Genomic DNA, 141,306 nt, shown 5'->3' on the forward strand with positions numbered 1-141,306 from the left:
CTGTTCAAATTTAAGCAATATCAGATCAACATTGATGCTATTTAAATTTGAAGCAAGGAAAGCTGAATCTTTAAGTATGTCTACTTAAAGTATTCAAACTCTTTCACACTTTTTGCTTTAAAAATAGTTATGTCTTTGTCATTTTGCAGTGGCAATTAATATTTGTTATATAAACAATCCCTAGTGGTGGAATGGTGGCACAGTAGTTAGCGTTACCTCATAGCACTGGAGTCCTGGGTTCAGTTCTGGACCTGTGGTGCTGTCTGTGTGGAGATTGTATGTTTCTCCCAGCATTTTCATGGTTTTCCTTTGGGTTTGCTGGTTTCCTCCCACAGTTCAAAGACATACAGGTAGGTAAATTGGATTCTGAGAAAATTGGCCCGAGCACGAGTGTGTTCCTGTCTGTGTCTGTGTGTGCCCTACAATGGACTGGCATCCCATCTACAGTAGGTTCTGTCTTGCCATGTGTATGTTGCTTGCCAGAATAGGCTCTAGCTCCCCTATGACCCTGTATTGGATAAAATGGTAAGAAAATGGATGGAGATGTGTTACGGATTCGGTAAGAGAAACCGAAACCAGTGAATGAACTCACTTGCAGGAGCTGATAAAGCCTAGCCGTGATCCAAAGAAAGCCGTAGTCCAAGAAAACGAGCCGAAAGTCCAGGGGAAGCCAGAGATCCAAATAGGGAACGAGTTACCGAAGCCAAAGCGTGATCCAAAACCGTAGACAATAGAGCAATCCGAGAGTCCAGGGGAAGCCAGAGATCCAAAACAGAGCGTGAGTACCGAAGCCAAGCCGTGATCCGAAAAACTGTCGTCAAAGGGGGAAAAACCGAAATCCGGAAACCAAGAATGACACAAAGCAGAAGAAGGAGTAGCGCAACTAGGAAGCTCGAAAGGAAAACCAATACTGAGCGAGGACTTAGGAAAAGACAGGTGTTTAAGTACAGGATGAGACGGGGGTGTGGTGGTAAATAAGAAAACTGATAGGTAGACTGATGGAGTAAAGCTACGCCTTTATCTGCCTCTTCCGTTGCCGGGAGGCAGGGATCGTAACAAGATGTGGATGAATATACTGTAGTTGTATGAAAATAAGGATCATGTTTCTGCTTCCATATAGTCTTTTTCCTGTACAATGTACGAATGAATGATAAATAAATAGGAAACACAGTGCTACCATATGAAGCAAAGGAGAGCAAATAATAGAGCACATGAGAATTGGAGAATAATATTAGAAACTGCAGTATGCTCACTCTTTAGGAGACTGACAAATAATTATTTTCTTCATAGCATAATAATGCTACATACTGTAGTATGATAGGTAACTCTAAAAGAAAATGGGTAACATCTAACTAGTGTCAATATGTCCACTTCCTAAGTGACCTATGGTCAAATCTCTCTCTTTGCAGACCTGACCAAAATAACTGGGACCCTATCCCCCTATTCTAAAATGCACCCACTAAGCAGGAGAGGCTGTTTTTAAAAAAGGGATTCTTCACTCAGGAAATCCAAGTTCCCTAAAATGAACAGAACAACAAACTCTCTCAGCAACGCTCAATCACTTAGTTCCAGTTGGGTCTTTTAGGATGATCTCAACCATGGAATTATTGCATGACACATGCTTTATGTTCTGTCTGTTTCTGTCTGTTTTTTTGTCTATTTCTTCTCTCTCATGGTCTGTTATTTTTTCTCCCTCTTCAAGTTGTCTTCATCCCTTTTATCCTACACATCTGACACTCTAAATCATTTACCCAGAACATAACTAAGGTAAACTAGAAGATTGTTTTTATGATTGTCTCTCACACTCAGCAAAACTAAGTAAACATTCCTTCGTTTAAAGCTCTAGGAAATGGAAATACCGGTATTAGTTAGGTGTTACCCATTGTCTTTTAGAGTCACCTGTCATAGCCTGTAACAACATGTACATGATCCCAAAAGAAGTGGTAAAGCAAACTGGTCACCCTGAAATGCATTTTATTTTATTTCACCAAAATGTTGTACCTTGGAAATTCACTTGTATTGTAAAAGTATTTAAGATCTACATTTATTTAGTAATATTTAAGAATATTAACTGCTTAAGACATCAAAACAACTGAAACCAACAGAGGGTAATTCCATAAGTTAAGGCGGGTATAAAAAGGGTACTAACATATAAAGCAAAGGAGAGCAAAAAACAAGAGCACCTGACAAAAAGCATGGTAGGAGAGAAAGATTTGAGTCTAGGAGATGAATTCATGGAAATTCAAAGCTGAAATCTGTAAATGAATGGTGAAGCTAAAAAGAAATAACCAGGTGAGACGTGCTCTTCACACTGTCACACGATACCCCCCCCAATGACCCCAGGACAGATTGTTCGTCTCTTTACTCCCTGCAGTTCTTCAATGGGGCCATGATTCTCGATTTGCGGGTCATCCGGGTACTAAACGGTCCATTGATCTAATCTCCAAGGATATGTGGTGGCCTTCCCTGAGGACCAATATGACGGAATACACCCGGGCCTGCACCACTTGCTCCAGAGTCAAGACCTCCTGGCAGAAGAAGGCGGGTCTTGACTCCAGTTCCCACATATCCTTGGTCCCATCTTTCAGTCAACTTTCTTATGGATCTCCCTATGAGTAAGGATAAGACTACCATCATGGCAATAATTGACTGACTTTCTAAGGCTGTGCATTTTATCCCTCTTTGTTCTCTTCCATCCGCCCGGGAGATGGCTGACCTGTTTGTTCTTCATGAGTTCCGATTGCAAAGCATCCCAAAGGACATTGTCTCTGACAGGGGACCTCAAGGTCTTGAGGGCATCTTCCTCACTTAACTCTGGATATCACCCAGAAGCTAACGGCCAGGTGGAGAGAATAAACCAGGATCTGTTAACCTTCCTGAGAATGTATGTCTCCACACCCCAAGACGACTGGATCTCCCTTCTTCCATGGGCTGAGTACACTCATAACTCCCTCTACACGTCTTCCACCAAGATGTCCCCCTTTCTTTGTTCATTTGGTTATCAACCTTCACTTTTCCCCGACACCATTCTTGAAACCGACGTCCCTGCAGTCAAGACCTCTCCTCCCTCCATAAACTTTGGAATAAAACCGCACTGTTAGGAACCACCCGCAGACAACAGACCTCCGCCAATAAATCCCGACGACCCTTCCCCAGATTAAGACGAGGACAATTTGTTTGGCTATCCACCAAGAACATTTCCCTCCGAGCTGGGTCCTCGTTTCATAGGACCCTTCCGGATTCTTGCCTGGATCACACCTGTCTCCTACCGTCTCGCACTTCTTCCCTCCCTTGAGATTCATCCTACTTTCTATGTTTCCCTTTTGGAGCCTTACCACAGACCCTCGCTTTCTAGACCACAACCTCGTCCACCTCCTCCTGGACTTTCACGGACAACAAGATCTTGATTGCCCGATGGCACAGAGGGTCTTGTCAATTCCTGATAGACTGGGAGGGTTACGGTCCGGAGGAATGATCCTTGTCTTATCAATGACCTTGGGACTTAAGTAGGGCTTAAGTAGTGTAGGTTATGTAGTGTCCATAAATAAGGTAAATATGAAGAGTCATTATCTTTTCAGAGTTTTTATTGTACAGTTATGGTCAGAAATGTATGTCTTAATCTGCTTTGTATTTTGTCCTGCATAGAATAATCTTAATTATGAGTAAAACATTTTTAAAATAAAAATAAATAAAAAATAAAATAAAATTAATCTAGTATAATAATGAAAAAACATTTGACCTAATTATACTGCTCTATCTTTCATAATATACACAAGGACACCCTAGCCTTAGGATAAATTGTGTGTTTTGGTTTACATTTATTTATCAATTTTGGTTCCATTTAAATACAATTATTGTTGTATCAGAAAATATGTTTAATTGTTTTGGCTTTGTTGATGTAATGTAAATATTGTCTAATGAGCTTAGGGCATTAAAAATAGAACAAATGTTATTTTTTCAATTCAATATTTTGTAGAACAGAACATGGCAAAACAATATTTTAATTAAGGAATTATAAGAACTATAAATTTGAAACTTTCTAATATAAATCTTTGTAATAACTGGTACAATTGTAATACAAAGTTCGTATTGATCAGCTACTATAGCAACACTATAAGCTAGTAAAAAATATTCACACACTTTTACCTGAATATTCCATCCTCCTCCAGTTTCTGTATAACTGATAGTGGTCATTTTGATTAAGATCTTTGATTTCTGTTCATTTTTGCTAACCCTAACCCTTCTGTGGAAGAGTGTTCTTTGTGGTTTCAACAAACCAAATAAAGTCATCTTAAAAGGTTGTTTTCAGTAGGACTGTACAGTATATTATTCTGCAAAGTTTGAAAACTTGTATTTAGTAAGAAATTACAGTAGTGGTTTTGAGCATGGTTCATCATTCAGTTTGACCACATATTATAACTGTTGCTATTCAAATCATTTCTCAATGTTTTGTCACATATAATCATTTCATTTTGTTCTTTATTCATCAGATGCCTGGATGTTGTATGGGTAATATTTTTGACAAGTCAAAAAAGTCTTCCAGTCTTAGAGATTGCCTTTTTGTTCTTAAACTTCTACAGAGGATTTGATTTGTATTATTAGTTTTACAGTGATGATACTATGCATCCTTTCATAAGTTTTAACACTGTCGTGTATCTATTCTTCTGTGGGAATTTCACTACTGTTGTTCTGCTAATTCTAATTCCTTTGGTTTCACAATTTTGTTTTGTGTTAATTGATTATGTGCAGTGTACATGCTAATTAATTAATGAGAAGTCTGTTTTATAAATGACTACAATTACAGAATAATTGCATGATTTAATTTGATCATACATGGTACAATTAAAATAAAAAAAATTAAAGACTAGTTAATGGAATTTATTTTTCACCAAATGACTTACAACACTAACAAAACAAGATATATCTAACTTTATTAGTTTTTTATTCCATCAGTCTAAAAATGTCCTTCATGAAACATAAACTGCCTTTTGCTTTTGTCTGTGGATGATTAGAATCATCATGACAAGTAGCCCAGTCCTCCTCCTGTTTCCCCTGCATCCAAACAGGATGTCCTCTTTTCCTACACTGAGGCTTCCCCTTTGTTACCAAGTTATATGGTTGGTAAGGGCACATGACCTCGTTATCGCCTTTTTATTTATGTTTTCTTCCACCTTATTCCACTTTTTAAAACTTTTGAATATGCTTTTACTGAGGAAAGGTTGTATGAGAAAGGCTTTATTTTCTGGAGTTGTTTACGAGAGGTTTAGTTATCTCTTCATTCACAACAATACCAGGGACCTGATTTTTCAGGGGCGTTGATGGTTCAGTGAATCTTTTTCATTAAAAAGTAGTACAAAGAGCAAAAGCAAAATTATCAAAATTCAATCTCTAACATTCCTTCTAGGGAACAATTTTAGAACAATTAGATTTGCAGTCATAAAATTATATAGATAACCAGATTCCAAACTCTGCTATATGTTAACATTAATCAACCTAAAAATAAAGCTTTAATTTCTTAAAGTTTTCATTGCTCTTTAATTGAAAATCTCTCCAAAAGTGTTATTTACCTGTGTGAAATTACTGCAATTATAAAAGACTAAAAACATCCAAACAGAAAGAGTGACTCTCCTACCTAGTGTGAAGTACTCACTGTTTTGGCACCTTTATTGAAAGTTTTGGGCAATAAGCTGTTGTTCAATGAGTTCATAAAACAGACTGATTGAATTTTTACAAAATGTTTTAAGCTGGCAACTGAAAGTTTAAAGAGTTACTGTCTTAACTATTGTGTCTTTTTCATTGAAGGAACAGTACATAGTGATAGTAGAATAGTAGGAATATTACGGAATAGTACTTGACGCATCCAGGCAGTACCCACTCAGCTAGTACTCACATTAAGAATCAAGAGTGCTAAGGTTAATAGAAAGTATTCTCCTGTTTAAAATGTTACATTTTCTAGATTAGTGTTCAATGCTAAAAATAAAAACAAAGAATCTTTGTTTTTACAATAACAACATTTGAATTGTATGTACTATAATTAAATGTTCCCATTAAATTAAAGACCTAAGCAAATGGCTCTTGTTGGACAGCATTTTTAAGGTTTCTTAAATATAAAAGTAATAATTCATTATATTAAATATACTACAAACATATGCTGCAGTCCATGGAGAGATGAAACCATATTATGTATTCAAGGGGTAACTAATGTAATGTTTCTTTATTAGCCCTATACAATTTCTTGCATTAGGAATGCGTCTTTTAATGAAGCAGGATCAATCACTGTTACAAATAAAAGAATAAGAAAAACATAAGGGGAAGTAAAATCACACTCTTCATGAGCCTGGAATGGAGTGAAACATATTTCAGACTATAATTGATTTATGTCAATTTCCTTTTAAATAAAATGTAAGGATATGTCTTTCCATACAAAATAATGAGTGATACCTATAGTACAAAGTGTCTTAAAGAGTTTAGCAATGGCCAGTTTCAGTCCTCAAAATCAACGAAAGACAAATAAAGAAACTGAGGACCTGAACAGGCTGTTATGTGTAGTGCCAGTACTTAGCTACAATGAGAGGAGTATAGTGAAGTAAAATGTTTTTGAGAGGAGTATAGTGAAGTAAAATGTTTTAACTCCCTCTTAAACTGTACAGAGGGTATCCCGTTATAAATCAGCTCAGTGTTCATTATTTTGCATACTATATAATTAATCAATTAATTAAGGAACTAAATTCATATGTTGCAAACATGTCTTTCAAGGCACCACAAACCAGCAAGGTACAGTAGGTGGCGATGTGCAATCTATGTGGAGTTTGTATTCTCTCCCCATGATTGTGTAGGTTTCTGCCATGGGCTCTGGTTTCCTCCAACAGTCCAAAAACATACTTGTAGGTTAATCGGCTTCTGAGAAAATTGTCTCTGGGTGACAGTGTGAGTGTGTCTGTCTACACTAAGACAGACATCTCATTCAGGGTGTACTCTTGCCTTTCACCCCTTGCTTCCGGGAATAGGCTCCAGGTCCCCTGCAACCCTATATTTGAAGAAGTGGTTAGAAAATGGATGGAAGTAATTTTAACTCTACTTCCAATACTAAGTCTATAGAAAAACAAACTAGATTTATAACCTGACCCTCTGTACTGTATTTAGGTAGTTTCATACAAACAGTAACTTGTGTTCCCTAACCCTCCTCTATTGATTCTATTGTGAAAAATCACCTTAGTTTAGGTTGCACGTTTTAATGGTTCCTTAATCTCTAAGTCATATATCCTAAATCCACAGTTAAAAAGAAGGTGCAACCTTTGGCATCCCACTGTAACTGCTGTGACCAGAAGTGCATACTGAGTCAGATCTTAGCAACAATGATTTCTGCATTAATTACTCATAAAAATGTGGTCTGATCTTCAGCTCAGTCACAATAATAGACAAACACAATCTGCTTAAACTAATAACACAAACAATTGTACTTGTTGTCAGTACAGAACACATAATTTAAAAATTTGCAGTCTAGGTTGGAAAAAGTATCTCAACCCTTCTATTTAGTAACTGGTAGAACCTCCTTAAGCAGCAATAACCTCCACCAAACATTTCAGGTTTCGGGTCATTGTCTTGTTGTATCACCCAACTTCTATTAATCTTCAGGCGACAGACTGCTACCCTGCCCTGACATTCTCCTGTAAAATTTTGAATTTTGAATTAATTGTTCCCTCTGTGATAGCAAGCTGTCCAGACATCAAAGCAGCCCCAAACCATGATGCTCCCTCCACCATGCTTCATGGTTAGGATGAGGTTTTGGTGTTGGTGTGCAGTGCTTTTTTTCCCCTCCAAACATAGCGTTGCGCATTTCTGCAAAATAGTTCAACCTTTGTCTAATCTGTCCACAGAACGTTGTCCCAGAAGTGTTGTGGGACATCCAGGTGGTCTTTTGCAAACGTGAGACATGCAACAATGTTTTTTCAATGTCAATGTAGAGCAGTGGTTTCCTCTGTGGTGTCCTTCCATTAACACCATTCTTGTTCAGTGTTTTTCTTTTAGTGGACACATTTACAGAGACTTTTGCAAGTTCAAGAGATTTCTGCAGGTCCTTTGCCATTACCCTAGGGTTCTTTTTCACCTCCTTCAGCATTACACACTGCTCTCTTGCTGTGATCTTTGCAGGATGCAAACTCCTAGCAACAGTACTGAACTTCCTCCATTTGTACTTTAGAAAACTTGTATTACTGTGGATTGATGAACACCCAGGCCTTTAGAAATGCTTTTTTAGCCTTTTCTAGCTTTATGCAATTCTTCTAAGGTTCTCTGCTATTTCTTTTTATCAGGGCATGGTTCACATGAACAGCTCTTTCTTGAGAAGAGGAGACTCTGTCAGTAATCAATCTTTGTATAGGGCAGAGCACCTCCAACCCACACCTCCTCATGATTGGAACACCTGACTCCAATTAACTTTTGGAGAAGTAATTAGCCTAGAGGTTCACATACTTTTTCCAATCTAGACTGTGAATGTTTAAATGATGGGATGAGTAATGACAAGAAGAAGTAAAATTGTTTATGTATTAGTTTAAACAGATTGTGTTTGACTATTATTGTGACTTAGTTGAAGATCTTCTCATATTTTTCTGAGGAATTAATGCAGAAATTCAGGTAATTCCAAAGGGTTCGCACTTTTTCTTGCAACTGTATATATCCCTAAATCCATAAGGTTCTTATGGGGAAGAATTCCTCTACATATGTTACTTTCATGTACTTCACTGACTGAATTGCTAATAAGCTATTTTCAAAATGATCTCATGCTGATCAGTTAGGCCAATGATGGCCAAATGCAGGCCTCAAGAACGTAGTGTATTTCAGGATTCTTGTTTTTATCTATTTCCAGCATGTCTCAACAAATTAATTTTTTTAATTGTCTGTTATGTACTTATAGGACACAATTAAATTAAAGTGTTGATTTATTTGTCCCGGTCTAATGGTATTAATTACCGGTTATAGATTATGTGATTGATATGTGGATCAATGTTTTGTTTAAATCCGGTTATGTACGATAGATGAGATTTCAGTCTAAAATGACTCAAAACATCTGTTTGTGAAAGTTGAACAGACTAGTATGTGGTGTTGTTTAACAGACATTGAAAACAACTGAAAACATACCCAATAGCTGGCAAAAATATTACGTACAGTAACTGAGGCAAGCTGAGTATGAATATGTTAAGTGTTTAGGACGGCATGAAGATGAAAAGAGCACAAATTCTGTTACATGTTATGAAATTTTGCTAAAGAAATCATAGATAATAGAGGAATAGATTTAAGAACTTCTATGGATCACATTTCTTTTACAGCAGCCTACAGTAGGTCTATGTACAGTATATAGTGCTTTTTTCCCATTTCTGTCATTATTTTTTGTTTTCCATTAACCCCAGTTATATTGATATGAACACTGATATGCAGCCAATCAAAGAAACTTTGTTTGTACAAAGCACAAGGTAGGAGTATTTCAGTGCTACATTTACTGTATACACTTATCAGTCACATTTTTGCTTTTAACATTTAGTGAAGTAACAAGAGAATATTCCTAAATTCATCATAAAATGTGAGAAAAATTCACTGAAGTAATAATTATAAAATAAATGACATTGAAAAAAATATATTAATATTTCCAAAGCATATTTATCAAGATTAACACATTCAGTTTAAAAGATCCTGTTTATTCAGTTTCAAAGATCATGCAGCTGAAAGACATACATTTATTTTCAATGTAGGCTTTAGAACATTAAGGAAACACACAAATGCAAACTGGCCTTATGTTATCCACGTAAACGTAACTTATGGTCTATAATCTAACGGGCTAGTAAAGTAAATTTCACAGGTGAATATTCAATTTGGTTGACAGGTATTTATCAGATTTAAAGTGGTGGTGATTGAAACAATGATATTCACAAATTACTTTAGAACAATAAAAGTTTCTTAAACTTTTTTATCAAAGACAGAACCTTTTTGAGGTCTGCACACTAGTAAGTAATGGGAAACATTTCAGGTAGATTAAATATTCATATTTTAAAATTGTATTCGAAAGAATATGCATTTCAAATATGGCCAAAACTTACACCTGCACTCGTTTTAATTTGGTTAATTCATCAGGGACCTTTCCGTAATATAACGTATTTATCTAAGTGAACTAGAGAACAGCAAACTGTCAATGTCTCAAATGTTGCCATCATTCATCTGCAACTGTGTACATATACTGTATAGTACATGTATAAAAATAAGTGTGCAGGTCAACTATTTGTGCATCACTGTTAATTTATGAATGTTAGCATAAACCTTTACAAACTGTCCAAAAGTCCCCCAAATACCTCTTCAACCCCATAACACTTTTTTATATGACCTAGTTGCGTGAGATCAGCACTGCTGAAACTCAAGATGTTTGCAAAAATCAACACTGTATTTTTAAGAAAATCCAAAACAGCGCTGTTTAGGCATTAGAGAAAATATCAAAACTCGAGGTGTACTGGAATGCTTACGGAAATCAGTCCACTGGAGTGATTTTTTTTCCTTTTTAATTAGCTTTGATTGCGATCTAAGAAGCTTTATGGATACACACCACGTTGTCCATTCTGCTTGTATCATCATTGCAAACTCTTGCGCACCCCCTGGTGCTTGCTAGTCTCCAAAACTTCTTTGTGTTGCCTGCTTTGCAGATTGTCTTCCTTGTCTCTCTGGTTGCTCATTATTCAGAGACAGACGGATCTCAGGTCATCTGCAGCTGCAGCAAAGGAGAAGCAGGAAAGATGGCGATCATCCACTAGACCGGGCACACGCATGAGACACAAAACAACTTTTAGAAAGGTCTCTTTTCTGGACGAACTCGTAAGTAAAACGCGAATCCAAAACGTTAAGATCACTGCTTTATTAATGATCCATAAACAAGATGTTGTGGTTGAACGAAAAACCTGGAGAGCGTCTGTTTAATGAGCTGGAAAAAGCTGAAGGTTTTTTTTCTTTTTAGTTTAGGACCAGTCGTGGTGACTTGGAGAGAGCGAGAGCAATAGAAAGAAAGAGAAAGAAAGAAATGAAGAAAGCTCGTGTTGGCACCCAAACATGTAAAGCCAGCCAGAACGTGACCTCTTTATTTTTTTCTACCACCCATTTATTTGTACGTGTTTTTTGGAAATCGAGACTCTAAACAGGACCTCACTAGAGCTTGCGTTGTGTACGAGTACCCGGGAGAGTTTTATTTAGGTAGGTCTGGTGAGGGATTTTGCTTTCTCCCTCTCTTTTGATCGTTAGCTTGGAAGGAGAAGCCATTGCACGGATAGCTCTCCTCTCCCAGCACTAGTGTTTAAAAGAGCTGAGCCTCCATTAACGACTGTCTGGCATTGCTGCTGGTCCAAGTCCAGATACTCACTCAAAAAAGCTCTGTCCAGGTTTTTTGTTGATCCTATTGGCTTCCCTAACACCGATTAAATTTAAACGGCTGGATTTTCTGTTTTTCCTAACGAGTGACTTGAAGCTTCCAGTTCTGAGGGGGTATTTCTTTAATTGCAATTGGCTTGTTTTTTTCTCCCTTTGCTGCTGCAAGCTGGGGTTTGGATGTCTGTGCTGACAGGGCTCTGAAGTCAGGTATGTCATTGTGGGCTTCACCATAAAATGGAGGAAAGCACAGCAGTCTCTAAGGAGAGACTGAAGTCAGAAATCCCCAACAAGAACAAAGGTTGACTTTGTTGTTTAGCTTATCAGTATGACTTTTGCTTGTGCAGGTTCCAGCCCAGGCACAAATAGAAGCTTGCAAGAATGCTTTGTCTTGTGAAGTCATGGTTAAGTTTTTGCTTTACTGTGGACTTCACAAGAAAATGGAGGGCGGTAGAGCTTCCAGAAGCAGGACTGAAAAGGGATTGGGATCGACGGTGTGATGGAGGGAGACGAGCCATGGATGAGACAGGAATTTTAATGCTTAATTATGCAGTAGCAGAACCCAGAAGTCCTTGGTGTTGTAGACAGAGAGAAAGCTGGTGGCCTTCAGGAGCTTTTGAAATATTTTAGTTTTACAGAGTATGAGTTCCTAAGCTGATGAGATGTTCCTTTGATGATGGCATTCTCAAATTAAGTGTGACTGATTCTTCTAGATGATAAAAGAAGGAAACAAAGACTAGGTGGTTTTCAAGTCTATGTTTTCCAAATGTGCTTTTTACAGAATATGCTACTCGAGACAAACTTTTGATCTTTTAACATCTTTGGTTATGGATTTAATTAGCACATTGGCTGTGAATTTGTGGTTGTGCATTCATAAACTCATTAGAGTCCCATAACAGTAGTGGTGTTCATTCACAAGGCATGTGGGACACCACAACAAATTAAAATATGTACAGAGGAGAACCTCATGAATTCATCATATTTATATATAACTCAATGTTTTACATTTTCTTTAAAATATTTATATTCTGTGTTACGACTAAGGAAAATAAAATATATTGCATTCCTATACAATTTACAAAAATCAACCAATAGCTTTGGTTTCCCAACATCTATAGTAGAAAGAAATCACTATTGGATATGTGGAATTTTGAATTTGAAATGTGTAATGCATGTGTGCCATTTTGACAATTATTTGACAATTCTTATGTTTGTCTAGTGTTAGAACTCATGGGAAGCTTGGAAAATTTACATAGAACAAAGGGAAGTTATTTTCTTTTTATGCAGGTTTATTTTTCATGTATCTTGAGTATTCTTTCATAATGCGTAATTTGTACATATAACATACTTTATCAGGAAATGGATATAAATGCATTTAAAAAATCAGATTGCTGCAGAATTCCAAATCTTCTGGTTTTATATTTCAACTTGATACATCTTTGGTAAATTCAACACATGGATACTGCAATTATCCATATTATTTGAGAGGTTTTTATGGGCTACTGTAGTTTGGTGATTCCTACAAGAATGCAAGGAGAGAGATCTAGACAGCTAATCTTTTTGTGCAAAGCTGCTATGCTGTGAGCTATCAAAATGGTGGTATTTTATTTAATGGCCAAACTACCTATTCTGTTTTATTATTTGATGGCTTCAATAGTTGATGGACTCAAATTATTTCTGTTGTGTTCTCCTTTTACAAAATCTTCCAGTTTGGTTCTTGATGACCATATTTTCTCAAGGATATAAAGAATTGAACACAAGATTTTCTTTAAAATATGGATATGAGCATGATGATGTCATGCAACTATGTTTAAACATTGGTGTTCAGTAAAATTTTCCTTCCTCTCAGCCCACCTCTTCCACTTTGAATTCAGCTGGGCTTTCCATAATTAAATAATAATTCTCCTTGGTTTTAAAACAACAGTCACAATATTTGTTTCTCAAGAACGTTTTCAAATAATATTCCACAATCATATTTCAAAGTAGTTTGTATGATCCTAATTATGATTCATTTAACAATGCCTTTTCATAGGTTTTATTGTGGTGTTATGTTGGCTAGACACAACCTTACCCATTACATTTTGACGTTTACATGTTTGAAAATGCATAAAGTTGGACCTTATTGACCCTCAAGATTGGGAGCATATTTACTTTTGTGCTTCTGAAATTGCAGCCATTTCTTCACCTGTTGTCTACAACTAAGAGTTTTTTTTTCTTGCTAGATTTTTAGATATCTTTTTGGTTGGAGGTCTTCATAATGTAGAATATGTAAATGTTTTTTTTCTGTACAAATAGAATGCTTGGTTGTGAGATGCTTTTTATGGTTTTCTTCTAGGTTTGCATTTTATTTTTTTATATACTGCTGCTCACTTATTGTACCTTTTGTTCTCAATCCTATTAATGGGGAACCCAGTTTCAACTGATCTCTCAATCACTGGTCTTTAATTGATCTACTTGCTTGAGTTTTTTCTGCACTCAGTCTTTGATTTTAAAAATAATTAAATAATTAAAAAAATAACTTATTTTTTAAAAGAATTTATAGATAATGAACTATATGCATTCTTTCCTCACTTTACTTAAATTTGTGCATTGATCTGTTTAGTTGTTAATAAGTGAACAGTTTATGATACAGGCAGGAATGACTGTATCAAATTCTCCCCTATTTTTTTCTATCCTTCATTCATCCAGTTTATTGCATTTCAGGTAGCACAGCTGAATGAGGAGAGTTCTGATTTGTGCTGGTTTGATACCAATTACAAATGTCATTCAAATATATAAGAGATTAAATGAAACTTGAAAGTATGCCTCAGATTAAAAAAATCCAAATCAATTAGCCTGCAATTGAGAACTCATCTAGAACAAAAAAGCAGAAGAGACAGATCTCTTGTGACTATAACTGAGAACCTCTGTCTTCTGCAGTACAAACCTCAATATATTAGGTTTTCTATTTTTTGTGATTTAAAGTATTTTGTCAAGAAAGAAAAAATTGAGATTTATGAATTTTGTTCCTCACATAGTCCCAGGAAAAATGGAATGGAACCCGCAATTGCTTGATGATAAATTCAGCAAATGCATATACTGTAGGAGCAAAATATCAAAGATGTTAAATTACTTGCCACTATTAAAAGCAACATTAGGCTTTACATGCCAGAAAAATGATTATCATCAACAAGAAAGCTATTGAGTGGTGGCCTTCATTCTCACCTTGATTTCTTCAAAGCAGATTTGCTCCAAATTTGTCCCATTTACAGGGAAAGCACAGCATCATACTGTATGACAGTGTTAACTTTTTGTCATCTACTTTATAGAGAAAGAAAGTAGTATAAAAATACATGCAAATGTGGGTTATTTCAGTCCATTTATTCTTCGTGATTAGATTATTTGGTCTTATTCTGCAATATGTACCACATTGTTCTAAAGTTCTGTGAGTCATTTTAATAAACCCAGACAAAGCACAGAGTGGAACATTCCAGTTGCCTTTTGTGTGCATGCTATCCATGGCCCCAGGTATTTCATGATCAGGCCACACCTACAACTACTTTAATCAGTTTGAGGTGCGTCACTCTTATAACACGTCTTTCTGGGAATATTACAGAATGATAGAAAAAATCACCTAATTTTTCATTTTCTATATATCCATACAGACATCCGGGTGCTGCCCTGTCTTTTATTCGCGATCTGACATGAATCTAATCCACTCAGTGCTGCTGTTTGTGTTGTCAGTTCTTTTCACAAATGGTCCTGTTATTCTTTGTGAGCCCTGGACATACAGTATATCCCTGTAATTTATCTAAGCTGTTTTTAGATTAGTACTAGCTCTAGAAATATACATGAATACATGAAGGACTCGACCACACCTTTGACAAATTTCAGCATTGTACACATTAAAATAAAACATACTTGACAAATGTTTAAGTACTGAATTGTGCATCAGTTAGCCAATTATCTTATCTTTTAACCCCTAAAATGGTCACTATGTATAAGCTGTATATTATTATGATTTAAGCAGCTTCTTATAATGGCATTAAATATTTAAATATATATGGTCAAAGTTATGTTCTTTGTACAAAATGTATATATATTCATACTATCCCAGTCTTGAATTCTAACTTTCCACATGTCGAATCTTGTGAAATTAATTACCTGCTTTTCCTGAATAATGACATTTTTATTTAGAATGACAAGAGGACTGGTAACTTTATTTTAGAATCGGTCACAGTCTCTTATTGATTATTATTATTTATCGGACTGATTTCACTATTTGCAACATGTACTTAGCTATAGAGATGTAAAAACATTAATTATAATGTCAAGATTTTTTGTTGTCAAAAATAAGGAAATAAAAAAATATTACAAATGTATAGTCATATTGTTTTAGGAATATGTGCCATTGGTGCTCTGGGCATCAAGATGTTCATCTCAGTTTGCCTCTACTACATTAATTACTGTAATGCATTTATTTTTCAAATCTTTCAGTCCAGAGTAACATGATTGAAACCAATATTGCTTTCCAAAGCAAATTTCTTGCTTTGACAAAAGTTGTAAAATAATGAGGTGGATTATGACTTTTGATTGCATTAACAAGAAAAGCCTAAAATAAAACAAATTGAAAAACTAACAAAGTACAGATTGAAAGCAATATTTTTGGGTTATATTCCACTAAATAATGTTCATGATAATTAATCTAACCTACAGTACATAGCAGATTATTAACTCAGTACCATTTTGTAGTGAAAATCAGATAACAGTCTTTTAACAGTTTAAAAGATGGAATACTAAAGGTTAGTCAGTTGCATTTCATTAATAGATAAGTTCTTCCTTGCTACATACAGCCTATCATTACAACTAAATTTTCACTATTTCTTTGAAGACTGCACGCATTATTGAGAATTATATATTTGAATAAATAATAACATTTACTATGTGGCATGTATTGAGTTTCACCTGGAGAAGCGCTTGAGAAAAATTTGTATTTACGTTTTACCCATACCTTTAGTTATGACAGACATTACCCTTTATGGCCTTTTAGGATTTGAAAGTCTTACAAGTACAAAAAGGCTATTAACTCTGAATTTTGGTTTCCAAGAGGATGAAGGGAAGATTTTCAATAAGCATTGACATTAGATTGGAGAACTGAGATGGACATTGACCAGAGTTTAGCTCCTAAAGAGCAGGGGCCTAAAGTGAGCACTTCTTACTTATTTACACAGAAAAAGTCACGTCATAAAACACCCCATTTTTTTAAGCAAGACAAAAAGTGAATACAAACAGGGTTGAACTCAAGCAGTGATGAGTGAACTTGGGGCCAAAATGAAAAGAATATATGGGAAATTGAATGATAAGTGTAAAAGGGCCTTTACACTTCAAGCTGTTTTTATGAAAAGTGATGAAACTTCATACCTCTGAACACTCATCACTTACTACCAAATAAAACAACTTGCATTTCTTTCCTTAGTCATTAGTTTTAATACAATTGCCATCAAGAAGCAAATGCTTAGTTGGAGAGCAGAAGAAATACCTGCTAGGTTTCAATATTAATCCAGGAAGCACCATGTTCCCTTTATACTATTGCGTATGGTAATTTTGTACTACACACAATGTCTGACTCCTACATGAATAAAATAACCAGGTAGGTGTCCAAGCAAATAACTGTACTTTAAAGCGGGGATTCTTGATCTTGGACCTCAGGACTTCAGTGTTTGCTGGTCTCAAACCAGCTAAGCTTTTAGTAAATTAGGAGGTTTAATTAGGAGCTTTAATTGAACTAATTGTTAAGTTGGGAAAGAATAAAACAGACACTGGTGTCATAAAAAGGGAAATTTGTTCAGAGATTGTACAAGGTCCTATCAGACCATTGGGATGAACATAGGCGCTGTTGTAAATGGAGTGGTATTAACTGGCGAATACCAATATTCAACAGCAATGTTCTTTAATCAAAAGGGTGTTTCATCATTTACTGTGGTTTGCTACATTTATTTTTTTAATGAAGGGAGGGTAGTATGGACAAAGTGCTGATGTGTGCTCTGTGTAAGACTAGTATTTTGAGACTTTCTTAAAAAGCATGTTCCAACTAATGGATGTCATTTAGAATGAATGTGGCAGTGGTTACAAACACTAACAGAGTTCTGTGGAGTACAATGATAAGCCACATTTGCATTGCTTTTGTGGCTTCTTTCATGCATGGTTCCACGTTTTTAAAGACTTGAGTTAGACTTGATTGGGAGAGCTTTTCCCTTTGTTGAAAGTAGCAATGAGAACATAGGGATACCAGTGCCTGTTGTGTCTGATGTCATTACATTTTTCTTTCACCAAAGCTCTCACTAACATAGTTGGTCTAATTAACTGAATAATTGTAAAATTTGCCATAATTTAATGGCTCTGAGATTTTTGTAGGTACCTGCACCTTTTATTAAGTGAATGTTTTCAGTAACCTTGTAACTCAAATGTAAGAGATTTTAAGAATCATTCTATATATGTTTAAGAAAATTATTGGGTTGTTTAAATACCTTCCCTGGTTGTAACAAGAAATAGAAGAAACTAGGCTTTTCTAGGAATGGGTTTGACATTCCCGCTCTAGCAAAATAAGTGTGAAAGGGCCTTTAGATGGAAAGACCGCGCACACTTCCATTTATGAATTGATCTACTTCAATTTTCAGTAAATCGTTACAGAATGCCTTAAAACTGCTAAAGGATTTGACCTGCAATGTATTGTAAGAAAATAGATGGGGATAGCTAACTTAAAATTTTCAAACAGCTTCATTTTTTGGCAATGGGAATCTTAAAATCTTTACAAAAATAGGAAAAAAAGAAAAGTAGACTGATTAAGTTAGCTGTTGTATATTGGTTCTGTCATTTTAGCATCTGAGCTAGCATTTCACCTGTTGTGCAGTTATTTAATGTACAGAAGAGTATCTTGCAAAAAATGGCATTTGCAATCTTTTATAAAAATGTTTTTAGGATTTATTAAAAAAGTAAAGTCACATCACTTTAGTGATGGTGAACATTTACCTTTATGCTAGTTTTTTTTTCTGCCACTCCGAAGATAACTTAAAATAGAATCTCCTAAGTGCAAAGCAGCAGGTTTAGTCTCAGAAGGAAGAAAATTGTGTAAAAAATGATGGTTTTCTGGTTTTTAGATTGATGGAATCTGAATGCTTTGCTGCGGAAAGAAATATTCAAGAGGCTTCCCTGAAAAAAATGCATTTCGTGATAACATTTATGGACCTTTTGTGCAGCAGGAAAAAAGTGTCCAGGCCACAGTGGAAAATATTCCATTAAAGTCAGATCTCTCAAGGCTTTAACACTGGGAACAGTTCATTTTTTCTGGAAAGGATTTTGTAGTTTCCCTTGGATTAAAGTGTGATGCAATCAATAACAGCTGTAAAATACTAACTTAAATTGACATTGTTTTGAATGTAATTGTAATGGTTTGTCCTACACATGACTTACATAAATGAGGTAGCAGCAGTGATTGATGAAGTGTAAACAGGCTTGCATGAACATATGAATTTGTGAATACTTGTTAATGATGGGATAGAAGCTTATTCATTATAAATGCTTTATACCAGTGGTCCTCAAACTTTTTGGACCAAGTACCACACCTAATCCAACCAAAGCATCCAAGTACCACCTACAAGTCATCATCTCATAGGAACCCCAGAAATTCTCAATGACCAACATAAGCGCATGTGCACACACACTCACACATACATATAATAAATATTATAATAATAAACTTTGTTTGATATAAAAAATGTGGCTTCTCAAAGTGTTTTACAGAAAAAAAAAACAACAACAAATAAAAATAAAAAAGCATCATTTCAGTGAGAGGGGTGAGCCTGTTTAGTCGAGCAAAGCAGATGTGAATTAATTTTTTGAGCCTTGATACAATTCACAACAGTCTAACAGATTTTAAATCGTCAGGCATTTTCTTGACGGCAAAGGTCTCGCGGTGGATGTTGCAATGAAACCATTAATTTCTGGAGCAACCTAATTCGTTCAACTACACCGCTGTGTCAGCTTGTCATTGCTCTAGCACCGTCTGTACAAACTCCGACACATTTTATCCAGTCGATGCCATTCTCTTCGATAAATTCATTCAGAAGCTGAAATACGTGCTCTCCTGTAGCTCCTGTTGGTAGCGGCTTACAGAGCAGAAAGTCCTCACGGGATGTACCCTCAAACTCGTATCTAACGTAAACGAGCAAATTGGCCAAATAGACTACAGACTCATCAAATTGCAGTGAAAAACATCTGCTCAACTTAACGCGCTCAGTGTACTTTTGATATAATCCTTAATTTCAATAATTCTATGAATGACTGTGTCTTTCAGGGGGGGCAGCAGGTCGAGCTGTTCAGCAGCTTTTTCTCCACACATAATAGTGTGGGGCTTACCTGCTTTAGCAATCCGCAAGCTTGCATTTTTCCACGTTTCCGTTTTTATTTCAGTGTTTATTTTAAGTTTTTATTTCATGCGCATGGGAGAGAAACACAGAGACGCTCTGTGTATTTTTCTCAAATTAACTTAGAACAGTTCTTAAATATTTTTCTGTTATTTTTCACGCTTTCCTGTGCTCACAAGATTACCAATGTTCGTAGCACGCATATATATGCATTCCTGTGTTTACAACATTGGCATTGTTCCAAAATCACGCACAGTCTTCTACCTCCATATTTGCTGGAGATACAATAGCTTTTTTTAAATACAATTGGTCACTTGCGTCCGTGGCACGCATTCCTATAGAGTGGTTTAGAATTACAGAGTATCTCTTGTGTCCACTGAAGTATTGGCGCGCACTGTATTGTAGTACGTAGGCTGCGTATTCGACACGTATAAAAATACAAAATATGAAAACCCGTCCCGATTTTTCAGCGCACACAACACAGTTCCAGGGTCATTTGGCGTACCACCTGGCGGCACGCCGCGTACCACTGCAGGTACGCGTACCACAGTTTGAGAACCACTGCTTTATACGGAAGCAACTCAAGACAATATGCTTTAGTACTTTAATTTTGACTGTGGCAGTGGAGAAGGAGAAATGCTTCTAGCAGTCATGTCAAACTTGCATTTGGTCTGCTTATCAAAATATAATACAGTACTGGTAATGTGAGATTGATTTTAACAGCACAGGTCAGGTCCTGCGGAAGTACTGATTGAGAATCAGATCTTTTCACCATTGTTATTAGTACTTAGTCTGTAGTCTGTTACAGAAGTGTGGACCTCATCTAGATTACACAAAAGGGTTTTCATTTTCACACAGCTTTATGTATATTTCCCATTTGAGAAACAATTGATTAAGAGGTTAAAAGGCTTTTATATTTTTTATCTTATTTTATTACAACTAGCTGTATAGATGTAAGTCATATATTCTGAAGCTATCTGAGGTGTTTTAATCTGAATATATTGTAATGCCTTAATGTAGCACTGCTGATCAATTTTTGTGGCAATGTGCTTTGGCCAAAAAAACAATGGTGAACATTTTGTTCTCTAGGCAGAGTGGCAATAAAGCTTTTCTGCTTGCGTAATCTACAAAGATAAAGCCACCAACATAAATTCAATGGGCGAGGATAACGAGCAAAGTGGATGCCATCTACCAGCACATTTCAGCCACAATAAAACAAAATTTTGCTTTGAATTACTCAGTTGTGGAACTGTAGAAAAGTTCAGAACTCTTCGGAGAATTTCGAGACCGCTTAATCCTGACAGGTGCTCTTTGAAAATGAACAGGAATGATCTTGTTGCAGAGATCTACGGTTCCAGTCAGTGAGGTTCACTTCTATCCGAGGTTGATTAAATATTTAAGGACTTAGATGAAGGTTTTACTGGTAAGTTAATATTAATGGATTTCTCATCTTTCCACTACAACTGGTGTTATTGCAGAAGGCTGTTTATTTCTAACTTGGCAAGTATTTTTTCTTTGCTGAGTTCTTTAACAAGTCTTTTGGTTTTAGCAACAGTATTCATATCTTCATATTTTATAATCTTGCATTCAGATTCCATCAAATAAAGCATTTTTCTACTTCTGTGGTTGACAGAAGTATTCAATATGAACTGATTGTCTGTCAAACTAAAACATACGTCTGTTGGTTTCAGTGAAGTGTAAAGCTAAACAAATGCTATTTTATAAAGAATTAAAACATTTTTTCCTCACTAATTCAACAAATGCAAATGTCACACAGGGATTCTAGCTTAATCTCAAAAGAGATCCAGCTGCTTCAGAATTTGCTGTGCGCATGTGTGCCTTGTTATTCTTTCATTCAGGGTCAACTCAACCAAGCTTGTAACCACTTTCATCTCAAAATTAAATAAAATTGAAGGAAGCTTATTAACTAAGTTATGAAAATCTTATTTTTAAAGATTTATTTAAAGATTGAGGTGTGTTTTATTTAAATCTTTAATTTAAAAAGGATGTACTTTGGGACTTATCACATTTTTTTTAGCTTTCATGGCTACCCTAAAATGCGTATTGTTGAAATAAAAAAAAATATGATGGGTTGACCCCAAAGTGAAGTGCTCTTCACTTTTGGGAAGTTTTGGAATTCTAAAATATCAAAAAAAAAAGTGCCACTGGAATTTGGTCTGGCACGGAGATATGATTTCTAAAATGGATGAGACAATGTAAAAGATTCCACACCAAATATACATAGTTGGAATTTAGGTGAAACAAAATCTCTTTGCTCAGCAGACTCTGAGGTGATACAGTAAAATTGTAAAGGAATGCAATGGTACTCATCCATGAAAAACTGTATACAAAAATGCAGACATTGCTGTATATTGAAGAGAAGGACTTTGCACTAATATGGAAATCTTGTAGAAACCTGCCACTCTTTATTTTTTTTCCACTAAACGATTGATACCTTTATCATTCACCTTCAAGTGGTTTTGTTGATCTATACATGTGATTCAATACATAATCTCCCAAGCAGAAACTCATTAAGTGGGTTGCTTTTTCAAAAGAGAAACTGCATTGCCCCCTAAAATAACATGTTTAGAGAGATGAGATAATGCATCGTTTCTTAAAGAAATAATCCCAGTGGGAACAGACTTCCTGTCCACTTTCCAAAAGAGTCTTTGCATTCTCCATTTTTTTCTGTTTTCTCCTGCTTTTGCATGTACTCTTAGAACACATCAGATGATCTTTAACCATTACTTGACAGACACCAATTCCAAGTAACCTGGAATTTTAATGGGAGGCAACCAGCAGGAAGCCATCAAAATATTTGAAAGTTTTTGTGTCATCTGTGCATATGCTCATTTACACTGAAACCCTATTACACCATTTGTTTTTTTTTTGTTGTTGTATGAAGCTGGAGCAGCCTCCTGCACCATCAGATATAAATGATAATATTTAGATGGATTGCAGCTTTTTTCATCTCATTTGAAATGTAATTTTTTCTAATTCTTTTTTTACAAATAGTAACCTTAAATTAATCACATTTTAAATTCCTGCAGTGTTTTTTTTAAGGCTGTCTTATACTGTTTTGCTTTGGTGTTAGTAAAGGAAATATTCAACTGTAATATTCAACCAGTCTGCAATGGGTCCCTTTACAATAGATTGTTACAGAGTTCTTTACAGAATTATAAAGCAGTTGACCCAGGATCCCAGGTCTGATAGTTACCCTGCTCCAGGCAATGAGTTTAACATACATTATTTTTCATCGTGGTCAGTCTCTGCAATATCAAGGGTTGGTATCTTCCTTCATTCATCATTCATCACATCAGTGTCATCTGGGTTCAGTAGCTAAAGTCTCCAGGGTCTGCAGTTTTAGACCAGTCTTTGGTTTGGTCTAGCTTTCCAGATGTTACAGGCTGTCAGGACATGTATAAGTACCTCAGAAGAACTCAGAAGTGTCTGCTTGGTGTTTACTAGGAATAGCACTAGTCTAGACTGGAAATGGGCTTCAGTCATTCCCGTTAGGATTAACTTTTATGTATAGTATTTAGTTACTCATTTTTTAAATTTTGCTTATAGCTTTATAATTGCTAATAACTGTATAATTGCTGAGAAATCTTTGGGCAGTTAAAATTAAGAAAAAATACAAAGTGATTACTGCAAAATCCTATTTTCTGAAAAATATAAATCAAAGTAGTGATCTAGTTTTGCGGTATAATATTTTCTGATGTGCCTAAAATTGAAAGTATCATACTTTGGCAGATATATTTAGGTAACCTTACTTGACTAGTAAGGACCTTATGTGTATATGCTTTGCTTCCTTTACAGCTTGCAGTCTTGTTTTTGTATTTTGAAACAAGTTCCTGGCACCTTTCCAGAGGTATATTTGCCCACTCTATAATGCATACTGCTTTGAGTTCTGCAATCAACATTGGTTTCCTTTTTGCAACAGCAGCATTTAAGGCAGTCTGCACCATCTTGATGCGATTCAGGTCTAAAATTGATATGTTTCTGCATTTTTGCTGTATCGACTTCATGAAATGTTTGGGCTCATTATCCTGCTTGAATACAAGCTTCACTTCAGTAAACTGTCTAGTGCTGGGAGAGCACTGAGAGTGCAGCACTGGTTGACATTTTGCAGCATTTGGTGGTCCTTCTCAAATACCAAAAAGTCATCAGCTGTTGACATAGAAAAACAAGCTTGCATATTTACAGAGCCTTCACCATGTTGAACACTGGGCATGAGGAACTTTCCTTTCAATTTCTCTCTTTTTTCCTTTAAATATATTTCCTTTCTTGCAGAGAAAAAATTGAGAAAATGTTTTTTTCATACAATTACCAGGTTCATACACTTTCTTGTGTGTATTTCTTTTATAGAAAGGTATTTTACATTAGCTTATATTCACATACAATACCAGTCAAAAGTTTGAGTACACTTGCTTAAACCCAGGTTTTCCATGATTATCTGTGCTTTAAACTGTATAAACATGTCTATAAACACTTAATATTTATTTACATGATATGTGTACTTATAATCTTAAGTGACTGCATTCAAAATGTTAATTTTTCACTTTCAATAAAATGAACACCCAAAGCAGGCAGATTTCAGTCTGAACATTTATTGAACTTTTGTTAAAATTATATCGAGGAAAATTATATCGCGATAATTATCGTTATCGAATTATCACCCAGCACTAGTCTGTAGCCCAGGTTAGTTATAAGTCAGAAATGTGTATTACATGGTATTAGAACACTAACAGAAGTTTAAAATAGTTTTTTTTAGATGTTCTCACAGTTAACTAGCATTACCTCATTAAACTTTTGTCACCAATTATTGGTAAACAGGTAAGAGCCCATGATTACTATAAATATAGGGAGCATGAGCAAAAGTTCGTAATTCGTAAATGAGCATGGCAAATTTTGCTCAGTTAAGCAATGAAAAAAGAGAGTCTATAGTTACTTTAAGAAATGAAAGTCAATCTTTAAGACAAATTGTGAGAACTTTGCAAGTTTCAGTAACTGCTGTGGCCAAGACTATCAAACGATATGAAGAAACGGGCACTCATGAGGACTGAAAAAGCTTAGGCAGGTCAAAGGTGAACAAAATTGGAGAATACGTTCCTTAGAGTCACAAGTCTGTGAAACTGGTGATTAACGGACCCTTAATTATGAGCTAAAGTCAATGCAACCAGAAGTACAGATGTTTCAACATCAACTGTTTGGAGGAGGTTACGTGTAGCTGGCCTACCAGGAAGAATTGCTGCAAAGAAACCATTGTTAAGAGTGCAGAATAAGAGGAAGAGACTTACCTGGGCCACAAAACACAGAAACTGGACCTTTCAGGCCAGCTTTGGTACTCATGAGTGCCAGTTTCTTCATATCATTTGATAGTCTTGGCCACAGCAGTAACTGACACTGAAGATTGACCTTCATTTCTTAAAGTAATTATAGATTGTCTTTTTTCCTTGTTTAACTGAGGGAATTTTGCCATGTTCATTCAGGAATTACAAATGATTGCACATGCTCCCTATATTTATAGGAATTGTGGACCCTCACCTGTTTACCAATAATTGGTGACAAAAGGTAAATGAGGTAATACTAGTTAACTGTGATCTAACATCTAACAAAGACCATTTTAAACTTCTTTTAGTGTTTTAACACCATGTTACACACAATCCTGACTTTTAACTAACCTGGGCTACAGACTCGTGCTGGGCGATAATTTAACAACGATAATTACCGCAATATAATTTTCCTCGATATAATTTTAACAAAAGTTTGATAAATGTTCGATATATATGTTTATGCTTTGCGCACGATATGCACATGCGCACAAAATACTGCGCGAGTGCGCGTGGGTGTTCGCCCAGCCCTACTACAGACTGAAATCTGCCTGCTTTTGGTGTTCATTTTATTGAAAATGAAAAATTAACATTTTAAATGCAGTTCACTTAAGATTAGAAGTACACATATCGTGTAATTAAATATTAAGTGTTTATAGACAGGTTTACACAGTTTAAAGCAAAGATAATCATGAAAAACCTGGGTTCAAGGAGGTGCACTCAAACTTTGGACTGGTGCTGTAAATAAAACCTAATGAAATGGTCATTGAATTCATCAGGAAACAATTAGAACTCTCTTCTTAATTCTTTTTGGGTTATCCATCTTAAGAAATGTGTTAGGAGGAGATTGATTTGTGCAGGAGATTTCCACTGATCCATTACACATGGATATATTTGCATCAGGGATATATCAGCATGCAGTCGTTGGACTTCCATGTTGCCCCTATGTTGCTGCAAGTGTACAGGCATCAGTTGCTCCTTGTAGGTAGAAGTTGAATACCGGGAAATGAAGTTGTTTTGGGAAAAATAAAAATGCCTTTGAAAATAAAAAAAGATATTGCATAATGTAAGGACAAATGAAAAAAAAAGTACTGTATTTTATCTTATTTATAGATTTATTCCATATGAATTACAGTCCAGTAGCATATAGTGGCGAAAATATTTACACAAACTACAGATTTGTTCTTCTGCTGCAGTGTGCATGTTTTTGAGGTTTGGATGAGTTAACATTTCTTATGTGAAATATTCTGCATTCTAGGATGCAAGCTTCTCGCATTCAAATTGGTGTTTCCTGGCTGCCATGGCCTCCTTCAGATTTAACTAAAACATTTCAATTGAATTTAAGCTAGATATTTACAGTAGCCAAACCCACACTTAGATAGCTTTCCTTTTAAAAAATTGACTTGGTGTTGTGCATGTAATTATTGTGGAAGTTGTGTAGAGTTTTCCTGGTAAGTAAGACTTTAGCGTGTAGATTCTTGAATTTGTCCAGTACTGTGATTCTTAGTTGCATTTGATTTACTCTTGCAGAAGATTCAACATTTGAAGAGATATGCAGTCCTGTATTATGATGAAACCAATATTGTATTTAGCAGTAAGTTCAGTGATTATTTCCTGTTAAGATGTATGATTTGGACCTTATGAAATTTGGTCAGAACATCATTCTGGTTTGATGAATCACAAATGGAATTCTCAAAGAATCTGGTAATACATACTGCATGCATTTAACTTTTCATTGTTTTTCTTGGAGCTTTTCCTAAGTCTATTGATAACATGTCTCAAATGTTTGTGTCATTGTACAACAATTTATTAATGGTGCCCAACACTGCATGTAGAAGGGTTTCATTGACTCTTTGAACACTTTTATTCTGCTTTAAAAACATTAACTTGGACTTAATTGGTCAAGACCAATTAATGTCTTTTAAATTAATTTCATGTTTTAATGTCTTCCTAGTATTTGGTTTGCTGAGCCTCAGTGAGCTTTTTCCAGTAGCCTCCAGATTAATGTCAATGGAATGATCCACCTTAGTTTCCAGTTGAGAAGATGTTATATGTTTCGTTAGAACTTTTGTATCTTCTTCACAATTATGACTCTATAGAGCTTGTTCCTGTTAACTGGTCTGTCATTATTGCTCACTAGGTTTCTTAGGTGTCCAAGGTCATGTAGGATCTTAAATATGCATCTGATTGTTTGCCTACTCTTTCGCAGTGTTATACAAAATTAATCAAGTGTCTGCATTACCATCTATGAAGTTTAACTGAACAGAACCACCAATTACGATTTATAGTACCAGACAAAAGTTTGAGTACACCTCCTTGAACCCAGGTTTTTCATGATTATCTGTGCTTTAAACTGTATAAACTTATACTTATAACTTAAACTATAAACACGTAATATTTAATTACATGATATGTTTGCTTATAATCTTAAGTGACCTGCAATGAAAATGTTTATTTTTCATTTTCAATAAAATGGATACCCAAAGTAAGCAGATTTCAATTTTAAATAAGTTTAAAATGGTCTTGTTAGATGTTCTCACAGTTAACTAGTATAACCTCATTTACCATTTGTCACCAATTATTGGTAAACAGGTGAGGGTCCAAAATTACTATAAATATAGGGAGCATGTGCAAAACTTCCTGAATGAACATGGCAAAATTTGCTCAATTTAGCAAGGAAAAAATACGTTATTTAATACATTTCTTAAAGACATTACTTTAAGAAATGAAAGTCAATCTTTAAGACAAATTGCAAGAACTTTGCAAGTGTCAGTAACTGCTGTGGCCAAGGCTATCAAGTGATATGAGGTTAACTGTGAGAACATCTACTAACAAAGACAATTTTAAACTTATTTTAGTGCTTTAACACCATGTTATACACATTTCTGACTTTTAACTATCCTGGGCCCCAGACTGAAATCTGCTTGCTTTAGGTTTTCATTTTATTGAAAATGAAAAATTAACATTTTGAATGCGGTTCACTTAAGATTATAAGTACACATAACATGTAATTAAATATTAAGTTTTATAGACAAGTTTATACAGTTTAAAGCACAGATATAATCAAGAAAAAACTGGTTTCAAACAGGTGTACTCAAATTTTTTTGTCTGGTACTGTAGTTAAATACTCTTGGTTTCTCCCTCTTCTGTCACCACAAATAAATCTAGCCTTCAGTCAGTGATGACAGTTTTTATTTTAACTTCTTCAGAATATTGTGTAAAATCTTTCAAGATGGAGGTTTTTTTATCTTTTTGTCAGAAGGTTTTTGTTGATCTGAGTGTTGTATCTTTCCTCTTGGATCTTCAGATCCTTCACATAAATAAGTGGACATAAAAGTGCAAATATAAACATTTGATCTGTATTTCTGAAAAATGCATTCATGCTTTTAATACTGGTCATATCTTCTGTTTTTTTACTGTATGGGGTTTTCCAATTTTGGTATTAGATTCCAAATTAAATTGGTATTACTGGAACACAATCTGGAGAAAGGAGTTTTAGGAGATGGGTTTTCCTTGAATTCTTTAGTAAAGTTAACCTTAGTCAGCATGGCTCATATCAGGTGATTTGCCAAGGCACAATGGAATTGTGATGCCTTACCTTTGCATTTTGCATTGGAAGACCTACATCACTATCTACCGTAAAAAAGAACTGTTTTATTGTGTAAAATTAAATTATTTTTACCAATGTGGAGTCTTGGGCAGCACATCAGATAGACTTTTGAAATGGACTAGACCATCTCTATAGTAATGGAAAATGACATTGTAACTAGATAGGACACAGTGCTTTTCTTTTGGGTTTTTATGGAGTATAGGCCTATGTTAACGTGATATGGTTCCATCTTAAATCAAACCAAGCTCTTGTAAACAATGTACAGGTAACTGCTAAAGTAAAAGAAACATGAAGAATACATAGTATTTTGAAAGCAGGTGCTTCCACACAGGTGTGATTCCTAAGTTAATTAAGCTATTAAGATCCCATCATGCTTGGGGACATGTATAAAAATACTTGGCAGGCCTAGTTGCCCATTATTTCAACAACCATTACTAGAAGAAGACATTGCAGTGACTTTGAGAGAGTGGTGGTCTTTGAGGCACGTTTGGCAGGAGCTTCAGTGGTAAAGACTGCTCAAGTTGCTGCTGTTTCACTAGGAACAATGGCTAAGGTGATGTTGGCATGGAAGTCTAAGGGAAAGACTTCTTCAACTGGAAAAAAAGTGCATACTTCACCACCTTGATGTCCATGTATTGGTTCGAGATGCAAAGCAAAACTGACAAGCAACACTGAATCAGTTGTCTGCAAATGTCAATCTAAGGCATGAACAGGCAGTCTTATCAAGAACATAAAGTGCATAAATTCCTTATTGCAATCTAAAAATGCACTTTTGCAAATAGAGTGGTTGGAAGAACACATGTACTGGTGTATTGAGCAGTGGAAAAAAGTCATATGGTCAGGTGAGTTATCCTTTACCCCGTTCTCAGTGGGAGGATGAATACTTGTGTGTCACAGGCCGAAAAAGCCTACAGGCTCAAGTGCTTGTTTCTCAAGGTGAGGGGTTCTGTTAGCACCATTATGGCATAGGGTGTGTTTTACTGGCATGGTTTAGGTCTAGTCTACAGAAGACAAGGAAAATCCAATAAATACAAAGCCATTATAAAAGATCACGTTCATCCTGCGGCAAAGCATTTCTATCTTGATAGGAGTGGAATCTTCCAAGATTCAGTGCCTCAATCTACAGGGCACAAGTGGTCACTGAATACTTTGATGAGCATGAAATGATGCAAACCATGTGCCATGGCCATCCCAGTTGTCAGATCTCAACCCAGATGAACACTTACATGAGATTCTGGAGCAGCGCCTGAGACAGGGTTTTCCAACACCATCAACAAAACGCTAAAAGCTGTAATGTCTTGTGGAAGAGTGGTGTTACTTCTCTCTAGTAGAGCTCCAGACATTTGTAGGATCTATGCCAAAGCACAATGAAACGGTGGCTTGTTGTGGCCCAGCACCCTATTAAGACACTTTATGTTGGTGTATCCTTTATTTTGACAGTTACAGTACCTGTATGTTAGTATAGGCAAGTGAACGTATTATTTCAGGACGTAACTTACTGTTCAACAGCAAACAAGTCATTTGAAAGTTGCTCTCAATTTACTGCTAGAAAAAGTTACAGTTTATCAGCTAATGTATATTAGAGATTTGAGTTGATAAGATAGAAATGTGAGCAGGTGTTTTTGATAATGATAATTATAATAATGATAATGATAATATAGTTCAGGTGGGTAGATAATATAGCAAATGCAAGAAAATGTTAAACTGAGCACAGTTCTTCAGTTCAGATGGAAATTGAAAAGCTGAGTGTCATAATGTCTGAATGTACTTATAGATACCTGGAATTATATATTTATTCTTGTTTGAGCATGTTCTTCTTTTCATCTGTATTTTAGTGATTAAATGTAGAGTGTTTATGCACTACAGAAGTTAAATCATTTTTTAGCTTGTATTGCTAACAATTATTTTGATTACTTATCAAAGGTCATTGATAAGCTACCTGTTTATGATGGTTTTTCTTGGCTTTTATTGTACAACAGTAGGATATGTTTAGATTATTCTTAATCATGCCTTATTTTCTTTTGAAGTGTGAATAATAAATACAAGTATATTATATTAATAAATAAGTTCATGTGTGCTTTCTTTACACCTGGCAAACGGTTATATAATTCTGTCTCAACATCTGATGTACAAGAAGATGTAGACTAATGAGAGCAGATATGATAGATTCAGTTGATGGGCACAGACGGTTGGTAGCCTAATTTAATTTTTATATTGTTGAGAGGTAGGTTTCTGATAAATTCCTCAAGGCTTAGGAAACTGGCTGAGATCATAAATATTTATTTGATGGTGTGGGTATTAGACCTGTGGGATATGAAGGACATTTGGCACTCCTGGGTTTCTCTCTGTATAAGGTGGTATAACAGTGTAATTTGATGTTTATTATATTTTTTCCATGTTGTTTTCTAGGTAAACACATGAGGATGGAAAATAGCATTTTGTTTCCATGTTGAGTTTTTTAAAACCTTATGAATTAGTCTAAATGTGAAGTATTTTTAACTGATGTTTTCTGCATCTGCGTCAGGAAACAATTACTTTAATTCAGTTTGTGAGAACATAGGAGGTTGCGAATGAGAGGAGGATATTTGGGTCACTTTGGTCATTTGGTAGTTATATTGCTAAAAGAAACTACAAGAACATAAAATATTGGTTTAACTGTTCTGCAACCATGTTTTTCACACATTGTTGTATACTGTACTCAGTTTGGTGGTGCTCTCAAGTCTCAGGATTTACACATTAATATTATATATTGGTATATAAATATATTGGTTATACTGCAACTCTTTTAAAAAAAGGTGTTTATTTTGTTTAAACACTTTGCAGTACTGTAGATTGATGATGTTGTTTGATTTGGATTGAAAGTTTAGTGTCCTTTAAATATATTGCCCTTCTTCAGTCTAAAGTAGATGTTTCTTTAATATAGAAAGTAAAATAGATCCATCTTTAACTTTTAGAGCATATTAAAAATAATACTTTTGTATTTGTTTTTTGTATTTGAATACTTTTAAAAACCCACATACTTAGGAAACTGTAACATTTCATCTTGGGTTATATTCATTCTCAATGATTTATACAAGGTGTTTAGCTCTGTAAACTAAATTTATCTTTATATGCTGGTGACATTTTCCAGGAAAGGACAATTCATTGACCATGTCTGGTCATAATCTCTATCAGAATGCATAAATCATGGTCCTACTTTCTTCAGTATATAAAACTTAAATAATGAACTTTAACTTGATACTCCTGTGTTAAAATTAATTTCCAGCCAGTAGGAACACTATAGCAAACTTCTATTGGCAAACAAAAAAATCTCTTTCTTCAAACATTATTATTTTAGTTTTGGTGGTCTTTTCTGTCTCCATAGAGAATTTAAATCTGCATGTCTGATCTCCTTAGATGATGGCAAGCTTTGTGGGACTCTTGCAAACTAGATCTCAGTTCTTCTTTTTGATTTTGATGTGATAAAAAATGAGAAAGGAAACTGGCTCAAGTTTTGCTTTCTACTAAACAGTTCCATCTGTGTAGCATGATAGAGAAGAAATGGGAAGGGGGGTTGCCCAGGCCTTCAAAATCGTGAAATGGTGGAGTACCATGCTGTTGTGGCTTTGGAAACAGCAGCAGGCTCTGTGAAATGGAGGCTTCCAGTCTGCAGAGCCTGCAGTCTTGCTGTTTCTGCTGTGACGCAGAAGATAATTCTGTCAAGCAGGAGGCAGCAGTTAAGGGGGGGAGGAGGTTCCACTGAGCAGGTTGTGCAATACCCTCACGAAGCAGAGAACTTGACTGGGCAGTGTTGAGCCTAACCCTTCTTTGGCTTCAAGTTCTAAACCATTTTATGTTTATCTTGCTCTTTTTTTAATGAAAAGGTTTTAATATGTTAGATAAGCCCTTTGTTCCTTAAATTCTTGCATAAGTATACAGAAAAGCTCTCTTAAAAATTAACATGAGTTGTCTTTATTTTCAGGAGCTCCAGATTTTTTTTAAAGACTTAGGAACTCAATAAATGCTATCGAACAACCAATCATCTCATCTTCAGAAGGGGGTTCCAAAAGTGAAAATATTGAGATCTGAGATTTTGAATTGGTTTGACTACCAAACTCAATATTGTTTGCATTATTGTAAACAATAAGAAAAAAAATACAGTAGCTTAGTGAGTTCTCTCTTTGGTTCTCTTTATATCTAGCTTTTAAACCATCAGATTTCTGGATATTGATACTCCCACACAAAGAAAGGCTGAAGGCTGTTATGAATCCCCAATCTTGGACTTTATCCTTTATCTTTTAGTTTTGAAATTGATCCCCCTTTTGAGAAGGTTATTTTGCAGCCACCTCTGAAAGCACAATGAGTTCTTTTTGTGTGAAACAACGACATTCCTCTAAGCAAGGCTGTCTTGGCTATTGAGTTCTTTGATTTATGATGTAGCTGATTGTACTTTAAGTAAAAAGGAAACAGCTTTTTCTTGAGTTCATACTTATCAAAATTCTTAATATATACAAAATACCAATAAAACAGAGCAATGCATAAATTCAATGACTTTACCTAGGCTAGCTAAGTTTGGCCAGATGGGAGCTTTATGTGACCTTGCAGTGTGGGTTCCTTACATTTAATTGCAAATAATCTCACTGATGGATTAACAAAATTGCTGTTGCAGTGTCATTTTTAAAGCAAATTCAGCTAGACTCTTTCTGTCTACACAATGTAAGTTACAAACCGAATGGCTTTCACTATCATCTGTTTTGTAGACTTGAAGAAATATGAATCTGAAGGCATCAGTTACATGAGCAAACGGAAATGGAACTTTTGTGGTTTCTGGATTTTGGTTAATGACTTTAATGCTGCTTACAGCAAGTGTATTTTTTAGAGTTACAGTAGCTACCAGAATAAGTGACATTCATATTCATGGGTTAAGAAGGATATTAGCCTCCAAATATGTATGTCTGCCTCCCTCACATTTGTCTATGCCTGTAATGTATAAAAAGGAATAACTGAATTGAAATGGCTCATTTAAAATGGCATCTTAAATTTTAGTCGATGCCAACTTAATGGTGTGGTACTTAATGACTTGGTCTATCAGTAATAAATACTGCTAGTTACAGTTGAAGAAGAAAATATCAACAAGAGCAAACTCAAGACAATGAAGAGCACCTGTTAGGGTGAAACTGTTAAAGTGCTTGTTTCAATTTCAACAGCTTGTTTATGAAGCTACGGGAAACATGATTTTGATTCCTTAAATATGTGCATGTACAGTATATCTACACCACCTTTCAGCAAAGGTAGAGTTAGACAAAGCTAAACTGTATTGTAGAAAATTCATATTTGGAAAAACTCTTTGCACTTAAAGTTGAGTAACTAGGATGACAGGTTTGTGAACTCTGGAATGCAGCTTTGAAGGATTTTGCAAAGAACCTTTCGAAAAAAGAATGGCAAAACCTGCTAAACAGATCCCAACAGCCTCACTTAGTAATCCGATTGCACAACACCTAATCAAAACCCCATAAAGATAAAGAATGACCCCCAATAACTCTTTTGGAATCAGTTTCGAAGATGGGTAGAGGTATTGTAGTAATCATATATTTGGACAAAAGTAAATTTAAAATTTATTTATCTTTCATTGTGCAAGTAAATTACAGTAAAGTTTGTAAAATTACAGAGTAACAGACTTGCATTTCAAAACTTGCACTATTGAAAGACCATCAGGACGAATTGTGATAAGTGCAGTAGTGATTCCTGGTAGACAAAAGGTCACACCAGTAACCGAAAGATAGGTCAGAACCCTGCAGACAGATGTTTAAAGGCAAGGATTCAGGACAGGCAGTCCCCCTTTTAGCATTGGAGTTGAGGACCAGAACCTTTCAATGCTAATTGAAACAATACTAATCAACCAATTTTATCCCATAAGAAATAATTTATTAAGGGAGAATAGGGACCATACATAAGAATGTAAAACATGGCAATGACAGGGGAATGCTTTTCCCATAAGGATAAGTGGAAGATAGCAAGGTTTCTTTTCTGAACTTAAATTAAGGACTTGTTGACAGTAATGCTGTTTTTGTTTAAATAAGAGTGCACACAGTTAAGTTACACCAATGCATTGTTAACCATCACCTAAATTATTTTATGATGGAAACATCATAAATACCAGTGTCACTCACCCTATGGACAACTCACAGACAAGTCATATCTCAATTTATCAACAACTTCAATTCAAAACAGTTTCAATTTAAAAAAATCCTTCTAAGATATGAACAACAATAGATATTTTGCACTGCAGCTATGTTATGTCACTGATATTACTTCATGGGAAGGGAAAGTACTGGAGATTGATCTTGGGCTTTTGTGACTTACCATTCCTATATTTCTCATTATGAAATGAGCTGAACATGGGGCTGCAGTGTTTCAGTGACTGTTGGAAGTTTAAGACTTAGTGCAGCAGTCAAGAAACGTGGCCTCTGCAACTCTTGTAAAGGATGATGGATGCATTTCACTGCCAGAAAACTTTGTCAGAAAATGAACTGACTGTTGGCAATAAATAGACATCGGGTGAAGCTCATCGAGAAACTCTTTGATGATTACTTTCCAGTTGAAGCTGAAACCTACATCTGGATTCACTACCTGGTAAGCTTTAAAATCTGTGAACTACCTGCTTGTTTTTCCATTAAGGCTTAAGAGTGCTTGTTGGAACCTGCACACTGAAGTCCATTAATTCAGAAGTAGAATGAGTGTTGATCCATACCTGAGGTTAAAGCTGAACATTGCACCCTTCTTTTTAGCACTTTGCTCACAACAATAAGTGCACTCAATGCATTCAGTCCTAGAAAGGTAAATCTATAGTTATTAAAATGAGATTTGTCAAATAATACTGTTTTTGTGGTATACTGAGCTCTCACTGATTTTAAAGTAGTTCACAAAAAAGTGTGAGATGCACTGCTTTACACTATAAACTTTAATTTTTCACTATACACGCTCTTTCACTTTATAATCTAAGTTTGTACATGGATGTAGCAATGTAGGATTTATGTGTTCTAATATGCGCTGTTTCTCTGTCAGGAATCTCTTTCCAATTCAAAAGCCTGCTAAAAACATGATTGCCTACAGTCTTTTTTTAAGCAGCTTGGGTGTATGTTACTTAAAGCTTTTGATGAAAAAGGATTAAAAAGAAACCTCATTTTTTCCTTTCAGAAATCTCTTCTGTTTCTCTTGGTTTTAAACACTATAAACATGACTGTTGCCATCTCCATGAACTGCCTTGTTTAGTTGTCCTGCTGAGGCAAAGTTCTTGTGTTTTCTAAGAGTGTGACATTAACGAAGGTCACATAGCAAAGAATCTGCTCATTAAAAGGGTTTCTGTTGGGTGTTCTCAGAAAAGCTTCCTGTTATTTGGTTAATGGTTGACCTAGTTCTGTTGCCATATGCTTCCTGGAACAGAATTTTTAAAAACTGAGTGCAAAATCAAAGACATGGGTTTTTGTATAGAGGTTATGGTACCTATTAAATGTAGAAATACTAGAGATATTCCTAAATAGAAGAATGAAAAATACCATCACCTGTATGAGAAGAAGAAGGTGGTGAACTGAAACTCATTTCATAAAGAAAATGTGTGTGTTCAAAGGGCTTTTCAACCTGTTTAAGGTTCAGTCCTTTTCACCAAATTTTGAGTTCTTGTCGGTTAAACATGACGAGAAAAAACACTTGGATGACTTCATTTAAGATGCTGTTTAAGATATTCTTTAGTGCTGAATCTCTGGTCTTTGTATTGCTGTTCTGTATGATTGTTTTAAAGAGCAAACAAATTTGTTTTTCATCATATTCTAAGATAGAAGATTATGCTCCATAAGGTAATAATTGATCATTTTAGCAAACAAAACATTTTGATTTATGCTGAATACATGACTTCAGAAACAATATAAGTGTGATTACATTAACTCATGGAATATCTGATAAGTCATTCATGTTTTAAATGTTTTAATTCCCAGAGAAAAACACCATTCTGTTCAACACGCCTTTTTGACCTTCTCTCTCAAAAAGAGATTTAACGAGATGAAACTTACTGTTGGACCACATACTTTTTTCTGTCATGGGTGTTCTATGTTTTGTATCAGCATGATTTTAATCATTACAAAATGGAAAGCAAGTGCACAACCTCCCTCAAATACTCACAAAAACGTTTCTGCTTTTTTTGTTTTACATCATCAAGTAATGCATTTTCAGAAATAGTTTTTAGGTAGGAGTGTATAGTGCTTTCAGGAATTGACATTTTATTGTGTATCAGGCTGACACCAAGATAGCACCTGACACTGAGAGGTTTTTGTAAATTAAAAAATACAGTATTGTTTATCAATACCAACCTATAAGCTTATTCTTCTAGTCTAACAACTGCAGTGAAGATGATCAGTTTCCATTAGCCAGTCTTGCCTGTTTTCATATCTGTGGTAGTACAGTAGATCTACTATTAGGCCACTCTCAGTTTTAAACATTGCTATTCAGTATCTTAATCATTGCTATTCGTGACAATACTGTTAATTGTATGTGTTGTACTGGTTTTAATTGTCACAGCATAATTGAAACTTCATACTGAAGGTTTGCTTTTGCTTTTTGACACATATATCATTCAGTTTTTAAACAGCTGAATAGCAGTGAGGTGAATGTTTCCTTGCATGAGATGCTTACTAATACCAATTAAGCACAGTTTTGTGCATAGTTTTGACATAGTAGTATATTACACGATGGCTTTTGGCTGAGTTAAGAACACGAACATTACAAATGAGAAGAGGACTTGGCCTAGGATATGGCCTATCTTGATAGTTTGACAGCTTATAGCCAATTTTTGAAGAATCTCGTCAAACCTGTTTCATCAACAAATGAGTAACAGAAAAGGCTACTTGTGAAAAAACTTTAAGCAGTTTTTTATTTTGACACTATTTACATGCTGTGGACATTGAGGAACAGCAATAAAAAAAGACAACATTTTAGTTATACAGTTAAAAGTGCAGAATTTTGATCAAATTATATGTTAAAATTGTATAATGTATTTGTAAATGTATAATATTGTGTATAGTTTTGGTCACTCCATTCTAGAAAAGACTTTGCTGCTCAATTCAGGAAAGAGAAACCGGATACTTTCCAGGGCTTAAGGGAATGTCCTACACTGACAGGCTGAAAAGAAGAGAAGATAACAAGGAGACCAGGGGTGCCATGGTCAACCCAGCAGGCTTTCTGAGAATGATCAGTGGAATGTGAACCACAGAACAGAAAAGTTAAATATTTTTAAAACCAAGAAAGTTACTTGTGTGATATTCTTTTATCTGGGAATGTCCACCATTTTGCAGCATACCAGGCTTCAAAAGATGTAATATTTCACATCCACGTTTACTATTACCCATACCAGGCTTGAAAGATCCTTTAATCTGTCATTGGCCTTTGGACAGTATAAATGTCAGTTTAGAAAAGGCTTGTTGAAGAGTTTTTATGTGGAAATACTATGTAACTTGTATTACGGGGGTCAGCTCAGTTCTCCAGTGCAGTATAGGGTGGGATAGAAGGACGTAGATAGAATTAGACTTTTACAGATTAGCAATTCAACAATTGAACAGTATATGATTGTTAATTTCTTCTTAAATATACTGTGGGAGAAATATGTTTGTCTAAATGAAACATCAGAGGGAAAATCAGGCTTTGCAGTACATTGTTTTATTATTTTATGAAAATGCTTAAAACAATGGTGTGAGATACATATGCTTAGAGTTTATATACCAAATCTTTTTTCAGGAAAAAAATAGCATTTACTTTGACTTTAGAAGGAGCTCAGGGTAGTTGTCTGTGCTAAGGTTTACAAATGTCTGCTCTTATTGTATTTCAGTATCACCTAATATAGAAAGCAGAGGGGATTTCAAGGGCATGGGATTTTGAAAGTCAGCTACAGCATTCATATTTTTTTTTGTAAAACTTTACACTCATGTATTTGCTTTTACTGTACATTGCATTAGAATGCTAAGCTTGATCTGGGGAATATGCTAAGCTTTTGATAATAAAGATTTATCATTTCTAAACTTTTGGGTTTACATTTTCCTCACATCATGTACTGTAATAGCTTCTATAACACATTATGGTTGTATTAGAAATTGAAAACCCAGATTTATAATTTTAAATACAGCATTTGTAATTGTATAGTTTTTATATATAATTAACCTAGTGCATTGCAATTAGTTCAACAATTTAACAGGGTATTTAATATTTTAGGAGTTTGTTTGCTAATGTATGTGTTTCTTTTTAACATTTGTCTCATTTCTGACTACATGAGTAATACTGCTCTACAGTGTGCTTCCTCTGTCATTGTTTCAGTTCAATTCTAGTCTTTGCTTGTTGTCTTTACTTAACTCCTACCTATTCTCATTTAATTGAGTTTAAGTTAGTATTCTGCAGTTTTTCAGCTGGAGAAGATATTACAATGCTTCAGCAATGAGCAAGCTGTTTTAAATAACCACCACCCTACCCTGAACGTTTTGTATTGACAAACTCTTGGCTGCATTGATCCATAAAATCTACTCCAAATTATAAACTGATCAAAACATAATCTAGATTAAGGACTGATTAGAAAATACAGTATTTGAGTTTTTGTCCTGCTTGTAATTTGTCAATAACCTCTGAGGCAATGCACTGCTGTCACAGCTACATATAGACCTTTGCCAAGACTGCCCCCACAAATGGAAGTGTAAGTGGGTTTGGTTGTTTGATTGCTTTACTGTGTTCTTTATTGATTAATCTTATGGTTATATTTCAATGCAAGGCACTAGAATTTTCTTTTTGTTACAGGCATCTCTTGATATGGAAATAATTTACTGTAGCTTGACCTTCAAGACCTTCATTGACCTTCATTATGTTCAAAACTGCAGTATATTGTAGGCCTATAACAAGCCATGTTGTACAATACATAATGACTTTACAATACTTTTCACAATTTTCATCTGATTTTTTCCCCTGGATTTCCTGCTGCACTACTTTAAAAAAGTAAAAAACAGAATGGCTATGACACCACAGAATGGCTATTTTGCATGTTTGTAAAAGTCTTCATTTTCAAAAATAATGAAAAATTTATTTTCATATGCTCATATCATGCCAAGGAAGTAAAGTGTTCAACTAATTATGGAAGTTTAATGAGCTTCTTTAATTTGTCCCTGTTGTATGAAATGTCATCTTACTCATTGAACAAAGCTAGCATATGGCTTAAGATGCAGAAAATATGAGCCATCACTGCATGCTTTCATGAAACGTAATTATGTATGTGTGCAGTGGTGAAGTTACAGCTTTTTGTATAGGAAAGTATGAAAAGTAGCTCTGCTTGGTCAAAGTTAGCATGGAACTACTGAGAAATAATATACGCCAATAGTAATATAAAATAATACAAAATATTTTGAAATTCTGTGGTTGAAACCATTTGATTTTATTCTGAGCGTGTAACAGGCTTATAAACATAGGTAACATTCAACTTTCTTTAACATTTGGCATTTCCAAGGGCTTGCAGCTTATGACCATACAGGATATGTACTATGTACAATACATTTTCATATATTTGTATGTTAGATTTTTCTGAAGTTCAGCCTTGGCCTTGAAGCCAAATTCAGCCAACCACAAAGCTCTACTTCATCTGTGACCACTGGTTACATTTTGGTGTCAGAGCAAAGAAACCCTTCTCTTCCTATCTCTTTCTTCCTCCTGCCTTTACATTTCTTTGGGTTATTGTCATGTTAAAGTTGAAAAGGAATTACACAGCCAATGAGGTGTTAGTTTTAAAGTTTTAAAGTACGGTACAGTGGCTGTCGTTAATGCAAGTAATTTGAGATGTGGAAAAACCATAATATAGTTGAAGTTATTAAGGCTATTTGTATATAGTCACAGCTAATAGCTAACATTTCAAGAGGTATTATACTGATGCAATTGGATGATTGCCTAGAGACCCCGTGAAGTCAAAATATGAGATGAGAAATCCAGAGATTCTGGTGCTCAGGGTTCTGGAACCCTACATGTTAGGTACCCAGCCTTTAATTAGCTTACCTATGGTTTCTGGCCTTTCAACCCCATCTGTAACACATCATTTCAGGAAACATTTCATGTGGTATTTAGAAATGACAGGTCTAAGCAAATGTTTATACAGCAAGGAAAGAAATTTACTTAAATGAAAAGCCAACTCTTAGATTTCACTTGGGTAGTTTTTTTTTGTCTGTATCTTCTAGCCAACAACATTGTTTCAAAAACTGTCAGAAAGAATGAAAAGGCAAAAAATACTCCTTCGAAGGCAGAATTGAGAAAGTAATATAATGTGCATAAAAAAAACACTAACATTATTATTTGTTAGATGCATGTTCCTCTGCATTCTAATCAAGAAATATTTTTTTTATGATGAAGCCCTTTAAATGGTTGTGCAGGGTTTCTCTGAATTGCTGATTGTGAGCTCTTGTGTTTTAAGAGCTTTTCATCCTGACTGCAATCTTCTGGAAGGCATCAGAGTTAACCTTTTACATGCTTGTGCATATAAAAATAAAGAATCGTCCATTTCCCACTCCAAAATTCTACAACCTTTTAATGTCTTTTTTGTTGAAAATATCTCCGTTCTTTTCATTTAACAAAAATAGCTGTTTTTATCATTTATGAGTTTGTTTTCCTGTAGGTTTATTGTCCTTTTTGCTGGGTCACAGTTACTTCCACAGACATGTTCTCTGTAAAATAGATGTTTTTTCCTGCAGTTGTTTCGGATATCTTTTAGTATATTGGTTCCTTGAAAAAAGGCCTATCTACCAAAATCTGAAAAAGTAACAGACTGATAATATACTCAGTAGCTCCTTTCTACTGCATGAAATGGTGGACCAGTGGTTAAGGACAGAACCTCTGTACTCTTAATCAGCTTAACACTGGCTTATTCAAAAGACCTCTTTCAGGCAGAGCAGCTGCCTCTGCAGAGTTTGAGTAGAGGGTGTGACTGTTGGCAGCCTTATGCTGATGCAGACAGACCGGTTGGTGATTAACAAATGTCAGTAGACTTTGGAATCTGGGGAGCATAGTCAGATGGCTTTGTCCTCTGTGTGCAGTGGAAGGTCTCCCAGGTGGCTGGGTCATGCTGGCATATTTTGTTTCCCTGCTCATGGCCGAAGAAAGCTGCAGATGTTTTCTAAGCTCTAAAAAGGGAAGTTCAGATATGCTTTGAATTTTTAGACCCCCTTGCTGAGTTTAGTTGGCAGTTCCCATTTTTTTAAAGAATTGAAGAAGCGTCTTTCTGTATACGTTTTGAGATTTTTTCATTTATAGACTGTTCGAAAGTGTGAAAGCAATAGTCTTTGAGCTGGCAGAGAAGATGTTTGTTAAGCTGTCCAGTAAAAGACTTAGGTACATCTGGCAAATACATTTCTGTCAGCAACTCTCTCGTGACTCAGCTGCCTGAGATGTAGCTCAGATATGTGGGGCCATGTTGTGTGCTAAATGAACACCTTAGCCAGAATCTAAAAGTCCTAAAATGGCTGCTCCTTGAGCTCCAAAGAGCTGTGCAGCTTTGAGCTTCTCACAGCTTTTGTTAGATGGTCATTAGACAAATGCATTGTACTTTGTGGACAGAGTTTGGCAGACTTGAAAGAACAAAAGCTGGGGATAGCATAAGTGTGCTGTTTTGTTGCCTTTTCTCTCTTTATGTCCATATCCTTAACAAATAGCAGTAGCTTGGCAGCAGACCGGAATTTGTTTAGAGATCCCATGAACTGTTAAAGACAGGGGTGGGGCATTTATGGTGCTGTAATATGACCTGATACTTGATAAAGAGCAGGCTTTTTCTGGACACTGAGGGTGTTTGTTTTTAAGGTCAAGCAGATGACACCAACTGATTCTGAAGTTCCATGTGTTTGAGACAGCCTAACCTAATAGGTTTCTAATATTCATCTGATCACTGAGTTTCTGTCTCATCTTAAGAGATCATGTATGAAGTGGCATATCTGTGTCATTAAAAAGAACCACAAAAACAGGTTTTGAATTGCATTTGCTCGTCCTGTGCAGGACATGCTACTGGTAATAAGTGCATTTCAGAATTTTATCATTAATTATTTTCTATCTCTTATACCGATAGCTTTACAGTAAACAGATTTTCATGCTTTTTTAAGCAATTTGTACTGGAGCACTTTTTTCTTTTCTATGTCTTTGTACGAGTGAAATATTTCTCTTTTAACTTGTGCAGAAATACTAATTGCCCACTTTTGTACAGAATAGCTCTTTTAACATCTCATAAGAAGGATGACTATTACTTATTGGTCCGTCAATACCACAGATCTCGTATAAAGTGTGGTAAAAAATTATATATACTTGTGATCTGTTGTAAATAAGTTGATGTTTCCTGCATAGCTGCCATGTTCCAATTATTGTTTGATACTGTTGAAAGCAAATAGTGTGATATATCAAGGACCTTCTGTTGCCATTTTCTAAAGTATGGCTGACAGATGTCGAACTTAAACAGAAATATATTGTTATTGATTGTGTTTGCAGCGGTGATTGCAGGTCTTTGCTTTTCTATCATGTAACAGTTGAATTAAGGAACTTTACAATGCCCCTTATAACATAACTTCATGCTGCATGTTGTGTGAGTAACTTGTGATATCCAACTTGCCAGTGACTACTGGCACCCCAAACAAAGAAAACCAGGTTACCATCATGGTGGTATCTAGTGACACATGGCAAAGCAGCTGCAGCATATATTTGACCGTATATTTGAATCCCTCTGGTCTCCCTTTTTTGCTGTGTAAATGGAAGTTTTAAAAGCTGTACTGAGTTTATGTGCTGATTTCAATACAATTGCCATGCATTGTCATGCTCGATCTATGAGACTGTTCTATCTCTGTGATATCCAACTTTTTATATAGTTAAAAAAACGTTTTTACTTAGGACACTCAAGATAACGCAGTGTAATAACAATGTGGTTTAGTAGGTCTTACAACTAGGAGATACTGGATCATTGCACCCATTCCATAATCCAATATTTTACAATGAGGAATTTATAGGATAGGGTGTTCCCTTTTAGTTAGAATCAGTTACTGACTTTTGCCAAACTGCATATACTTCAGGGGTGCAATAAAGTGTAAACACTTGTAATCGATTCCAGTGACTTATCCTAAGGAAAAGTAAGACAAATCACTCATATTCCTTTTTGTTGTTTACATTTTTTTAAGCAGTTTCCTAGTCCTATCCTTCTTAGAATATTTGAAGATGTGTCATAGAACCTACCTTAATAGTTACTTTAAAACCATGATTTGTTTTGTTTTTTCTTTACAGGTTTCCCTGATTTTGCAGGGAGTCCTCAATAATGGAGGTGCTACAGTGTGATGGCTGTGATTTCCGGGCTGATAGCTATGATGACCTCAAGGCTCACATCCAGGATGTTCACACAGCTTTCTTGCAGCCCACAGCAGTCGTGGAGGGGAACTCTGGTCCACCCAGATCTGATTCTTTAACTTCCCTCAGTCAGGCTGAAGAGGTTGAAGACGAGCTGAATGCTTTGAAAAACGAATATGGATCCCCACATGAAAGAGCAGGTGGTATTACAAGATTTGAGTTCAAAATGTGAATAGTTACTTTAAATGGAGTACAGGTAGAGCATGTGTGTTTTTAGTTTGGGTATTTATTGGAAGTACTGGAACAGACTAAGCAGGAACCATGTGCATTCATAATTAGTTTCTTATTGCTTATTGTCATTTGAATCGTCACCTAAGCTTGTGGATGGATAATATTCTTGTGGTTGCACATGAATCCGGATTCCATGTTAGGCCTTTTAAATTGCAGTGAGCTTTTTTTCCCTATCCCTATTCAGTCTCAATCTTAGAAGTGGAGAGTATCACAAAACTAAAGCCTTAAATTCTACCTCATGATTAATATTTTAATTAAAAGTGCACAGAATATGGCCATGTAATTTCTTCATCTTTTTGTAAGATATTTTGAGTGTAATATACTCATCAATCAATATCATTAGTTTTGTGTGTATGAATTAAAATTTACAAATTTACATTTCATATAGAATATTGTCCTCTTTTCAAACTCTTTTACAGCAGCTTAATAACCAATGAAAGTAATATGTGTAAAAACGGTCACAAAACAGTTTTTACCCTAGAAAAGTGTTACAGCTGTAATGAAACAACTTTAATCAGGTGAATATGTGCTATCCCCAAATCATGCTATTTGTGGATAATTCGGAATATTTGTCTCAAAATAGCTTTAAATAAAGGATAACAAATCTTTTTGTTCTGAGTTAATATATGAGATGTAAAAGCAGGATGCTTTTCACAGGATCTTTAGCAAGAATTTATGTAAACATCTTTGCAGTGTGTTTTTGTTTGAGAGATGCAAAAAATCTGCAATAAAATTGCATTTCCTTCCTTGCAACGAATTAAATCTAACATCTTTCTGTCTTTTATTTATTTTTTATTTTTTAGGGATTCATTCTTATGATTCTGATTCTGGACACTTTTCCAGTCCTAACCAAGTGATTTACAATCAGCCAGGAAGCCAGTCTTCTAAGCCAGCAAACCAGTTTTTCCAGTGCAAGTTCTGCGTCCGTTACTTTAGATCAAAAACCCTTCTCAATGAGCACTCAAGGAAGGTCCATGGTTTTGTTGGAGGTGCTTTGCTAAGTGGAGGGAATCCACAGTCTTCACAGGCTTCTAAACAGTCAAACTACAGCATTCTCATGCATGATGGCTTTGGGAAAGTTTTCTCCTGTCAGTATTGTACCTATAAATCTCCACGTCGGGCCAGGATTCTAAAACACCAAAAGATGTACCATAAGAGCAACCTGATAGACTCTTCAGGGTCTGCTGCTGAGGCCATCTCAGAATCCTCCTCCATAGCATTATCTTCACAGGAGCCTTCCAGTGATCTGCCAGAGGAGGTAGTTGAGCGTAGTATTTTGGAGTCAATGGTCAAGCCTTTAACCAAATCCAGAGGAAATTTTTCATGTGAGTGGTGTGGTTACCAGACTTTACGACGAGAGAGATGGTGTGATCACATGATGAAGAAGCACCGCAATATGGTTAAGATCATTTCATCTCTCCGGCATCATCAAGATGGAGGTAATGTTAGCTCTTCCAAATCTGACTCACCTGCCTCATCAAGGACCACTCCCAACTCCAGCTTTATGCCTAAGAGTTTAAGTGGCAATGAAGGTTCCTCACCCAACATCACTAGTATCAGAGGAGCGTCAGGAAATTCAATGTTACGGTCATCTCCTGGGCATTCAAGCAAGTTTGCATCTTTTCAGTATTCACAGATGAAATCTAAGACGACTAATAGTGCAGGCTCCTCAATTATGACTGAAAGATCAGCATTTGGAATCTCTGATTTGCCCAACACAAGTATAGACATAGAGACAAACAGCATACTCAATGATTCCAGAAGTAGCTCCGATGAGGATCTTGCGGAAATGGATGGCTCAAATCATGTGAACTCTTCATCAGTAGAAAGCTCTGCCAAGCAGCTGTTGTCTGAAGAGGATAATAAAATGCTGGAGACAAAAGGAATACCATTTCGAAGGTACATGAACAGGTTTCAGTGCCCTTTTTGTTCTTTTCTTACCATGCATCGCCGGAGTATCTCTCGACATATTGAGAACATCCACCTTTCTGGCAAGACCACTGTATATAAGTGTGATGAATGTCCTTTCATTTGCACCAGTCCACTAAAGTTAGGAACTCACAAGCAGAGTCACATAGGGACTGCCTCTGAATGGGAAACAGTGAACATATCCAGTGAAACCCTAGGTATTCTGAATGAGGGGACAGAGCCAACAAATGGAGGAAATGCCAGCTCTAAAGTTAATGGTAAAAAATTCAACATGCTCAGTGAGCTTAACCAACCAAATCCTCACAGATGCACCCTCTGCAGTTTTTCAACTACTACTCTGAAAGGTTTGCGTGTCCACCAGCAACATAAACATTCTTACTGTGACAACTTGCAAGCACCCAGTTTTGAAGGGTCCTCAAATGAGCTGCAGGACTCTGAAACAGAGACATACAGCTCCCCAAACTATGTGCAGAAAACACAGACCTCAATTCTTGGCTTTTCATCAAAAAAACATTTAGGTTCCAAGAGTGCAAGGAAGTCTATTAATGACTTACCTTTGGATTTGTCTCCAGTCAAAAAAAGAACTCGAATAGATGAAATTGCTAACAATCTTCAGAGCAAGATTAGTCAAAGCAAACAGCAAGAGGACACGGTCATCAACTTGGAGGATATGGATGATGAAGAGGAAGAAGAAAATGATGTTGAAATTGAAATGGATGAGGAGAAAGAAGAAACACAAGCTGAACAACTGATAAAAAATCGGACCTACAACAAGTCTAGGCACCAAATGTACCTGAGAGAAGCTGAAAATTCTCAACAGGATAGCCTTTCCACAAAAGAGAAGATTAGCCTGCAGCAGAAATTTGGTTCAACTGATATGACAATTGAACTGACCATTTCGGATGAGGAGGATATTGAAGATGACTATGGTGCTTCTAGTCAGTCCAAAGATCTGCATAGTCATGGTGATCAAGAGAGCAGAGATGCTTTTCAAGATAGCATTGATTACAGCGAGGAATCTGGAACCCTTTTTTACTGCAAACATTGTGATTACCATAACAAATCTGCGCGCAGTGTAAGCACACATTATCAGCGAATGCACCCATATATAAAATTTAGCTTTAGGTACATCCTAGATCCAGATGATCACAGCGCTGTCTATCGTTGCTTAGAGTGTTATGTTGAATATACAAATTTTGATGATCTTAACCAGCACTATGGAGAACATCATCCTGAAGCTAGCAATGTCTTGAACTTCAATCAACCTGATCTAGTTTATAGGTGCCGCTTCTGCTTATATACCAGTCCAAATGTTCGAAGCCTGATGCCTCATTACCAAAGAATGCATCCCACAGTGAAAATCAACAATGCCATGATATTTTCAAGTTATGTGGTTGATCAGCCTCAAAAGATGACCAGTGAGTCCCAAACTCTGAGAGAAATCTTAAATTCTGGTCCCAAAAACTTTGCAGCTTCTTCTCCTGCAGCCCGCAGTTCTTCTCAGTCTAGTCCTGTTCATAAAAGTCTTTCCAAAACCCAAGAGTCAAGTTCAGAAACTGATTCACAAAAAGAAACCACAGTGAACAATGTCGTGGTCTATGATTGTGACATGTGTTCCTTTGCCAGCCCCAACATGCACTCTGTCTTGGTTCACTACCAGAAAAAGCATCCAGAGCAAAAGGCTTCATATTTCCGTATTCAGAAAACTATGAGGGTGGTTTCTGTAGATAGGTCTCAGACTACAACAAATTCTATCTGTGATATGACCAACCCAGCCCCTCCAAAGGTATCTAATCCTCTTCCAGTAGAGGTGGAAGAAGAGATTTACTATTGCAAACACTGTGTTTACAGCAATCGTTCAGTAGTAGGAGTGCTTGTTCATTACCAAAAGAGACACCCAGAAATTAAGGTCACAGCAAAATATATTAAACATGCTCCTCCTACACCAGGCCTTATGAAGCTAATGGAGGAACTACAGATTGCACCACCGAAGCAGTTTTTAAACCAGTTTAATAATGGGGTTGATGTGTCCAGTTCTTCCCAGTCTAGGTCTGGTGGTGAAAAAGGAGAAGGAGAAATGATGTTCTTCTGCCAGCATTGTGACTATGGGAACCGCACTGTGAAAGGAGTGTTGATACACTACCAGAAGAAGCACAGAGATGTAAAAGCAAATGCTGATCTTGTACGACGACACACTGCTGTGGTTCGTAGCCAACGAGAGCGGGCTCAAATGAGCCAGTCGGGGACAATGTCAACTTCACCTTCAGGTTCTGATCCTGAGAAGACTAGGCCCCTGCGGGCTTTGAAATGCAGACATTGCTCCTACTCATCCCCGTATGTTTATGCTTTGAAGAAGCATCTAAAGAAGGACCATCCTACTATAAAGGCTACAGCTATAAATATTTTGCATTGGGCTTATCAAGATGGCATTCTGGAGGCTGGGTATCATTGTGAGTGGTGCATCTATTCCCATGCCGAACCAAATGGATTGCTCATGCATTACCAAAGACGTCATCCTGAGCACAACGTAGATTACACCTACATGGCCACAAAGTTGTGGGCAGGCCCAGACACTTCATCCACTCAGCAAGTGGGAAGTTCAGAAACCAAGCACTACCAATGTAGAGATTGTGCCTTTGAGGCTTGTTCCATTTGGGATATCACCAACCACTATCAAGCTGTTCATCCATGGGCCATCAAAGGAGATGAATCTGTGTTGCTGGATATTATAAAAGGGAACAATGCATCAGAGAAGGTGCAAACTTCAATGACTGAAGCACATGTTTCTGTGGCCAGTCCATTCCACCGTCAACCCTCTGAGCAAGATGAAGAATCGGTGGAAGTTTCAGGAGCTTCCCCTGAAATAATCACTCACCTTTCCTTTGCTAGCACCTCAATTTCAAGTAACCCATATCAGTGCACTGTTTGTCTGTCTGAATACAACAGCCTACATGGTCTTTTGACCCACTATGGCAAGAAACATCCAGGCATGAAAGTTAAGGCTGCTGATTTTGCACAAGAAGCAGACATAAATCCCAGTTCTGTTTACAAGTGTCGGCACTGTCCTTATGTGAACTCTCGCATCCATGGAGTGCTCACACACTACCAGAAGAGACACCCTTTAGTTAAGGTCACTGCGGAAGATTTTGCTGATGACATAGAGCAGGTGATAGAAGTAAATGATGGAGATGAAAAATGTAAATCACAGAGACAGGGCTATGGTGCTTACAGGTGCAAAATGTGCCCTTATACTCATGGAACCTTGGAGAAGCTGAAAATTCACTATGAAAAATACCACAACCAACCTGCATCAGACATGTTCAAACCTTCTCCCTCCCATTTTTCGGTTTCTAAAGATGATACACTTGCTGAATGCAGTGCTGCAAATCTTGTAGAAGTGCAAGAAGTTGGTGAGTTTATTCCAGCTCTGTCTCAGTTCCCTGTTGACAAAAGTGAAAAACATACTGTATTCAGGTGCCAATTGTGCAAGTATTTTTGCTCCACACGAAAGGGCATAGCTAGGCATTACCGAATCAAGCACAACAATGTCAGAGCTCAGCCAGAAGGCAAGAACAATGTCTTTAAATGTGCTTTGTGTTCCTACACAAACCCAATTCGCAAGGGCTTGGCAGCCCATTACCAAAAGCGTCATGACATTGATGCATACTATACCCACTGCCTGGCAGCTTCAAAAACTACCACTGAGAAGCCTAACAAGGTAGTAGTACCTGTGACTTCTCAGTCAGAAGGTCCTGCATTAAGTGAAGAGCTGAGACTAGCAGTGGAGAGAAGGAAATGTTCCTTGTGTCCTTTCCAGGCATTCAGCAAGAAGAGTATTGTTTCTCATTACATCAAACGTCACCCAGGAGTATTTCCCAAGAGGCAACATTCCAGCAAGCTTGGGCGCTACTTCACAGTGGTGTACGAGAAGGAACCTGAAAAAAATGTTACATCTGAGGAAAGGAAACAGACAGAAGAACAGCCAGAGACTGAGCAAGAGAAAGATATTGAATGGCTGCCATTCAAGTGCATTAAATGCTTCAAATTGTCCTTCAATACAGCTGAGCTACTCTGCATGCACTATACTGACTACCACAGCAAAGACCTCAAACAGGACTTCACCATCATGCCCAGTACAACACGGTCTACTGATGATCACTACCAATGTGCCCATTGTGACATCAAGATTATAGGAATGATAGAACTTAGCACACACTTAATCAACCACAATGAGGAGTTTCAGAAGAGAGCAAAACGGCAGGAGAGAAGGAAACAGCTTATGAGCAGACAGAAGGGAAATGAACAGACTGAAAGCAAAGCTGAGAAGGTAAGTTAAATGATTTCATAATTTTGACATGCCTGACATTTTGATATTTAAGAGTGTTTTAAGAACTGTTATCCAAGTCTATTAGTACAGTTTCAAATGCTAAAATGGGATTCTGTTTTTATCACTATAATTAATCAAAATAAGTATTGCTTGCTCCTGTCAAATAAATGATGTAGCCAAAGTTTTAATGTTCTAGTCAATGAACATTCAAAATTCCAATTCTAATTAACCAAACTATTTTTTAAATCAATTGCTTCAAAGTGAAAGTAAAAAAGAAATTGGAATGTTTTACTTTATTAGAAAAGATGCCAAGCACTGCTATAGCCTGTAGTGGAAAACGTATCATCCCATTACAGTCAAGATGAGAGAAATTTAAAAAAAATTGGCAGTTCTGGGACATTAATTCAAAAAGCTGTTCATTTTACAGTGTAGCATTTGATAGATTGAGGGCTTAAAATCCCACATGATTTCTGTTCAGTACCTTTCACATGCTATGATAAATTCCTGAGAAAAAAATAGAAATTGTGCCAAAGGATCTGTTGTGGTCTCGGCGCATTTGGCCTTTTAATATATTTTACCCAAAAAGATTTCATCTGTGAATGAGCTCTGCTCTTTGCACCTTCCAAGGACAGTGGCTAGAACCTGCCTAATTAGCCTTAACTTTGAGTACTTCAACAGATCAATGAATCTTTGGTCTCTTTTTGGGATTTGTCTCTTGCCCTGGACAGGCTTGAGTTCAGATGGTTGTCTGAATGTTTTCACTTCATTAGCTACTTAAAGGAAGGTTCATGGTTCTTCTGTAAAGGCAGAAATGTACTTTAATTCATCACAAGTATCTTACATTGAAGCTGCATGCAAATTTAATAAAAGTCCATTTACAGAAATTAGTAGTTTTTAATGTATAATAGAATACATTTTGTATTTTTGATCCCCTAGCAAAAAATCATACTGTATTCTATTAAATATTACTCATTTTATGTATCTTGTTTATTCATTATGATATATATCATGTTAAAAATAGCTATACAGTATTTAACAGTCAAGGACTGTGGGTATGAGATTTTATTTATGAATATTGTCCCCTGTTGACTTGAAATACAGAACAGCATAAAACTATTGTGTATATACATGCAAGTTTATTCCACGGATGCAATGTTGGCCTTCTTGTGCTAGATGAATGTGTCTTAGGTGGCCATGCTGAGAGGACATATTTCACATATTGGCTGTTTATTGGTTAGAGGTTTCAGATATGGAGATGTTTTGGAGCATATAATTACTGTGCAGTGACACTATCATTGCAGAACGGCAGTTTTTTTAATTTTTTGTTCCTCATTTGATTTCCTCTTTAACTGCCTCTATTTAGCATTATTTAAATCCAGGGGATCACCATCAAGATTTTTTATATCAAAACAGACCTCACCTCAAATAATACACTAAAGCATTCTAATGATAGTAATGTAAACCTTTTTACGTGTAAAAATATTTGGCTGTACACATGAATTGTGGACTTCGTTTTTGCTTACTTTGATTTGGACACAAATCAACAGATATCGCAGATATCCTGTGTATGCAAAAGTATGGTTACCCTAGTCAAATTGCATGTTTCAAAGAATCTCTTAAGTGAAAAGAAGTTAACACAACCTCTGCTGGGTACAAACTTAGACATGACATATTTCTCCACATTTTAATGCACATTTGCTATTTGCTGAAGTGAACAGTTAAAAAAAAACATAAATGTGGCATGTTCAAAAGTTTGGGCACTCCATATACAACTGTATATAGTACATGGAGACATTTCTACCCCAAAATTTTGGGGCTCACATTGAAACTTACATAAGCTTGATATGTGTATTCCTATCTAAATTTCCCATTTTTTCCTGCAAAGAAGTTATCTAATGTAATTTTATTCTTCACTAAAGTTCTTTCAGTTACTCTGAAAGTATCCTGAATTACAATGTGTATTTATTATTAATGCCTTTAGTTTTTCTTAAAAGTTTTCTTTTTCGTCCTTCAGTCGGACAGCAGTGCAGACAGAGCTCCCATTGGTTACAGATGTAACTTCTGTGTGGAGATCCATCCCACTCTGCGAGCCATCTGCAACCACCTTCGGAAACATGTCCAATATGGAGAAGTCAAGGAAGGACATGTGAAGGTCAGTTGATTACTTTTGGTTTGAATTCCTTTCATTTGAGGTTTCAATGAAGCATCGTGTCAAGGAGTGAGAAGCGTAAGCTGTGACACAAATAACCGGTTGCTAAATTTCAGCATATTGCCAACATTAAGTATTCAATTCAATTCAATTTATTTTTATATAGCCCCTTTCACAAGGTTAGCCCAAGGTGCTTAAGAATGCAAGTAACCATACATTTTGTGAATACAGAACAGAAGACTAGAAGACAACGGAGGAGAGGAACCAAAAACTCCTTAGTAAAGAGAAAAAAAACCCTCTAGGGGTCCAAGGTCAACTGGCTGCCCAACCCCTTTGGGCATGCTAACATTATATAATTTTAATCCATCCATCCATCATGTCTTCAGTAATAGCTCTTCAGTCTGGATTTGAATACTGAGATTGACTCGGCATCCTGAATATCGGGTGGGAGACTGTTCCATAAGCTAGGGGCCCTGTAACTAAAGGCTTTTATCGCCAACTGTTTTTTTATTAATGCGTGGAATATGAAGAAGACCTGCATTCTGTGATCTAAGCAGGCGACTTGGATGGTATACATTAATAAGTTCCATTAGATAGACAGGTGCCTGACCTCTGAGAGCCTTGTAAGTAAGTAGAAGGATTTTGAAGTCAGCCCTGTACCTGACAGGAAGCCAGTGAAGAGAGGTTATATGGTCATTCTTTCTGCTCCTAGTAACAATTCTAGCTGCTGCATTCTGAATTCGCTGTAAGGTGTTGAAAGAGTGGTGGGCGCTCCCTGATAGTAGGGCATTACAGTAGTCTAACCTGCTGTATACAAGCAAATCTATTAATTTCTCTGTGTCTTGAGTGGAGAGAAACTGCCTTAGTTTTGCAATATTTCTTCATTGGAGGAAGCATGTTTTCGATACTGTTTTAACATGAGAGTTAAATGAGAGCATTGTGTCTAATATAACGCCTTGGTTATGTGCTGAGTCTTTGAGGCAAATTTATAAATTCTCTGAGTTAAGTGGTAAGTTATAGTAGTCCTATCGGTATTGTTGCCTCCTAACAGCAGAACCTCAGTTTTATCAAAGTTGAGCAACAAAACGTTTTCACACATCCAAGTCTTTACTTAATCAATTAACTAAAGTAATAATAGAAGAGTTGTCGTTAGGTGTAAGCGAAATGTATATTTGAGTGTCATCAGCATATGAATGAAAGTTAGTTATGTTTTTGTATTATCCTACCGAGCAGCAGCATGTAGAGAGAGAACAATATTGGTCCCAGCACTGATCCCTGTGGTACCCCAAATTGAACTGGTGACATTGATGAAGCAGTACAATTATTAGATATTTGAATATAATGAAAACGATTGGTTAAGTATGAAGTAAACCACTTAAGGACGGTTCCACATAAGCTAACCTCAATCTCAAGCCTGTGTTACAAAACAGAGTGGTCAGCTGTGTCAAAGGCAGCACTAAGATCTAGAAGTACAAGCACTGTTGCATTCCCATGTCAGTAGCTAACAGAATATCATTTATAACTCTTGTTAATGCAATTTCAGTGCTGTGGTCTGGGCAGAAACCAGACTGGAATTTTTCAAGTATATTATTTGAGTCCAGATACGATTGAAGTTGGGCCACAACTATTCTCTCAAGGATTTTAGATAGAAATGGGACGTTTGAGACCGGCCTGTAGTTGTTAAGAACTTGTGGATCCAAATTTGGCTTATTAAGGAGCGGCCTAACAACCGCTACCTTAAATTGGTCAGGTACAGCGCCTGATGCAAGGGAGATGTTCATCATACTAATTATAGGTACTACCAGAACTTCGAGGGAATCTTTGACTAGCTGAGTGAGGATGGGATCTAGCGGACAGGTGGTTGACTTTGTTTAAATAATTTCTTGAGTTCTTTTTCATTAACTAATTGAAAAACACTAAAGAGGTGCACATATTGTTTCTGTACCAGACTTCTTTGCGGCTTATTTGATTGTGTTTGAAGTCTGATGGTGTTAATTTTATTGTTAATGAAGTTCATGAAATTGTCACTACTAAAGTTACATGGTGCTATAGAATCGGTCTTATTTGTTAGATTAGTTATTGCCTTAAATAGGTAGCGAGAGTTATTTTTATCTCTTTCTCTAAGTTCAGTGTAGTAAGCTGAACGAGCTCTATATAGGGCTTTCTTATATTGTTGCAGGCTATCAGTCCCTGCCGACTTGAATACTTGGAAACCAGTAGACCTCCATTTGCGTTCTAGTTTGCGGCACTCCTGTTTAAGGGATCGTGTGTGATCATTATACCATGGAGAGTGTCTAGTGGTTTTGACGACCTTAGTCTTTAACGGGGCAATTTCATCAAGGGCCTGTCTAACCACTGTATTATAGTTATGTGTAATTTCTTGAACATTATTACTGGAGATGAAGCTAGCATTGTCCATCATGTTCATGAAATTTAATGAAGTACCCCTGTTGATGTGTCATGTTGTAATAGTCTTCTCCTTTGCAGCTATCAAGGGCAGTCGAATCTCAAAAGTATTTAAAGAGTGGTCATAAAAAGAGTTATTGATGGGATGGACTATCAGCTCTGTGAGTGATAATTAAGTCTAGTGTATGATTGTATATGTGTGTTGGTCCTGTTAATGCCGTCTACAACCTACAGAGTCAAGGAAAGATTAAATATTTACTGAAGGTGTCTGTCTGTATGTCCATATGTATGTTAATGTCACCTAATATTACAACTTTGTCTAAATTAATAACTAAATCAGAGAGCAGTTCTCCAAATTCAGCAATAAACAATGCATATGGTCCTGGGGGTCTGTACACGAAAAGAATGTATGTAGATGATTCGGGTGCTATTTAAGAAGCATTGCTTCAAATGTGTGAAAGTCATTAATAGTTTTTAATTCAATTCTCAGAGACTCACTGAAGATGGCTGCTAGGCGCTGCCACCTAAAGCAGAGAACCTGTTGCTGAGTCGGATTGGTGACTGATGTGCAAGGGGTCTAGACCCCTATCTGACCGTGACCCAGGGCTTACTCTCTGCAGTCTGCATAGTTAATCGGCAATGGCATAGTTAATCGAAAACACAAAGTAAAACTTTATATAAAGATTGTTAGTTGTAATATTATAGATATATTATGGAATGTTTGTAATTCAGTAGTAGCAGTAGTGGCGTGCACGGTCCTTCTCACTCTGACGTCGCTTTAACATAACAACCAAAAGACAGCATCTCCTTCAGCCGTGACCCTGGTCACCACAGTAGACCATTCCAATATTGTATTGTCCTTTTATTATATTGAGCTGATTAACTTCTGACAAACTTTTAAACACAAGCAATTTTTAGAATGCCAATATAAATGGGGAGAAAAAAAAATACTGTATTTGTTTAGAGCAAATTAGTGGGATGGCTGTAAACTAGATTTTTTTCTGTGTTTTTTCAATTACCTAATCGTGTAGCGCTGTATACCAGAGCTGATGTTAATTGGCTTCTGTCCTGTATTATTTTTCTTGCAATTTCTGTATTATTTGCATTGATATCCTAGTGGATGCAACGTAAGCAGAATTTCTTATTTTTTCAAGTTGCACTTGGAACAGATTTGGAACATTAAAGTTTTGAAATTCAATTAACTGCTTTTCTCTGGGTATTGTGTAACTGACTAGATTATTGGGAGATTGCTTCTTTAAAATACCATGAATTCCAAGACTCTCTCAATCCAACAGCTAAAAAAATCTATGTTTAAAACCTGTCTCCTGTGTTTAAAGGTAGCTGCATTAGAAATCATAATGTTGTTATCAATTAGTTTAACATTGCCAGTTCAGCTACAATACATCAGCATTACTGGTACTTTAAAACTATCTCTTAAAAAGAGATCCATAAACTTATACCAGTTGGCAGTAAAACAAAATATACCTTTTTTGACACTTTTCGGTAAATTTATCACCCAAGTTCCAATATTATTTTTAGTTTTAAATTGTAGCACCCGATGACAGTTGAAGTCAAGATTGCTGGTGCACAATTGATCAGTGACAGGTAACAGGTGACAGTGAAAACATACGCTTTAATCTCCCTGGTCTGTTTTATCTGTGCATCCCTGAACTTGCCAAGTATCTACAAGGATGCAGTGATGTCACTCTTCCAGCTGGTACTCTTACTGGACACAGCAGAGCTTGCTACATGTCAGGTGACAACAGACTCTCATACATGGCTGTCTAGGACAAGAGTGTTCAAAGGTTTTACCACCACTGTGTAGTGGAGGGATTTGTAATCGAAAAGCAGAATTATTAACAAGTGTTTTTTCACCTCCATTCTGTAAAGCCCTGCCACATCACCAGCATTCTTTAGAGAAGGTTGATGGTCACATACCTATCTGCCCAGCCCATTTCACAGAATGACTGTTAATGATATTTCCTTGGATTTGTTATGGAAGGGATTCTAATAACTCTAAATGTACAGGAGAGGACCCGTTTCACCTGTCAGTGATGTCCAATATTCACATTGGTAATGTTTATTAGTCTTTTTGCACGAGCATATCCATTGCACAGGAGATTAGGTAGAGAAGAGAGATACAGCTGAATTAAGAAGGACATTGTAAATGAGGCCAGATTGAGCAAGGCCAGAGTGGAATCTACACAGGACATTTATGTCTCTATTTAGAATTGACAAGAACCCCCTTTGCCTAGGTTTAGAGATCTGACAAGATCAAGCTACAAGGCGGTATTACTGCTTTTGGGTTGAGATCCACTCATATAGTAAATTAGTGAATGAAGTCTCTGAATGCAAAAGTCATGGTCTTAGCAGTTTGGGGACAATAACTTGTGAATTGAAAGGAATGGATGTTGGAATGGAATGTGTTGACATTGGTGTTACTTTTGATACATTACTGTTCTTAAAGTGTAGGTAGTATAGTGCTGTGAGGTGTACTTACTGTCAACAAGAACAAGAAACTAAACTTTGCAATAATGGCCCCTAACACGATTATGCAACCACACCATAAAATGTGTGTGTCCTTTCATGGTTTCTCCTTTACACACAAGCCCTAGCATTTACAAAGTAGCCATGAAACATAAACAACACTACGTTTTCTTATATAGTGCTACTTTAAAGTTTGTGACCCCTACTATAGTTCTTTATATTTTCCTATATAGATCCTTGTTTAATCAAAACTAACACTTTTCTAAAAGAAACTTTTTGTATCCACATAATCTACGTATTGTTTTGACAAATAGGTGCATGCAGTAGAAAAAGAAATAGGTAAATAAGAATTGCTGCATGTGCAAAATTAAAGTCAGTCAACAAAGTTAGTATATCCAGGTGCTAAAATAATTGGGTACCAAGTTAACCAATCAAAGAGCCAATCACCAGGACAAAGTTTAGGACACCCTCTACTATTTATAGGTAAGAGATGTAATCAAATTGGTCTTCCCCATACAGGTTTTTAAATTCCCCATATAGGATTGGAAAAAAAAAATGGAAAAAAGTTTAAGACCCTACCTAGATGTGGACATCCTTCAAAATGATCCCACATAGCAACAAGAAAACTTACAGGATATCCAAAGAACCCCAGGTCTCTCTTGCTGCAGCTGGTTTCTGATGTCCATGTTTATACATCAACAATACGACACAAGCTGAATAGCAACGGTATTCATGGGAGGATAGCCAGGAAAATATGTATGTGTGTTTGTTATTTGGGTTATCTTCATTAAGTATTGAAGTTCAGATAAAAGATTATTTAAGATAATTTGTCTAAAACATATGAAAGATGAAGGGTTCACATACAAGCAGCACTTTAAAAGGATTTGTCCTGCTGTACATGTTGAAGCACCAACTTGGTAATAAGTTAGGAAATCACTGCATTACATACAAGTAGCTCTAAGCTGTCATGATTTTAAATAGATTTATGAGTCTTCTGTGGTTCCTTGCTGTGTTCAAGCTGTTCCTCATTTGGTGACCCTAGGTCATGACCTGATGCAGTTAAATCACTAATAGTGATAAATAGGAATTCCTATAATGTTCTTGGTTCACAAACAACACTGATGTGGTGTTTACTGAAGGAAGAGTGAACTCATAAGGCCATATTTTGATTCCAGAGATTAATGTCTTAGATTTGTTACCATTGCAATATTTACTGCAAGAAAATGGTTATATCTGTCATGTGTCTGAAACATCAGATTCTCTGGTTTATTCTTCAAAATGTAATATTTCATTGTGATAACTATTTGTATCTATAAATATTCAGCCCTGTATTTTTGCAGAATAAATCTCTTTATTGTCACTCAGAGAAAAAGGAACGTATGCTATTTAAGGATCATATTTTGTTTTTAGTCCCCTTGCGATTGCATGATGCCCCAGTAATAGGTACAGTAAACGTTGTAGTTCTGTTTTGGTACTAGCAACCATGTGGGCCAAGATTGACCAGAAGCCTAATGTAACCTAATGTTTTTTTTACTTTTTCCAGATTTGCATTAACATCTTAAGGTTCTTAGGATATGTTTATGTATTGTTCTTTTCTGTACAGGACTGTTTTTTGCAGAATCTTTTGTTATGGTAGGCAATATCACAACCTTAGCGAACTATTAGAAGAAACATGCTTTAAACTTTTTGCAGTTTTCTTCTTATTTCTATTGGATTACTTATTTTTAGAAAATAATTTGGTGAGTAAGCAAATTTGTATACCTTTAATATTATGAAGTGTTAAAGTACTTAAAATGACGTGCTTTATTGATTGTTGTATATTTCAAATATTTTAGTAACTTTATTAACTTGAAAAAAATGGTTCACTTAAATCTGGTAAAGTAGGAGATTTCCTAAGAATTATTTCAGCTGTTTGTGAGTTAAGTTATACATATTTGGTATTAAGAAAGATTGATAACATATAGGGCTTTTAGGAAACAGTAGAAGTCTGTTTATTGCAGCAGAGGCCTTGGATGATAAGCAGAGAGTTTCATTACAAAATCTCATAAGCAATGGGTACTTCGTCACATTTCAACATTAGTATTCCAGAGAGGTTGCCAAGTACTTGGCTAAAAGACAGCCCCAAAGATTCAGTGTTTCATCTCAAAAAGATGGCCAGACCAAGGCTTGTTCCTGCAAGCCCAGGAGCCAGCAATGTTGATTGATTGCAGAAAACAGTGCATAACATCTGTGATGAGTTGTTCCAAGGAGGAAATAAAAATGAGGTTTGGAATACCTGGAAGGAAAATCTATGTTCACTCAAGTATGCAAGTATGAAAGCTGTGATCTGTTGATCTGAAATAAAAATATTTAGATGACAATCCTGTAATACATTAACACTTTCAACCTTTGAATAGAATTAATAGTACCATGCCCCCAAGAAAAGGCCCAACGATGCATGCCTGCATATGTGCAAACCATACTAGTGCATTTAGAAAGTGCTGTGTAAGATGGTTTTCCAAAACAAAAAGTTAAAAGTATACAGTTTGCTATTTCTTTGCATAGGGAACCACTTAATGCTTAAGGCAGTTAATGTATTTCCTCTTTGAAGATCAGGAGGAAGAGTAATGTGTACATCGCTGTGGGTACAGAGGAAGTTAGGATTGCATAGGTCTTTGTAAGATTAAGGTCTGGATAGTCAGACCTTTCCAGTTAAAGTTAAATGTCTTAGTATTTACCAAACTACTGTATTCATCTTATGCAACCTTCGTATAACACAACCCAATGGAAATTGAAAGCTACCAAACCATTTTATTCTAGACACTTATATTTCAAAATTGTTTTTTTAAGTAGATGCTCAGATCTAAAAGTATACACATCCATAGAATGTATTGAGAAAATAAGTCAAAACTATTTCTCATTTACAGTCAACCAGTTTATCTTTGTGATCATTACACTTACATGAATGATAAGCACAATAAACTGCATTTTTTTGTGTGTAATTCCTTGAATACATTTGATCAAATTATAACAGAAACTTTTTTCTTTGTTCAACACAGTTAATTCAAGATGCCTGTTCTCGCCTTTTCCTTCGGTGTTCTGAGTTGATTTTTTTCTTGGATTTAATCCAGATATTGATTTAGCCAGTCTAAGATTTTCCACATTTTTCCTCATGTTGAACTTCTTGGTTGAATTGGCTATATGATTTGTGTTATTGTCAAGCTGCATGGTGAAGGAGTAACCAATAATTAAATAATCCAATAAAATTCAGAATTCATTGTTGACATAATTAAAAAAGACAAGTGAGCCAGTTCTAGAGGTGACCATGAATGCCCAGGCCATGATGCTACCTCCATCATGTTTTACAGTTGAAGTGTTTTTTTAACATCTGTTTTTTTAATTCTTTAAATTTGAACCTTTCCATGATTTTGATAAAATGTATCTAGGTCTCATAGTTTCTATCCATAAAACTTTGTTTCAAATCTCCTCTGTCTCATATCTGTAGTTTCTAACAAGTTTGAAGCATTGGAGGAAGTAATTTCAAGGACATGGCCATCTCTGGAACTGGCTCAGTTACTGTTAATGATCACATGACTGTAAACAGTTTTGTCTTTGTCCCAATACTCCTGGAGGGCACTATATGCGTTTAAGGGAAAATAATAAGGCCACTGAGCCTATTGTCATATCAAACATTAAATTCCTCAGCATTGTTACAGTTTTTATGCACATAGCATGCTGCCACTGTCACTTTCTTTAGGAAAGTGTTTTCTTGGATAACCAATTGAAGTGTTATCCACATTCGCTTGCTTTTTATAGTGCTGCGGATTCACATCCTTTGGTGCAAGAATAGAAACTATTTTAATATAGTTTAGAAAGGTCAAATTGTTGAGGGTTTTAAGTAAGAGATTCTGAAATCAAATACACTTATTAAAATAAAAGACAAAACAAATTTAGCACCAAATAATTATTTGTCTTGTCTTTCAGCAGGAAGTAGGAGAAATGCTGGTCACTCCTTCGGAGGAAGGTGTGGCCAATGGTGGCCTAGTGGAAGCAGAAATGGCAGAAGTAGAGCCTGTGGACGGAGGCTCAGCTGACACCAGCGCTGTTGCAGAGACAAGAGAGCTGGAAAAGGGAGCTGAAGAAACCACAGAGATAAAGGAACGGCCTGCAGGAGGTCATGCGTGCACGCAGTGTGACCGTGTTTTCATGTCCATGCAGGGCCTCCGCTCCCATGAGAGGAGCCACTCGGCCTTGGCCATGTTCACTAGAGAAGACAAGTACAGCTGCCAATACTGCCAGTTTGTGTCAGCCTTCAGGCACAAGTAAGAACAGCCAAGACTGAGCAGGGTTTGCATCTAATTACACCCTAATTCAAAGGGAAGTTGTATTACATTTAAGCAGGTTCATGTAATACATTTCTTGCAATTCCATGCTTTTTACCTACTTTTTTGTAATTTTAAGGATTATCATTATAAAAGTGTTTGAAGCAGTCACACTGGCTTGGCTTGACATAGTGTGTGATTGCAAGAAACCTTTCATTTAATTATCTGTCGCAGCTTCCTTCTGTTTTCTATGGTGGCTGTACTGTATGTTACACTTTTATTCAAGAGGGTTAGGATGTACTGGAAGACTGAACTCTTTGAGGTTATGATAACACATTCATAAGGTACCCTTTTATTTTCCTCAGCCCCACAGCATAATACAGATAGAGCTGCACATCTCTTTGAGTCGTTTTAAACATTACTTTGATTTTGAATTGCTAAATTTTGGAAATAATAAGTTTACTATTTATATAGCTTACAATAGCTATATAAATACATTGCTATTCAAATAAACAAGGATTGTCTCTGTTTATGGTTGCTTATAAACAACCTTTTTGTTGCTCCATTATTTCAATATCTGTGCCTCGGTATGTCTTCACTGCAGAAAGCTGATATCAAAATAGATTTTTCTGATGTCTTGAATTTCCTGTGTGTTTTTCCTTCTTATTGACATCTGATACTTGCTATGTCCCCTCAGCCTGGATCGACACGTGCAGTCTCACCATGGACACCACAAGCCCTTTCGTTGCAAGTTCTGTTCATTCAAATCTGCCTACATGAGTCGCCTGAAAAATCACTTACATAAATCTCATGCAGGTAAGCACATCTGCAGCTAACATGTTCTTCCTGCACTCTGTAGCTAATTGTCTTCTTGTAATAGACTGGGCAAATGTTTTTTTTTCTAAACTAATTATATAATGATGTGTTCCTGCTTAACTTAGACATTGCATGTCTTTAAAAGCTATAAAAACAGGTTTCAATAGTTAATAACCGCTTTTTATGCACGAAAAACAGGTGATTTTTCTTCCTCGTGATCAGCTTAGAATCTTTGTGTATGCTATACGTTTTTTACTTCTTTAAACGTTAAACATTTAAAATACATGAATTTTATAAAGACAACACACGTTTCAAACAGAAAAGGTCTCAGTCTGTTCTCTTCCTGTTATGTATGACAGATCAGCAGGTCTTTTTTTCCCAATCAGAGGCTCAGAAAATAGTGTTCTGCCCACTGCGCTCCGTCAGAGAGGAAGGTGGCACCAAGAGAGGGAGGAGGCACTGAGCTCAGTCTTACACAATGGCCGTTCTACAGAGCGGGGTGCGAATGACACCAATTGCGTCTGCATTCATAACTTGTTTAAAATGAAACGACGTAAATCATTTTCTTTGACTTCTACGTTCCTTAATTATCATTAAGCACAGCTTTCTCACCAATTAGACTACTTTTTGATACCATCTTTAGACAAAGCAGGAACTTATTGTACTTTCTAATGACATTACATTACAGATTGCAGATTTTAATCATCTTTAATTTTGTTATATGTTTTAGAAAAGTTTAATCTGTACAAACATCACAAAACTATTTGCAGTTGTATTTCTGAATGTTATGTTAAACTTAGTTCATTGTTTTAAATACATCTAATTAAGAAAGTTAGGTGTTAGCATAAACTATTAGTAATCAATAATATTCAATTTAGCGCTGTAATACATTTTCATTGTTCAAATATACATTAAATCTGACTATAAGAAAATAAGTTAAATACAAAATTAAAGAAAAAATAGGGTAAAATATAATTCAAAACATTTTGCTAACAATGTTAAAATAAAATGTATTAACTAAGGAATAGGGTGGCACAGTTGTTTGTATGCTTTTTGTATGTTTTATTTTTCATAAATACAACAATAGTACCAGATGTCTCAGTGGCTTTCAAAATTAAATTATGCATGCAAACCTCTGAACTAGAAAGATAACTAAGATATCCATCCATTCCTAATGGTGGCAAAGTAGTGAGCATTGCTATCTTCCAGCACTGGGGCCCTCTGTTCTATTCCTGCCTTCCTGTGTGTATGGAGTTTGCATGTCCTCTCTGGGTTCCGTGTTTTTTTTCCATATGTGTGATATATGCAAAAAAAAAAATAGAAAATGGATGGAACTAAAGGCACTGTGTAACTATACACAGTGATAGAAACCCACTATGAAATGGCAGCATCTCACTAAGAATAAATTATTTTATAGTGCTGGCTTAAGGAAACAGCCTTTCCACCTATCTTGCACATCAGTATCCATAACTAGTTAGTTATTTAAACAAATTGCCTCTAAATATAAACATTTTATGATCTCTTGATCAGCATCAGCTATGTTTACCCATTCCTTCAATTTATGTGCATCCAACACACAGTTCAATGCTAGCAACTACAAAAACAAATCTAAATTACAATCCTCGTTTCAGTATCTGTGTAAACGTTCAGTCTGTTAACTTTATCATCTTCCTCTGCAGTCTATAACATCTCCTGTCAATTTGTCAAAAGTATGCCTAACCCTATTAGGAAGTGTTCTTGTTATAAGTGTATTCCTCAGCTTTCTCAAAATTATCTTTTTCCTACCTACATCTCTAGTCTTACATCCTGCAATAACTCAGCCTACACTTAAATCCTAAAAAACTGCTTGTATTAATTAGTTTAAATCACAAATATTATATGTAAATACCAGCCATGTATCACTCAGCATTGTGGAACATCGCACTAAAGGGAACTAGAAAAACCAAGAAAGGCTTTTTTTCTAGAATTATTAAATGCACATCCTGTTCACTGGGGTAATTAAATTAAATCCACACTGAGTAATCTCCAATATATTCAGAATTTGGTAGCCAGAATCCTGATCGGGATGCATAACGCCTCTTTTCAAGTCCTTACACTGGCTTCCTATCAGGTTTTGAGTCAACTTCCCAGAGCTCTCTGGATTTGTATCCCCAGTGATATCAGAGTCACCTACCCTAAATGCATTTAAATCTAACCTCAAAACCTTTCTTTTCAGAAGACTTATTGTCTGTATCTGCTTGCTTCATTTTCTATTTTTGGTAGAACTTCTAACTGCTTGTCTTTCTTATATGTATTTACTTTGTAATCTGTGGTCCTTATAACTGTTTTTACACCTACTGTATTACTTTGAGATGCCACAAGTTTCTATATAAAATAAAGTTTTTTATTATTGTTATAGAGAAACATGATCAGATTTTCCTTAGTTCAGATCTAAAGTATACTAGTTTGTCACTCTTCTCACACCCTCTTTGCTAAATGGCTTTGCATCCTAATCTGATCAGTCTCTGTACTTTCTTTATCCTTCTAGATTTATAATTATTCTGAAAATCTTGCAGCAACTCTTCAACAAAATATACACTTATCTCAACCTGACAACCTGACAGTGCTACCAACATTGAATAAAAAAATCTTCAGATTTCTATATTTATGTCTTTATTTAGTGGTTTCATTAGTGACAAAGGCTAAACATTCTTGGAAAAATGTATTTTATGTTTTGCGAATAACCAACTTGCTTTAACAAAATATATTTACAAATCCTTTCGCCTCTACCTGAATGCCCAACTGTCTGAGAAGCCCTCCATGAAACCATGTTTGCTATTAATTCATATAAGGCTCTCTGACAGAATTGCTGTTTTTTATGCATGCTAATTTTCTTCTCACTCTTTGCCAAATCTATTTCATATTTGCATGTTCTTTTGTATATCTTTTGTAAATGAAAGCTGTAGGACGAGAAACAAAACTATATTTTGTGACAAAATATTTTTTTGTATATTTGTATATAGAAACATACACCTGTCTGTGATTTTGTCACATTTTGTGACTTTGTGAGTGTTCCTGCATCCCTCTTCTGCAGTATGTCTAGTCATGGCTTTTTTCTGTTTGCTCACCTGCAAACACCTGCTCCATTTCTAAAACTTTTTGCCTTTTTGTATTTTTAACATCTCTAGCACTTTAACGTCCTAAATTTTCATTTGCCTTAATTTGTTGACTGAATTTTAGCTTTAGCCTTAAAAAGCTTAAGTTTTCAATATGTTTTGTTTCTTGTCCTACAGCTTTTATTATTAATCACTGAATTATTGTACTTGACATGACTTCTTTCATTCACCCTTTCCTGAATGTCTGTGATAAGCAAGGATAGTGCTGTCTCTGGTGCGATCTTTTGCAGCTGAAATTTCACTGTTTTAAACTAATAAACAATTAGCTTGCTCATAAATCTAATCATTTATTCTACATAAACACAGCGTAATTGCTCTCTGAAAATACTCTTTTTCTTGTTCATTTTGGAGACCTTGTTCAAAACTGATTTGAGATGTCAGAAAGGATTTATTTTCTCTGTATTTTTGTTGCAGAAAAAGTGTGCATTTTCTACATTGCTTTGTTTGTCAAGATTTTAACTTTATATTTAGGTTTAGATTTCAACAATAAAACGAACACTAATTACTAGGCGTAAATACTGATATTTTGCTCCCTCTCACCACAAAAATATATTTGTATTGTAGCTGGGATTAACTTTTTTTCATACATGTCTCCTCCTACTGCGATTCGGACCCAGAGCAGTTAAAGATGGTGACAAGCTAGGCACCCAGAGGGCGGGGGCGTCTTCCCGCCTCCATAACTAAAAAGCCAAATAGGAGTGGCTTAAGCAACATTCACAGTCGAGTCGTGTAGCTGACAGTTTGAGGTAGCCTGTCATGTAAATTTCTCTTTGTTGCTGATAGGTTAAGATAATTAATGTCTACTACTGCCATTCGAGGCTAAACTCATGAATCAAATCAAGTTCAAGTTTATCGTCATTATACTCATATACAGGTATATGGTATAACGAAATGCTACTTAACTAGCTCTGAGAGCAGTACAAAAAAACAATACAATTGTATGAGAAAAAGACAGAAAAAACAGGCAATGTGCAAAACAACAACAGGTAACAGGTAATGTGCAAAACAACATCAGATGTGCAAAATCATACATCAACAGAATGAAATAAAGGATAGAAAATTATGGGGAGTAAGCTTCTTGACATGTGAGGTAGAGGTGGATTTCAATGTGTGTTTAAGATTTGATAAAAGAGAGAATGCACTGTGAGGGTTCAGATCATAGGTGAGAGAGGCTAGGAGTTTAATAGTTAGATAGTGCGGGGGTAAAAACCCCTTGTAGTCTTGTAGTCTAGGCCTGAATGCTCCGGTACCGCTTTCCAGAGGGTAGAGGATCATACAGTCTGTCGATGGGGTGTGTGAGGTCTTTGATGATGCTTAGAGATTTCCTCAAGCACCATCTGTCATAAATGACCTGGAGGGATGAGAGAGCAACCCCAGTGATGGACTGGGCAGTTTTCACCACCCGCTGTAGGGCTTTGCGGTCAGAAATACTGCAGTTGCCATACCACACTGTGATGCAACCTGTCAGTATGCTTTCTGTAGTGCATCTGTAAAAGTTAGTGAGGATCTGGGGAGATATCTTAGCCTTCTTCAACCGTCTTAGGAAGTAGCGCTTTGAGAAGCCACCTTTAGAGCCACTATATAAAATAGTTTATTATTATTATTATTATTATTATTATTATTATTATTATTATTACAGGCACTGTTGCGCTTTCTTAGTCAGACAAGTGGCATTGAGAGACCATGTGAGGTCCTCTGTGAATGGACGCCAAGGAATTTAAAGTTAGTGACCCTTCTGACTACTGACTTGTTGAAAATGACTATGAATACACCTGCCAGTTGATTGGCGCAGGCTCTGAGGACGCGACTGGGTATGCCGTCGGGTCCTGCAGCCTTGCGCGTGTTCACTTTTAGCAGAGATCTCCTCACCTTATCTGCAGACAGTGAGAACACCTGCTCAGCTGCGGAGGGTGCAGCTCTGTTGGCTGGTTCTGTGTTGATGGCTTCAAACCAAGCATAGAAGGTGTTGAGCTCATTAGATGGGGATGCATCATGGGCAGATGCACAGATGTTCTTCCTTTTGTAGTCTGTGAGGGCCTGTACACCTTGCCGCATGCGCCTTGGGTCACTAATGGTGAAGTGTTCCTCTAATTCCTGTTTGAATGTGTTTTTTGCATGTTCAATACCATTCTTTAGATTGATCCTGGCTGACTTTAGTTCTGATTTATTGCCCGATTTGAATGCTGCATCCCTTGCTTTGATTAGGATGCAAACCTCACTGTTCATCCATGGTTTTTGGTTAGGAAAAGTTCTGTTTTCTTTTGTGAGTGTAACATCATCAGCACATTTCGTGATGTACCTAGTGACTGATAATACATATTCCTGTATGTCTGGTGTCTGAGGCAGTTTCGTGAAACAGCCAATCGGTAACTAATTGACTTCCATGTTATATGGGATCAGATGGTTTGGTTTGATAAAATACAGATTTGAGTTTTTGGATTGAGTCACCAGCAAACTGGTTAGCATAGAAAAACAAAGCTCATGAAATAGAATTTCATCTCTTCTGTGAAGAACAGAAATGCATCTGTTTTACCTTAGGGGTCATTGTGCATCATCTGGTCCTGATGTAGTAGTTTGAAATGAAAGAAATGTGTATTACAAAGTTTACTTGAGTCTGTTATCTAAAAAATCAGATTAAAGGCAGGCCATGCAACCTGGAGGAACTGAAGACATTCTGCATGGTGGAATAGTCAAATATCCCTGCTTAGTAGTTTAAACAACCTGTTAAAAGCCTACCATTGCTTGATGAAGGTTATCAAAACTGGAGTTCGCAAATTACTGATTGTCAGGGTGTGAGTAATTTTATTATACATTTAGAAATATATGTAACTTTTTGACAGATGTTCTCTTCATACAGTATTGAAAGTTATGCTAGAATTTAATTTTTTTAATTAAATTATATTGGCAAGCAACTAAATATCCACCTGGATTATCATGGGAAATCAACTTTTATTTAAGGGTATTTAATAGATTTGGAGAGTGCTGTATATCCTTTTATCATTTATACAGGAACTGCAACTGTACATATTACTGTGAGTTGTACATTTTTTTGTCTTTCAGTTTGTAATTAAGTTATAGACCTTTCTCCTCACGTGTGCTCATTTATACCAGCTATTGTCACATATACATATGTGTGCACTCATATATGCATTTTAAAATAATTAAGTATTAACAGAACATAGATCTGTAGAAATTCTCTACAGATCTTACTCATCTCATCTGGATGCAATACCTATTAAATGTTGCACTTTTACCTACCGAGGGATTTTAGGAAATTGTTTAAGCTGATGTAGGGAACTTATATTTGACCAATATGTTTGAAGGTGAAAAAAGCCTGCTGTATTTTGTCTAACTTTGTCTTAGCACTTCATTTTCTCCATGGAGAAAAGCTGGGGTATGCGAAAAGACGCATTCCTAATGCAAGAAATTGTATAGGGCTAATAAAGAAACATTAACATTAACATTAATTAACATTTTAAAAACTCTGGAGTAACTTGTCTAAGAAGAGCTAAGTTGTACAGTCTGACATAATTTTTTCATTGAATAATTTGTCTGAAAGAGGAACTTGGAAATGACAAAAGTGAGGGCTCTTGTGTGTCTTCAGTTCATGTTTCTTGCAATTAGATAGGTCACATCTGAATTTCTTGGTTCATTGACAAGAAATAAAAAGAAATTGAAAATAAAACTTAAAAAACAGTTGGGATAAGGGAAAGGAGAAATTTTACTGCATGATTTGATTCAATGAATCTGATGGCAAGTTTTGGCCAAATGGCCTCCTCTGATTTGTAAACTTTATTTTCTTCTGTTGTTTGCACAGGTGAGAACACTTATAAGTGCTTGTCCTGTTCCTTTTCCACCATGACGATCAGCCAGTTGAAGGAGCACTCTCTGAAGGCTCATGGAGAAGCACTCACTCTGCCCAAGCTTCGTGCTGCCACTCAGGGAGCCTTCAGACCTCAGAAACATCCCCAGGCTACAGAGCAGACTTTAATAATCCCTGAATCTGATGGCAAGTATTGTCCTCCATTTCTCCATGCTATTTGCCCATGTATTACATTAAGCAGAGCAGATTTCAGTATGTTTTTCATGTTCTAAACGTTTTGTGTTGCTGTTTTGTTTTCCTGTAAAATGCTGTTTGTCTGACAACTTTGAAATAAAATGCAGCTTCAGTACGTTGACATAGAAATGGTCTATTCCATCTGCTTCTGCTAAAGCTTCCCTGCATTATTTTGCTAGTTATGTTTTTATTAGTATATCCCTATTTTCATAAAGAGTGCAGTCTCTGCCTTCAATGTTAAATCATCAAGGATGATGTCACTTGCTCTGTAGTCCAACATAAGGGACAAACAGATTCTAAATTTACAGTTTTGCTTGATAGGTACATAAAACGCGGTTGTGAGAATTATCTTGTGACTGCATTTCACGGAAAATTACTACGTGGGTAATACCTTTGAGTCCAAGTGAGCTTATGTCTAAAGTAGGGGTTCTTAACCTTTTTGAGAGTGTGACCCTTTTTTGGGGTTCAAAATATTTTCCAACCCCGCCCCCTGCACACAGATAGATTTAAAAATCTGTATGAATTGTAGGTCTACTCAATTAATATTAATAATTTTAATTAATATAGCATTAATATATGAATATATAGCAATATATTCATAAAAACTTTTTGCAACTCAAAGAGCTTGTTACAAAAAAATAAAAAACGTTATCAACTTAAAATTAACAACAATTAATAAAAGAACCATGCACAAACAGTACAAATAGCACTGAAATTCTATAATTCTATAAGTTTTGAGCTACCGTTTAAAAATATCCACAGAGCCAGATTCTCTAATATTTTTAAGAATACTATTCCACAGTTAGTAAGGCTGCCTCTTCAGTCATCTTAATTTTTGGAATAAACTTTAAAAGTTGTGCACTTGTTGCACTGGCCTTGATGGAATTTATAGTACGAACAGCTTCATCCATTACTAGTTTACAAAGCGAACAGGCAACAGCCTGTACCTTCGTGACTAGCTCACTGTGTTTGCCAGTCATAGCTCATCTTCGGAGACATCGGTGGTCTCGTCAAGTTGTAAAGAAACATACACACTAGATTTTATCTTAGCGATCACCTGCTCTTCCCCGTCTCTTGCCATACGCCCAATGCGGTTAGACGTGGTATCATTTGACACTGATATCAATGATAGCTGCTCTGCAGTGCTTTTCCCGCACATGATTGAAACCATTTCCTAAGTGCATGGTAAGAAAAAAGGCACCTGACGTGTGTGCCTTCCCAGTGACGAAAAACACCTGAAGTGGCTTCTGGCTCACAGTGGTGGCTTTTTGGAGGGTAGATTGTTGGCATCTTAGCTCCTGTAGCTTCCATTTTTTTTAATGGAAGCTACAGAAGCTAAGATACTCAATAGGTTTAGACTTCAAGGTCGAGTGTCTGGTCTGCAAGTAGAGGATTGAGGCTTTCCTTAGCCAACACTTCACCACAAACCACACATATAGGTGCATCCTCTCCATCACTTGTAAATCCGTACTTTAGGTGCTTTTCATCGTATATTCTCATTTTCTTCATTTTTTTCTGTTCTGAGTTTTCTGCCGTGCTTTTCTCCACGTTATCTTTAGCTCTTACTCTTCCAGTGCCACCTATTCCAAAACGCTCCATTGCTAGGCTAATCATGTCTACCTTGCACAAAAGAAAAAAGTCCTGCCAATATGAATGCAATTGTGGCCCACCCAGTAGAAATTAATGTAGCGCCCTTTCCAAGCACACCATTGGGCAGACTGGGAGTAGTAGCCGGGGGATGGTTTGTGGGCTCGCAGAGTGACCACTAAGTCACCCTGTTAATGTAAATAGTCTTAACTGTGCAAGTGTATAGAATAGTTAATTGTTTACCTCTGTTATTTTCCGTAGATGTGTAACCACCGTGAACCTGGGTATGTGTCCCGTTTACTGCCCTAGTGTGTTAACCTTTGGTTGAGGTTAAGAACCCCAGGTCTAAAGCATCAGATCATTGTTTTCAAGCTCAAAAAGAGTGTAAAGAAGTCATAATTGTAATGTACCTAAAGACTGATGCAAATTACTCAATAGCCTTAAATAAAGAGTTTATGTTTATGGGAGGTTGTTTTGAATATGTACATTGGCCCAAAGAATTATTGGCACCCTTGATAATGATGAACAATAAAAAGCCATGTAAGATAAACAGATAATGAGCTATATTGTATGCCTAAAAATAGGAAAACTAGTTGGAGAACTGCAGTGTCTGGTTGCATCTTGGGGTCACCAAGTCTACAAATCAACATTTAGATGGTACCTCCATGCCAACAGGCTATGAAGAATTGCCAGAAGAAAACCCTTACTGACAAACCTCTTTGGGACTTTGATTGGAACCTTGTTCTATGGTCAGATGAGACCAAACTTAAACTCTATGGTCACTCACACCATCAGTACATTTGATGTTAGAGAGGGATGCCTACAAATTGAAGAACCTTATATCCACCATAAAATATGGTGGTGGATCATTCAGGTTGTGGAGCTGCTTTTTTACCACTGCCCTTGTTAAGTTCAATGGCATTATAAACTCTATTGCATATCAGGATATTCTGGCCAAAAGAAAATGAGGCCTGGTTGCCTCTGCAAGAAAGACTTGTTCGTAGGTGGACCTTCCAGCAAGACAGTGACCCTAAACACACCTCAAAATCAACAAAGAATTGGTTGACTGAAAACAAAATCAGCGTTTTGCAATGACCACCACAGTCTCTGGACTTAAACCCAATAGAAAGCCTTTATTCTGAATAGAAGAGGGCAGTCCATAAGTGTAGACCTAGGGACGTCAAGGATTTAGAAAATTTCTAAATAGAGGAATGGTCCAAAATCCCACCCAGTGTGTTCTTCAATCTTATTAAACATTATAGGAAAAGGCTTTGTGTTATCCATGCCAGAGGAGGTTTCGCCAACTAATAGAAACAATCAATCCAATAATCCAATCCAATACATTTAACATCTATGTTTTAAAAGACAAAATGTGTATTACTCTTTTAAGAACATTTGTTTTGAAATAATTATATTAGAATAAAAGCCTGTAGTTTCCTAATTTGAGGGGGGCATAAAATGTAGCTAATTATATTTGCTGGTAATTGTATATGTTTTTTGTTAATCTTTATCAAGGGTGCCAGTAACTCTTGAGCCCATTGTAAAATTCCTGTGTGTGCTACATTGGGTAAGTTTTATACCAGCTATTGTCACTCTCCTTTGCTCAGGTGGAAGCATGGTACCATGTGAATACATTTCACTGTGCATCACCTTTCAGTCGTATTGTCATTCTTCAGTGATCCCTGGCTCACTGATGAATGACAGAGAGGCAGGTGCTACGTAGCTCTGCTGTTAGGTGATAGACTTTCATGAGCAGTCAGGCCCAAAGCAAGGTAAGGCAACATTGGATACATTAATTTAAAAATAAATAGCAGCATGTGGCAGCATCTAAAAAGTTAGACGTGACATGTGAGACAGCAGTTCTTACACAAGTGGCACAATATGAATTTAATGCAGTTGTTTTTCTTGCAGTATGATGAGTAATGCATTTAAGGATGTTTAAATTATTCTAATTTAGTCTAGTTTAAATTATGGCCTGGTGTTAATACTGTAGGGTAGATCCATGTATTCACATTTTGGAAAGCTGTTTAAAAGATTAGGAAGTGACCGAATGGTGACTTAACACACCTTACCTGAAAGAACACACCAGGGCCAATTTTCCCAAAAATGGTTTTCCACCAAACATTATCTTTTGGAATTAAGGCCAAAAAGCCTTATGTGATCTTATGGACTGTATTTTCTCCAATTTTTTTACGTAGGATGGAATTCTGTTAGTCCATAAGACCCATTATTTTGGTCAGTGAACTGTTAGAATTACAAATGTTCAATTAGATTGAGGTCTGGAGATTGAAATGACTGTACAAGAACATTTATTTTGAGTGCATTTAGTGATTTGAATGTGTGCTTTGGATTGCTGTCATTCTGGAATGTCCATTTCAGCCAAGTTTAAGGTTTTTGGCAGAAGGAACCAGATGTCAAGCCAAAATGTCCTGGTACATGTTCCCTTATCTTGACAATAAGGCTTCAGAACACGTAGATGTAGAACAGCCAATATTTGATAGACCTCCTCATTATTACACAGTGGGCTTGAGCATTTTCTTAGCTTGAACTTCTTGTTTTTTATGCCAACCATAATGCCGATGAGCATGTCCTAAAAGCTCAATTTTGGTTTCATGGGAACATAAGACATTATTTCAGTTGCAATTGAAATGTTCTTTGTCAAGTGTTCTTTGTTTTGTAGTTTTCCCTCAAGAGAGGCTTACCTTGTGTAGGGAAAACCCGGTTCAGGCACGCCAAATATGTAATCATAGTGGCTCTCTGAAGGCACCAGTTCTGTAGGGTTTGGGCATTTACTGAGACAATTATTAATTGTAGCAGTAAATCACAAAGTTGATTCTTTTGATGGTTTTAGAATCCAACCATGCGACATAACTCAAACAACGCGCACACACAGGTACTAATACACGAGGATACATTTATTAATGCATAGAATATGCATATAAACCTAACAGATCTTATCGAGAGGGTTATCAGAATACAAAAGATATATATTCAATCAGTTACAAAGTGTTACACATATCAAGAGGACATACGTTCAGTATATCATTCATTAAGACCGTTTCGTAAATGAACTTGGTTACAACGTCTACATTAGATACTCAAAACGAGTACATAACTCTTAGGAATTAAATTGATATCAACTGGTTGGGATAACGATTGAATTCTCGAGCTGTAATGCATTGAACTTGAATACTCATCCAATCTCTGGGGATTCAGATCTCCTGCGGGCACAAAGAAACAGTTGCAGGCTGTTGCTGTCCAATCCGCGCTCTCTGGCTCCGTGCCAGGCTGTGCTGTGCGCCTTGCGACGGTGCGCTGCTGTTGCTCACTGACCGGCTAGTTAGTGTTGGCTTTAACTAGCAAAGTTTGTGCACAGGAGAAAAGATGACTGTGGGTCCCAGCAAGTCAGGAAGAGGACCGGTTCGTTCCTGATGAAGAGCTAGTTCTGAATAGTAATTCAGCTGTCCACAGTTCCGACCTGTTCACGAGGCCTGCTGCTGGTTACTCTCTGGCAACCTCCACTCTAGACTCTTAGAACAAAGGAAAGTTCTGGCACTCGGACACACTGGCCGTTCCGTGGTTGTCCGGGCTGAGTCTCAGGATAGTCAGGAGGCGCGCTGCGAGAATGTCCTGCCCTTGGGAGCCTTCTGCTCCTGGGCCGTCCTGCCCTGGAATTCTCCTTTGAATTCCCTTTAGAATTGCTGAATCTCAATCTGAATCTGAATCTCGTTGAATCTCCCTGAATCTGAATCTGAATCTGAATCTGAATCTGAATCTGAATCTGAATCTCACAGGCTCTCTGTGTTGCCTGTTTTTACCTGGAGGAACTTCAGCTCATTGATTGGCTGAAAGTTCCATGGGCATCAGAGTCCCACGTGGGTTACTCGGCCCTACCAGTCCCTGATTGGTTGATCAAGGTGAGATATGAGTCACTTACTCCTGACACTTAGTAATGCAGTCCAGATGTCCAACTGGCACTCCCTAGACAGATAGGCGCCAATGGATGACCATTGATCATGATAGCCAGGCTTAGCTAAGTGCATCCCCCTTTGGGAGCTGTCCTTATCAAAAGAAAACATCTTGCATGAATGGTTTCTCTGTGGCTGCACCACAGAGATGAACAGAGAAATGGGGCCTCATTTGGGAAGGCTCAGAACACTTAATTCTGCCTTATTAATAAGCCTCGCCGCTACACTTGCAACCCAGTTATGAATACCACATTCATGCAGGCAGCTCCAAATACTTTATCCTGATGCAGATATCTATTACAAATCCCCAACTGTTGTCTTTAGATTTGCGTTTTGCAAACTATTAAGTGTTATAGTTTTGGTCATATGCTTGCAAGATAGACCTGTGTCCTGTTCCTGCCATGGAGGCTACAATAATTCCAGTAGCCTTAAAAGTCTTAATAATGGACATTATAGTGGAAAGTGGTAGATAGCCTTTTGTTTTGTTTATTTTATATCCATCCCGCAGCACTGACCTCTGCAAGTATTTAAAGCCTGCAGTTTAACCATGAAGATGCTACTACTGAATGTTTACAGTGTATTACCACCTTTTATACCTCAGGGAAACAGGAAACCTTTGGAGGCCTCTGTGTTGTTTCAGAGGCTTCCATTGCACTAACAAATAGCAGAATGTTACTGTAGATTTGTTTTTGCTGGATTTTATTTTTTAAAATATGACCTATTGTTCTAAGGACCTCACTTTTGATAAGTTTGGCTAACTTATATTAGTATTTAAGTATACATTTATTACTACTTACATAAAACATGTTTTTGGAGTGTGAATACATTTAGAGAGTAGTGCAGTTTAATCTTGCTTGTGGTTTTCTCTCTTTTTTTATCCCATAAACTCGTCGTGCACAGTGCCATGTAGCAATTCATGCTAAACATACATTTTTGGTGTTTCACATTTCCTTATGTCACAGATTTTAACCATTTTTGTAGCCGCTCTTCTGTCAATTTGAAAAATTTAAACCTACAGTGCATATTCTGTTGAGGTGAGGGAACCCCCAGAGCAATATATATAATAATAATAATTACTTACACTTATATAGCGCTTTTCTGGACACTCCACTCAAAGCGCTTTACAGGTAATGGGGACTGTTACAGGTAACGGCAGCCATAGTGCGCCAGAACGCTCACCACACATAAGCTATCAGTTGGGAGGAGAGCAGAGTAATGAAGCCAATCCATAGATGGGGATTATTAGGAGGCCATGATTGGTAAGGGCCAATGGGAAATTTGGCCAGGATGCCGGGGTTACACCCCTACTCTTTTCGAGAAACGCCCTGGGATTTTTAATGACTACAGAGAGTCAGGACCTCGTTTTTACGTCTCATCCGAAGGACGGTGCATGTTTACAGTATAGTATCCCCGTCGCTATACTGGGGCATTAGGACCCACATAGACCAATGGGTGAGCGCCCCCTGCTGGCCCCACTAACACCTCTTCCAGCAGCAACCTTAGTTGCCAGGAGGTCTTCCCAGGAGGTCTCTCATCCAGGTACTGACCAGGCTCACCCCTGCTTAGCTTCAGTGAGTTGCCATATCCCAGCATGCTCTCCATGAGACACACAGATGGGGAGAGAGAAGCAGGGGTCAGGTTGGGGTTAGAGTGCAGTCTCAGCCATTTATATAGCGCCCTTTGGAGCAGTTGGGGTTAAGGGCCTTGCTCAGGGGCCCAATGGAGTAGGATTCCTCTGCCAGCCGTGGGATTTGAACCGGCAACCTTCCAACCACAGGCACAGATCCTTAGCCACAGTGCCACCACTCCATACTTACTGTGTAAGTATGCAGAGTTTCTTTACTGTGAGCTGAGACATGAAAAACACAATTGTCTTTTCCAAATTGGGTATAATATAAAATAGTTCTAGTTAAGTATTAAAAATAATACTTTAATTCTTAGGTCTCTAGGAGACACTCCCGTTAAATTTAAATCATCGCCTTAAATTATAGGGTAGTGTGACTTAACTGGCACAATTTAGTAATTATTACCATAAATTCCATGAGCTTTTCCTTGTCTGTTAGGAGGCAGTCAACAGAATAATAAACAGTCTGCACATGGATTCAAAATACACAATATACATTTTTGGATACAAACATTCATATAAAAAACAACAAAAATAATAATACAAGAAACAATCTGCTTGGATACAAAATCGCTTATCCTTTAATGAAGAGTTATCAAGATAGAAAAATATCAGGATTAAGACAATGCAGAATTGAAGGATTAAACATTAATTATATTAGTCATAATTTCTTACTTCTTAGGTCTTGTATACCTTTTAAACATTCAGATACCCAAAGTAAATACATTTTCTAATGTGGATTAAATGATATCAGAATATGTTGAGAATATGTTAATTCTTGTGATTGATAATGATGAATACTCCAGCAACAATGGGTTTTTAAATCTTGCGTAGAGCAACAGCTAAAGGTATTCATCAAGGTGATGGTCAATCAGTTTTTGCTTGTCTCATGCCAATTCAAGTATTTCTGCAGTGTCAGAGAAGAAGTGGGAGAGAGAGAAAGTCCTGCTGTACCTTTGTGCTACCAGTCAGTTCTCTGGGGAGCAGCTCTCGTTAGAGCTGACGTAAAGGAGCTCTTTGTGCATGACTTAGATTTTAAAGTTCATGCTCAAAGTTGACCCTGGTCCAGGCAAGTCACAATGATGAGGAGAAACTCAGTTTCTTCCACATGTAACTGCTACTTCTGAAAATTAATCAATTCAAGTGTGTGGATAATTTTTTTATGCATTGGGGTCTCTATTAATTTTGTGTTTCAGACAAAAGTTTTTAAGTCCTGAGGCTCAGCCATCAATAGTGGCACCCACGAGGTTTTGTTGACAGCTGGCCAAAATTCGATTGATGGTAGAGGGCGAGACAGCAGTTGTGCAGTAACTTTTAACCTGAAAAAATGATTGCATGTGATTGGTCATCAGGTTGAGTGGTTTTCCACACTCTGCAGGTTCCTGGTTGGTTGGTCATCTTTTGGATGTTTGACTGTAGCCTACAACTTAAGATCATCACCCAAATGTGGTTGTATCTTTCTCTTTAGACATCTTTATGCCATTTCCATGTTTCCATAAACAATGGAAAGTACCAGGAAATTGAATTATATGTTTTGTTGCTGGCATTATGTACTAAACGGACTTACTGTAAGTAGTTAATAATAATCTGCAAGACAGAATTTGAAACAATACCGTTTCACACATACAGTAATATTTGAAAATATTTTTTGTTTACTAACAAAATTTGAAGAGAATATATTATGTATTGTATTTGAATTGGAATTTTTCTACAATTATACATCCACCAATCCATCCATTGTCTAAGCACTTTTATCCAGTATAGGGTTGTACTAGAATTCAGCAATCAAATTAATGAAATGATCAAAGGGTGATGTCACACCTCGGAGTAGAAGAAGATATTTCTCCGGGTGGGGAGGAAGGGATTACAAGTTTATGGAGCTGTGTGACAAATGAATTGTGAAAATAGATTCAGTGAGACAGGTTAACTGTAGTATGAGTTACCTGACCCTCAAGTTCTTAAATAGGAAAATATAGTACATTTTCAAATTTAATACACAGTATAAATTTAAGGAGCAGGGCTAGCTAAAAAAGGGTTTGACAAATAAAACAGTAAAAAAGTGGGAAAGTGGAACAACAATTTACTTGTAGTAAATTAATTATTGCTCTAACATATTGTGCTTCAATAATCAAGGCCAATACGGGGTACAGGAAAGGTTTTATTTTTCTGGACTGTGAGCTTACATATCATAGTAAACTTTGGCAGTTTGTCCTAATACAAAAGCTTTAGAGTGCCGCTTTTCACTGTAGAAACATAAACATACTTGAACTTAAAGATTAAGATTGTTAGCTCTATATCACATCGTCCTGGTGCCTCAAAGGAAAAAAAAAACTTATCCTTAGGATATTCCTACATAGGACTTTTAATATTTAACATAATTACCATTTAATATTCAATTGTAAAAACTATGGCCCAACTTTATGAAGGTCATATTTGCCCAGCACATTGTAGCATAAACCTTTTGCTTAAGTCGCAAGAGGTTACTTTCCAAAAAATGCAATTCCTACTATTCCTAGCAATTGTAATATTGATTCAATTAAATATGCCATGCTGTATGTCACTTAGGATGGTGTAAGCCGCATGTATTTCATCATATTAGTAATCTCCAAACAAAAAAATAGGTGGTGCATCTCTGTTTGTTGTGTGTAGTTTGTTGCTTAATGAAAGGGGCATCAGTCATGCCAAGTTCTTGGCTGGTGGCTGCAAACGTCTGTGCTCAGGTTGCTTTGTTAAATGGCAACACTTCCAGCTTTCTTTTTTTTTTTTTGCCCGCAACAACCTTGGGATCACTGTTTTATGCTGGTGTCCCTGCTATCCCAATTTTAAAATCCTGACCATGCCATTGCTGACAGCTGCTTCGATGGCCATTAGAATAATTAATGAAAAATATTGATATATTTACAAAAACTAATAACAGAACTAAATAAAAATTTGAAATATTCTGATAGTGCTTCTGTACAGTTTGATTTAGCAAAGAAAAGCACTAATGGGATAATAATTGTATTTTTATTATTAAAATAATATTTGTGTGACAGCAATATGCAGCTTGATTAACTTTGCTACCTAGCAATTTTACAAAGTAGTGCAGTACTTTTTGAAAAATAAAATAAAAAGGTGTTATGAAGGACCTTTCTGCACGTTGCGGCAGATGTTCCAGTATGACACGACACTTTGAGCATTCTAGATAAATTCTTCTGTATATAGATGATGTGTCTCTCCATTCATTCTTAAAAATTATTTGTTCCATAGGGTGTTGGTCATAGTGATCTCAATTCAGTGACACTGCTTATAAGGATATATGTGTACACATGTCTTTAGCAACAGTGTACTGAAAATTTCCCTACATTTATGCGTCCCATTGGGAAGCAATTGAGTTAATTGCACAGATAGATAAAATACAAAAGCATGTAAGATCTAATATTCTACAAAAAGTGAAACCTTTAAGAACTAGTCCTTTTACATTGCAACACCCCCTACAAAATTAAAAATAAATTAGATTATATAGAAAATATTGCTGTTTTCCTTTGTAGCAGTCAGCATTTTAAAGTTCATACATTAAAAGCAATAATTGTTCAGTAGTCTCCTCTGGTATCATTTTGATTTGGATATCAAACCCTACAAGTGGGTATAATCAGGAATCAAGAGTCTTTGAGATAAATTGAATGTTATTTGCATCTAAATGTTTTCTCCACAAAAAGATACCACATGTTTCCATTTTAAGTTATGTCCCACTTTATCTTTATGCATAATGATACTCCCCCACTTCATTTTGTTTGCTTTTCTCTGACAGCTTGGCCTCAGCAATAACTGGCAAAAATGTACTACTACATTACTAAAAGATTTTACACAAACTTCTTCATATTGATGTATGCATGGAAATTTAAATAGTGCAACTGGAGTTTAATAGAGTTTTTAATTTAATAGGTTGGTTCAATAGAATAGAATTTAGCTATGGGACTCTCACTCATCAGAAGTTCATTAAAAAAGCATGCCTCTTGGAATGTAACAGCCAAATATCTGATTTTAGATAGTTGGCCGTTCTATTACTTTATTCATTTACTTGCTTGATTACTTATGGATTTTTTATGCAGGAAAAGAAGGTTATGCATTCATGATTACCAGTCAAGAATAAATTGCACTGGTTTATTGGAGTCTGAATTTACAGGCCACTGTCTTACTGGGAAGTTAAGAATGTGTCATTGCCTGCATATCCTGCAAAATTAGAGAAGACAGCCAAGTGAGTGACCTAGTCATGGTGCAAGATTAGGGAGCATACAAGGATGACTTGGAATGGACAAGGGTTCGATACACTCATACTCTGTCTCTTATACTTTGTCTTAGGTTTCCACTTCATGGTGTGTAATACTACAATATAACGCACAGTGGTGTAGGACTGACCAGAGGAATAGGGAGTTTTTGGTTGCTATCTGTTGATCTTTGTCTACTCTGTTGAGTTTTGTAATTTTTCTCAGTTTTAGGTTAATAGCTTAATAGCAGTAGTTTTAACGGGAAGCAAGTAGCCAGTCAGAAATCATTAAAACTTTTTGTGAAAACAAATTCAAATCAAGCTTTATTTAATAAGCTGGTAAAATAAATGGTAATATGAGGCCATTGCATTATATAGTATTATTGGCTTTGTGGACAGAGAGCTGTCCAGGGAGAGTTCATCTGTGAGCACTGTCAGCTGATTGAGCATCTTGGGAAATTGTGTACATGACATGCACAGGGTAGCAGGAGCCTTCTGCCAACAGAAGGACTGTAGCATGGAAGGATGTGCACAAATCACAGAGGCTGCATCCCCCGAGCTCAGACCTCAGATTCTCTGTCTAATCACTTCCAGGCCTGACTGGAGACAGATCTAGGCACTGACTGCCTCGATGAAACTTGGAGGACTAATGGCCTTCAAGATCACCAACAGGTCCACTCTAAGTAACTGGGAGATATGGAGGTAGTGGAGGACTCAAATATGAGAGGGGTATAGTGGTGTGCACGATGAGTGATAGGGGGTCTCATATGATGTGTTGCCTTCCTGGTGCCCAGGTTATAGATCTCCATGAGCAAGTGGACAGGCTGTTGGTTCATGAAGGAACAAATGACATAGGAAAACGCAGGCTGATGATTCTAAGTGACAAATTCAAGGGATTACCTTGTAGGCTTAGGGGTAAAATATCTGCAGTGGTCAACTGGGAAAAAGTACTGTATGTGAATAGTAGTTGAGGAGTATTTAAACTAGGGGCAGGGAACTTCAAACAGGTCAATTTCAGGGGCGGGATCAGAAAAGCCCTAGGGCACACCAAGAACTATCTAAAACAAATAAACTTTTCCATTCTTAAATGATTATACCTCAATACAAGTTTAAGGGTTAAAATGCAAGGACATGAAGCAACTGCACTAACTGGGAGCTGTGATATAGGATTAACTGAAATGTGGTTAGATGAGAATGATGCAAACAAACATGTTTTCTGACTGACAGGGTGGGAAAAAAGGTGGTGGTGTGGTACTATAAAAAAATAAAGTCCAAGCTGAAGAATTGGATCTAAAGATTCACTTTACAATATATATGATTTGAACTGGATAATAAAATATTTTTTCAACAGGTGTATGCTTATGGACAAACTAATACAGATATAGGCACAAGTAGATTACTGCATAACAAGATAATGAAGGTATGTAGCAAAGGTGTCTTTAAATTGCTAGGATTTTAACTTTCTACACATACATATTGATATTGTAATGGTTAATGATTGCTTATTAACATATTTTGTAAAAGTGCCGACTAGTCCAAGATCCTTTCATTGACTTCATGTATTCACACAGCCATATACAGTGCTGTGAAAAAGTAAGTTAGGAAAAGGTGTTTTTCAGCATATTTGTATGTATGGATATTTGATCTTAATTTAAACAATATTGATAGATAAAGGTGATTTAATTTAACAAATAACAATAAAAATTATTCTTTGAAATCATTTATTTAACAAAAAGAGTCAGAAATTGACTGCTGTGGAAAAAATAAGTAAACCCCCTAGCTTCAATAGCTGGTGTTTCCCCCTTTGGCAGAAATCACTTCTTGTAGGTGTTTCTTATAATTGTCTTTAATCAGTCTCCTACATCAACATGGAGAAATGTATGCCCACTCCTCCTTACAGAACTCCTTCAACTGTGTGATGTTTGAGGCTTTCTTGCATGTACTGCCCGCTTCAGGTCCCTCCACAGCATTTCTATGAGGTTAAGATCTAGGGTTTGACTTGGCCATTCCATAACTCTCCCTTTCTTCTTTTTGAACTATTCTTTTGCGGAGTGTTTTGGGTCATTGTCTTGTTGCAAGGTCCGCTTACGGTTCAGCTTCAGCTTTTTGATAGATGGCATCACATTCTCCTCAAGTACTCTCTGGTACAATGTGGAATTTATGGTTAGCTGGCCTGGCCCTGAGGCAGAAAAGCAGCCACAAACCATGATGCTTCCACCACCATGCTTTACAGTTGGTATGAGGTACTTTTGGTCAAAGGCAGTTTTTGGTTTTCGCCAAACATGACTTCTGGCATTGTGTCCAAATAGCTCTACCTTTGTCTCATCTGTCCAGAGCACATTGTTCCAATAGTTCTGATCTTCACCTAGGTGTTGTCTGGCAAACGTCAGTCATGAATCCATACTGATGGAAAAAAGAAACACAACACCTCCTCCTTCACAGGAGGACCTGATGCTACTGCATCGCAGCCTCTGTCTTGCCCAAGCAGGTCAGGTGTGATGTCTAGGAGGTGTGAGCAGAGGGCTTCTGACAGGTCCCCTTGTTCTAAGGCCAGGAGCATAGAGCCTCACTATTCTGTCACTGATGCAGGCATTGTGTATGCTGGAAGTTTCAGCAGCAGTACAGGTGGCAGATCTGAAACGATTTCTCAGATGGACCAGTCTGATGTGTCGGTCCTGCTCTGGTGTGGTCACTCGAGGGCGACCGGATCTTGGACGTTCATCTGTCCTGCCGGTCTGCTGAAACCTTCTCTGCAGTCAGGACACAGTGGAGTGGCTTACCTCATAGTGTCTGGCAACGCTGGCACATGGCATGCCTGCCTGCAGAATGCCAATGGCCCTCTCCCTTGCTTCTGGTGACATTTGAGGCATTACGGAATTCACAGAAAACTAAGTGTGGCCTTTGTCTTATAGTGACCTGAGCTTTGAATTAAGGCCTTTTTAAAGGTGACATGATCAGGCATTGTTCCACCTGGAACCCTTTGGATAAAAGTGCACCTAATTAGCTTTCATGTGATTGGCAAGTTGCAATGCCTCACTGCACAAGCTGTATTGCTGGTCAGTGGGTTAAAAACAAATTGACAACTTTTTGTGAAAGTACCTTAGCTATAACTATAGTATTCTCATTCCACAAAATGTTGCGTTTAATTTTCCATCAATATATATTCTTTTTTGAGAGCAGAGGCTTCTTCCTTCCTGATCTTGCATGTAGGGCAAAGTTGTGCAGTCTGTTTCTGTTTTGTGAATTTGGTGAGACAACCTGGCCTGGATAGATTGCCCGTGGTTTTAAATTTTCTCCATTTGTAGATGATCTTTCGGACAGTGGAGTGATTGACAAATTGGTTGGAAATGGCTTTAACCGCCAGACCAAAGGTTTGAGTTATTCTTTAATGATGTTCTAATCATTTGCACTTGTTTTGGTACACCTGATTCTAATTTGAGGCATTTGATGGAATGATAAAGGTAGGCGTGTACTAACTTTTCCCACACAAGGAATTTTTTTTTAAATTAGTTTGCCTTTATCTAACACTATTGTTCAAATGACGATCAAATATCATTTTGTCCAAAAATGTAAAAAAGACAAACCTTTTCATGGGATGTACTTACTTTTTCATACCACTGTACATCATAGAACAACTAGGAAATTGTGACCATATTATACTTAGAAAGTTTTGAAAGTTGAACAACAGGAAGGAATGAAGCAAGGTGTGAACTGCGAACAGATGGGCTGAGTCAGTAGGAGAAATGTTATTATACTTTTACAAACATAATACAAAAGGCACAAAACAAATTCATTTCTAAGACAGTGAAGTCTATATCCAGGAAAATGTGACCTAAAGGATTTAATGGAATTTTTAAAGAAAAAAATCAGAATAGAGCATTATACAGATTGCATAAAGGATTGTGATTGAGAAAAAGTATCTACACCTGCAGATGCAGCTGAAAAAAGATGTCTCAGTTGAAAAGAGAGAGGCAGAAAAGAATATTACAATAGAGGCAAATATTATTGCAATCCCGTACTTCAGTCATAAAAAGAAGAGTATGAGGGAACTGTTCTTGTAATGACTGGTAGCAGGGTTATTTGTGTCTCTTGGTGGTAAGAAACCGTAAGTTCTGTGTGAGTTTGTAACCAGTCAAGTTCATTGTGAGATTAATGGAGAAAATGGAGCTACTTTTTTATTACTTTTAGTGACTCTCTTAACCTAAACACGGTCTAGCTGAACCGATACTCTAGGGACTTCCTGCTACAGTAGAATCAACCAGGTCCGCAGATTGATTCTGTCAGCATACTCCTGGAGAACTCTATTGCACAAAACATCTCCACAAAAACTGAGGAAAAAAACTGTAAACAATATTAAAAAAAACAGGCACAAGCTTGGGAAAAGGGTAGGAGCCTATGTGAGGAATAATAAACAACATCTTCGCCAGACTCCTCTGTTGTCGATAATCCCATTCTAATTAATGTTCTACATGAATGCATAGATGCTGGCCTACTGGTCTTTACAGAAACTTGGGACTAGGACCTGACTGTGGATGGGTTTGGTGCCCTCCTCAGGCTGGACTGAAAAAGAACAGTAGTAAGAAAAACACTGGGATGAGCAGTTTTTATGTCATCAAAAGATGGTGCAGCAAAATCATGGTGCAAGAGAGGCTCTGTCTGCCTGATAGTGAGTTGCTCTCAATATCAGTAAGACCTTTTTTTATCTACCCAGAGAATTCTCACAGATATTCATCAGTGTTTTGTACATTTATCCAAAAGCAAATAAAAACGAATGCGGTTAGAGTATTTCTAATATAATTCACTCTCTGCAGTGTCTTCCCCCTGATGCACGTAGTTTGATTCTAGGTGATTTCAACTACTGCTAAGAACATCTTTGAACAATTTCTACCAATATATCAACTACCCAACTCAAAATAAAACTCTGGATCACTGAAGAGGGAGAAAGTGCAGCAAGTCAAGGTCTGGTCAGATGACAGCACACAGTGTCTGCAGGGCTGTTTTGATTAGTCTGTTGTTTTAGAATCTTGTGACAATTTAGATGAGCTCACAGATGTGGTTTTTAGATACATATCTTTCTGTGAAGAAACAGTGATTCCTATGAAACCCATTAAAGGTTATTCATATAATAAACTATGGGTAAACAAATTGCTGAAGAGCCTGTTGTGCTATAAGTACACTGCTTCATAACAGGATAATGAGGCTGTTAAGGAGTTCTGAAGATCTGAAGTATCAATGATTTTAACACAAGTAAAGAGCTGGCTTATGAAGTATTTTTTACTTTGAGTCTGACAAGCATGAGTAGTGGATAAATCAGGAACTTAAAGAGAAGCTCATCGCTACCACCAAGGTTAAACTTGATACACTGTGTTTTCAAACAGTGCTCAGGGCAGGTACTGAGGTCATATGGTGAAAAGCTAAGTTCTATATTTAATTATATTCTGAAAATATCTCTGAATATTTGTCATTCAACAGTTAGAGCCCCTACTGAATTTAATGCAGATTGCCTACAGGGCTACAAGAGAATCTGAAGATGCTACGCTCACATTACTGAATTTCTTATATTCACAGCTAGAAGGTCCAATGACACTTCAGGCTTTTATTCATAGATTTTTCATCAGCCTTTTACAGCATTCAACCACACTTGTTAGTCTTGCTCTCAAATTACCCTCAGATGTTTATGTTGACTTGAATATTGTAGATTGGATCTTCGACTTTTTGACCAATAGATCACAAACAGTGAGGGAAAATGCTCTTGTGACAGTCTTTTCCAAGACAGACACTGAACATGGGCCTGTAGTGGATTAATAATAATTCCTTATACTTACAGATGCAGCTATTCAAAATCAGCAGAGTACGCTGCAGTAAAACGTTGTGGGCGTGTCACATCACAAGGCGCCATATCGCATCATACCGAATAATACCGCAGTTATGATAATAGTATCCAGAATCACTGCCAGGTGGAGCTAATGTACAGCTTTTGAGCTGTCGCCAGAAAACGCATGGTTTCAAATCTCGGTCCCTGCTGAAGGACAATCTTTTTTCAATTAAGAATTTAAGTTTTATACTCAATTTTATATAAATTTAAAATGTGTATTACAGCATGTTAATCATTAAACAAGTTGGTATATTTTATAAAAGCAAGATTGCTCAGTTGGACAAAAGTACACAACCTACCACCTTTATCATAAATATTTTAATTATGCAGAATTTTTGTATGCATCAAAAGTCTTCACAGAAGATATTACTAATAGTATTAATAATGAATGACCTGTAATGAATGAGCTTACAGGCTGTAAGCTAAAAGTATTACTGTGGTCCATTTTCTTTGTAACCGTCTTTGTAAATGAAAATACTTTATTTTTTCATTGACAAAAGTAACACCACAATATTTTGTTAATCCAATCACGTATTCGTTTCCAATCATACAAAGTAAGTTTTGATTATCTCCGATTTACCATGCCTTTCACATGCTCATAAGCGATATTAATTTAGGAACATAAACATATTATGTAAACTGTATACTGTTGTATACTCTATAAACTGGCTGGTATTGTTAGTTTAAAGAAAAAATACACACCAGTATTCCACTTTCTTCCTAGACTTTTAAGCATCAAAGTCTTACATGTGGTTATTTTGGAAAAGTTTTTACATGCTCCTTCTGACCATATTAAGTTTATATACTTTGTACAAAAGTTAAGTTTTAATCTTTTCTGCAAATACGCTCGTTATCAGAGTAAACAAAATCATACTTTTAGAATTTGGTTAATAGGGAATATAATATAGAATTGCATATCTAAAGAAATTAATAACATTATAATTATGTTCATGTACTGTAGCTCAAATAGTAGTATAATACACTTTCTATGGGTATGTGTGCTTCAGTTTTAGTCCTTCCACGTGTTTACGTCTGTGGCGTTATGGCTTAAGCTTGTGCCTTAGATGCCTGAGGTCCGGTGTTCGAATCCAGCTGTCGCCATTAGTTTTCTTTTAACAAATAAACATTTCTTTGAAAAATAAAAATAGCAAATACTATGGACACTATATTGACATTTTTTATATTTCTAAATATCACAACATGTTCGATGCTAAGTCATTTATTAATAACAACGAATAATTTGAAGCTGCTACTACTGTCGTTACTGATTTACTGATACTGATAATAAATATTATCCACCCTGTATTGAATTTGTTGCTAAAATGTCACAAAACATTCAAAGTTAAGTGAGTTAAGTGATTACCATTTACCATGAATACTTTCACTCATTATCACAATAAAAGAAACTCATACTTTTCAGAATTTAATTAGGGAATATACTATGGAATCACCTATCTAAAGAAATTATAACTATTAATTTAAGGATCTAAATAGTGTATATGTATTTATATAGCTGGTATTATTACTGTATTCCACTTTCTTTGTAAATACGTTTTATTAACACCCGAATCGCAGCAGGTGAGAAAGAGACAGAAAAAAGTGAATCCTGTTTTTTTTATGGTCTGTAGCTGAAATCCTACTTAACCAAAAATTAAATACAAGAAGAATATTATTGGACAATGTTGTGAGGCAGGACAGGTAACAGTTTCACCCATCCCCCTTCCCTGCTTTATGCTCCTAAACAATATGCTCCTGCTTTGTTTAACGATGATATGAAAAATACATCTAAATGGTGAAAAAGCTATGCTTTAATTAAGAGTTAAATGACTTAGAAGACAAAGATAAAGATCTATGTTTGTCACAATGATGTTTGTCACATTACATTGTCAGATTGTTAGGCTCGACGCGATGCGGAGGGCCCGCAAACCTTTTAACTGTGACTATATCCACGTTTATTGCTTTTATAAAATGGTCCCCATATATGCAATTGCTGTATAGAATTAATTTAAATTTTACCAATTTATTTAACACAAAAATTAAGCTGTTTACATTCCTCCGCCTGAGAATATAGTCCTTCGTTGCTACGCAATGCAGAAACACAGCCACAAGTAACATTAACTAGCAAAGAGAGAACATTAGCTAGCCAATATGATTAATACAGGGGAAAAAAGCAATTGGGGAAAAAAAGACCTGCTGATCTGTTCTACATTCCAGGAAGATAACAGAATATGATTTTTTCTGAACGAGATGTGTGTTGTCCTTATGAAATTCATGTATTTTAAATGTTTAATTATGAAGTAAATTAACTATCGAAACCTGTTTTTATAGTTTTTAAAGTCATGCAATGTCTAAGTTAAGCAGGAACACATTATATCTCATTTTTTATTTTATTTTTTAAAATTAAAAAAATCGTTTGCCCAGCCTAAGGGTGGGGGGTGCTCTCATTGACAGCTGACACTCCTCCAATTTGTTGATAATAAAAATGTTAAGTTCTCTAAAGCTTTCTCAGTCAAGTACGAGAATTCACCTAGAGAGCTGTGTAAGCATGTGTAGGCAGCAAAGGATCAGCAAAACTGAAGAAAACGCTTTCAGAGAAAACAATGTTTCAGGTGTGAAGAATACAGATCCCCAATTCAATTTCAGCCTTAATCAGTCCCCACACACCCTGCCCCCGCTGCAATTAGAATATACACAAAGCACCGGCAGCTTTACAGTAGATGATCAGGTGTTTCGCAGCCGTAGGCATAGTACGTAATTCAGGGTTTATGAGCTCACACCTGGGATTCGATTAATTAAAAATAAGTTTTTTTGTAAAAATTGCACCAGATATTAGATCTTGTTTATATTAAAGTTGTATCACTGGGCAATGGCTAGCCTCAGGACAGCACTGCTAGAGCACCACAACTTCTTAACACTCGTGTTTCCATACTGTAGTTTGAGTCATTGTGTAAGCTTTTTTACTTCTCAATTAAACATTTGAAACACTTTAATTTTGTAAACTTAACACGCATTCCGTACAGAAGTAAAATCACGTTTTCTACAGGTGTTAAGCAGATTAGCAGGTTACTGACAAAATAACACACTGTCCACCACTGTGGATGTGTGGAACTCAATTTGAGTTCTGTCTTGCATTGTCAGATTGTAAATAAAAAGCATTTTATTAAACACGTTTGCCATTTTAATCAAGATGGGGGTGATGGGAACTCTCTATTATTCTATATTATATTATAAACGCCCAAAGAGGCATTCTTTTCCTCTGGTTTAACAGTCTGTGCAGAAACAAAACAATCTGGTTAAACGAGAGTGTGGCATTACTTTTTGTCAATGAAAAAATAAAGTATTTTTGTGTCGAATCAGTTTTCCTTCTTTCAGTTGGGTAAACATGAAAAGCATGAAGCAACATGGGGTCATTGTTATGATTTCTCTATTATCAAAACTCTCAAATCGTTAAATTTTGGTTATTTTGGAAACATTTTGACGTGTTCCTTGTAACTGTCGATATTGTAGCAATAGACAAAATGAAACGCTTTGTTTGTAATATAGGGATTAAATATTTATGTCTTTATTTAGTGGTCACATTAGTGACAAAGGCTAAACTTTCAGCTTCAGTACTGCGTACACTGTATGGCCGACATTACATACACTTTTGGCCGATATTGCATGTTTAAATAAACAAAAAATAAGTCATTTATTCCTTTATCATATTGGCTAGCTAATGTCCTCTCTTTGCTAGTTAATGTCACTTCACTTTGTCGGGCATAATTTTTTAGGCAAAAAACAGATTAAGATTGTTGAGCGGAATGAGCGGAAGTATTCATGGAAAATGGTAATCACTTAACTCGCTTAACTTTGAACGTTCTGTGATATTTATAAATACCAACAAATTCAATATAGTGTCGATAATTTTTATTATCAGTCATAACAGCTATAGCAGCTTCAAATTATTCGTTATTAATAAATGACTTAGCTTCAAACATGTAATAAAATTTAGAAATATAAAAAATGTCAATATAGCGTCCATAATATTTGCTATTTTAGTTTTTCAAATAAATGTTTATTTGTTAAAAGAAAACTAATGGTGACAGCTGGGTTCAAACGACCTCAGGCATCTAAGGTACAAGCTTAAGCCATCATGCTACAGACGTAATCACATAGAAGGAGTGAAACTGAGGCACACATCCATAGAAAGTGTATTATACTACTATTTGAGCTACAGTATATTATAAATACTACTATAATTGTATCGTAATTAATTTCTTTAGATACATGATTCCATATTATATTCCCTATTAATCAAATTCTAAAAGTATGCTTTTGTTTACTCCGATAACGACCGTATTCTTAGAAAAGGTTAAAACATTATAACTTTTTATAAAGTATATAAACTTAATATGGTCAGAAGGAGTATGTAAAAACTCCTTCTTTTCCAAAATAACCACATATAAGACTTTGATGCTTAGAATGTTTAGGAAGACAGTGGAATACTGGTGTGTATTTTTCTTTAAACTACCAATACCAGCCATATACAGTTTACATAATGTTTATGTTCCTAAATTAGTATTGTTTATGACCATCAGACGTGTTATGCTCCTCTTCTTTTTATGCTCAGCTACTAAAATGTCCTTTTAGTTGTAAAGTTATATATAAATATTCAATACTAAGTGGATTAAAACATGCACAGTAAAGAGATTAAATGATTAAATCTTTTCACTAACGACCAATGTACCACGAGTGCGCCTGTCGGTCATTTTGGCCAGCCAATCACGTACCATGGTGCAACGCAATGACTTGTGGGTTATTGCATGCTGTATGGGTTTATACCGCGCATTTGGAATGGCTGCATCTGTATGTAGTCCTTTTCTGGGCACTCCACTTAAAGCACTTTACAAGTAATGGTGACTCCACCAACAACGTGCAGTACCCACCTGGATGATACAGTGGCAGCCATAGTACGCCAGTATGCTCTCCAAACATCAGCTATCACTGGGGAGGAGAACAGAGTAATGAAGGCAGTTCATAAATAGGGAGTATAAGGAGGCCAGATTGGTAAAGGCCAATGGAAAAAATTTTGTAATACCCCTTCTCTTTTTGTGAAACACCCTGGGATTGTTAATGAGCACAGTAAGGCAGTAACTTGGTTTTGCATCTCATCCAAACAACGGTGCCTTTTTGCTAATGTAATGACTGCACGATGAGCGCACACTTCCAGCCTCACTAACACTTTATCAAGCAGCAACCTCTTCCAACAGCAACCTTGGTGTTTCCCAGGAGGTCTCCCATCCAGGTACAGGCCAGGCTCACACCTCCTTAACTTAAGTGGGTTGCCAGTTGTGAGTTGCAGGGTTATATAGCTGCTGGCTTTTATTATTTTGTTGAATGATGTAACAACTCCTTCCTTAGGTTATTGTGTCAAAAACCAAAAACATGATAATTTATTATAGAAAGTTGAGGGAGTCATCAGTCACTAAGGAACATTAAATTGTCAACAGTTATAAATATCTTGGTACTGTTATTTATTACAAACATTTGAGGAAAACACAGACACCATATGTACACTATATGAGCCAATAGTGATTGTTCTTCCTAAGAAAACTCCAGTCTTTTAATGTGTGTACTACAAAAAGGATTTATTTCTGGTCTTAGGTCTGTCACTTACAGACACGTTGAGGGAGTTCAATCTCTTAACTGTTGAACAGATAAGATTTGATTTCAGGATAAACAATTCTAAGGATCATTGATAGGGACTGTTCCACAGGGTCATTAATAGAATCTAAAGGGAATTCACTTAGGATGGAGAATGGGAAACACTTCCCAAGGAGACACCATCCTCTGTCACAATAAAGCTTGCTCCATTATTCAGGATCTCAACCTGACCAAGCTGTACTGCACCATTAAAGCATGGACCACTAGGCTTAAGAACAGCTTCTATCCTATGACATTGCACATCATAAACAGCTAACTGTATAATGCCTCATAATTCAATAAACCTTTGCACTCTGCACTTTTTACTTGTCTACCACTTATTTAATGTCCTGTGTGTTTGTTGTACTACCTGTTGTATCTTGTGCCTTGTTGTACAGTCATTATTGTTTACTGCTTTTACAACCATTATTTATTATTATTTACTGCTTTGTAATGTAATATTCATATAGTGTGAAAGTGTTGTTTATTGTACTGTACACATCCCAAGAGAACAGTGTGAATACGAATTCCGATGTACATGCACGTATGGCAAATAAACTTCTCTCTCTCCCTCTTCTTTACTCAAAGAGAAAATAGGCAGAATTGTTCCCTCTTGTTTGCAGAGCTTTTTTCTTAATTATACAAATGTAAAATATATGCATCTCAAGGAACATTGATGCAACTATCAGTGTGAATTCCTACATGTAAGCTTGGGTTTCTCACATGCTTGGCTTTTCCCTATCCATTCTGACTTTTATTCCTGTAGATTCTTCCTATTCAGAACCTCCTGATGTACAGCAGCAGCTCAGCCACTATCAGTTGGCTGCCCGCAGCAACAGTAGTGCTAGCCCCACCCCTCTGCCCAGTACCACCTCAGAAGTGAAAGCTGAGGGCCTTCTGACCTGTGAGTTCTGCGAGTTCACTTCTGGATACATGCAGAGCCTCCGGCGGCACTACCGTGACCGACATGGCGGGAAAAAGCTCTTCAAGTGCAAAGACTGTTCATTCTTTACCTGCTACAAGTAAGACATTTTCTTGACTTCACAGTACAAATTATTGACCTGTTACACCTTTTTTTAATAAAATTGACCTTCAGTTAACTTAATATCTGCTTAAAGCGCTATATCTTCAAAGCTTTAGGTCCCGACACTGAAAAGTTTCATTCTGGATTTGTTCTTCTTTGAAAATGTTTACATATATACATTGCTAAAACTCTATAGCATTTCAAATGCTCTTTAATTCTGTGATCTTATTTATATTTATATTTATATGTGTATTTATAATATCTCCACATTAGTGTTTTTGGGCCCTTTCTTCTAATTCTTAAACTTGCTTTCACAGTTCCACACCTCAAATGTAATTTACTATAATTTTCTTAAACACCCATCCTGATTATTTAGTCTAAATTCTTTGTCAGGTTTTTAAAGAAGGGCTATGGATCTTTCTTTCAGGTCTGCTTTCACAATGCATGTGGAAGCTGGACATGCCACAGCCCCAGAAGAGGGGCCCAAAGACCTGCGCTGTCCTCTCTGCCTCTACCACACCAAATACAAGAGCAATATGATTGATCATATTGTCCTTCACAGGGGTAGGTGTCCTACGGTACTTTTGTTGTTAATGTCTAAGACATCTGTGGGCAAAATACGGCTCTTGAGGTAAAAAATTAATGAGTCAATATTCGCCATATTCCACTTTGTTTGGTGCTGTTTTTTCTTACATTTCGTTATTCGTGCCGTTAGATGGCACACAAACACTTTACCACAGTGATTCCAAACTGTGCATCGCGCCACCTTGAGGAGGCACCTTTGTCGGTCAGGTGCATCTCAGGTATCGCCAGTCAAAGAAAAATTGTATTACAAGCAAAACGCGCTGTTCGTGCACACAGGATGTATGAGTCGTGTGCTACCTAGTGGATTTGAAAGTACTAGATTGTGTCACATGACACTGGCCACGAGAGTTGGCAGTCTGTAAGCAGCGTACTAGTTGACCGCAGCTGGTCATTTTGTGAGTTTTTTTTTACACAATCGCAATTGAGAGGTTTTTAAATACGAGTAAAATACGTCAAGGACACAGAGTGTAGTTCTAAAGAGAAACGGAAACGCAAATACAGAACTAATGATGACAGTTTCTTGAATTTCGGTTTCACATGCACAAATGTGGGCACTGAAGAATGTCCTCAGTGTGTTGCCTACCTTGAAGTGGGCTGCTGAGAGCATTCTCCCCAATAAATTGAAACGTCATTTGGAAACTGTTCACAGTAGTTTGATAAGTAGGCCTTGTGAGTATTTTTCGCGCAAGTTAAATGAATGAACAGAAAGCTGCTTTTTCTAACCTAACTACAGTCCCCATTAAATTTCTTTCATCATACAAAGTTGCGTACCGAACAGCACAATGCAAAAAACCTCATACTATTGGAGTACCAAGGAATAAGCAACAGAGCTCTGTGAATTCTGCTTCCCTTTGCAATTTCCTGCCTTTATGAGGCTGGGTTTTCAGCACTTGTGGTAATCAAATCCAAGTTCAGATCAAGAGTCGTTGTTGAGAAGGAGATGCACCTTGCCATTTCAAAAATACTTTTTTTGGTGAATTATGTTAATATAATTTATTACATTATTATTTGTCTCCCCCCTTTTTTAAAAAACATTAATGTTACATTTTTACTTTTTCTAAGTCATTTTATTTGCAATTTACAAAGATGTTTACTATAAAATGTATAATCACCTTGTAAAGTATTGCACTGCCATAGAATGTATTTTTGATGCAGGGAAGGCATGTGGAAAATTTGACAGGTCAAGGGAGGTATGGACCCAAAAAAGTTTGGGAATCCCTGCTTTACCAATTTGATTCACCAGTCAGAGTGGGTCCATCGTACTGTGAGGGAACCTGCACCAAAATGAGTGGATTGAAGAAGCAGAAAGTTGACAGTGAATGTAGAGTGTTCAACAAAGAATTGACTGCAAAATACTTTTTCACAGAGGTTGGAACAAAGGCTGTATGTTTAATTTTTAAGGAAAGTGTCACAGTGTTCAACAAATACAATCTCAGTTGGCATTTTTCTGCCAAACATGATAGCTATGCTAGCAATCTGTCATGCGAGGAGCGGGCTGAAAGAGCTTCCAAACTAGCCGCTAGTTTACTGGCGCTGCAAAATTTATTTTTCCGCACAACATGCATCTCTTTTCTTTTGATAATTTGATAACCGCAAGTGCTGAAAACCCAGCCTAACAAAGGCAGGCTGCCTGCCTACGTATAAAATTGCTAAAAAAACAAGCCACTCTCTGAAGGGGAGCTTTTGAAGGAGTGTATGATAGAAACCGCAGATATCCTTTGTCCAGAGAGTAAGAGCAAATTTGAGAAAATAAGTTTATTACGCAGGTCGAGGTAATCGGTGAAGACTTGGCTTGTGAATTGAACGTCAAGTTTTTTATTTATTCAATTTTCATTTTTTTTCTCTCAGGTTATCATTAACCTTGAACTAATTAGCTTATGTTGGATTTTAAACTTATATAGAGCATAAGCTATCTGTAACAGTAGCCTGAAGTTGCCCCCTATACAGTTTCAAAATTTTATGTGGCCCTTGGGCCAAAAAAATGTGCCCACATCTGGTCTAAGACCATGTCTTGATAGTAATTGATAGTGTTTGTTTTTTCTTTAATGATTATCTTGATTTATCTTAACCTTCATGAGTAAGATCAGCAAGACAGATGTTTTTATTAGCAACATTATACATTTTCCAGTTTAATGCACTACTGGGAAATCAACCTGCAAAGCTAATCAAAAAAGTAAATGGAATAAGCACGGCAAGAAAAACTTTGGCACTCTGCCTAAGATGGTGCAACAACCTGATGTTCTTAGGTTATTCAAAATGTAGCAAGACTTGGCAGACTGTGACATGATCTTGTGAATTACCTGCCTTTGTTCCTCCGTACAGAGGAGCGAGTAGTGCCAATTGAGGTCTGCCGATCTAAGCTGTCCAGGCACTTGCAGGGCATCGTGTTTCGTTGTGACAAGTGCACCTTCACTTGCTCCAGTGACGAAAGCTTACAGCAGCATATTGAGAAGCATAATGAACTGAAGCCCTACAAGTGCCAGCTCTGCTACTATGACAGCAAGCAGCGGGAGGAGCTGGAGAACCACCTGCGTGATGAACACAAGGTAGGTATCTGCAAGATTGACTGCAGCACTGAAAATGGTTGGAGTAGTTAGACTAAAACATGTTTCATTACTAGTGGCATAAATTGTTTTGATCTTGTAGAAGTCTTTTTAATCTGTACACAGTTTTCTGTCTTTCTTGACATCAATGTGCTATGTGACTCTTCTGCTTAAATTAACTCTTTTTCTAGAAAATTAATTATTCTTAAAATTAATCGGTGTGTGCGGGGAGACAACATTGCACACTGCTTTCAGCCCCACAGGCACACTTTGAGTAATACACATTTCCGTTCTGCCTCCTTTACCCTTTTAGAATTATTTTGAAAAGCAAAAGTAAAAGTTAGTTAAAATAAGTATGAGCTTTGTGAAACCATTTACCAATATGTTATTCCCAAAGGCTACTATATGAGTATTATATATAACAACCAAATGTCACAGTATGCTTTGGCTATGTAACTGGCATTGTCTGGCATGAATTTAGATGGATTAAAAAAAAAAGAGTAATTATTGGAGTTAGGGTTAACAGTATTGTTATTGTACAGTTGTTTAAAAGATAGTGGTCTTTTCCACCTGTTGTTTTGATGTACACCATGTACACATACACAGCCAGAGTTTTTTATCAGTTCTTTCATTTTCTGCGGTAGATTCTCCAAATTACATTTGACTTACTATAAGAATTGTTGTACTGTTTTTTTTTTGCCAGCAGTCTATTCTTTTTCTCACTTGTGTTTTATACAGAGGACTCCTTCTCCCAAGTGCCAATCTCAGCTTTTAGTTTCTGTGTATAGGTGAATGCACTGTACAAAGATTCATATAACTAAATGCTTTTTAATGTAAGTCATATATTTTAATGTAAATGCTTTTTAATGTAATTCATTTTTCATATTTGTTATTTTATTTTCCTCAATTCATTCACAATTAAAATCATCGTAATTAGTTCCTAATTGTATGATTCAACACAGTTCTTACTTCAAGTGGAACATTTTGTTTTATCAAGATTCAGTACTGGTACAACAAAGGAATGAAGTTATGGCATATGATTTTTATTATCAATAAAAAAGTTTGCAAGTTATTTTATAGTACCCCCTGCCCAATATCATGAAATTCACCCAATGCTAACAATTTTTATCACAAAGGATCCTAAAGCACTTCACTTATAGGAGGCGACACACTTTATCAACCACTGAAACATAATACTCACCTTGGTGAAATGTGGTGGCCATTTTGCACTAGCAGCCCCACTACACAACAGATCAGATCGAGAAGTGAGGAATCTTCTCCAATTGAATTAAGGGCAAATTTTAGAAATGCTAAATTGTTTACATCCATTTGAAACTAGACAACTTGTCAAGTTGTTTCTTGAGGAATCCAAGATCATCATCACTGTCTGATAAAGTGAATTCCTCTTCATCCTTTTTATTTTTAATGTTTCACACACTTGTTATATCCTAAAGGTAAGCCGAAACTTTGAACTGGTGGGACGAGTGAACTTGGACCAGCTGGAGACCATGAAAGATAAGACAGAGAGCATGAGCAGCACGGAGGAGGAAGAGGATGACGAAGAAGGAGATGAGGAAAATGAGGATGAAGAAGAAAATGAAAAAACTGAGACAAAAGGTTTGTCATAAACAGCCATTACAAAATGTGTTCAAACTGAGATTAGTTGAGTTTACAAGGCCTTTACAAGGGCTGGTCTCCAGTAATACAGTAGCTGAAATGTTTTTTAAACCCCATTTTTAGCATTTCCAAATAGAAAATTAGTTATATTTGCATATCACAGAACCAAACTTCATACTTCACAAAGTAGTTTTGAAATCATTAGTATAACTTCATATAAACTTTGTGACAGAAATGCATTAGCTGTGAAAAATATTTATGCACACCTATAGAAGTGAACATGTAGCAGAGCGTGCTCAGGTCATTGCCAGTGTTTTGTATTCTAATACTTTGGTAACAATTTTAGAATGCGTGTTATCATGAACAGGTGTTTTGATATTTTCTTTCCGTGCTTTAATTGTATTGATATACAGTGCTCTAGGGAGGAGGAGTTTAACCAGATTTTTTTTAAAATGCTGGATAAATAGAAATGCAGGCAGTCTACTGATCTGCCCACCTTCAAGCACCATATTTAATGCTTCACAGACGTTTTAAGAGAGGTTTTGTGCCTCTGAAGGATATAAAAGTTTAAAGTTCCTGGGAGGTTATTATGTCGCTAGTAGCAGAGATTGTCCTGGTTGACTCATTCCAACCCCTTTTCTTGCTATGAGAACTATCAGCTCTAGGAAGGTGACAATTCAGGGGACTCGTAAAGTGTACAGATGCAGCCATTCAAAATGCACAGTACAACCTTGTACTGCGCAAAATTACCCACAGTTCACTGCAGTGTCCCGCGGTACTTGATTTTGCTGGCCAAAATGACCGACAGGGGCACTTGTGGTGCATTGGTTAAATGGTGCAACACTTAAATCCTCAAAAACTGCTTGTGTTAATTTGTTTAAATCACAAAATATCATATGTAAATACCAGCTATGTAGTACTCCACATTGTGGAATAATAGTTTATTTTAAAGGGAATTGGAGAAACTAGGAACTAGAGAAATCAAGAAAGTTTTTTTTTCTAGAATTAATAAATGCACATCCTGTTCACTGGGGTAATTAAATCCACACTGAGCAATCTCCAATATGTTCAGAATTTGACAGCCAGAATCCTGATCGGGTTGCATTATGCCTGTCTTCAAGTCCTTGCACTGGCTTCCTATCAGGTTTCGAGTCAACTTCAAAATCCTCATCCTCATTCAGTACCTATCTGGCTTATTATCTGTCTACTTCCCACCTTGCAAGCTTTGTTCATCTGACTCTGGTCTTCTAGCTGTTTTTACACCCTACTTTATTGCTTTGAGATGCTACTTTTAAAGGTGCCATATAAAATAAAGTTTTTTATTATTGTTATGGAGAAACATGATCAGATTTTCCCTGGTTCAGAAAAAAAAAGATCTAAATTATACTAGTTTTTCACTCTTCTCACACCTTCTTTGCTAAATGGCTTTGCATCCTAATGTGATCAGTCTAACTACCTATTTTCTGAACTTTCTCTATCCGGCTAGATTTATAATTATTCTGAAAATTTTATTCTTAAAATGAGTGATTTCTAAATACCTATTTCTGCTGTTAACATCTTGCAGCAACTCTTCAACAAAATATACATTTAGCTCAACCTGTTAGTTCATCCTGCTACCAACATTGAATATAAAAATCTCTAGATTTCTATATATATATATGTCTTTATTTAGTGGTTTCATTTTTGACAAAGGTTAATTTTTGAAAAATTTCTTTTATGCATTGCAAAAAACTGACTTGCTTTAACAAATTATATTTACAAATCCTTTTGCCTGGCAATCTATCTGAAAGCCCAACCATCTGAGAAACCCTCCATGAAACCATGTTTGCTATTAATTCATATAAGGCTCTCTGACAGAATTAGTTTTTTATGTGTGCTAATTTTCTGACTCTATCCCATCAAACGTTCTTACTCTGAAATCCACCTGATTATTCAAGCCCCTCACTCTCTGCCAAATCTATTTCATGTTTGCATGTTCTTTTGTAACACACACCTTTCTGTGATTTATTTTGTACATCTTAGCTTTTGCAAGTGTTCCTGCATCCCTCTTCTTTACTATGTCTAGTCACGGCTTTTTTCTGTTTGCTTATTTCAGTAACACTCCATTTCTAAAACTTTTTGCTCATGTGTATTTTTACATTTATTTACAGCTCTAGCACTTTAATGTCCTAAATTTTCATTTGCATTAATTTGTAGACTGAATTTTAGTTTTAGCCTTAAAAAGCTTAAGTTTTCTCTATCTTTTGTTTCTTTTGTCCTACAACTGTTGTCATTGATCACATTGATCAAATTATTGCACTTGTCATGACTTCTTTCATTCACCCTTTCCTGAACATCTATGACAAGCAGAGATAGTGCTGTCTCTGGTGTGATCTTTTGCAGCTGAAATGTCACTGTTTAAATGAATAAGAAATTAGATTGCTCATAAATCGAATCACTTATTCTACATAAACACAATGTAATTGCTCCCCGAAAATGCTCTTTTTCCTGTTTGTTTAAAGTTATACCAGGCAGTGGTGGACGGAGCGCTATTTTGTCAGCAACCTGTTAATCTGCTTAACACCTGTAGAAAAAAATATTTTATTTCTGTATGGAATGCGTGTTGCATTTACAAAATTAAAGTGTTTCAAATGTTTAATTAAGAAGTACTTACAGCTTACACAACGACTCAGGACATTTCATTGCTGGTTACCTTATATTTATTTTAAAAAAATGAAATAAAAAATAAGATACAATGACGTGTTCCTGCCTAACTCAAACATTGCGTGACTTTAAAAGCTGTAAAAAATGATTTAGATTGCAGAAAGACACCTTGCTCTTACGTTTTCTCAATCCATACATGAAGTTAATTCATGAAGGATTCATGAATACATGAAGTGCAGGGTTCCTGCATTAACACAGTCTGCTTATAACCTCTGCCTCTCTAAAGAACATATATTTTCACTTTCTATTTAATTTGCAATTGATTTACAGTGCCTTGCGAAAGTATTCGGCCCCCTTGAACTTTTCAACCTTTTGCCACATTTCAGGCTTCAAACATAAAGATTTAAATTTTTTATTTTATGTGAAGAATCACCAACAAGTGGGACACAATTGTGAAGTGGAACGAAATCTATTGGATTTTTGAAACTTTTTTAACCAATAAAAAAATGAAAAGTGGGGCGTGCAAAATTATTTGGCCCCCTTGCGTTAATACTTTGTAGAGCCACCTTTTGCTGCGATTACAGCTGCAAGTCGCTTGGGGTATGTCTCTATCAGTTTTGCACATCGAGAGACTGAAATTCTTGCCCATTCTTCCTTGCAAAACAGCTCGAGCTCAGTGAGGTTGGATGGAGAGCGTTTGTGAACAGCAGTTTTCAGCTCTTTCCACAGATTCTCGATTGGATTCAGGTCTGGACTTTGACTTGGCCATTCAAACACCTGGATACGTTTATTTGTGAACCATTCCTTTGTAGATTTTGCTGTATGTTTGGGATCATTCTCTTGTTGGAAGATAAATCTCCGTCCCAGTTTCAGGTCTTTTGCAGACTCCAACAGGTTTTCATCCAGAATGGTCCTGTATTTGGCTGCATCCATCTTCCCCTCAATTTTAACCATCTTCCCTGTCCCTGCTGAAGAAAAGCAGGCCCAAACCATGATGCTGCCACCACCATGTTTGACAGTGGGGATGGTGTGTTGAGGGTGATGAGCTGTGTTGCTTTTACGCCAAACATATCGTTTTGCATTGTGGCCAAAAAGTTCGATTTTGGTTTCATCTGACCAGAGCACCTTCTTCCACATGTTTGGGGTGTCTCCCAGGTGGCTTGTGGCAAACTTTAGACGAGACTTTTTATGGATATCTTTGAGAAATGGCTTTCTTCTTGCCACTCTTCTATAAAGGCCAGATTTGTGCAGTGTAAGACTGATTGTTGTCCTATGGACAGACTCTCCCACCTCAGCTGTAGTTCTCTGCAGTTCATCCAGAGTGATCATGGGCCTCTTGGCTGCATCTCTGATCAGTTTTCTCCTTGTCTGAGCTGAAAGTTTAGAGGGACGGCCAGGTCTTGGTAGATTTGCAGTGGTCTGATACTCCTTCCATTTCAAGATGATCGCTTGCACAGTGCTCCTTGGGATGTTTGAAGCTTGGGAAATCTTTTTGTATCCAAATCCGGCTTTAAACTTCTCCACAACAGTATTACGGACCTGCCTGGTGTGTTCCTTGGTCTTCATGATGCTCTCTGCGCTTTCAACAGAACCTTGAGACTATCACAGAGCAGGTGCATTTATACAGAGACTTGATTACACACCGGTGGATTCTATTTATCACCATCAGTCATTTAGGACAACATTGGATCATTCAGAGATCCTCGCTGAACTTCTGGAGTGAGTTTGCTGCACTGAAAGTAAAGGGGCCGAATAATTTTGCACGCCCCACTTTTCATTTTTTTATTAGTTAAAAAAGTTTCAAAAATCCAATAGATTTCGTTCCACTTCACAATTGTGTCCCACTTGTTGGTGATTCTTCACATAAAGTAAAAAATTTATATCTTTATGTTTGAAGCCTGAAATGTGGCAAAAGGTTGAAAAGTTCAAGGGGGCCGAATACTTTCGCAAGGCACTGTATATCTTCACTGCAACTCTTAGTATAAAAACCTGTCATGTTGCTTTGAAGGTGCAGTTATAAGTGCTGTTAGGATATAACTTGCTTGCCTGCATCACCTGAATAGTTTTGTCTGTCAGAGGGTTACACCATACACAAGAGGTTTTGTGGCTAAGGATCTGCGCCTGTGGCTGGAAGGTTGCCGGCAGAGGAATCATACTTCGTTGGGCCCCTGAGCAAGGCCCTTAACCCCAGCTGCTCCAGGGACGCTGTACAATAGCTGACCTTGCGCTCTGACCCCAGGCTTCTCTCCCTGTCTGTGTGTCTATGTGTCTCATGGAGAGCAAGTTGGGGTATGCGAAAAAAAGAATTCCTCATGCCAGAAATTGTATAGGGCTAATAAAGTTAAGTTATGTTATGTTAAATAACCGGTCACCAGTATAAACCAATACTTAACAAATTCCATTTAAAAGCATATTACCAGTTCTTTTGTTCACAGGAAAGCTCTTTAACACTCTACCTTAGATCATGTCAAGATTGAATCCAAAACACAAATTGCACAGATTGTGTCTCCTGTCCAACCTCCAAAGCACTACATACATGATAACCATAAAAGTGCCTTTTTTTCTTCAATTGAAGCCTAGATCTAAATTCAATTGAGCACAACTCGGAACACAGTGATTGAAAATGGGTAAATACGAGAGTAAACATAATGAAGACAAGACTTGTGCACAATTTGCAAAACTTGGTTGCAGGTGTAATCTATAAAATGTTATTTATTCCATGTCTTCCTATAAAGGAAGAATTACCAAATTTTATATATTAATATATTTTATAGAATTAAGCATAATATTTGTAATAATGTAATAATTATGTACAGTACTTCTATGGACTCATATGGTCTTCAGTTAATTCTAAAAAAAAATTATAAAAGGGATTCATCCCTTCCCTTTACTTCAGTCAGCACTGACCCACCAGTACAGGGCTGTGTTGCTTGTGGTATGTTAAAAGATAAGTGGGTTAAAGGCATGAGATAGGTAATGAAAGGCATGAAATATTATGTAGCAAAGTTCCTAGTCTTTTTTTGTTTTTTTGTTTAATTCTGGGTTTATTTTTCAGAGGCACCGGGTTCCCCAGGAAGTAGTTTTTCGGTGTGCAGCGAGAAGCGCTTTCCTTGTGAATTCTGTGGCCGCACATTCACACACAGTGTAGAGTGGGAGCGCCACGTGCTAAGACATGGCATGTAAGTCCTCTGTAACAGTGCTTCAGCTCTTCTTTCAGAGTGGAAAGTTAGTAAAAGCCCACTCTTGAAGAGGTATTTCCAGTTTTGTTGTTAAATAATCAAAGCAGAAACAGTTATGTTTGGTTATTTTTTAAGATGTATCCATTGCATATGTAACACAAGTTTTCAAAATTCCTAGTTTGGTTATGTTATTGGTATTTGTAGGTAATTTCTTATAGATTTTTAATTTTTGTGTTCTTTCTTTTCAGGACTATGGGCAGTAGCGGGAGAGACCCTAGCATTATCCAAGCAATAGAAGCAACATGTAAAGACACAGGACCAACACTGGCCAAACTGGAAGATAAAGAAGACAACCACTCCAGAGATCCTGTAGAGATGGAAAGATGTTACCGACCTGAGCTGGCAAAAGTTTATACAGAAAAGGAGCAGGAAAGAGAGAAGCCAGAGACCAAAAATAATACTTAAGAGGAAACATTGTGTTGTAGCGTTGATATTTACTTGAAAAACATTGGGGAAACTAGAAAAAAGGCTGCTTTTCAAACTTTTTTTAAAATCTTTGGAACAATATTGGGTAACCATTTTGGGTGTTATTCATTGGACGTTCTTAACTGTGTTACATCTTACTTGTACTTTTAGCATTTTTTTAATCACACAACCTTAAAATGAGTGACATGGTCCATAGGACAGATGCTAATATATTGGTAACCAATAGTGAATGGTACTGTAATTTTATCATTAAGGTCAAATCTTTTGTAGTAACAAAGTAAAAGTTCATTTTCACTTTAATACCCTTGGAATATTCATGAATCATGAATAAGTATGGGGTACAGTGAAGCCTTATTTCCCCTAGTATTTATACTTCCAAGTGTTCATACACAGCTAATTTTTGCTAAATCTGTGTTTCTCTATTTTGTGTTAAAGGATTGTATTGCTTCTGCTTGTTGACAATGACAGTGATTCAACACTGTGCATGTTTTTTTATTTTGCTGTAGGAATGGTTCCTGTGTTGATTTGACCTGAATGATGCGCAATTACAGGGTTTACATTTAGCCTTCAGTGTTAATTTCCTGTAGCAAATTAGCTATAGGAGTGGTTGTTTTCTTTTGTATGAATATATATAGTTTTATAATTTTAAATCTTGTCCCCATATTTTGTAACAGATCGCTATACTAATCCAGGTTTGTCTGTCTTTACAGATGTAGCTAGGAATTCCCTGCTCTTTGTAATTTATTAAAGATAACTCATATTGCTGAACCATCAGTTATGCCCTGGTTAGCATGTTAAAATAGTAACTAATACTGAGCTGTTGTCTCTTATCTTTCCTTTCTTGCAGTTCTCTTTCAATAAAATTGTTTTCTCTGTTAGAAATTGATTTCTTTGAAACACAGGCCTTGAATTTTACCCTGAGCAGAATTCCAAAAATAGCTGGTTCTGATTGGAATTCATGCTATATAAACTTTGTTTCATCATTATTTAAAATAAGTGTTAAAATAGCTGCTCACTTTAGAATATGATATTCATTATACTCATAGTACCTCATAAACTAAAGAACTCTATTTGCATCAGTTCAGTGTTTTTCCTGTATTACTGAATCGTGCAGTGACGCACTTTGGTGAAATCTAAAGTGCACTTTATATCTCCTTATCCTCGTGAGCAGCCGAAGCATTTAATAGACTGCTATGATAAAGTCCAAACTAAAGCAAGAATCCTAACTTTCCTCCCATGGATCTGCTGTTGTGCGAGACAGTGTGAAAAGAGTGGTTTCTCTAGTAAGAAATTAAAAAAAAACATAACTGGTGTGTTGTAGAAAATGTAATAACTTGTGTGATGCATTTTAATATTTTTAACAGAAATCTTTGCTAAAGGAAATTCTTGTCTTGTTGATGTTTGTTAAACTTTAATGAGACTGATCTAATAGAAGTGAGCCGGATCTGTATTCACTAGACCCTGCTGCTCAATGCCCTAAAGCCTTATTAGAAAATAATAGATGTTGCTGATATATATGTTGGCGTATGATTAAAATATTTTTTTCCCTTACCGACCAGGACAAATAAGAGTTGGAGCCATAAAGAAAACATTTAGACAGTAAATTCTGTTCTCATTACCAGAACTCTCAGGTCCAGGATAAAATGGCCTGTAGTTGACTTCCTTTGCTCTCTTTCTTGAGCAACAAATCAGTGCTGCTATCATGTATGCCCAGGTGCCGTGAGACAATGTTTTGGGAATTCCGCATGCTATATCAAGTCGTGTTTAGAAAACAAGCTACTGTACTTGTCATGTGTACTAAACTGTGGTGTTTCGGAATGGATACGCTGCCCTTTTTTGTTATTACCAGCCGTTGTTATAAAAAATATAAAAATACATTACTGGAGATTTGCATTTCTCTTATCTCTTCACAGTTCCTGTACTACTTAGTAAAAAGTTTATTATTTTCGGTATTAAGGTGTGAAAATACTTTTGTTTCCCAGCCTACTTTACTGTAAACATACAGTTCCTTGCTTAAAGATGGCATCTGCCTTTTTTAGTGAAAGACTAATAAAAAAATAAGCTTTTAAATGGCAGCTTTTTTGCGGATAGTACCCTTAACAACACACTGGAAACTTGTATATATTTGTTTTTTTAATTTTTTTCTTACATTTATTGGAGTTTACCATAGTTTAATGTAGCTCCTTCATCCTGCCTTTCCTGTGAAAATCAGATTCCTGAAGGTGGATTGTGACATTACCTAGAATGGTTGTTTACACTTTTTTCCATTTATTTCTGGATACTATGTAAATATTGTAATTCATTTGTCTTTTTTTAACTTGTTAATAAAGTTATCTGATAACATTATTCTAAAACAAGACTAGTGTTTGTTCATTGTTGATGTAGTTATTTTAAGGCTTTTGTAAAGCAATATTTTGCTAGTGGTTTCCATTTTGGGAAAAGCACCTTCAGTGAAGTTGTTAATTCTGAGAAATAACCAGAATACAGGTCACACAATCCAGATGTGATGCCTTTTTTTTTTTTGGTTGTGTCTTCCATGAGGTGTGCAATGTCTTTTTCTGATGGATGAAGCTGCCAATGAGGGAGCAGAATTTGTAAACATTGAAGTTCAATTCATAAACAATACTCCTTCAAGGCAAGTAACTGTAAATTGATAAATGTGGTATAAAAAGTTAGAAATAATTGGGTTTTGTAAGACCTACAAAGGGGTATGCAATACTCACAAATGGCCTTATTTACTCTGTATTGTACTGGCATTCATTTTTTCATTCTTAGTTGAGTGCATTTTTCTTACATTTTATATCTTATTACTATTGTAAAATGCATCACTACTGTAATAACAAATTGTATTCACCCCCTTCCCACTCAACTAACTCTTGCAGTTTTTCTGTTTCTTTCTTACAATTAATTTTCTTATCCGTTTTCCACAAGACACATGAAAAATTAGACCAATAACATGGTACTACTGAACTTTTTTTTGTTATTAAAATGTTTTTTTTTATTTTGGAATACAGCATATACAGTCACAGTCACAAACAGGAATTACTCTGATAACAGGTCTACACACAATGCACATTTAGCACTTTCCTGAAAGAAACTAAAGAATAACCCATAATGTACCTCTACACACACACATTAATTATTTGTTAACCAAACAATACCATTAATACAGAGACTAGTGCAGGTTGAGGGAAGTAGATCCACAAGATGAAAATGCTGTGGAAATGGGTGCCCACATTTTCTCTCCTACATCCCAGTCTGCGAATAGGCAAGTTTGTTTGGCAAATGTGGAAAAGGGTGCCACTAAAAATTTAGTGACAATAGGTGAAATCAGGACTATAGAACCTACGAGTATCAACATTTCCTGTACCCTATTTATCATCACTTAATGGCTACACACCTTGAAAATCAGTTATCTGGCTAACTGGAAACATAAATATGAAGTAACTAAAGTAACTAATGAACTTTTTGTTTTCCAAGTCATAAGTGAATACGTAATAAGGATCCCAAAGTGTTCCATATACAGTGCAGTCTAGATTAAATCTCAGCTCAGATAAAAATAATCAAAAATAATACTATTACAAAATATTACGGTTTGGGTAATCCATCCATGCATCCATTTTTCTTACTACCTCTTCCACTTCAGGATCACGGTGGAGCCAGAGCCTATCCCAGTAAGCAATGGGCACACCCTAGATGGTACACCAGTCCATCTCACACACTAATGCCAGGGCCAGTTTTCCCAGAAGCTAACTACTAGTATGTCTTTGGACTGTGGGAGGAAACCAGTGCACTCAGTCTACAATATTGGCAAGCTTTCTAGGAAAAGGCTGTGAGACAGCTTGATCAGAAGGCAACAGTAATCTAAAGGCAGCCACTGGATATCTCCAACATTAATATCTTCAAAGGCATCTTCAGAAATATTGAAAACTACCATTCAACGTCACCTGCATGAATATGGCATTCACAGGCAGTTTGGAAGGAAGAAGCCTATTTTGACAACAAACCATAAAAGGGCAAGATATCATATCTACATATACATCTGAATGGCAAGTGGAACCAAGTCGAATCTAATGTCATCATTCATAAAATTAAAAACTGAGTTTTGGACTTGCTCGTCAGTATTATGTTTCACATAAAAAGGCCAAACTCTTGCTAAAAAAATATTAACTCCTACTGTGAATTATAGTGGGACGTCTATCATGTTTATTTGGGTAGTTTTGCATCTACAGTATGTTTCTTCAAGCTCTTTGTTCAAAAAGGGGAAATCATGAACTCCAACATGTACAGTACCAGGACATTTTGGTCAAACACCTGATTCTCTCTGCCAAGCAACTCAAACTCGGATGAAATTTGAAATTCCAGCATGGTGATCCAAAGCATACATCCAAATCAACAAAAAAATGTACACAAAATGTTCTTGACCATCTAAATCTCCATACCTCAACTCAACCAATAATTTGGGGTTCAACTCAAGAAGGCAGTTCATAAACAGGAACCAAAGGGGCTGGAAAACCTAAAGCAATACTGCCTGTAGGTGTAGTAAAAAAAAAACAGTGCCAGAAACTCAAAACACTAGAGAAGGCGTGTGATGCACACTGAAGGAGAATTTACATAATACAAAGTACAGGGGTATGAAAATGTTACCTTCATATTTTCTGTATATAAACTATTTATGAGTGTTACATCCCATTGAGTGGCCCATCTGTGTTTTTGTTGCTATGTTCCACACTTCCTAACTTTGATTGTTCTCCCTCCCCCATTGGTCCATCATTACACCATTGTTTCCATATGATGTCATCATCAATCAGCTTTTTGGCCAGTCAAAGTGCAGCTTATTCAATATATAACTTGGAGGTTATCAGAATGAAGGGGCCTTTTGTTTGACTTCGGTCCAGCTCAGCTCAGCTCAGCTCAGCTCAGCTCAGCTCAGCTCAGCTCAGCTCAGCTCTCATTGCTTCTGCTTCTGCTTCACTTCTTCGTTTTTGTTTGTTTTGCTTCGTGTGTGTATTCATATAGCTTCGGCTTTGTTGGTTTGTTGGTTTATGTTCGTCTCCTCATACTTTTGTTTGTGTGTTTATTCTTATTTAGCCATTACCTTGCCCAGACGTATTGTATCAACCTCTGTGTTCTTTTGTACCCTGTTGTTGTCTACTCTGGTTTTCCCTTATTGGTATTCGTAGTTCACTTGTGTATTTGAGTGAACTTTTGTGTATAGGGTTAGTTTAGGTTGTTGGGTACATTCTGCACACGTAATTGATCTCTGTATTAGTAACACTAGTTTAGGACGGGTGAGTGCCGTTTTGTCTTGTATGGTTTTGGGTAGTCAGTGAAGGTTAGCTAGAGTGTTTTAAGACGATGAAGACCGAATGTTTTGGGTTTTCTTTTGTAGTTAAGTTAGCTTTCCCTCACTTTCTTAGCCAGCTCCATTTTGTTTGTTGTTTTCTTTTCTTTGGCACCACTCTACTGTAGTTCCCTTTTCCTGTGTGCTATTGTGTCCTATTAGGTACCAGTCACTTATTCACCTTAAAATAATCACTTTTGCACCAACACTTATCATGCTTCCTAAGTCCCTCGCCAGAACCCACCTGCATCCAAAAACTATCCTAAATGTAACACCCCTTTACCCCTTAGTTTTGGAACATAAGGCATATTGCCCAATCTGTAACTCTTATTGTTATGTGTTTACTACTCCTGTTTTATTGGCAGTATGAATTGATCTGGAGGGCACTGTATGCTTTCCTTTGACCTCTGAAAGTAGACCTATTTTTCTCCAAATGCAATACTTCAGTTTGGCCTTTGGTTATTGTTACCTGCATGTATATTTTTAGGATATTTTCTAACATTTACCACAAGTGATTATGCATATTTTGTGCAAACTTGTTCAAAATGTAAATAGAATAAACTATTATCAATAGTTGGGCAGCACAGTGTAGCAGTAGTTCAGGTGCGTAGCTTCGTCAGCATGCGTAGGCTGCAAAGGAACAAGTAATAGGTTTATTCCATGCTGAAAAAAAGAAGAAAGAGAACACAACGTTTCGGCCGTGGAGCCTTCTTCAGGTGTGCAACCTGAAGTGAGCACACCTGAAGAAGGCTCTACGGCCGAAACGTTGTGTTCTCTTTCTTCTTTTTTTCAGCATGGAATAAACCTATTACTTGTTCCTTTACAGTGTAGCAGTGGTTAGCATTGTTGCCTTGCAGTGCTGGGCTTTGGGTTCAGTTCCAGATCTGGGTGCTATTTGACTGGAGTTTGTATGTTCTCCCCATGTTTGTGTGGGTTTCTGCCAGGTTCTCCTGTTTCATCCCACAGTCCAAGTAGATTAAATGGCTTCTGTGAAATTTGGCCCTGGTGTGAGTGTGTGCATATTTGTATTTGTGTTTGTGTCTGTCTGCCCTTCGATGGACTGACATTCCATCCAGGGTGTACCCTTTCTTGTGCCTGTGATAGGAAAGGCTGCAGTTCCACAATTAACTTGTATTGGATAAAGAGGTTAGAAAACGTATGGATGGATAAAAAATAGCTTTCACATCGTACAGTGAAGAAGATAATATATATTTTATATAGTAGTAAATGCTACAAATTGTTGTATATACAGTGCCTTGCGAAAGTATTCGGCCCCCTTGAACTTTTCAACCTTTTGCCACATTTCAGGCTTCAAACATAAAGATATACATTTTTTATTTTATGTGAAGAATTACCAACAAGTGGGACACAATTGTGAAGTGGAACGAAATCTACTGGATTTTTGAAACTTTTTTAACTAATAAAAAAATGAAAAGTGGGGCGTGCAAAATTATTCGGCCCCTTTACTTTCAGTGCAGCAAACTCACTCCAGAAGTTCAGCTAGGATCTCTGAATGATCCAATGTTGTCCTAAATGACTGATGGTGATAAATAGAATCCACCTGTGTGTAATCAAGTCTCTGTATAAATGCACCTGCTCTGTGATAGTCTCAAGGTTCTGTTGAAAGCGCAGAGAGCATCATGAAGACCAAGGAACACACCAGGCAGGTCCGTAATACTGTTGTGGAGAAGTTTAAAGCCGGATTTGGATACAAAAAGATTTCCCAAGCTTCAAACATCCCAAGGAGCACTGTGCAAGCGATCATCTTGAAATGGAAGGAGTATCAGACCACTGCAAATCTACCAAGACCTGGCCGTCCCTCTAAACTTTCAGCTCAGACAAGGAGAAGACTGATCAGAGATGCAGCCAAGAGGCCCATGATCACTCTGGATGAACTGCAGAGAACTACAGCTGAGGTGGGAGAGTCTGTCCATAGGACAACAATCAGTCTTACACTGCACAAATCTGGCCTTTATGGAAGAGTGGCAAGAAGAAAGCCATTTCTCAAAGATATCCATAAAAAGTCTCGTCTAAAGTTTGCCACAAGCCACCTGGGAGACACCCCAAACATGTGGAAGAAGGTGCTCTGGTCAGATGAAACCAAAATCGAACTTTTTGGCCACAATGCAAAACGATATGTTTGGCGTAAAAGCAACACAGCTCATCACCCTCAACACACCATCCCCACTGTCAAACATGGTGGTGGCAGCATCATGGTTTGGGCCTGCTTTTCTTCAGCAGGGACAGGGAAGATGGTTAAAATTGAGGGGAAGATGGATGCAGCCAAATACAGGACCATTCTGGATGAAAACCTGTTGGAGTCTGCAAAAGACCTGAAACTGGGACGGAGATTTATCTTCCAACAAGAGAATGATCCCAAACATACAGCAAAATCTACAAAGGAATGGTTCACAAATAAACGTATCCAGGTGTTTGAATGGCCAAGTCAAAGTCCAGACCTGAATCCAATCGAGAATCTGTGGAAAGAGCTGAAAACTGCTGTTCACAAACGCTCTCCATCCAACCTCACTGAGCTCGAGCTGTTTTGCAAGGAAGAATGGGCAAGAATTTCAGTCTCTCGATGTGCAAAACTGATAGAGACATACCCCAAGCGACTTGCAGCTGTAATCGCAGCAAAAGGTGGCTCTACAAAGTATTAACGCAAGGGGGCCGAATAATTTTGCACGCCCCACTTTTCATTTTTTTATTAGTTAAAAAAGTTTCAAAAATCCAATAGATTTCGTTCCACTTCACAATTGTGTCCCACTTGTTAGTGATTCTTCACATAAAATAAAAAAATTATATCTTTATGTTTGAAGCCTGAAATGTGGCAAAAGGTTGAAAAGTTCAAGGGGGCCAAATACTTTCGCAAGGCACTGTATACCCAGTGTATAGAATCAATAGTGTTTCCATCTTTTTTTTCAATTTTCTCTGATAAACATTTCCATGAACTAATTTTGAATTTCCATTTTTCCTTTGCAAATGAACTATTAACTGAACTATTCCCATCACAGTGGAATTGTTAATTTTATACTAACTTTTGTGAAGAAAGTTTGACTAATGCCTAACCATTTCTTATGTCAGCATTGGAGTAGTATTTTCAGTGATGATCCCACTGCTACCAACATATGTGTCCTTGGCTTAGATATGTTTCACAGGGAACTATTTGCATGAAAACATCCTACACAAATTTCTTTTTGAGACTCTTGTTTACTTCCTTTATTGACCCAAATGGGAAATTTGCTTTGCTGGCAGGTAAAATACATAACCCAATACACAATACATTTATGAATCCATAAATAGTGAATCCATTAAGAAATAAGAAACATACATGCATAAGAAGAAACAAAATAGAAACCGTAACAGTAAATTAATTTAAGTATGTTTTAAAAACTAACCCAGAAAAGAGCACTCGCCATTACATGATGAATGTCAACTAATTCAGTGTCTTTATTCTTCAATTATTCAGATCTTTATTCTTCAATTATAACATTTTAAAAGCCTTATTTATATTGATTTAGGTTTACTAAAAAAACATCATGTTAAAAAATACTGTTTAGTTACAAAAAAATCAAATTGTTTCATTAAGCATTTGGAACATTTAATATTAAACACAATGTCCTTTCAAATACTTGGTGTTAAATTATGGATGTGGAGGGTGGATCTGCGGTTCAAACTGAAAGCCTGCCACAGGCTTTCATGACAACAATCTAAAAAATCAGGCTGAAAATGTAAAGTCATGGGGTGTTTTTGAGAACTAAAAAATAAAATCTTCAACAGATTCTTCTGCCATCAATAATCCTGTGAAATACAGAGTTGTTTGTATATCAATAAAAGGTGGGGAAGCAACAATACAATACTGCAGAGACCCTTTTTGTCTGATATTGACTTGCTGTCAATACGAGAAAGACCTTTTTATTTACCCAGAGAATTATCACAGATATAAGTAGCCATTGTGTACATTCATTCCAAAGCAAGTGAAACAAATGTGGTTAACAGAATTTGTCATGTCATTCACTGTCTTCTATATCTAGCCCCCAATGCTCCTAATTTGATCCTAGGTGGTTTTTAATTACTGCAACGTAAGGAAGTCTTTAAACAATTTTTGTCAAGTAAATTGCTTTACAACAGGATAATAGTCTGCTAAAAGGGAAATCAGGAATCAGAAGTTAGAACAAAAATTGGAAAGGCATAATTAAAGTACAAGGAAAACATTTAAGGTGATTATAGTGGGGATGCAGGACAAAGGAAATTTCTCCAAAAACATGAAGAATATTGATGTCGTTAACACTAAAAAGAGCTACATAGCTAGAAATATTTTAAAGGAATTATCTAAAACACTGAATATGAAACATTGTACTTTGGCTACAGCTATGTATATTAGCTCAAAACCTACTTGAAGTAAAACTTGACATTTAGATATGTTCCTCTGTCCTTTTAAATAAATTAATTTGCTTTCAGGTTCCACACAGTAGGTTGAGGTAAAAACGTATCCACAAAGAGTTATTTAAATATTGTAGTGTTCCTCCCTAATGTTGGATTGTGCCACTGCAACCTCAACCTTAAACCTTTCTGCTTCTGCTTCCATCGCATCATCCTATAATGGGGGGAACCCCGTTTTTCTCTCTCTTCCACCACATGTCCTGCTATGGGAAACTGAGTTTGCCCTCCACCCTCGCCTTCCTCTAGGGACTAGGATGCCCATTGTAATTATAAAGAAAATAAACCCCCCTTTTGTTGGAACCAAATCAATATGTCTCTTGTCTCCTTTGTGCCAACTTCTAGGTGTTGAACTTGTGTGCATGGGCATTTGCTACATTATCTTTTCCAAGGAAAATAAGATGTTTGTTAATTTGCTAATTTGCTGGACATCTGGTTCAATACAAAACACCAACAGTTAACCAAGAACGGTTCAGTAAAGGTAGAATAGGGAACAACAAACACATTTGATCATATTTGAGATGGTATAATTATGCATTGTTGTACTGCATCATGTCCTTAGGGTCCCCCTCTCAATCACAAACCTGCTTACCAACCCCAAAGTCCCCTAAATAGTGTAGCAATTGCCTGGCAAGAGGGTGTGTCACGATCGCTAACCCCTCCTCTTAAGGGAGCTCAAGCCCTTCCTCGTTCCCTCCCATTGTTTGCACCTGATCCCTATTCCCGTTCTCCCTTAAAAGCCAGACGCGGAGCTCACTCCTGGTTCCTCATTGATTTCCACATCATGAGAGCCCGGGGTCTTGCTGCGTCTGGCTCTGTTATGCTTTTAACTTTCTGTTCCTAGTTCCTGGTTCCCCTCGCCGGTTCCGACCCGGTTCATGTTTTAACTCCCTGGATGGATCCCCTGGCCTTGGACTCTACCCTTTGTCTCGGATTACTCTTTTGGATTTCCTACATGGATTGTTCGCCTGGACTCACTTCCCCTGGACACCTGTACTGTATGGACACGCCCCCCGTCTCCAGACCCTTTTCCTGCATGACTATTTTTCCCCTTGTGTCTTCACTGTTCTGGATCGTGTCGTCCGCATAGGGCCCGGAAAGAACTGTTCGTTGCAGGGTGATTGATCAGGGTAGGAAATACAGAGGATAAGGCATCCTTTTAACATCCATACAGCCTATGACACCGGGTGCCCCCCCACACCCTTTCTTTTCACTCTATGACATATATAAACAGTTTCATCTGGGCCAGTAAAAAAATTAACTTAAGTATCCAGTTCTCCACAAATTTAAAAGTTATTGTTATATTATATATGTTTTATATTTGTTTTGGGCCACAAGCCTTGTGATCTCTACTAAGGCAAGATGCATTTTGATGCCAGACTGACATTATCTCTGGTACTTTTTGTCTGCGTCCAGAAAGGCAGTAAACAAAAATAAAAAAAGAAACATGTAAAATAGATTTCTTATATTCATAATATTCTAAAGGATTAAAGCTATGACAGGTTGTGTGCTCTTTATGACAATCTTTTTTTAATGGTATCAGGCACTGTACTAGATAAATATAACATATTTAACAACCAACCCAATCCATCCAATGTTTAACCGCATTATCCACTACAGGGTCGCAGGGGAGCTAGAGGCTTATCACTCCAAGAAAGTGGAGCAAGACAGGATACACTCATGGGTTGCCAATTTATTGCAGGATATTCAATATACAGCAACTAAATAAAATTAAGACAAGAAAGTAAGCTGAGATCTCTCATGTTGTCACATAGCTAGCCTCTTTCGGTCCAGTTTTTATTCTAATCATAACAAATTGCACCATATACTCGTCTTAAAATTTCTAAAGAAGGTTAGATTTTTACTCTAGGTTAAGTCCTTAAAGTGTTGTGAACATCAACATTTTGAAATTCCCATAAATCATTCAACCTAAAACTGAAAGTTGATCATCATAAAACAATAGTCTTTATCCTGTTAGATTACCTCATTGAGGTTGATGTAAGTTGTTGTTTACAGTTTGTATGTGTCTTCAGCTAATGGCAACTATAATGCTGGCTCAGGTTAGCATCCCATCTATAGTGAAAGGCTAAAAAGGTGCTAAACATGAATCCTTTCTGCTTTTGTAAAAGGATGGGAATGCTACAGTTTGCACACCAGCCTTGTGATGTGCAATGGTTCACTCTGTGAGGTCAGACCTCTTGTCTCCTTGGGAACCCTAGCTTTTTATTTAAAATAATAATAATTGCTTACAATTATATAGTGCTTTTCTGGACACTCCAGTCAAAGCACTTTACAGGTAATGGGGATTCCCCTCCACCACCACCAATGTGCAGCATCCACATGCATCACCACACGTCAGCTATTAGTGGGGAGGAGAACAGAATAAGGCCAATTCATAGATTTCATATATTCATATTTTCTTCAGGTCTCCAGTAAAAGTTCCACCTGACAGCTGAAGATCTTTAACATGAATTGAAAATACAATTCTCCTCTTCCCAGAGGTTTTTAAATATAAAATTAAAAAGCTTCTGAGCCTTGTTGTAGGTCTTGCTCCTCACAGGCCATTGTGCATCTTTAATAGATATCTTTAAAGAAGTAGTTCACAATATTTGTTTTCAGCTATCTTTAACACAAAATGTGTGGAAAGCACTAGCATTGTGGTCAGTCACTTTGTAGTACAAGTCCTGTTTATTCAGATGTGTCCGAGTCCTCAAGGTTTCCTAATACCATGAACCAGAGCATGCATTCTTTAAAATTATTTTAACAGTACAATGAAAACAAATTGAAAAAATTGAACAAAATTTAAAACTAAACACAGTATGGTCATGAAACATACTGACAACCAGTACAGCATGTTTCTACTTATTTCAAATTACGTTTTCACTCAAAAGTTACATCTACACTGAGAGCCATCAATGCAGTAATGCAACAAATGCTATTGACTGCAGTACTCATTTTTTATGTTTTAATGTCTCTCAGCACATTAATGGACTTTGTCCTCAAACCACATACAGCCTATGGAAAAGGAACAGTGAGTTACACTGACCTGTACAATTACAAAAGTAATTCAGTTCCTTGTAGTTTGAAGTTCAGTTCCTGAACTGCAGAAACATGGTCATGAACCCACACGTATGCATATTATAAGGTTTTTGAAATAAGTAAGGTAAGGGGGTAAGGGGGCAGTAGGTTCAGACAAGATGGAGTCTCTTGTGTGACCCACAGCCTCAAGGCTGCTGTCAGGGTGTATAACACTGCACTAGGCTAAGCCTGTTAGCCCTTTATCTGCTCATCTATGGACAGTATGTTGCACTCGTACTTTTTGGACACTGCATTAATATACTATTTATACTGTGGTGTTTGTAATCTGTATATACCTATGTGCATTTTGCACATCTTTTATTGTTTTACAGTAACTATTAGCATATTTTCTATTTATTTTATTTTTGTATTCTATATCATTTTTAATTAATCTAATGCTGTAGTTATTTTAATTTTAGTCTGTTCTGATGTCTGTCTTGCTTTTTTGGCTGGGCTGCTGTAACGCCTCAATTTCCCTTCTGGATCAATAAAGTCTTATCTTATCTTATGACATCCTCAGTCACCTGACCAATTAAAAGAAGATAATTGTTTGGGTGATGCTTAAAAAAGAGAAACCCGAGGGTTTCTCTTGTCACGTGTCACATGACCCAAAATAAGATGGCCACTTGAGTTTGAGATCTGCTCCACCTTTTCTTAATTTTATTAAAACTTATCCGTTTAATTTTTTCTATTATTAATTTCACCACCAATATATTTTTCTAACATGTCAGGAGGTGCAAAATTTTCCAGTGTTTTCAAGCTCACGAACGCACAGGAGTACCTCAAAGAAAAAAGAACAGAAGGACAAAACTTGCCACTGCCCACTGCCACCTGCCACCAAAACGGACCCAGTGCTTGCTGAGATTAGGGCCGTCGGTTCATGTTTAGACACTATCGACGGTCAACTCGACTCAATTGCTGTTTCAATCAGCTCACTGCACATGTCCCTAACTAATAATAACAGAGTGAGTTAGCTCTACTAAGGTGCGGATGGCGCAAGCGGAAAATCGGATCTCCACTATGGAAGATGCCGGTAAAATCCCCGAAAACCAGATGAATAATTTGAAACAGCAGATTGAGAAGATGCAAAATAAAATGGATGATCTGGAAAATAGGGGTCGGCGCAAAAGCATTAAAATTGTGGGCCTGCTGGAGTCTAGGAGGATCCTACACCGCTTGTAAAATTCCTCCAGTCAATGCTACCAAAATGGTTAGATTTTACTCAGACAAAGCTTTAGACACTGAACGGGCCCATAGATCACCTGGTCCTGTTCCCGGCCCTGATGACCGGCCTAGAACTGTGTTAGTGCGATTCCTCCGCTTCCTCAACAAAGAGGAGATTCTCTGGGCTTGACTGAAGAAGCGCAATATCACCTACAACTAGAGCCGGCCTTCTTCTACCAGGACCTCTCGGTGGAGGTCATGAAGAAACGACATGAGTTTGATGCGGTAAATGAAAAAGAGAAGTTGGACTTTAGGCCCGTTTATGTTCACTGTCAGAGAAAATTGTAATACTATAGACCCGAAAAGCCCTTAAGTACTACACCATAATTAGCTGTATTAATCTTAAAATTTGTAGTTGTCCTAATTTTATAGTAGTATTATTATTATCATTATTATTTATTATGGTGTTATTTGATATTACTCAAGTATTTTAATATTAAGTGTGTTATCTCGGGCCACATTTTGTTTTACACTTTTATTTTTTCATCAGGTGGGAGCGGGTTCTGCTTTTGCTGCAGATATTCCGATGTGTTCAGTGTTCATACCTCTATTGATTTGCTTACTGATTAGGCTTAGTGACCTGTTCAGATTGTTTGTGCTCGGTCATTTGGGGACGGGGCTCAGGGTGGGAGGTAATTTTTTCTTGTTTTTTTTTTAATGTATTTTTCTCTCAGGTTTGCAGCATCATTTACGTTTGTTTAATGTATAGCGTAAGGTATCAGAGTGTTTTAAACTCTTCTATAATTGTCAATGACAAGTTCACTTAAGTTTATTACATGGAATGTCAATGGCATAGGGCATGTTATTAAATGGAAGAAAATACTGACTTTTTTTAAAAAAGAAAGCACAGATATTGCTATGATTTAAGAAACACACCTAATGGATAGTGACTACCTAAAACTTAAAAGAGACTGGGTAGGGCAGGTTTACTTTTCTTCTTTTAATTCTCATAAGAGAGGCACAGCGATTCTCATAAATAAACACATTCCATTTATTTTAGAGCAACAAGTTAATGATTCAGAAGGCAGATTTGTTTTAATATCAGGTTCTATATAAGGACAGCATATTACTATCCTCGATATTTATGCTCCTAACAAAGACTCTCCCAAATTTATGGTTGACATGGTGCTCTTATTTAACCAGCATTGTAAAAGTTTTGGTCTCCTAGCAGGTGGCTTTAACTGAATTCAAGATCAAAATTTAGACAAATCCTCAACCGCCTCTGTTTTAAACTGTAGATCAGTATCCACTCTTAAAATCTGTGTGTAGACACTGGCCTTGTGGATATATGGAGAGAGCTGAATCCTGCAGATAAAGACTATGTGTTTTATTCCAACTGCCATACCTTCTATTCAAGACTAGATTATATTTTTATACCTAATACTTATTTGCATAACGTTTTATCATGTCACATCTATTCAGTTGTTTTATCTGATCATTCACATGTTCAACTATCAGTTAATTTTTGTATTCCAATTAAACTCTGGAGATTTTACTCTTCTCTCCTAGCAAACTCTGTGACTTGGTTCTGCAGTGGATTCTTCATTATTATGAAGACAATAAAAACTTCAAGGTGTCACCTGGAGTGATGTGGGATGCTGCTAAGGCAACTTTTCGAAGGTATATCATTTCTTGTACCTAGTTACAAAAAAAAGAAGTGGAGGTATAACGCTTGGAGCAGATACATAATAAAGCACCTAGTTATTCTAATTGGGGCGCAATATGTAAAGCAAGGGCAGAATTAAATTAAGAACATTCAGAGCATATAAAAAAACTGTTATTTCTTTCAAAACAGAAGTATTATGAATTTGGAAATAAAACAAGCAGATTATTAGCTCATCAGATTAAAAGGGAGCAAAATGAGTGCTCCATTAAGTCTGTAAAAATGTCATATGGTTCACATACATATGATCCCAGGTTAATTAACAACAGGTTTCAAGACTTTTATAAAGCATTCTATGAACCACAAAATAATGTATCACAGGATGATATTCCATCATACCTGGATAAGTTGTTGCTCCCCATCAGTTCTGAGTGCCCTTTATGCCCCTTTTACTCCCAAAGAGGTTCTGGATGCTATCTTATCTATGCCCTCGGGTAAGGCTCCTGGTCTAGATGGTAACCCTCCAGAATTTTGTAAGATGTTTTGGCCTGAGCTTCAGCCAGTTTTGCTGCCAGTGCTCCAGAATTTACTAGATCAAGCCTCGCTCCCAGAGACTTGGAATAGAGCAGCTATTTGTTTGCTGCTGAAAAAGGATACGGATCCACATATAGATCCATAAGTCTGTTAAATTCAGATTGTAAGATATTGGCAAAGGTTCTTGCCCATAGATTAGAAAATATGCTACCAAATATTATTAAACCCGATCAGACGGGGTTTGTAATATCCAGATATAGTTCAAACAATTTATTTAATATTAGACGTTTATTTAATATTATAGATCTTTGCAAAAGGAATAAGGAACCCACACTCTTAGTCTCTCTGGATGCTGAAAAAGCATTTGATAGAGTGGAATGGGACTTTCTCTTTGCCACTCTTGCGAAGTTTAACTTGGGCTCAAACTATATTAATCTAATTAAACTACTATATTCCAGTCCTCAAGCTGTGGTGAATACAAATGGTCTCACATCCAGCAGATTTCAGATTGGCAGGGGCACAAAACAAGGCTGTCCCTGGTCACCGCCCCTTTTGCTTTGGTCATAGAGCCATTTGCAGAGACAATAAGGATGAACCCTGCTTTCTGTGGGATTTTGGTGGTGTCACACTCGTAAACCCCTCCTCTTAAGGAGCTCCAGCTCTTCCTTGTTTTATAGTCATCTCCCGCACCTGCCTCAAGTTCCAGCCCCCCATGCTATAAAAGCCAGACGTTCCTGGAAGTCTGGGCTCAGCTCTGGAAGTTGGATGCCAGGAAGCCCACCTATCTGCGAGTCTAGGAGCGACTCAACGGCACAGGCTTCATCATGGCATCCTGACCTTCTGAGTCCAGGATTAGGGCGCGTCTAGTCCCATTACCCCCTTTTATTCCCCTGGCCCTCCGCCAGATCCCACTCCAGTGTTTAACTCTGTTTGTCTGTCAGGATGGATTACCCGGTCTTGGACTTTTGCTACACCCATGGATTTGCCTTGGACTCCCTTGGACTGTTTGCCTCGGCCACACATTCCCCGAACACCAGCGCACGATGGACACACCCCCTGTTTTCCTTCCAGCCCCTTTGTATGCTTTTTTCCCCATGTTTTCCTCACTCCTCCCCGGATTGTGCTGTCTGCATAGGGTCCTTAAGAATGCTTCGTGACAGGTGGGGTAAGAGGAGCACAAAATCTCCCTTTATGCCAATGACATTCTCTTACAGTATATTTAACAAAGCCAGAATTCCTGCTGTGTTGCAATGTATTACAGTAATGTTTCTGATTATAAAATTAACCTATCAAAATCACAGGCACTACCCAGTAATGTTCCCCCAAATGTGAATATTAGATCTTTATCCCCCTTCCATTTAGTGGAGGAGGGATTTAAGTATCTTGGCATCTTTATTACTTCAAATCTATATAATCTTGTTAGAAAAAATTACACCCCTCTAATCAAAAAAATTAAGCAGGATTTAATCACTTGGTGCCCTCTCCCAGTCACCTGTTATGGGAGGATAAGAATGAATATTCTTCCACATTTAATCTCTTTCAGTCTTTTCCTTGCCAACTATGCTCTTCCTTCTTTAAAGAATTAAATACATACATTTATAAATTTATTTGGAATAATAAAAACCCTAGAAATAAATGTATACAGTTATTAAAGCCAAGAGAGAAGGGAAGCCCTGGTGTTCCAAACTATCAACTATACTATTGGTCTGCTCAGATAAAACAGATGGTTACTTGGCGTACTAGTCGGTGTGATTCTTTTTGGTTTATTATGGAATCAGTAGCATGTCAGCCATTACCTATACAATCCCTTCCCTTTATCAATAACTTTAGTCAATTAAGGCATCTTTTGGATAAATTTGTAATATGCATTACTCTCCCAGTCTGGAGGGATGTTAGATCATACCTTAACATATCCACCTGCCCATCTCTGTTATCTCCTATTGCTCTTAATCCAGACTTCCCTCCACAAATGAAAAATATAGGATTTTTGGATTGGATAAAAAATGGGATTTTGGACATTTCTTGTTTATTTACACAAAAGGTCTTTAAATCCTTTGATCAGATTAAAGTTGAATTTAATATTTCCACAACTGAGTTTTACAAATTTCTTGTAATTTGGCATTATATTCTTTCCCTTATGAAAGAAACAGATTGAGAAAGAAAACAGATTGAGATTTGAGGTTTCTGAGGTTGAAAATATACTAACAATTCCTGGTAGCCCTAGAAGAATGTTATCAAGGTTATGTAGTGTACTGGTTAATAATTGTAGATAGATTATCATACTGTACATACCACTGAAAACTATCTGGGAGCAAGACTTGGGACATTCATTTACTGAGGAGGACTGGCTGACAATCTGTGAGAAGCAGTATCCAAAATACACCTCTATTGCCATACAAGAGCTCAATTTCAAATTTCTCAATAAATGTTATTAAACCCCAGTCCGTCTGCACAAGATATACCCAGGTAGATGGAATCAGTGTTTTAAGTGCCACTCTCATATACTGTAGGTACCTTTATTCATCTCTTCTGGCAATGTGGCAAAATTAAACACTTCTGGAGTAATGTGCACTCTGTCATTGAAAATATTTTGGGTATTCATTTTATGTCTTTAGACCTCTATCTTCTACATAGTGATTATACTGTTAAATTTGATAAATTCACAGAGTGTTTATTTTCTACGTTGGTTCATTTTGCGAAGAAATGTATATTGCTATTATGGCCTGTCTCCAAGGTGCCAACAGTTGAAATGTGTCTTTCTCAGGTAACTACATTTTCACCTCTAGAAAAACTAACATATGATCTCCATTTGAGACCTGAACATTTTTGGAAGATTTGGTCTTACATTGAAAATCACAAATTCTAGTGTAATTTCTTTTCCAGGTCGTATTTTTGAATTGGAATGCTATACAGTGCTGTTCCCATATGCCACATTACATAATTTTGTAGTCTGTTTTTTCTTTGTAACACTGGACATGATGCTGCCTTGCTTGCTATCTGATTGTTAATGATGGGTATGCTGTAAACCGAATTGTTGTTACTGATATTATTAAAAACAAATAAAAAGAATATTAAAAAAAAACAGTAACTCACTTCCATAGGTTAAGGAGTTTGTTAGAGTTGGGGTATGTTAAAGGGGTAACTCTTATTCTAGGAAATGACCTGGCATGGGGTAGGGTATAGCCTATTGTTTTTTTTTCCCCACGCTTTAACAAATATTAGATGTTTGTTTTTATGGGTGGGGGTGTTACCTCCCAGTGTGTGGTCCATGTGTGTTTTATTGCTATGTTCCACACTTCCTGACTTGTTCTCCCTCCCCATTGGTCCATCATTACATCATTGTTTCCGTGTGACATCATCATCAATCAGCTTCTCAGCCAATCAGAGTGCAGCTTATTTAGTATATAAGTTGGAGGTTTTCTGAAGGAAGGGGCCTTCGTTTGACTTCGGTCCAGCTCAGCTTTGGTTTCGTTTTGCTTCTGGGTTTTGCTTCGGCTTCGCTTTGTTCGTGTGTGTTTTCATATAGCTCCGGCTCTTGTTAGTTTGTGTTCATTTCTTTGTAGTTTCGTTTGTTTGTGTGTTTATCCTTGTTTCGCCATTACCTTGCCCAAACTTGTTATATGTTATATGTTCAACCTCTTGTGTTCTTTTGTATCCTGTTACTTGTGTCTTCTCTCATTTTCCCTTATTTGTATTCATAGTTCACTTGTATATTTGTGTGAACCTTTGTGTTAAGGGTTAGTTTAGGTTGTTGGGTACATTCTACACACGTAGTTGGTTTTTTTATTAGTAACACTAGTTAGTACTTGTGAGTGGCATTTTTCTTGTATGGTTTTAGGTAGTCAGTGAAGGTTTGCTAGGGTGTTTGAAGAAGCCGAAGACTGTGTTTTGGGTTTTCTTTTGTAGTTAGGTCAGCTTCCCTCACTTTCTTAGCCAGTTCCATTTTGTTTGTTGTTTTCTTTTCTTTGGCACCACTCTAGTTCCCTACCCCTGTGTATTATTGTGTCTTATTAGGTACCACACACTTATTCACCTTAAAATTATCACTTTTTGCACCACCCCTTGTTATCACGCTTCCCAAGTCCCTCACCAGAACCCACCTGCATCCAAAAACTATCCTAAATGTTTCACCCTGTTACCCCTAGACACTTGGGGTCGTAACAGACATCATTTAGAAATACGTCCTGTCTACCTGGACGATATTTTAATTTTTTCCCACAACCTACAAGACCATATTCTTCATGTCCATGAAGTCCTCGCCCGACTCATTAATAAAAAACTGTATACCAAATTGAAGAAATGCACATTTCATGCTGCCAGGATCAACTTTTTGGGTTATATAATCTCCTCACTCGGGGCTGAGATGGACCCTACTGATAGACTGGCCCACCCCCAAGAACTTAAAACAAGTGCAGCAGTTCCTGGTGTTTGCTGACGTTTACCGCCATTTCATCTGAAACTTTAGCTCTGTTGTGGCACCCATCACCTCTCTGACTCATAAAGGCCCTAAATAGGGTAAGTGGACCCCTGAAGCCGATAAGGTTTTTATTAGTCTCAAGCAGCACTTCTCTTCCGCACCTGCTCTCCGTCATCCTGACTCCACCCTTCCCTTTGTGCTCGAAGTCGATGCCTCTGCCCTTGGAGTCTGTGCCATTTTGTCTCAACGCCATGGACAGAAGGGTATACTTCATCCCTGTGCTTTCTTTTCAAGATGACTATCCCCTGCAGAGATGAATTACGACGTCGGGAACAGGGAACTCTTGGCCATCAAGCTTGCCCTGGAGGAGTGGAGGCACTGGCTGGAGGGAGCCCAACATCCTTTTACTATTCTCACTGACCACAAAAACTTTGCCTACTTGCAGTCCTCTGGATAGACTATTTGTCTCAATTCTGTACGTTCAGCTGTTCTTCAACGGGGTCATGACTTCAGCTTTGCTGCCCATTTGGGTGCACGAAGATCCATTGAATTAATCTCCAGGAATATCTGGTTAGCCCTCTCTGAAGTCCGACGTAATGGAATATGTGCTGGTATGCCCCACCTGTGATAGAATCAAGACCTCCCCGCAGTAGAAGGCAGGCCTCTAACAACCCCTCCCCATCCCCACACGCCCTTGGTCTCATCTCTCTGTTGACTTCCTTACAGAAAAAAAACTGTAAAAGCCAGAAGCAAAGGTAAAACTGTAATTGTGGTGGCTATCAATTGCTTTTCTAAGTCTGCACATTTTATTCTTCTTCTGTCCCTCCCTTCAGCCCAGGAAATCACTGATGTTTTTGTCCTGTATGTTTTCCACCTCCATGGCATCCTGAAGGATATTGACTCAAACAAAGGGTCTGCAATTTATATCTTTTTGGAAAGCTTTCTGTACAATTTTGGGTGTATCCTCCTAGCTCACTTCTGGAAATCACCCTGAAGCTAATGGCAAGGCAGAGAGAATAAACCAGGACCTTCTCACCTTCCCAAGAGCATATATCTCCGCTGCCCATGAAAACTGGGTCTCCCTTCTCCCCTGGGCCAAATACGCCCACAATTCCCTTTACACCTCCTCCATGGACATGTCTCCATTTCTTTGCTTACTTGGCTATCAGCCCTCTTCCCTGACAACATTCCTGACACCTACAACACCACAGTTTGGAATCACTAAACGCCAGGAAAGCGTTACAAAGATCATCCCGAAGACAGAAGATCTCTGCCGATAGACACAGACGACCCTTCCCCCGATCAAGATGCAGTTTGTCTGGCTTTCTTCCAAGAACATTCCTCTCCGGCAACCCTTCAGTAAATTGGGCCCTCTCTTCAAAGACACCTTCCCTTTCCCGAGTCACACCTGTCTCTTACCGCCATGCCCTCCCTCAGGATTCACCCCACTTTCCATGTGTCCCTCCTCAAACCCGCTCTCTGGACGTTAACCACATCCACTTTATCCTTGACTCATAGATGGCTCACCCACCTATACAGTGCATAAGATCTTGGGCACCCAATGGTGTTGAGGCTCCAGCCAATTTCTGATAGACTGGGAGGGTTACAGTCCAGAAGAACATTCTTGGGTTTCAGAGGCTGAGATCCTGGACCAAAACCTCATTGTAGAGTTTGAACCCTAATCCTAACCCATCCAAGTTTGGCTAGTAGAGCATCAGGATCCACCCCTGAGGGGGTGGGTCCTGTTAAACATTCTGCACGCTTCTTTGACCCATCTCACATTCCCACGCGCACTGTGCTTAACAAATGTTCATGCCGCAAGTAATGTACCTATTTCTGTACATTTTTTCAGTTCCCCTTCTTCCTCACTTCCCCGCTCCTAAGTGTGTATCATTTTATTCTTGCTATCTAATCAGTATCAGACCTTTTTGCCTGCCCCCTCTTTTACGATTTAATCTTGTGATTCGGATTGTTGCTCTCCTGCTGCCTCAACCATTATTAGACCTTTTTTTTGTTTCCTGGATTATATATTTGCCTTGTGATTTGGATTGTAATTGTCTCTCTCTCCTGAGTCCTGCACAGGATCCATACTCCCTTTCCTGTCTCCTGTTACAGATTCTTCCTTCAATAATGTATGGACAATAATATTAATGTCCAGTAATGTATGGGCATTTTTTACCCTCACTCAGAGAACGGCAAGCTCCCAGAAAATGGGGTTATATGTCCAAAATATATAAATAATATTATATAATAACCTGACCTGTGTAGGTGGAGAGCCTATATTCCTTTTACCTGTTTTTTTCTGTACTTTCTGTATTTCCTTTTTTTTTGGGATGAGAAGCAGAATGTTCTTTGTATAGAAGCCCGTTTCCGCCAGGGAGTAAAAAAAAAACGCGCTATGGTATCTCAGAATTCCGACTTAGTATCTCAGAATTGCGACTTAGTATCTCAGAATTGCGACTTAGCAACTCAGAATTCCGACTTAGTATCTCAGAATTGCGACTTAGTAAGTCAGAATTCCGACTTAGTAACTCAGAATTGCGACTTAGCATCTCAGAATTCCGACTTAGTAACTCAGAATTCCGACTTAGTAACTCAGAATTGCGACTTAGCATCTCAGAATTCCGACTTAGTATCTCAGAATTCCGACTTAGTAACTCAGAATTCCGACTTAGTATCTCAGAATTGCGACTTAGCAACTCAGAATTCCGACTTAGTATCTCAGAATTGCGACTTAGCAACTCAGAATTCCGACTTCAAGTCTCACAGTTTTGACGTCACTTCTGGCGCCAGCAATGAAAGTACAGTAGGTTGCTCATCTGGCATAGGAAATCTACTGTTCACAATTCAATCCAGGTACAGTGCCACATTCTACTGATATCTTCATACAATTCACAGACTTAAATAACGTCTGCGTAAATTGTACATAGACTAACGTAGCTAAGTAAAAAAAAAATCATATGCAAGAGCTACTTGGATGGTTTTGGTTGATCGATTTAACCTTTTCAAGTGCGACCTAATTAATGAGGCAAAACTAACAGTAGGCCTATACACTTGTGGGGGTTTCGTCCGTTAGTACAAGGCAGCTCCTCCAAACACTTTACCAGCAGCTATTTCAGCACAGTAACATAGCTAGCTTTGGACCCATATGAGCGAGGATGGTGCTATGAGCTTCTACGCGAGTCAATCTGGGGTCGCCTATTCACGATCAAAACATAAATTTGCTTCGATACAATTAATGAAACCCGTAACAATACAGACATACATTAAAGGGAACGTCTTTTAGTATTTTTGTGTACTCTCCCCCTTTGTACGTTAAGAGATTTGATATGCTTATTTATTTTCAATATCCTTCCAATAATGTACTTGGCCAAACCCCAGTATCTCTCCGTCTAATTGCTCAGATACAATTCTGTGATTGCATATCTCTCAGAAACATACCAGGATCACAAGCATGTTTATGTTTACTAAACATGATCAGGCTACATTAAACTGTCGCAAACGTCTTGCCATGGGAGCGGCCCGTGTGTCTCCCGAGCCGGACTTTGATAGGCACAACGGTCTAATTTTTACAAACCCTCCATCCGGTCTTTTCGGCTTCCTAAGGCTGTAAATTACCAAGTGACACGCACAAAACAACCGTTATCATAATGAAGACATTCGTGTGTGTTTAGTAACAATTCCAAAACTTAGTTATATCAATTTTTGGTTTACAGAACATGTTTTTACAGCTGTGGTTTAATTCAGCTTTCTGTAACTTTTTGATAAGTTAGCTGCTCTTAAGATGATTACAAGGTAAAGTAAAGTAGGTTAAAACTAGTCACTAGGTTAGTATTGACCAACCCTCTTTCAAGAGATATAACTTTCTGCAGAGTTTAGACTGTATCAAATCTGTATCTTTGAGCTCAAGCTAACCGGGTGTTCTATAGACAGTGATTAGTTGAGTGAGGTGCTGCCTGTGAATGCATACTGTGTGTGACAAGTCAGATTAAATTGAAAAGCCTACTCTACATTTGTCATTCACATACCCTTGGGGTGTGACCTACTGTATGTGCACCCTGTGAATGCAAATGTGTGGCGAGTGTTGGTCATCGTTGCCTGTCCTGGACTACTTCTAAATGTACTATAATGCATACTGTTGGAGTCTGGGCAAACAGGAGGCTAGGTAATTACACTATGCTAACTAATCAATGCTGCACCACTGTCCCATGTGTGCTTCCTAGGCCACAATTGCAGGATGGAAGATCTTATCGATTTCCTCAGGGAGAGGGACATTCCAGAGTCCACTATCGAAAAAATGAAGGAAGAAAAGGTAGTTAACAGAATGAATGTGTTCATGTTTATTATAACTAACTCCCACTGACCTACTGTAGATATTAACAGCACTTTAAGTACTGTGAAAAGTCAGAGACCACCCTTTCGCTTATTTCATTTCCAGTCAAAACGGTCATTAAGTGCAATTAATTTATTTTTCAATGTCAGGAATTATTCCAGGAAACATATATTTAACAAAAAATTACACAAAAGCATCCACAACTAAATATAATGTCAGATCTTTCATTGTTTAGCGTGTCCACCTTTTGCCTTTATTACAGCTTCCATTATTTACAGGAGACTTTCTTTGAGTTTTTCAAATAAATCCACTGGGATATTTTTTCATGCTTCTTGTAAACACCTCCAAAGTTCAGTCTTAGAAGTTGGTTGTATTTTCTGCTTCTGCTGGTTCAAATCCAAATCCACTCTGTAACTCATCGTCTATAAAACCTTACTTATCTCAAGTGTCCAGTTTTGGTGTTCTAGGGCAAATTTACTTCTCTTTAGTCTATTTCCTTTTCAAATAGTGACTTTTTGACAGATACACACCCCTTCAGACCCATAGCATTGTGTTGTCTTCTTACAATGGAAGTATTGACAGAAACACTTGTGGATTTTTTTCAGATCTGATGCAAGAGTGATCAAAACGTTAACTTCTGTCTATGTGATGGTGATGTTCTCAACTGAACTGAACTATCTTTATAGCTAATCTTATCAGAAATATCGCCTCTTGCCATTTCAGATGGACATGACAAAGACATGTGCAAGGCAGCTATGGTGTGTTTGGGTAGTTGTTTGAATGTTAGTGTCACTTTTAATGGAAAGTGTTCTAATATAATGTCAGTGACAGTTTTGGGATCAACTTGTGTTGGGAGGACACAGTTGTAACTTGTTTGATTGGAAGGATGGAAGACTTAAAGTGCCTGAAGGGAGTGGGCAAATTAAATACTGATAGATTTGATATTATATTTAGTGTACTCTTCTGTCAAATATATGTTTCTTGCATTATTTTCTGACACCAAAAACTAAATAATTTGCACTGAATGGCTGTTTGAACTGGAAATAAAATAAATGCAAGGGTGGTCTCTGACTTCTGCACAGTACTGTACAGTATATTGATATTCTCACGTATAGTAGATTTTTTCACTGCATACAGTACCTCCACAATCCCGAATGGACTTTTTCCTTAAACCAGTATCAGCATATTGATCCACATAAAATGATGCTTTAAGTATGGTATTTTGAAACTGAAAATTGATAATACACTATTCATTTTTAGATTGATGCCAGTGTCCTGATGTTAATGACAGATGAACAGATGAGGGATTATTTGCCATCTTATGGAGACAGATTGGCAGTGATGGGATATTGTAGGAGACATGAAAAAGAGCCCAACAGTAGGAAATCAAAGCTTTTTGATAGACTGAAGTCAAAACTGAATAAAAGAAAAAAGTGTAAGCATCCAGAAAACATCACTAATCATCAAGAGGTGAACACACAGAGGAAAGTAAGGAAAGTGGAGTTGGGCTGGATGCTGTATGATGAAGGAAAAGGAGGCTTTATCTAGGTGAGAACCAAAAAGGGTGGTGGAACACGAAAGTTAAGTGTTTCAAAGGACTGGAAAAAAAAAGACCTCATAACGGAGGCAATACGTTTGTTTTTCCCAGATGGAAAGAATGCACATGGAAATATTTCTGAGTTTGAGGTGGATCTGACAAATTATCAAGAAGTTTCCTTAGATGAGGACAGTACAGTGGGAGCTCTATATGAAGCCTCAAAGTTAACTATCATGAGGTTCTATCTGTCAACCAAAAAGAAACATGACAGTGGTGGTGTGGAGACACAGCAAGAATCAAACACTGCAGATCACTCACAGGAAAACACACAGGATTTTCCCTCTACAGACTCACAAATTGATCCACCATTGGAATTAGAAACATTAGATGTCATCTATGTTGGAAATACTGGAAATGATTTGAACTTAGGCAGTGATGACGTGGCACAATTTTATCCTGCAGATGTCACAGACGATTCCAGTTTAGCTCAGCAAAGTTCTACCATATTTACTGGGGAAAATGTGGAGGATAGCAATATCATTACAATTTTCAATGGAGACCTCTCTGAGATGGGAGAACAAAGTCTAGAAGACACTTTGCCTCTGGCACAAGAACTCAGGGAACCAGACAAAAAAATCCTTGTTGTCCATCGCAGCCAGATACTATCTGAGCTTACTGAACATTTCACTGATGAACGCCTTTCATATACTCAATCAGAAATTCAAGTAAAGCTTCTACTACCAAATGGGCAGTATGAGAATGGATACGATGATGGAGGCGTTCTCAGAGATTGCCTCTCTGAATTCTGGCATGAATTCTATGAACAATGTACAACAGGCAGCACTTTCAACATACCATTTCTCCGACATGACTATGGCAAAAAAAAGTGGCAGAGTATAGGTAAAATTATTTCTTTTGGTTGGCAGAAAGAGAAGTATTTGCCCATCAAGCTTGCTCCTGTAATCTTGGAACAGGCAGCTCTTTGATATGTGAAGAGTGATCTTGTTGACAATTTTCTAAAGTATGTCTCAGAATCTGACCGTTATGCCTTGGAATGTTGTCGCAGAGACTTCAACAGTTCTGACCAAGATGAATTACTGGAAATCTTGGACAACTACAGCTGCCGAAGAATGCCAAATGCACACAACATTGAACAAATTCTGCAAGAACTGGCTCACAAAACCCTTATTCAAGAGCCTGCTTATGTTATCGAACAGTGGGAAAGTGTACTCGCTCTCCTCAGCAAAGCCCTTGAGGAAATTGAAACTGTGTATGAAAACTTGCAGCCAACGGCAAGGAAAATCATACGGTCACTGAAGTTTCCCTGCACAATGAATGCACAGGAAAAGGAAATATCAAAGAATATTACAACATACCTGCGAGAGTGTGATGGAAGGAAACAGTCTCTGTTCCTGAGGTTCTGCACAGGCTCAGATCTTTTTCTCGGCAAGACTGTAACTGTTGACTTCACACACATGCAAGGATTTGAGAGAAGACCTATGGCACATACATGTGGCTGTTATTTGAGAGTGTCTATTCATTATGATAGCTATCCTGACTTCAGGTGTGAAATGAACAAAACAAAACAAAATTTTGGAAAGTAATATATGGGTAATGGACATAGTTTAGTATTTTAGTCTGTCGACCTACAGACTAAACACATTAGAAATATGTGCATCTTTCACCATTCAAAACTTTTGGTAAAGTATACTTATTCACAGTATGCATTTAAAGGCCATCTGACCAAGTCTGTACCTTTACACATATAAGCATATAAGATATACTGAGTTTTGAGTGTACTTATGATAGAATGTTCATAATTTCACTGAAGAAATTAAAAAGTCTCAGGTTAAATTGCACTTTTATTTTTGTCATTTTGGTACAAGAATTTCTTTTAGACTGATTGTTCATACAGTATATTGAGTGAGAAACTAATGGATGTTTTTTCACCTTAAAAAAAATATGGTGATGCAGTTTAATAAAAGTTCTTTTTTGAGCGATGTGCATTCTCTAAGCTACCAAGCACTTTTGTGCCAATAAACTCTGGTGCCATGTAGTGTCTAATAATGTTACAACTTTTGCGTTTTATGTAATTTAGTCACAATATGGCAGCAGAGTTTATTTGCACAATAACTGGACAGTTCATGGCAAAGATGAATTCTAAGTGCTCACTTTGGTCAACACTTGATTTAGAATGAATCTTTGTCATTAACTCTTCAGTTAGATGTTTCTTGGGGTAGCGGTAACTTTGCAGAATCTGAATTTTTTATTTGTGTTTGACTAGTTTGGCTATTTGTGGATTTTGTCTGACATTTTTATGAAACATCAAGATTGCAGATGAGTTCAAATGCCTTGCGTTTAGTGAATATTATTTGTACTATATTTACATTGCATTTGGTGAAAGGAAATGAGAGAGGTGAGGTAATGTTATTGTCAAACATTTCATATAATGTTAGATAATGTTATTGTCAAATCAAAGTTGGGTTGCTTTTATGTGTGAACATTATCTATAGTCCATTAAAGATTGTTTACACTGTTTGCATCTTTTGGAACATTTACTTTCATTTGTTCCTTGTTTCATCCTATTTCACACTCAATGTTAAATCAGATCTAAAGACAACACATTAAAAGTGGTAACATCTTTACCACTTTTAATGTGTAACATCAAATGCTGTGGCATTTGAGAAAAACAAAACACCCTTATACCTAGATCCCACATTTGTAAGCAGTTTATCTTATCCAGAGAGTGCAAAGTCCCCTATTCTCCTATTCGTACTCAAGCTCCAGCCCATTGAGGACCATTTCACGTAGTCTTAAGTAAAGGTCAGTGATTTCAAACACATCATCTGGCATTGCAAGGTTCTGTTCAGCCATCAGTTCAACACAAAGATGGAAAACATCCTCATCACAGGGGTAGTCCTTTACACAACAGTCTTCTCGAGAGATATCGACTTTGATTTGGTCAACTGCCTGCAAATAGTTCTGTGCGCCATATAAACTTGGGGCAGCATACATCACTGAAGGTCGTCCACTGGGAGCGCGAGGGTTGTGGGTTGGCCTTATTCTGTGATTATTCCAGGCTTCAGCACTTCATTGAGCTCCTCCTACACAATAGAAATCAATTGTTTTGAAATAAGGTTTGTTAAATCACTTTATGGAACTCAAAGAAGAGATCTTTAATAAGTATAATAGTATAAAACATAGTAGAATGTTATGTTTTACTATTCATATCAAAATCTGTAAAGACAGGTATGTTACATTTACCTGTATGGTGTTTTGGAAACAAAACTGAATGAGTGATTTGTCGATGAAGGTGTCAACAAAATGCCCATCTTCTCTCAGCTGTTCAAAATGGTCCATCCAAAACTGACTGCACTGTGCTCTTAGTGTAGCCCACCAGCGTTCAATTCTCTGATTCCCAGTGCTTGGGCCAAGAGTGACACATTCTGTGCTATCCTCATTCATTTCGCGCAGAAACCTTTGCATTACAGCAACGTGGGTGTTTTCGGTTCCATGATCAAGTCGTACTCTTTGTGGAAGACCGTTGTTTTTATAGACAGCATCTATAAAATAACCCGCAATAATTCGTGGGTCATTATTGGTTTTGTATGCTTCTAACCAGATCATTTTTCTCGAGAAGCCATCAATGCACCCGTTGATGCATATCCCGTAAGGTTTTAATTTGTCATACCCATCAATATGCCACACATAGTTTGGTCCGCGGCTGTAATACTGCCGGCGCCTCAGGCGATTTTGCGCACGCAGATCTACTCCTCGCCCGTCCATAAGGCGCAGTAACTGACGGACGGTCTCTCTATCCGTTATTATCCCTGCCATCCAGCATTTTTGGTGCATCCACCGATAGCCATGATGTCTGCCAGAAGTCTGTAGCTGTTGGTGTATGAATGAGGTGACCTCCGCTTCATCTGTCTTGTTTCGCCTTCGCCAGAGCTGATTCTTACACAGCATTCTTTCCAAGGTCCGAAGACTCAGTTTTACATTGTGTGATTCCTCCAATAACACCAAAATTTCATGGTTTGTGTAACCACGACAAAATAAGTCCTTTATAATGGTGTCCATCTTGCAAACCGTGTAGGGATTATAACGAGCAAAACTATTGTTGACCTGCATTAATTGGATTTTTATCAGGGCACTTGACAATACAACTCTCCATGCCTTTAGATCTTGTACGATTTATGAATGATTTTAAGTCACAATTCTGAGTTACTAAGTCGGAATTCTGAGATACTAAGTCGGAATTCTGAGTTGCTAAGTCGCAATTCTGAGATACTAAGTCGGAATTCTGAGATACTAAGTCGGAATTCTGAGTTGCTAAGTCGCAATTCTGAGATACTATGTCGGAATTCTGACTTACTAAGTCGGAATTCTGAGATAATAAGTTGCAATTCTGAGTTACTAAGTCGGAATTCTGAGATACTAAGTCAGAATTCTGACTTACTAAGTCGGAATTCTGAGATGCTAAGTCGCAATTCTGAGTTACTAAGCAGGACTTCTGAGTTACTAAGTCGCAATTCTGAGATACTAAGTCGGAATTCTGAGATGCTAAGTCGGAATTCTGAGTTACTAAGTCGCAATTCTGAGATACTAAGTCGGAATTCTGAGATACCATAGCGCGTTTTTTTTTTACTCCCTGGCGGAAACAGGCTTCCATATCTTTGCCAATAGGAAAGGTAATAGAGCAGAACATTGCTATAGGCACATAACCATGCAAAAAAAAGCCAACCTTCCTTACTAAAATAGGGGGACCCTGTAGTGGATTTCCAAATAGCCCTGCCATTGCAGGGGCTGCACTTTGTAGAATTATTTTTTTCTCTTGCTTCTTCTTCCCAACATGGATTACTGTGAGCAAATAGTTTCTCTCCTTTTCTGTGTACATTTCTTCTTCACTTTCCTGTTTTTACCCTCTAGGTTTAATTTTCTATTTATTTAACCAAACCATATAGCAAAGTTCAGTTACTGTATTAAGTAATTTTAATGTAATTTTAATTTTAAAGGATTTTAATGAGCTCTTTTAGTTTAAGTGTGGTGTGCTTATGTCACAGAGTGAAAAAATGGGTGTGACGCAGCACATATCAGAAACTACGTTGACTTTAAGATTACATCAAGTGACCAGTGTTTCCCTAAGTATTGATGTGCTTCTCACCTTGTTCTCTGAGCTTCCTTCCATTAATGAAAGACTCTCCTAGCCTGTCAATTACCACACAGATTTCCACACAGTTCAGAATGGGATTGAAAGACAGATCTAACTGGGCCTCAGACTAAGGGAGGGAATCTCTAGATCAGGGTCCAAATACGCAGTGAATCCTTACACCTGACCTTCTTCTTACAGACATTTGATAAGGGAGTCTTGAGCTGTTTTATTTCTCCATACCCAAGGCATCAAAGAGACACTTCCAGCCCCCTCGCCCATCCGAGAATGCGCACTGAGTTATGCGAAGAAGTGGAGGATGGCCCAAGCAATCTCTTCTTCCCCCACTATCCAAAAACTGGACTTGGAGACAAACAGCATGGTGGGGAACATCAGGGACCATGTTGTTCAGGACAGCCATGATTGGAGAGGATGCCTAAGACTACACAGAATTTCTTTGCAGTTGTGGAAGGAAGCATGCCGTGTCACAGACTGGAGCTTTTTTTGTAGAACAATGGTGCTAGACTGCTCTTTTGGAATATTTGTTTTTGGTAACTGGGGTCCATGGGGTTCTTCGTATAATCTGTTGATGATTCTTATGGGTAAATTATGTTGTGTGTTCTATGCACTGTGTGGACAGTCTTTGAAAGTATTGCATTATGGGGACACTACTGTGTGATAGATAGATTGATAGATTACTTGGTCTATGGGTGCTGCTCTTGCTTGGTTTATGCAAGGATAGTTCTGTTGCAGAAGGTCCTAGAACCCTTTAAAATTGCTAGCTAGCTATAAAGCAATAGCTGTTCCTACAGTTAGCTTTTAGAGGTCATCATCTGTGACACTTACCCTCTGATAATCGAATGGGAGATTGAAGAATAAATTTCCCATTTTAAATCTGTCTTCTGCTGGGCTGCAAGTACAAAGTAATGACAATGTCTGTGTGAGGATAAGGTTCCTAGCACCTTTGAATTGCAAGGCAGTATATTCATCTACAGTTTCAGTAAGTTGTCACTACGTTGAAGGTATTTATAAATTGGGAGGTTTAACAGAAACAAAAACATCAGTAGGTATGATTCTGTTGGCATTTGGTGGTAAAAGAAGACTGCAAATTCAGTGCAGATTGTGCTCAGACAGTGCAGAGCAAAACAGCTCAGTGGGAGCTTGTCAAAGCTTAAACTGTAATATTTTATCTTAAATTTATAACAGTCTTATTTTTGGCATATGGATAAAATAAAGCTATCAAAAAACTAATTATTTTTTCAAAAGGGGTCTCAGTAAAACTGAATCAGAATTAATTTATATATTTATTTATGCAACACAACAAATTTGATAGAGAAACTAGGACAGGCCACACATATCAAACTACGATAAGTACAAGAAATGCCTAAACCAGTCCAAAGAGAAGCAGAACTGCACTGTAGGTCAATAGGGCCAAGTCATAAGGGGTGATTACGTTTTGAGCATCAAAGACATATTGGTTGTCCTGGAATCATCCTGGAATCAGTCCAGGTACTTACAGTAGGTTAAGAATATTTGATCCAAACCTTATAATTACAGTTCATGTTCACAATGTTGTGAAGATGATTTTTTATCTTTGTAATGTTTATCATGTTCATTTGTAACTGTTCTAGATTCCGAAAAGCTAATGCATACTTTTCCAGAATTATTTATTATAGTGCAGTGCTGGTAGTCCTAAGCATGTTCATAATGTGTGCATTTATTTCCTTTGTTAGCTTGCTTGCACTGGCTTCTTTGCAAGACTTTGTGCAAGAATTAACCACATTTTATTAATTTAAGAATAAAATTCAAAACAGTACAACAACAGCTACAGCTACGGCCAGTGTCACTTCATCTTCCTCTTCCGGGTCTGGACTTTTTTTTCTCCCAGCCACCATGTCATGGACTACAGGACAGATCTCTCTCTGTTTTTGTCGATTCAGGCTCCGGACAGAACTTCCTAGATTCTGGACTTGCTTCGTCCTGGAACATTCCCTAGTTGCTGGTCACCCCTCCCATTTGGGTCCTCACTCTTGATGGTTCTCCTCTTTCCCCTGGTCTGGTGAAGTGGCAGACCCCTCCCCTCACTCTTCTCATAGGCGCCATCCATCAGGAAATCATTCAGTTCCTTATCATCCAATCCCCTTCTCACCCACTGGTTCTTGGTTTCTCTTGGTTACAGACGCACAAACCACACATTTCCTAGTCGCAAAGTGAACTCACAGCCTGGGGATCCCACTGTCTTTCGCATTGTTGTCAGTTCCCTTGGAAAGTTTCCATTTCCTGTATTTTTCCATAGTCTCTAGGAGCATGTCTCTCATGTGCATGAGGTACTTCACCGTTTTATACAGAACAAACTTTACGCCAAACTAGAAAAATGTACTTTCCATGTTTCCAGATTCCACTTCCTTAGCTACATTTCACCCCTGGGCATTGAAATTGACCCTCCCAAGACCGACTTTATACAGAACTGGCCTACTTCCAAGAATTTAAAACAAATTCAAAGGTTCCTGGGGTTTGCCAATTTTTACTGCCGTTTTATAAGGAATTTCAGCTATGTTGTCTCCCCTATTACAGCCCTGACCTAAAAAAGGTACTGATAAAAGTAAATGGAACCCTGAGGCAGACCAAGCTTTTGTTCATCTCAAGAGACTGTGAACTACAGCCCCCCCTCCTCCATCACTCGGATCCCAACCTCTCATTCCTTCTGGAGGTGGATGCTTCAGTCAATGGAGTCAGCGCTATATTATCTCAGGAGGGAAGGGTATCCTCCACCCCTGCACCTTTTTTACAAAAAGGTTGTTTTGGGACAAGACCAATTATGACGTTGGAGACCAAGAACTCCTGGCTATCAAACCCACCCTGGAGGAATGGAGACACTGGTTGGAGGGGGCCCTATGCTTAAATCCACGCCAGGTTTGCTCGTCTCTCTTTTTTTCTAGGTTCCATTTCTTCATTACTTACCGTATACACCAGGATCCAAGAATGTAAAGGGTGATGCCCTATCTCACCTCCATGACCCTCCTAGCTTTTTGGATCCTCCTGAACCTATTATATCTCCTGAGAGAATCGTGGCTGCTCATTTCATTCCCCTTCCTGCTCTTCTGTCCGCTTCTATCCTGCTCTTCTATCAAGACGTGGCCGACCTCTTTATTCTTTATATCTTCAGACTTCACGGCATTCCTGCAGATATCGGATCGGGAACCCCAATTCATTTCAAGGTTTTGGAGGGCTTTTTGCAAATCTCTTGGGACTTCCACATCTCTCACATCTGGCTATCATCCAATGGACTGACAGAAAGAACCAACCAGGACCTTCTTACTTACTTCCGAGCTTACATCTCCGCTTCACAAGATGACTGGGTCTCTCTCCTCCCTTGGGCTGAATACGCACATAACTCTCTCTCTTCCTCCCCCTTCTATTGCTCCCTGGGATACCAACATCTCCCTTTTCCTGGACTCTATCCCCGAGTTAGACATTCCTTGCTTCCAGAAACACCTCACCTTCCTTAGAAGAATCTGGAGACACGCCAGGTCTGCCCTCCCTGCAACAGAAGACCACCGCAGACCGTCATCGACAACCTGTGCCCAGATTACGACAAGGACAATTCATCTGGCTGTCTACTAGGAACTTACCCCTTAGATAACCTTCACAGAACTTGGGACCCCGTTATATTGGACCTTTCCGCATCCTCTCCCAGCTCACCCCTGTAACCTATCGTCTTGCCTTTCCTCTGACTTTCAAGGTGCATCCCTCCTTCCATGTCTCTCTCTTGAAACAGTACCACAGATCTCCCCTCTCCTGTCTTCGACCCCCTCCAACCCTCATGACCCATCAGTCATGCTAATTTAGCACCTTAAATTGAAAGAGAAAAAAAAACACACTGGGGTCTATTCGGGTACAGTTACACAGGTATAGGGGTAGCAATTGGGTACAAGTATAAAAGGGGTGCGAAATAGGGAACTATTTCCACGAATCCGGACGATCTCACCACTCTGTACACCCAATGGGTCAGCTGCACTGGTCAGCGGCCTTCCTAGTCTCCGTCCTGCCCCTCGCCACGTACCCCAGCCGGGCACTCTTCAGCCGCAGCGCCAGGCGAATGCGCTACAATAATTTGAAGCCCCGCCCTGTTGAATATGTTATATATGTACAGTAGTCACAGATACTCGTTAATCTTAACACTCTATCATGCTTTATTAGCGTGACCATTTTAATTCCATCAAATTTATGCTTTTCAATAGTATCCAACGACACATACACTGCCTTTTTTAATTAGATAAAAAAGCCAAGCATTAAGTGTGAAAATATTATTTTATGAATAGTTGCTACCAATATTCATTCAGTCTGATTGCACATGTAAATAATATAATTGATCGTTGTAATAGCGGCCGCGCACAGGAATTCTTGTAATTAAACGCAGGTTTTTCTTTGCTTGTTACAGGATATTTTTGGTTTTACATGGAGGGGTGCTCAAGTTCGAAATCCCTCCAACCTTTTCCAGATTTCCTAAATTTAGTGTAAAAAAAGTAGTTGCCTTTTAGTAACTCTAGCTATCAAAAGCAAATTAACCAGAA

The 141,306-nt window shown here is 37.2% G+C and overlaps 1 protein-coding gene and 1 long non-coding RNA gene across 4 annotated transcripts; one reads left to right on the forward strand and one right to left on the reverse strand.

Moving 5' to 3' along the window:
• Positions 1-9,676: 9,676 nt before the first annotated feature.
• On the reverse strand, positions 9,677-11,472 carry LOC138237714 (uncharacterized). The gene is made up of 2 exons (XR_011189070.1): positions 11,393-11,472; positions 9,677-10,750 (listed from the first exon to the last, which is right to left on the reverse strand). It is a non-coding gene; the product is annotated as an uncharacterized lncRNA (long non-coding RNA).
• znf462 (zinc finger protein 462) lies at positions 10,698-107,430 on the forward strand. Of its 3 annotated transcripts, none has more exons than XM_015337355.2 (13): positions 10,698-10,854; positions 44,037-44,296; positions 45,191-50,643; positions 52,658-52,795; positions 61,649-61,986; positions 62,684-62,802; positions 69,775-69,966; positions 93,763-94,018; positions 94,448-94,584; positions 96,928-97,151; positions 98,603-98,765; positions 104,464-104,587; positions 104,836-107,430. In XM_015337355.2, exons 2-13 carry the CDS (start codon positions 44,068-44,070, stop codon positions 105,050-105,052), a joined length of 7,590 nt encoding a protein of 2,529 aa, XP_015192841.2. In that variant the 5' UTR covers positions 10,698-10,854; positions 44,037-44,067; the 3' UTR covers positions 105,053-107,430. The 3 variants fall into 3 exon arrangements, with proteins under 3 accessions (XP_015192841.2, XP_006627112.2, XP_015192848.2); XM_006627049.3 differs by having other exon boundaries at positions 61,652-61,986; XM_015337362.2 differs by lacking the exon at positions 10,698-10,854 and adding an exon at positions 11,527-11,607.
• Positions 107,431-141,306: the final 33,876 nt, after the last annotated feature.

The sequence above is a fragment of the Lepisosteus oculatus genome, chromosome 3 (genome assembly GCF_040954835.1).
Source record: "Lepisosteus oculatus isolate fLepOcu1 chromosome 3, fLepOcu1.hap2, whole genome shotgun sequence".
NCBI classification, from domain to species: domain Eukaryota; kingdom Metazoa; phylum Chordata; class Actinopteri; order Semionotiformes; family Lepisosteidae; genus Lepisosteus; species Lepisosteus oculatus.

What these genes read in the sequence shown, in the direction of transcription:
- znf462 (XM_015337355.2), top strand. Translation starts at nt 44,068, where the DNA reads ATGGAGGTGCTACAGTGTGATGGCTGTGATTTCCGGGCTGATAGCTAT. An exon ending in AATAATCCCTGAATCTGATG is followed by an intron (nt 69,967 to 93,762) that starts GCAAGTATTGTC and finishes TTATTCCTGTAG; the next exon opens with ATTCTTCCTATTCAGAACCT. An exon ending in CACGTGCTAAGACATGGCAT is followed by an intron (nt 104,588 to 104,835) that starts GTAAGTCCTCTG and finishes CTTTCTTTTCAG; the next exon opens with GACTATGGGCAGTAGCGGGA.